The sequence below is a fragment of the Lipomyces japonicus genome, assembly GCF_038497905.1.
Source record: "Lipomyces japonicus strain CBS 7319 unplaced genomic scaffold V1514scaffold_17, whole genome shotgun sequence".
NCBI lineage: Eukaryota > Fungi > Ascomycota > Lipomycetes > Lipomycetales > Lipomycetaceae > Lipomyces > Lipomyces japonicus.
Window position 1 is genome coordinate 3,700 of NW_027117829.1, and position 123,869 is coordinate 127,568.

The 123,869-nt window shown below is 41.1% G+C and overlaps 49 protein-coding genes and 1 non-coding gene across 50 annotated transcripts in view; 28 read left to right on the top strand and 22 right to left on the bottom strand.

The window, feature by feature from the left end:
* The window catches only part of V1514DRAFT_356545 (kinase-like domain-containing protein), a gene marked incomplete at both ends in the record, with an annotated part of 802 nt that extends 791 nt beyond the window's left edge, over positions 1-11 (bottom strand). Inside the window, one exon of the mRNA XM_066929646.1 lies at positions 1-11. This exon is cut by the window's left edge and continues 88 nt beyond it. Within this exon, the coding sequence (XP_066783570.1) occupies positions 1-11 (11 nt within the window).
* A 2,094-nt stretch (positions 12-2,105) lies between these two features.
* Positions 2,106-2,495, bottom strand: V1514DRAFT_319723 (uncharacterized protein; the record flags this gene model as incomplete). The annotated part of the gene is made up of 1 exon (XM_066925960.1): positions 2,106-2,495. One exon carries the CDS (start codon positions 2,493-2,495, stop codon positions 2,106-2,108), a length of 390 nt encoding a protein of 129 aa, XP_066783571.1.
* A 5,061-nt stretch (positions 2,496-7,556) lies between these two features.
* V1514DRAFT_49682 (uncharacterized protein) lies at positions 7,557-8,336 on the top strand. Its single transcript, XM_066930038.1, has 2 exons — positions 7,557-7,583; positions 7,660-8,336. Exon 2 carries the CDS (start codon positions 7,738-7,740, stop codon positions 8,263-8,265), a length of 528 nt encoding a protein of 175 aa, XP_066783572.1. The 5' UTR covers positions 7,557-7,583; positions 7,660-7,737; the 3' UTR covers positions 8,266-8,336.
* A 311-nt stretch (positions 8,337-8,647) lies between these two features.
* On the top strand, positions 8,648-11,538 carry V1514DRAFT_330150 (uncharacterized protein). Its single transcript, XM_066927445.1, has 3 exons — positions 8,648-8,903; positions 9,413-9,656; positions 9,713-11,538. Exons 1-3 carry the CDS (start codon positions 8,806-8,808, stop codon positions 11,387-11,389), a joined length of 2,019 nt encoding a protein of 672 aa, XP_066783573.1. The 5' UTR covers positions 8,648-8,805; the 3' UTR covers positions 11,390-11,538.
* A 1,800-nt stretch (positions 11,539-13,338) lies between these two features.
* On the bottom strand, positions 13,339-16,559 carry V1514DRAFT_367466 (uncharacterized protein). Its single transcript, XM_066929866.1, has 2 exons — positions 15,406-16,559; positions 13,339-15,335 (listed from the first exon to the last, which is right to left on the bottom strand). The coding sequence occupies exons 1-2, from the start codon at positions 16,364-16,366 to the stop codon at positions 13,681-13,683; spliced, it is 2,616 nt and encodes an 871-aa protein (XP_066783574.1). The 5' UTR covers positions 16,367-16,559; the 3' UTR covers positions 13,339-13,680.
* Positions 16,560-16,683: 124 nt separating this feature from the next.
* Positions 16,684-18,865, top strand: V1514DRAFT_280134 (uncharacterized protein; the record flags this gene model as incomplete). Its single annotated transcript, XM_066925029.1, has 3 exons — positions 16,684-16,867; positions 16,923-17,386; positions 17,438-18,865. 3 exons carry the CDS (start codon positions 16,684-16,686, stop codon positions 18,863-18,865), a joined length of 2,076 nt encoding a protein of 691 aa, XP_066783575.1.
* Positions 18,866-18,949: 84 nt separating this feature from the next.
* On the bottom strand, positions 18,950-20,191 carry V1514DRAFT_49574 (uncharacterized protein). The gene is made up of 2 exons (XM_066930037.1): positions 19,071-20,191; positions 18,950-19,002 (listed from the first exon to the last, which is right to left on the bottom strand). Exon 1 carries the CDS (start codon positions 19,940-19,942, stop codon positions 19,103-19,105), a length of 840 nt encoding a protein of 279 aa, XP_066783576.1. The 5' UTR covers positions 19,943-20,191; the 3' UTR covers positions 18,950-19,002; positions 19,071-19,102.
* Positions 20,192-20,764: 573 nt separating this feature from the next.
* Positions 20,765-21,984, top strand: V1514DRAFT_330163 (PQ loop repeat-domain-containing protein). Its single transcript, XM_066927446.1, has 2 exons — positions 20,765-21,068; positions 21,131-21,984. The coding sequence occupies exons 1-2, from the start codon at positions 20,851-20,853 to the stop codon at positions 21,933-21,935; spliced, it is 1,023 nt and encodes a 340-aa protein (XP_066783577.1). The 5' UTR covers positions 20,765-20,850; the 3' UTR covers positions 21,936-21,984.
* V1514DRAFT_330164 (ribosomal protein P1) lies at positions 21,922-22,837 on the bottom strand. Its single transcript, XM_066927447.1, has 3 exons — positions 22,731-22,837; positions 22,405-22,493; positions 21,922-22,327 (listed from the first exon to the last, which is right to left on the bottom strand). Exons 1-3 carry the CDS (start codon positions 22,753-22,755, stop codon positions 22,118-22,120), a joined length of 324 nt encoding a protein of 107 aa, XP_066783578.1. The 5' UTR covers positions 22,756-22,837; the 3' UTR covers positions 21,922-22,117.
* Positions 22,749-24,627, top strand: V1514DRAFT_49470 (chromatin remodelling complex Rsc7/Swp82 subunit-domain-containing protein). Its single transcript, XM_066930036.1, has one exon. The coding sequence runs from the start codon at positions 23,129-23,131 to the stop codon at positions 24,560-24,562; it is 1,434 nt and encodes a 477-aa protein (XP_066783579.1). The 5' UTR covers positions 22,749-23,128; the 3' UTR covers positions 24,563-24,627.
* On the bottom strand, positions 24,610-25,991 carry V1514DRAFT_330169 (uncharacterized protein). Its single transcript, XM_066927448.1, has 2 exons — positions 25,682-25,991; positions 24,610-25,612 (listed from the first exon to the last, which is right to left on the bottom strand). The coding sequence occupies exons 1-2, from the start codon at positions 25,841-25,843 to the stop codon at positions 24,692-24,694; spliced, it is 1,083 nt and encodes a 360-aa protein (XP_066783580.1). The 5' UTR covers positions 25,844-25,991; the 3' UTR covers positions 24,610-24,691.
* Positions 25,992-26,032: 41 nt separating this feature from the next.
* Positions 26,033-28,197, top strand: V1514DRAFT_330171 (uncharacterized protein). Its single transcript, XM_066927449.1, has 5 exons — positions 26,033-26,271; positions 26,329-27,191; positions 27,295-27,514; positions 27,596-27,987; positions 28,054-28,197. The coding sequence occupies exons 1-5, from the start codon at positions 26,145-26,147 to the stop codon at positions 28,114-28,116; spliced, it is 1,665 nt and encodes a 554-aa protein (XP_066783581.1). The 5' UTR covers positions 26,033-26,144; the 3' UTR covers positions 28,117-28,197.
* A 168-nt stretch (positions 28,198-28,365) lies between these two features.
* On the bottom strand, positions 28,366-32,126 carry V1514DRAFT_342494 (sulfate transporter family-domain-containing protein; the record flags this gene model as incomplete). Its single annotated transcript, XM_066929105.1, has 3 exons — positions 28,366-30,069; positions 30,133-31,781; positions 31,856-32,126. The coding sequence occupies 3 exons, from the start codon at positions 32,124-32,126 to the stop codon at positions 28,366-28,368; spliced, it is 3,624 nt and encodes a 1,207-aa protein (XP_066783582.1).
* Positions 32,114-35,664, bottom strand: V1514DRAFT_330176 (uncharacterized protein; the record flags this gene model as incomplete). Its single annotated transcript, XM_066927450.1, has 6 exons — positions 35,183-35,664; positions 35,016-35,113; positions 34,821-34,941; positions 34,671-34,769; positions 32,299-34,599; positions 32,114-32,237 (listed from the first exon to the last, which is right to left on the bottom strand). Coding segments are annotated over exons 1-5 (2,515 nt in total), but the record flags the coding sequence as incomplete, so codon positions are not given.
* Positions 35,665-35,762: 98 nt separating this feature from the next.
* On the top strand, positions 35,763-37,374 carry V1514DRAFT_293194 (putative cell differentiation protein). The gene has a single exon (XM_066925363.1). It carries the CDS (start codon positions 35,941-35,943, stop codon positions 36,898-36,900), a length of 960 nt encoding a protein of 319 aa, XP_066783584.1. The 5' UTR covers positions 35,763-35,940; the 3' UTR covers positions 36,901-37,374.
* A 46-nt stretch (positions 37,375-37,420) lies between these two features.
* V1514DRAFT_t43 lies at positions 37,421-37,492 on the bottom strand. The gene has a single exon. It is a non-coding gene; the product is annotated as a tRNA-His (tRNA).
* A 594-nt stretch (positions 37,493-38,086) lies between these two features.
* On the top strand, positions 38,087-39,408 carry V1514DRAFT_330180 (uncharacterized protein). The gene is made up of 5 exons (XM_066927451.1): positions 38,087-38,448; positions 38,563-38,719; positions 38,778-38,918; positions 38,976-39,071; positions 39,136-39,408. Exons 1-5 carry the CDS (start codon positions 38,434-38,436, stop codon positions 39,162-39,164), a joined length of 438 nt encoding a protein of 145 aa, XP_066783585.1. The 5' UTR covers positions 38,087-38,433; the 3' UTR covers positions 39,165-39,408.
* V1514DRAFT_306259 (uncharacterized protein) lies at positions 39,304-40,090 on the bottom strand. The gene is made up of 3 exons (XM_066925670.1): positions 39,784-40,090; positions 39,575-39,702; positions 39,304-39,504 (listed from the first exon to the last, which is right to left on the bottom strand). Exons 1-3 carry the CDS (start codon positions 39,829-39,831, stop codon positions 39,453-39,455), a joined length of 228 nt encoding a protein of 75 aa, XP_066783586.1. The 5' UTR covers positions 39,832-40,090; the 3' UTR covers positions 39,304-39,452.
* A 261-nt stretch (positions 40,091-40,351) lies between these two features.
* V1514DRAFT_319739 (uncharacterized protein) lies at positions 40,352-41,098 on the bottom strand (the record flags this gene model as incomplete). The annotated part of the gene is made up of 1 exon (XM_066925961.1): positions 40,352-41,098. The coding sequence occupies one exon, from the start codon at positions 41,096-41,098 to the stop codon at positions 40,352-40,354; it is 747 nt and encodes a 248-aa protein (XP_066783587.1).
* A 393-nt stretch (positions 41,099-41,491) lies between these two features.
* On the top strand, positions 41,492-42,232 carry V1514DRAFT_330187 (Cdc25 family phosphatase-like protein Ibp1). Its single transcript, XM_066927452.1, has one exon. The coding sequence runs from the start codon at positions 41,728-41,730 to the stop codon at positions 42,223-42,225; it is 498 nt and encodes a 165-aa protein (XP_066783588.1). The 5' UTR covers positions 41,492-41,727; the 3' UTR covers positions 42,226-42,232.
* Positions 42,233-42,387: 155 nt separating this feature from the next.
* Positions 42,388-45,160, top strand: V1514DRAFT_50048 (uncharacterized protein). Its single transcript, XM_066930039.1, has 3 exons — positions 42,388-42,568; positions 42,711-44,847; positions 45,009-45,160. Exon 2 carries the CDS (start codon positions 42,742-42,744, stop codon positions 44,824-44,826), a length of 2,085 nt encoding a protein of 694 aa, XP_066783589.1. The 5' UTR covers positions 42,388-42,568; positions 42,711-42,741; the 3' UTR covers positions 44,827-44,847; positions 45,009-45,160.
* Positions 45,161-46,352: 1,192 nt separating this feature from the next.
* Positions 46,353-48,188, top strand: V1514DRAFT_330192 (galactosyl transferase GMA12/MNN10 family-domain-containing protein). The gene is made up of 3 exons (XM_066927453.1): positions 46,353-47,345; positions 47,436-47,729; positions 47,792-48,188. Exons 1-3 carry the CDS (start codon positions 46,815-46,817, stop codon positions 48,008-48,010), a joined length of 1,044 nt encoding a protein of 347 aa, XP_066783590.1. The 5' UTR covers positions 46,353-46,814; the 3' UTR covers positions 48,011-48,188.
* An 854-nt stretch (positions 48,189-49,042) lies between these two features.
* V1514DRAFT_319743 (uncharacterized protein) lies at positions 49,043-50,009 on the bottom strand (the record flags this gene model as incomplete). The annotated part of the gene is made up of 3 exons (XM_066925962.1): positions 49,043-49,516; positions 49,770-49,810; positions 49,862-50,009. 3 exons carry the CDS (start codon positions 50,007-50,009, stop codon positions 49,043-49,045), a joined length of 663 nt encoding a protein of 220 aa, XP_066783591.1.
* A 124-nt stretch (positions 50,010-50,133) lies between these two features.
* V1514DRAFT_342503 (uncharacterized protein) lies at positions 50,134-51,072 on the top strand (the record flags this gene model as incomplete). The annotated part of the gene is made up of 3 exons (XM_066929106.1): positions 50,134-50,159; positions 50,320-50,839; positions 50,953-51,072. 3 exons carry the CDS (start codon positions 50,134-50,136, stop codon positions 51,070-51,072), a joined length of 666 nt encoding a protein of 221 aa, XP_066783592.1.
* A 352-nt stretch (positions 51,073-51,424) lies between these two features.
* V1514DRAFT_330201 (uncharacterized protein) lies at positions 51,425-53,258 on the top strand. The gene is made up of 3 exons (XM_066927454.1): positions 51,425-52,289; positions 52,351-52,902; positions 52,964-53,258. Exons 1-3 carry the CDS (start codon positions 51,632-51,634, stop codon positions 53,215-53,217), a joined length of 1,464 nt encoding a protein of 487 aa, XP_066783593.1. The 5' UTR covers positions 51,425-51,631; the 3' UTR covers positions 53,218-53,258.
* Positions 53,259-53,319: 61 nt separating this feature from the next.
* Positions 53,320-55,767, top strand: V1514DRAFT_330204 (kinase-like domain-containing protein). Its single transcript, XM_066927455.1, has 8 exons — positions 53,320-53,935; positions 53,993-54,127; positions 54,181-54,210; positions 54,260-54,324; positions 54,373-54,672; positions 54,739-54,865; positions 54,928-55,243; positions 55,317-55,767. Exons 1-8 carry the CDS (start codon positions 53,732-53,734, stop codon positions 55,559-55,561), a joined length of 1,422 nt encoding a protein of 473 aa, XP_066783594.1. The 5' UTR covers positions 53,320-53,731; the 3' UTR covers positions 55,562-55,767.
* A 1,100-nt stretch (positions 55,768-56,867) lies between these two features.
* Positions 56,868-57,702, top strand: V1514DRAFT_50360 (uncharacterized protein). The gene is made up of 4 exons (XM_066930040.1): positions 56,868-57,233; positions 57,298-57,468; positions 57,556-57,625; positions 57,674-57,702. Exons 1-3 carry the CDS (start codon positions 56,962-56,964, stop codon positions 57,563-57,565), a joined length of 453 nt encoding a protein of 150 aa, XP_066783595.1. The 5' UTR covers positions 56,868-56,961; the 3' UTR covers positions 57,566-57,625; positions 57,674-57,702.
* Positions 57,703-57,875: 173 nt separating this feature from the next.
* On the top strand, positions 57,876-58,766 carry V1514DRAFT_50379 (uncharacterized protein). The gene is made up of 2 exons (XM_066930041.1): positions 57,876-57,894; positions 57,949-58,766. Exon 2 carries the CDS (start codon positions 58,092-58,094, stop codon positions 58,557-58,559), a length of 468 nt encoding a protein of 155 aa, XP_066783596.1. The 5' UTR covers positions 57,876-57,894; positions 57,949-58,091; the 3' UTR covers positions 58,560-58,766.
* A 75-nt stretch (positions 58,767-58,841) lies between these two features.
* V1514DRAFT_330211 (Per1-like protein) lies at positions 58,842-59,926 on the top strand. The gene has a single exon (XM_066927456.1). It carries the CDS (start codon positions 58,883-58,885, stop codon positions 59,861-59,863), a length of 981 nt encoding a protein of 326 aa, XP_066783597.1. The 5' UTR covers positions 58,842-58,882; the 3' UTR covers positions 59,864-59,926.
* V1514DRAFT_330212 (uncharacterized protein) lies at positions 59,813-62,033 on the bottom strand. The gene is made up of 4 exons (XM_066927457.1): positions 61,615-62,033; positions 61,538-61,552; positions 61,331-61,470; positions 59,813-61,266 (listed from the first exon to the last, which is right to left on the bottom strand). The coding sequence occupies exons 1-4, from the start codon at positions 61,870-61,872 to the stop codon at positions 60,060-60,062; spliced, it is 1,620 nt and encodes a 539-aa protein (XP_066783598.1). The 5' UTR covers positions 61,873-62,033; the 3' UTR covers positions 59,813-60,059.
* A 71-nt stretch (positions 62,034-62,104) lies between these two features.
* V1514DRAFT_330216 (GDP dissociation inhibitor) lies at positions 62,105-64,235 on the top strand. The gene is made up of 7 exons (XM_066927458.1): positions 62,105-62,270; positions 62,346-62,351; positions 62,410-62,494; positions 62,550-62,577; positions 62,633-62,755; positions 62,822-63,264; positions 63,324-64,235. The coding sequence occupies exons 1-7, from the start codon at positions 62,240-62,242 to the stop codon at positions 63,943-63,945; spliced, it is 1,338 nt and encodes a 445-aa protein (XP_066783599.1). The 5' UTR covers positions 62,105-62,239; the 3' UTR covers positions 63,946-64,235.
* On the bottom strand, positions 64,055-68,698 carry V1514DRAFT_293225 (uncharacterized protein). The gene is made up of 6 exons (XM_066925364.1): positions 68,455-68,698; positions 68,312-68,370; positions 67,570-68,224; positions 67,135-67,519; positions 64,661-67,084; positions 64,055-64,600 (listed from the first exon to the last, which is right to left on the bottom strand). The coding sequence occupies exons 1-6, from the start codon at positions 68,562-68,564 to the stop codon at positions 64,220-64,222; spliced, it is 4,014 nt and encodes a 1,337-aa protein (XP_066783600.1). The 5' UTR covers positions 68,565-68,698; the 3' UTR covers positions 64,055-64,219.
* Positions 68,699-68,895: 197 nt separating this feature from the next.
* On the top strand, positions 68,896-71,536 carry V1514DRAFT_306289 (kinase-like domain-containing protein; the record flags this gene model as incomplete). The annotated part of the gene is made up of 4 exons (XM_066925671.1): positions 68,896-69,256; positions 69,315-69,856; positions 69,919-70,411; positions 70,589-71,536. The coding sequence occupies exons 1-4, from the start codon at positions 69,026-69,028 to the stop codon at positions 71,534-71,536; spliced, it is 2,214 nt and encodes a 737-aa protein (XP_066783601.1). The 5' UTR covers positions 68,896-69,025.
* An 825-nt stretch (positions 71,537-72,361) lies between these two features.
* Positions 72,362-74,841, top strand: V1514DRAFT_306292 (Hsp90 protein-domain-containing protein). The gene is made up of 3 exons (XM_066925672.1): positions 72,362-72,472; positions 72,545-72,606; positions 72,672-74,841. Exons 1-3 carry the CDS (start codon positions 72,451-72,453, stop codon positions 74,694-74,696), a joined length of 2,109 nt encoding a protein of 702 aa, XP_066783602.1. The 5' UTR covers positions 72,362-72,450; the 3' UTR covers positions 74,697-74,841.
* A 123-nt stretch (positions 74,842-74,964) lies between these two features.
* On the top strand, positions 74,965-76,302 carry V1514DRAFT_330226 (P-loop containing nucleoside triphosphate hydrolase protein). Its single transcript, XM_066927459.1, has 5 exons — positions 74,965-75,210; positions 75,275-75,305; positions 75,387-75,428; positions 75,494-75,931; positions 76,007-76,302. The coding sequence occupies exons 1-5, from the start codon at positions 75,158-75,160 to the stop codon at positions 76,142-76,144; spliced, it is 702 nt and encodes a 233-aa protein (XP_066783603.1). The 5' UTR covers positions 74,965-75,157; the 3' UTR covers positions 76,145-76,302.
* Positions 76,303-76,473: 171 nt separating this feature from the next.
* Positions 76,474-77,140, bottom strand: V1514DRAFT_347335 (uncharacterized protein; the record flags this gene model as incomplete). The annotated part of the gene is made up of 4 exons (XM_066929293.1): positions 76,474-76,509; positions 76,585-76,726; positions 76,791-77,000; positions 77,049-77,140. The coding sequence occupies 4 exons, from the start codon at positions 77,138-77,140 to the stop codon at positions 76,474-76,476; spliced, it is 480 nt and encodes a 159-aa protein (XP_066783604.1).
* Positions 77,141-77,689: 549 nt separating this feature from the next.
* V1514DRAFT_293241 (armadillo-type protein) lies at positions 77,690-81,266 on the top strand. Its single transcript, XM_066925365.1, has 8 exons — positions 77,690-77,796; positions 77,863-77,996; positions 78,061-78,146; positions 78,209-78,265; positions 78,320-78,438; positions 78,499-79,139; positions 79,196-80,759; positions 80,822-81,266. Exons 2-8 carry the CDS (start codon positions 77,925-77,927, stop codon positions 80,953-80,955), a joined length of 2,673 nt encoding a protein of 890 aa, XP_066783605.1. The 5' UTR covers positions 77,690-77,796; positions 77,863-77,924; the 3' UTR covers positions 80,956-81,266.
* Positions 81,267-81,282: 16 nt separating this feature from the next.
* On the top strand, positions 81,283-84,466 carry V1514DRAFT_330235 (uncharacterized protein). The gene is made up of 5 exons (XM_066927460.1): positions 81,283-81,535; positions 81,837-81,934; positions 82,012-82,623; positions 82,688-84,190; positions 84,258-84,466. Exons 1-5 carry the CDS (start codon positions 81,490-81,492, stop codon positions 84,390-84,392), a joined length of 2,394 nt encoding a protein of 797 aa, XP_066783606.1. The 5' UTR covers positions 81,283-81,489; the 3' UTR covers positions 84,393-84,466.
* Positions 84,404-85,889, bottom strand: V1514DRAFT_367496 (uncharacterized protein). The gene has a single exon (XM_066929867.1). It carries the CDS (start codon positions 85,850-85,852, stop codon positions 84,599-84,601), a length of 1,254 nt encoding a protein of 417 aa, XP_066783607.1. The 5' UTR covers positions 85,853-85,889; the 3' UTR covers positions 84,404-84,598.
* An 82-nt stretch (positions 85,890-85,971) lies between these two features.
* V1514DRAFT_330238 (uncharacterized protein) lies at positions 85,972-88,048 on the bottom strand (the record flags this gene model as incomplete). Its single annotated transcript, XM_066927461.1, has 1 exon — positions 85,972-88,048. A coding segment is annotated over one exon (2,005 nt), but the record flags the coding sequence as incomplete, so codon positions are not given.
* A 2,201-nt stretch (positions 88,049-90,249) lies between these two features.
* Positions 90,250-91,409, bottom strand: V1514DRAFT_50747 (Krr1p). Its single transcript, XM_066930042.1, has one exon. The coding sequence runs from the start codon at positions 91,341-91,343 to the stop codon at positions 90,369-90,371; it is 975 nt and encodes a 324-aa protein (XP_066783609.1). The 5' UTR covers positions 91,344-91,409; the 3' UTR covers positions 90,250-90,368.
* A 1,552-nt stretch (positions 91,410-92,961) lies between these two features.
* V1514DRAFT_342520 (uncharacterized protein) lies at positions 92,962-93,318 on the top strand (the record flags this gene model as incomplete). The annotated part of the gene is made up of 1 exon (XM_066929107.1): positions 92,962-93,318. One exon carries the CDS (start codon positions 92,962-92,964, stop codon positions 93,316-93,318), a length of 357 nt encoding a protein of 118 aa, XP_066783610.1.
* Positions 93,319-93,750: 432 nt separating this feature from the next.
* On the top strand, positions 93,751-94,986 carry V1514DRAFT_347340 (FAD-binding domain-containing protein; the record flags this gene model as incomplete). Its single annotated transcript, XM_066929294.1, has 3 exons — positions 93,751-93,885; positions 94,037-94,725; positions 94,797-94,986. The coding sequence occupies 3 exons, from the start codon at positions 93,751-93,753 to the stop codon at positions 94,984-94,986; spliced, it is 1,014 nt and encodes a 337-aa protein (XP_066783611.1).
* A 30-nt stretch (positions 94,987-95,016) lies between these two features.
* Positions 95,017-96,856, bottom strand: V1514DRAFT_306317 (WD40-repeat-containing domain protein). Its single transcript, XM_066925673.1, has 2 exons — positions 96,715-96,856; positions 95,017-96,654 (listed from the first exon to the last, which is right to left on the bottom strand). The coding sequence occupies exons 1-2, from the start codon at positions 96,805-96,807 to the stop codon at positions 95,236-95,238; spliced, it is 1,512 nt and encodes a 503-aa protein (XP_066783612.1). The 5' UTR covers positions 96,808-96,856; the 3' UTR covers positions 95,017-95,235.
* A 124-nt stretch (positions 96,857-96,980) lies between these two features.
* V1514DRAFT_330248 (uncharacterized protein) lies at positions 96,981-97,721 on the top strand. The gene is made up of 2 exons (XM_066927462.1): positions 96,981-97,070; positions 97,129-97,721. Exons 1-2 carry the CDS (start codon positions 97,030-97,032, stop codon positions 97,361-97,363), a joined length of 276 nt encoding a protein of 91 aa, XP_066783613.1. The 5' UTR covers positions 96,981-97,029; the 3' UTR covers positions 97,364-97,721.
* Positions 97,722-98,296: 575 nt separating this feature from the next.
* Positions 98,297-99,827, top strand: V1514DRAFT_330253 (S-adenosyl-L-methionine-dependent methyltransferase). The gene is made up of 3 exons (XM_066927463.1): positions 98,297-98,644; positions 98,703-98,997; positions 99,044-99,827. Exons 1-3 carry the CDS (start codon positions 98,390-98,392, stop codon positions 99,520-99,522), a joined length of 1,029 nt encoding a protein of 342 aa, XP_066783614.1. The 5' UTR covers positions 98,297-98,389; the 3' UTR covers positions 99,523-99,827.
* Positions 99,828-99,871: 44 nt separating this feature from the next.
* V1514DRAFT_319766 (condensation domain-containing protein) lies at positions 99,872-101,910 on the bottom strand (the record flags this gene model as incomplete). Its single annotated transcript, XM_066925963.1, has 2 exons — positions 99,872-100,012; positions 100,069-101,910. 2 exons carry the CDS (start codon positions 101,908-101,910, stop codon positions 99,872-99,874), a joined length of 1,983 nt encoding a protein of 660 aa, XP_066783615.1.
* A 195-nt stretch (positions 101,911-102,105) lies between these two features.
* V1514DRAFT_356642 (uncharacterized protein) lies at positions 102,106-118,801 on the bottom strand (the record flags this gene model as incomplete). Its single annotated transcript, XM_066929647.1, has 19 exons — positions 102,106-102,258; positions 102,313-103,422; positions 103,477-104,097; positions 104,146-104,514; positions 104,569-105,165; positions 105,220-105,836; positions 105,885-106,463; positions 106,515-107,170; positions 107,219-107,470; positions 107,527-107,707; positions 107,766-108,992; positions 109,042-109,972; positions 110,023-110,906; positions 110,961-112,018; positions 112,063-112,133; positions 112,179-112,875; positions 112,922-115,359; positions 115,406-117,785; positions 117,834-118,801. The coding sequence occupies 19 exons, from the start codon at positions 118,799-118,801 to the stop codon at positions 102,106-102,108; spliced, it is 15,789 nt and encodes a 5,262-aa protein (XP_066783616.1).
* A 540-nt stretch (positions 118,802-119,341) lies between these two features.
* On the top strand, positions 119,342-121,522 carry V1514DRAFT_352038 (Alpha/Beta hydrolase protein). Its single transcript, XM_066929475.1, has 2 exons — positions 119,342-119,838; positions 119,899-121,522. Exons 1-2 carry the CDS (start codon positions 119,379-119,381, stop codon positions 121,059-121,061), a joined length of 1,623 nt encoding a protein of 540 aa, XP_066783617.1. The 5' UTR covers positions 119,342-119,378; the 3' UTR covers positions 121,062-121,522.
* The window catches only part of V1514DRAFT_330261 (transcriptional repressor TCF25-domain-containing protein), a 2,996-nt gene continuing 485 nt past the window's right edge, over positions 121,359-123,869 (bottom strand). Inside the window, exons 1-2 of the mRNA XM_066927464.1 lie at positions 123,387-123,869; positions 121,359-123,325 (exon numbers count right to left, since the gene is read on the bottom strand). The exon at positions 123,387-123,869 is cut by the window's right edge and continues 485 nt beyond it. Of these exons, the coding sequence (XP_066783618.1) occupies positions 121,632-123,325; positions 123,387-123,869 (2,177 nt within the window). The 3' untranslated portion in view covers positions 121,359-121,631. The remainder of the gene's footprint in view (positions 123,326-123,386) is intronic.

The window sequence follows — 123,869 nt, forward strand, 5'->3', positions numbered from 1 at the left end:
TCGTAATACATAGTCGGGTCACCTTTCGACACTACCGATCGAAGCTTGGCTCCAATTGGGTCCACCGCAGGAGACGTGCGCCCTGAAAAGACTCAGTGAGCCAGCCGTTGAGGCGCATTGGGCGCATCCCCGAGTGCTAGAGACCAGGAAGCAAGGCACGGAGTTGATGGCATAGTGGTTCCAGCGCGAGGGTAAAGAGGACTGGCGCCAGAGGTCGCCTTGACGAAGGTTAAATATGAAAAGGCTCAGTGAGCCAGCCGTTGTATTTAAACTCGGCCTGCGAGGTGTGCAGTCGTAGCTTTGATAAAGCTCATGGCTTTTGGTCCCAACCCAAACCGCGAAAGAACTCGGAGTAGGTAGTCATGCGACATTGAGTCATACGTTTTGAAAAAATCAACCATCGCCAAGTGGTAAAATGCCCTCCCCCCTGTCGAGATGTAGACATAATGGCCTGTTCCACGTTGGCAATAGTGTCGCCAATCCACCGTCCGGGAACAAACCCGGTCTGATCAGGGTGTATGAGATCCGGCAGCACATTTTTGATACGCTGAACCCAAACCTGCGAAAAAAGCTTATAGTCACTGCAAAAAAGTGAAATCGGTCGCCAGTTGGACAGCCGGGCTGAGTCGCCGGATTTAGGGATAAGGTGTATGTGACAGTACCGCTGGCTGTCGGTCGGATGTTCCTGGTTGGTGATCAATTCGAGTACTTCAAGGAGCACTGGGCCGAGTATATCCCAAAAGCAAATGTATATTTCTATAAGAAGACCGTCAGGACCTGGTGCTTTCCCCTTCTGCATCTTGTGGGCAGCATTGCGCAGTTCGGTCAAACTGTACGGCGTCGAAAGTACGTCTTCTTGGGATTGACTGGTGCGACGGAGCTCGTCCGCTGAAGGAGAAATAAACTCATCGAACCGAGACCAGTTGCTGGATTTCTGAGCATATAGATCAGTATAAAAAGACTGAATGATAGGACCCATCGCTTCTGGGCTCGAGACCTCAGCGCCGACCTCTGTGATGAGTCGGCGGATGATACCTTGGCGTTTGACGGTTCGGGTGCGTAAGGAAAGCGAAGCCGCATTTAGCGGAATATCAGCCATAGCCGCAGTACGTGATTGGATTCGACAGGAGCTGTACTTCCAGGTGGACCGGAAAACGGGATCTAAAGCCGGTCGGACTTTGTCCACAGTAATCGAGTGTTGTTGAGACAAATCACCTATGGCCCATTTAACCTTGTCCCAGGCAGTCAGCGATGGGATGGCGCCCAAACGTCGCGGATGAGACAAATGAGATGGCTGCGCATACGCCGGACAAACCCGGTATCCTGGAGCCAGTCGGGGGCAAGTTTATAATAACCGGGACCGGTTTGTAGTTGAGCCACATCAAAGGATGTTACAACACTTTCGTGCGTAGACATGGGGCGACTCGTGCGTGTCTCGGTTGATGCTAGGAATCGTACATTACGGACAACTGCGGCAAAGTCGGAAGATGTATACGTGCGATCCAACCGTCGACAGGCCTGGGCATAGGTATTGGTAAAATGTTGGGCCCCGGGGCTCACCAAGCGATAGCTGTCAGACAAACTAAGCTGGCTAATCAAGTGCAGTAGCTCATCTTGGCCTCCATTGGAACCCATGGGATTACTTGAGTCTAAATACGGGTCTGCAACGCAGTTCCAATCACCAGTAATAATGTGCGGCAAATGTGAGTTCCAGTTTTGGAGAAATAAAAGTAGTTGGCTGAGGAAGGCCGGTTTTGAGGGATCATCGGCAGGAGTGTAGATAGACACCACCCGGGTAAGGACCGTATCGACTAGGAAAAGACCCGCAACAATACGCCCGTCTGTAGACTTTGTAGAAGTCCCGGTATATTCTAGAGCAGAATGGCTTTTCCACAAAATCGCAGTTTGCTCCGCGACAATTGTGCCGCCATCGGGGTAAAATGCTTGCCAGGTAACTTGTAAATGCGTACGTAAATCAGAAGAAAACAAAAAACATTCAGAAAGACAAAATAAATGTGAAGAAACTCTTTGAAAAAACAAAATCCAACTATCCACCCTACCAGCAGTCCTAAGACCCTGGACGTTTGAGCCTTGTATCACAAAACTCATAAGGATGTTGGAAGAGTAGAGAGCGGCACGGTCTCCGTAAGGTTGGAGAGCGGTCCCGTGTCATCTGCTGCCTCGGTCATTTCTGTGTCAACCACGGCTACGTCAGGAGAGGTTACTGCCTGAGGAGCTGATCTCGCCATAGAGCGCGTGATCCGGGATGACTTGTTTGGGCTAACCGACTTGATGCGTCGAATGAGCGACTGAGGTGCCAGAGCTGTAAAAGAAGGTAGGGGGCCGGTGGCAGGTCGCTTTGATGGGCTCCTACCTCTGGTTTGTCGAGGCGCTGGCGTAGGAGTGGCTCCGACTGCTGCCACAGGTGGTTCGTGGGTTGGTAAGCGATCGGCGCCTGGAGAAGGTGGCAATGCCAATTTTGGAGATGGGGGCATAGAAGGAGTAGAATGAGTAGAAGGAGCCGGGGCTGCGTGTCTCGCAAGTCGTGGGCGGAAAGGGCAACGACGCCAGAAATGACCCCGGGACTGGCAGTATCGACATGGTGGTGCCTGATTACAATTCCTGCGGGAGTGGAGAGGGGAGTGACAGAAGTAACATCCGCCGTGATTGGCATGTCCATCCAATCTGACGGGGACTGTAAACGTTTTTCCTTCATACTGGATACTAAGGAAGTAAGGGACGGGCTTGGAGAGGTCCGTGAGTTTACAGATGAGCTGATAGTTCCCGTTGTGGGCAAGAGGATGGGGAGTATTCGTGTCACGAATAAGATCAATGATTTCCCCATAAGGAGCGATAACCGGCTCGAAAGCCTCGAAAGCAGAGGTGGAATCTGCGTAATATGGAACTCTACTGAGTTGGAGGACTTGCTGACTTCTGAGTTCAGCTTCAGTTGGGAGACGGCGAGTCGTGAGAGAGTTAGATGCTGCAGCAACTGGAGCGGGTTTGCAAAAATATTGCTAACATTAGCAGCGGAGCGAACCTCGAAAGCCATGTGGCGGCCGCCCGAAGTGAGGGGGTAAAAATTACACCCGAAAGAGAAAGTCTCGAAAAAAGATTGAATAAGGGCTTCATCGGACACTTCAAGAGGGAGGTTTTCATATATTATTGTGTCCGTCATGCGGGCACGTAAAGGGGGCCTCGTGATGCGGGGTTTATCGCCCCCTGAGGCTGGTGAGGACGAAGCTGCCTGAGCGTATGACATAGGCCCAGGCAAAGAGCCTCCATTTGCATCCATTGGAGACATGCGCCCTGAAGGGCGCACCGCTGCCCCGGAGGGAGGATCCATATGGAAAGAAATTTTTGAAGAATGTAAGAATAAATAAAAACCTTTTTATGAAGTGTCAAAGATGCAAAAGATCCAGAATAAAGCACTCAGGCAAACCTTGGGAAGGGGTTGGTGCTATCCTGGCTCTCGCCAACCTTAGAACCAGGCTCAGAAGGTACTGGGTTCGAACCCCCAATTTGTCGGTTATTTGGAAAATTAATTATTATTCCTTATTTTATTTTGGCTCCTCTTCTATTGCATCTACGGTTATGGTTCCTACCCCAATTGGCTTTTGGCAGCCATTATATGTCAACCCATTTTGATTAGATCCCATGGATAAGGTATATTGTTTAAAGTTTATTGTATGGAAATTATTTTGATTGTACTTTCAGTGGTAGCAGGCTTTCCCCTTAAAATTAAGGCGGGTTTTCCCTATTATGTCATCTAAATAGACACTGACCAAGAGATATATTAGATTATTTGTACTACAGCAGGCCATAAATGGAATAGCTGCATGTTTGCTTAAAATAAAGGATACTACTACTACTTGTCATAACCTCAACTTCGGTTATTCTGTCGGGATGTCCGATTGTCGGCAAGCCGTCGTCGGCGGGCGGTGATAGGAGATAGCACTTGCGACTACCGTGAGCGGTGATAGGAGATAGCGCTTGTGATTATCAGGAACGGAAATAGGACTTGAGAACTATAAAGAGAGGAGAATAGCCAGAGATATGAACCACTACCCATCATCACGGCTACGAGAAAGGATTAAGGATCTTAATTGAATATTCTCAAGGTATAGTGGTTTTTATGTTGATATTGATTGTTATTAATATATTCTCAAGATTATTACTTAAAGGACCTAATAATCGGTTGTTCTAACACTACTACTACTACTACTATAATAATAATAATAATAATAATAATAATAAACCTTGGGTGCTTTCCGGACTACGCCAATATCAGCAATGCACTGTGAAGCCGCTATAACTCCAGTTGCAGTTAGGCTTCAACAGAAACTTCGGAAGTATGCAATCAAGATTTTGGCCACGCACATTAATCATCCAGTAAGGATGAGATGCATTCATCTTCCACCTGGTGATGAGACTATAAGAGAACCTTCTTCTCGCCATTGCCTATGGTACATGGATTGTCAACCTGGTTTCAAATATGAGACACAGATTGATAATATTTTGTCAAGTATCCGACATTTTATCAAACCCCAAGAGGTATGTGAATATTATGATTCTCAACTTAACTCTCCATGGAATCAACATGTAATTCCTACAGACATTCTGACAGGAGATAAGGAAATGAAAGTGGAAAACATGTGAATATGTTTGATTTAAATTTGAGATCTCGAGAGCGATTAGTTTTTTCTGATGGCTCCCAGTTTCCTGAAACTGGCCTCACTGTATGTAGCTTTGTGGCAGATAGTAAAGGAAATCAAACTAACGTAGATAATAAGCGAGCGGGCAGACCAACCGAGCGGGCAGGTTTCATGCCAATCCACACCTCCCTTACTTAAAACAACATTTCTTTGTCAAAAAAAAGGAATCACCCTCAATTGAAAGTCGTATATTATTGGCTTTTCAAGCTATCAGAAAAAACAAAAACCAAGCATTTCAAAAGCTGCAAAGGACTATGGGGTTCCAAGAACAACTCTAGGTTACCGGCTTAAGGGCAGACGCTCTCGACAAGATTTCCGTCCCAATTCCATGAATCTGACGGAGCTAGAAGAGAATTCTCTTTTTAAGTATGTTTTGGACCTGGATGCGCGAGGAGTTTCACCCTGGCTTATTGATGTGGAAGATATGGCCAATGTCCTCTTAGCAGAGCGCGACGCGGGACGCGTCGGGAAGCTCTGGGCTTCTAATTTTGTCAAGCGACAACCAAAGCTCAGGACGCGGATTAATCGTGCTTACGGACTACCAGAGAGTCTACTGCGAAGATGCGAATAAGCTAAACGCGTGGTTTTCGCTTGTAGCAAGCATGAAGGCCAAGTACGGGATTCAAGACGCCGATTTGTATAACTTTGATGAGACTGGCTTTCAAATTGGTGCGATCACCCCGTCAATGGTCGTTTCACGCGTCGATCGATGTGGCAGGGCGAAAACTGTACAACCTGGTAATCGGGAATGGCTTACGGTGATCCAGGGAGTAAGTGCAGTTGGTTGGTGTGTTCCGCCGTTTATTGTAAAAGGGAGTTTTCTACCTTGTGCATTGGTACATGGAATCCAACCTCCCACGCGCACCCCGACCCCCGACCCCGACCCCGAACCTACCCAAAATGGTTGGATTGATAATGAGACAGGCTTATATTGGATTCCATTTTGATAAAGATACTGCCAGCCGTGCTACAGGTGTATATCGGATGTTAGTGATTGATGGCCACGAGAGTCATCGCTCGGTCGAGTTTGACAGGTTCTGCAAAGAAAAGCGTATTATAACGGTTTATATGTTACCTCGTTCGTCGGATTTCGGATGCTTTAGTCCATTGAAAGGGCGTACCGACGAGAGATTGAAATGTTGTGAAGTCGCGTATCACCCATGTGACCAAGCAGGAGTTTCTAATCGCTTTGAAGTCGGGCTTCTATACTGCTTTCACGGAGAAAAATGTCAAGGCTGGATTCAGAGGAGCTAGCTTAGTGCCTTTTGAACCAGACACGGTTTTGTCGAAGCTGGATGTGAGGCTACGGACTCCAACGCCCCCCAGCTCTCCAATAGTGACTACCAACAGCTGAACCTCTCAGACGCCGTTCAACCCAATGAATGCTGGTTCACAGTCTGATTTTATCAATAATAGGATTGCTGTTCATCAAGACAGCTTTCCGACGCCTATTTTCAGTGCTGTAGACCAGTTTACGAAGGGGACAAAGGCAACAATGCACGAAGTGGCCCTTTTGAGGTCAGAGAACAAGACGCTTCGAGAGGCCAATCATGTCTTAAGCAAGCGCCAGAGCGCTAAGCAAACTTTCCTGCAAAGAGGAGGGAATTTGACTATAGAAGAGGGTCAAGATCTTATAGGACAAAGGGATGTTAATGAAAAGCCAAGGCAAGGTTTACGCGAAATGGGTGGTCATCGACAACAGGGACAGCCGAGTGTTCGGCGATGTGTGCGGTAGTACCGAACACATACTACGCCCAAATGCCCGAATAATTTGTGTTAGTTGTAAAACCTATTTTTTAAAAAAAAATTAATTTTATTATAATGTTGTGGTGCTCATCCACGTTAAATTAGTTAATTAGTGCATATTAATAATTGGTGACTTCATACTCGCGCTTTAGTCATCAAATATGTTTATTAAGCCAAAAATAAGCATCACGTGGCCAAGCTTTTGTTTATTATTTCTAACCTGAAACCAACCACGACAAAATCGGTTGTGTGAATACTACCATAAAAGGCCGGTGCATCAACATCGTGTTGCGATAACCGCCGTTACCCAACTAAATCAACAACTTTATGTGCCGCGGCGGGAAACAAGGCCGAGAGAAATATTGAATTAAGTCCGGCCCCCTGCGCCTGCGCGCAGGCGCAGTTGCGCATTACATTGCGGCAAGGAGCATCAATACAATACATATTATAAATGAATTATAAAGAAAGAAAAAAAAGAAAAAAGACAAAAGAAAAAACTTTTAGACGTGCGCACAAAGAATGAGATTCAGTTCCTCATTGAAACTTGAAAAACATAAATTCTGATAGGTGGATGTATCATACAACCAACGTGACTTGAACTTGTACAGCTAATTACGCGGGCCGCCATGCACAAAGTTCAACGAAAAGCTGGGCATTGGTGATTTCCAAGACTTTTTTTTGTTAACAAATCAATGGCCGTGTTGCAAGTCCAGGCAACAAAAATTTGCCTTTGTAAATGAGAAGAGGATGTCCCTTTAACTTTTATTTTTATTTTTATTTTTTTTCCATTACAAGCTTGATATTTTGATTGATTTATTATTTTTAATATACGCGACAATAGGAACTATACCCATGTCGCTGCAGAGGTTGTAGAGATTGAGAATAAGTTCTTTCGAGAGGACATGAGCATTATATGACAACCGTTGGGAAATCATTGACGACGACGATGACGATGACAACATCGATTCCATCTTCTTCATTGGCGTCATCGTTATCCTTGTTGCCGTTTTCGAATTCGTCCCATCACCAGCAGCAGTCTGCCAGAGTCACGAATTCATTCACTACAGATGTTAAGCGCCGAGGTCAGAGTTCTAAATTGGAGAATGGATTTTCTACCTGCAAGTTACTAGTGAGTTTGATTGAAAAATTGTTAAAGGTTCAGGATGCTGATGTAAAATGCGTTTCTACATGCAACTAGTTGTACACCTGCGTGTTTAACCCTTTGATTTGCACATACTATTTGATTGTGACGCTGAAGCTGCTTCTTAGTCAGGCTATGACTAATGACAACAATGCCCATGTCGACGTCAGGGATGTCGAAAAGCATGCACAACATGATGAATCTGAGTCAGTGCTGACACGTGAGCTGCGGAGAATGACTTTGCAGCACCTTCGAAACATTAGTGTAGAAGTACGACCACCGGCCATCGTGACAGCTGCTGCCTCCGTGGTGGCGGTTCCGGAGCCAGCACGCGTGCGCTACAACCGCAATGACAGCAACGTAACAACAATCACGCGGCAGTTACAGCGACAACAGGACCGGGAAAAGGTTGAATGTATGATCCGACCGCGACTGTTCACGCACATACTTGGCCCGTTGGCGGCGTTGGCAGTTATGTTTGTGGGGTGGGGCGCGGCTATAGTTTGCTTGTACTTGTTGTGCTTGGGCGAGACTGTCACGGCAGCCGACACGGCGTACTTGTGGCGGGGATGGTCGCGGTGGGTATGTGGCTTTGCTAGTGACTACGCAGTTGAGGCGGTTGAAGCAGCTGACGGTGACGGTGACGGTGATGACGTTCACTGAGATGTAAACTTCGTGTCTAACAACTATACTACAAATACTCATGCTTTATTCATTTTACTATGCATAATATTGATGTAGGACGTACCTCTGAGAGGCCCGGCGGTTGTTCCCGGATCCGAAACCATCACCCCGCATTCCAAATCTATTTGTGTTCATGCGGACAGGCGGCCTTCTTGCCTGTCCGTGGCCAACCCCGGCCGGTCGTCCGCCCGTCCCGGCCGTCCCGGCCGCCCGGCTTGTGCAAGTCGGTTAGTTACCCTTCCCGCTGCCAGCAAACAACCCCAGGTTTCGGCCTAACACCCATTGCTCGCGCCAATCCCAACCCAAACTATATAAAATAAAGTGTTAGTGCAGCAAATGGCATCTTCCCAGCGCTGCGTTTGTATGTGCAAACTAAACTCACCATTAAATATCCATCATTTCCTCCTCTCCTGACCGTTTCCATTTCCATTTCCATTTCCGTTGCCTTTTTTTCCTTTTTTTTGGTCTTCTTCTCTTTCTTCTTTTCTTTTTGACTATTTTTTTCTTCCCTTATTCCACATGACTGAATCAAACGGTACCAACGGCGTCAACGGCACCGCAGTCGTGGCTGAGGCTCACAACGTCGAGGCCGCTCCCGTGCCTTCCAAATACTTTGAGTAAGTTGCAAATCAATTCAATTGCTACTATTACTTGTTTTCGGTGGCGTCTTGTCTTGTCTCAAATGAAGTTGGATTGGAATTGCTTTTCGTCATTTGCTTGCTGTCAATCTCGCGGCCTTCCTTTATAAGAGACCACCACTTCTCCCATCCGTACTCTCTATGCTTGATTCATTTTACAAATCTCGGCTACAATTCTTCAATCGTCAATTGATGTCTACATTTCATACTTTATACATTTTTTTTATTGTTGTCATTGGTCTTGACATGACGGCTTGCTTGTGTGGGATGGGTGCCGTTGGGCGACCCGTGCTGGTACCTACGCCGGCTTTTGAAGCCAATGACGCGCCGCGCCCAACATTGGATTGCTTGCAATAACAAACATGACTTTTTGGGCGCGGATGTGCTTCGGCCCCCGCTTTTTTTGCTTATTCATCTTCTCTTCATTTGCTGACTGGCCGGACAACTGACTTACGTTTAAACTTTATTTATTAACACTTACTTCATAGAAAGCATCCTTTCAAACCTCATATTTCTTCTCTCGACGAGTACAAGAAACTCTACAAGGAATCTCTCGAGTCCCCCGATTCTTTTTGGTCAAATCAGGCAAATGATCTTCTTTCCTTCTCTAAGCCTTTCTCCAAGGTTCAATTCGGTGGCTTCGAACACGGTGACACTGCCTGGTTCCTGGACGGTGAACTAAACGCCTCCTACAATTGTGTCGATAGACATGCCTTTGCTGATCCAGATAAAGTATGTTTGTGATTGTCATAATTATTATTAGACTTGCTCTTATGTTTTTTTTTTAGGTCGCCATCATCTACGAAGCTGATGAGGAAAAGGACTCCAGAAAAATCACCTACGGCGAGCTCCTTCGTGAGGTCTCTAGAGTGGCATTCGTTCTTCAAAGTTTTGGTGTCAAGAAAGGTGATACCGTTGCGATCTATCTTCCCATGATTCCCGAAGCCATCATTGCTCTCCTTGCCGTCACCCGTCTCGGTGCGATTCATTCCGTCGTCTTTGCTGGGTTTTCTTCCGGATCTCTTGAAGACCGCGTGGTGGATGCAAACTCAAAGGTTGTCATCACCACTGACGAGGGCCGTCGTGGAGGAAAGTCCGTGTCAACCAAGAGAATTGTCGACGAAGCTCTTAAGAACATCTCTGATGTTAAGCACGTTTTGGTTTACAAGAGAACCGGTGCTGAAATCCCCTGGACTGCTGGTCGCGATTTCTGGTGGCATGAGGAAGTGGCAAAGTATCGCCCTTACTTTGCCCCCATTGCCGTCGCCTCTGAGCATCCTCTATTTTTACTTTACACGTCCGGTTCCACCGGTAAGCCAAAGGGTGTGCTGCACACCACCGCTGGTTATCTGTTAGGTGCTGCTCTTACCGGAAAATACGTGTTTGATATTCATCCTGGCGATATCTACTTCACGGCTGGTGACGTCGGCTGGATTACCGGGCACACTTACGTTCTCTACGCGCCATTGCTACTAGGTGTTACCACTGTCGTGTTTGAAGGCACCCCAGCTTATCCATCATTTTCTCGCTACTGGGATATCATTGAAAAATACAAGGCTACTCAATTCTACGTTGCTCCCACCGCTCTTAGATTGCTCAAGAGAGCTGGTGATGAATTTATTCATCACGATCTGTCATCTATCCGCACTCTTGGCTCTGTCGGTGAGCCAATCGCTCCCGAAATCTGGAAGTGGTATCATGAAAAGATTGGCAATGAGGAAGCTCATATTGTCGATACCTATTGGCAGACCGAGACTGGCTCCAACATCATTACCCCATTGTCCGGTGTCACCCCGACCAAACCCGGCTCCGCTTCACTGCCATTTTTTGGCATTGAGCCTGCCATCATCGATCCAGTCACTGGTGAAGAGCTTTTTGGAAACGATGTCGAAGGCGTGTTGGCCCTGAAGCGACCATGGCCGTCCATGGCAAGATCGGTCTGGAATTCACACTCTCGGTACTTGGAAACTTATCTGCATCCTTACAGGGGCTATTACTTCACAGGTGATGGTGCTGGTCGTGATCACGAAGGTTACTACTGGATTCGAGGCCGAGTTGATGACGTCGTCAACGTGTCCGGCCACCGTCTTTCCACTGCCGAGATAGAATCTGCTCTTATTCAGAATCACAGCGTGGCTGAGGCTGCCGTTGTTGGTACTCATGATGATCTCACCGGACAAGCTGTGAACGCGTTCGTTGTTCTCAAGTCTACCATTGATGAATCCGTGCCGGACATGAAGAAAGAACTTGTCCTTCAAGTTCGAAAATCAATAGGACCTTTCGCTGCTCCTAAGAACATTATTATCGTGGGTGACCTGCCCAAGACTCGATCTGGTAAGATTATGCGTCGTATCTTGCGCAAGATTCTAGCTGGCGAAGAAGATGGTCTTGGCGATATCTCGACCTTGTCCAACCCATCAATCGTTGCCGAAATCATTGATGTCGTCAAGGCTGGCAGAAAATAAAATGATAGCTCAAAATAACTCAATATCTTTTATTATAACTCAATTTCTTTTATTTTATTTTGTTTTTTTGCGTTGTCTTCTTTTTGTTCATCATGGTTAGGTTTTGAAATTTGTTTGTGTATATCAAATCTATTTATTGAATTCACTTTAAATTTACATGTTCTTGTGTATCGCGTTAAACTATTTTGTGAAACATCAAACATTGAGCTCTGTAACTGAAGATTACAGGAAAGAAACATTTTTTTCTTTTTCTGAATTTCAACTACAAACAATGAGATTTTGGAATTTGAGAACAATATGCCTTCATCGTGAGTGTAAACCTTTTTTTTTTCAATTTTTAATTCTCAGTTTTGCGTTTCCAGATTCCAGTTTCCAGTTTTCTATTTTAAATATATAACGAGCATGTGCAGATTCAAGTAAGGTTCTTTTCAAAAAGTAAAAAAAAAAAAACAATAAAACACATAGTTAACGATAAGATATTTTCAGTTTAGCCGCCTTATTGGCACTGTCTGTATCGTCAACTGCTTATTTATTGCGTGTGCATTATTCTTTATTCGTTATGTAAAATTAACTATAGTACGATGCGCGAATATTCGTTATTCGTATACGAATACGAATACGAATACGAATACTATACGAATCATGGAAAAGTTGACTGTACCGTATTCGTGTCCACCTCTCAACTTAACTATACGAAAGCTGAGGTTGGCTATTCGCAATTATTCCGTGCTGTTTAGTTTGACAAAGTACGAACCTGCGCAAATTCGTTAGAAAACTTGGGAAGTTGACGGCGCCATAATCGATTACATAATGAATTAATTATTACTTCTTTTTAATATCTCAGCCAACTTAATCATTAAATATGACCCATATTGTGATGCTTTTTGTAATGATACTAGTGTATTTTTGTTAGTTGCTTAGTGATTTGCTTGTATTGAAGATCAAATTGGTTTATTCCGTTTGTAGCTAATGTGAAAGACTTTTTTTATTGAGTATTATTTCTGATAGATTATCACTGCCTTGTGTTATAGTACGCGTCAAGGATAGGACATTTTCAGTATCTTGCATGAATAGGTTTTTAGGTCATTCACCTCTGAAGAAATGTTGGCCTTATAAATTTAGTGGGTTTGCACATCTTGATATGATATTAATGCTGTTGTGGATTTTAAGTGTCAAGCACACCACTACGTTACGCTTAATAGATCAATGCTAATAGTGACTTGAGCACAATTGACAGCATGCAGACGAAAAAAATCAACAGAAATACATGACTTTTCAAGAAGATATAAGATGTATTATCTTTATAAACTTCTTAAATATCATTGTAAACCATTGTTTGTGGTTTAATGGAAATAGGTCGCAGGCGTCGTAGTGCGAAGGATCTTGAGACTTTTCTCACATCGTTCGAAACCCTGGCGAAAGGTTGCCCTGAAGAGAGCGACCTTGGGCAGGTTTTAATTTTTTGACGAAGCAACCGCCACTACTGAAGCGACGGCGCTCGCTGTCCGAAATACTTTGGTACGTTTAAACACCGTGCGGATTTCCAGTTTCTCCGGAGACTGGCAAAAATATGACGATTGGTCATCCAAGGTCACCAAGGTCTTTTCCCCGTCGTACTGGACATAAGAACTCATTCAAGACCACTTTATTGTGGCGCTGACGCATTCAGCAGCCAATTGGTGGCTAACAATTGGCAGCCTCGACGACTCTATCGCGTCCCTGTCCAGCTTCTTGTCCGGGCAAGACCTCCAAGTGTGACAGAGTGCGTAGGGTTCGCGGCCTGTAAGTCCGAATATCAGTAACTAAGTGGATTACCGAATGAACTACAGGAGAATTGCCATCCTTATAGTACAACTAGTTTCTTGCCCTAACCATCATCCATCTAACCCATACCCTCCCTCCTCCAAATATATCGACCCTTTTAATTTTGTATTGATTTACAATAAAAGCCGGTTTTGTATCCTTTAACTTTATTATTTTGTTCAAAACATAAAAAAAAAATTATAATACATTAATTTCTGTTTACCATATTTCAAGTAAATAAAAAAAGCGGAAGATTAAATGCGCAAATGGAAAAATGAAAATCAAAACGGTAATGCAAGTACAAAAAAAAGAAAGAAAAAAAAAATCCCAACCACGACCAATCCAATCCAATCGAAACAATACAAAACAAAACAAAACAAAACCGAAAACCGAAAACCGAAAACCCATGCACATAACCTCTAAACGTTTCAACCTCCGTAGACGATATGTACCTGCCGCGAGCAAAAAGGCACATATTCATCAAATCTTCATGCTCCTCTGCTCGATCGACGGTTATAGGTGCCTTCTGATATCGACGTTGACCTGCCCAAATTAGCTGCCCGGCTAAACAATCGTTCAAACCTTATAAACGACTGCTGGCCACCTGATGGAGGTGATTTTCTAGCGGTGGTCGACGGAACCACTTCAACCGTATCGTCAAATGTCACCACAGGATAAACTTCCGCAGTGGGCGGCAGGCTTGTCAAAGGTGGGGATACGACTTGTTGTTGTTGTTGTGATTGGTGATGATCTGATCCGTATTGATGATGCAAGTCTAACGGCGGTTGAGATCTTTCTTCATCTGATGATGCAAATTCGATGTGTGGCGTGACTGTTGCGCCGCCGTCTGTTGCGCCTCCGGTTCCTGCTGAGATCGTGACAGACCGTTGCCCGCGGCGGGTTGACAACCGTCTAAACAATCCACCTAATGACAATCCGTCCTTTTTGGTTGCCGATAAACTGCTTAGCGTGTTATCATCAGAGTCAGTGCCAGTATTATATTCAACAGTGGGAAATCGACCGCGATCTCCAGACGGTATTGGCAGCAGCTCGGTAACATGAGGCCTGTTGCCGTTGGCTTGAGAATTGTGATGCTGATGATTATGAGAATGAACCGGTTGTGAAATAGTTGTATGACTATTAGCCGCGTTGTTCCGCTCAGATGATACCGAACCTGACCGATCAGCAGGAACATAACCACTATGGCCATGATTCACACTCCTTGACCTTCCGGGGAAGACTAGTCGTGATGTTTGATTATGAGTATGCGCTGCTTCTGGAATTGGAATCACTGGAATTTCAAGTTGACCAGGCGGTGACCGTCGTCCCACGTCTTGTTGTCGTTGTCGTTGTTGCTTCTGCTGTTGCTGCTGTTGCTGCTGTTGCTGCTGTTGCTGCTGTTGCTGCTGCTGTTGCTGTTTCTGTGCTGAAGGTGGTGATGGTGGTGATGGTATCGCAGAATCAATGATATTCGACTGCGGTAATATGGTAGCGCCATTAGCTGACCACTCCGGCATATCTTCTTCAAACGCCGGTGGGCGTCGCCTTGCTCGTTCTTGCCTTTCCCTTACAAGATAATATATCGAAATTAATGGATGGTAACCATTTGTCGGATCAGGAAATTTCTTGCCGTTTTCATCAACCAGCATTTCTTGTGACCACGTATTTGATTGCCGCCTCTTGTAAAACTCAAGACCAAATCCTGATTTTTTCTTGCCCATGAAGTTCGCCGTCAGATTGTTGTTGTTATTGTTATTGCTATTGCTATTCCATCCATCAAAAATAGAAGAAAATGATGGCGAAGCAGGAGAATGATTAGAGAATATGCCGTTTCCGTGACTGATATGTGAATTTATTTGACTCTCCATTTTATACCAAGCCTGACACGCTGTCTGGTATTCTGCAGAATCGATAACCGCGATCAGGTCCGTCTCGATCCTGACATTGTCTCCGAATTCGAAGCCGTGCATGCCCTTGATAACTTCCTTGTCTAAGGGCAGAAAAAGCGGCCGCCTGTAGGGAATGTACGAATCTTCTGGACCGTCATAACCCTTGAGCATCCAAGGATTGTTAATAATTTCTGGTAACGTAGCGCGAGTAGTGGGATCAACAACCAGCATTCTGGAAAGTAATTTTTTGCAATCTTTGATATTACACCATTAGAATAAAGAACCACAAAAAAAAAAAAAAAAAAAAAAGTTTCAAAAACATACCTGTGGATAACCATTTGGGATAAACAACATGGCCTCGCTTAATTTTGGCATGAAGAGTTGGCATGCTTTGATCATCAAACGGGACCTTACCGCATGCCAGAACATAAAGCACAATGCCAAAACTCCAAATATCAACTTCGGGACCGACATATTGTTTCGCGTTTAATAATTCCGGTGCGGCAAAATATAAGGATCCGCAAAAAGTTTTCAATAACGATTGAGGTGAATACAGGTTTGACAGGCCGAAATCGATAATCTTGATGTTGCCCGATTTCGTGATCAAAATGTTTTCAATTTTTAAATCTCGATGCACGACCGAGTTGTGATGACAATAATCCAACGCGGACGCGATCTGGCGGGCAAACTTGCGAACTTGCTTTTCCTTTAACCTGCCGTACGATATGATGTAATCCAGCATCTGGCCGCCGTTGACGTATTCAAACACCATGTAATAATGATGAGACCTGACCAATACTTCATGCAAATGGCAAATAAAAGGGTGATCGAGTAATGTGCCGATGGCACCTTCCCGGATCGTGCGGATCTCCTTTGATTCGTCGGATGAACTCTTGTCGGCATTGTTCTGCCGATTGCGAGGCGGATCACCCAAATGATCCGGCGACGTGTATTGGCGCAAGTGATGATGAATCGCTTGCCCATCGGAAACATATCTGGGCACGATCTTGACGGCAGCAAGTTCGCCAGTCAGGCGATGCCGGGCAAGCTTGACCTTGCCCATGGATCCGGCGCCGATGGTCTTTAGCAGGTCCCAATCACCCAACGAAACACGCTTGGCTGATGATGATGACGATGATGGCACGGAATGACTGCGATGAAGCGGTGGTGGCACCTGAGTATGCGACGGTATCGGGATCGGCCCAACCACCGGCGGTTGCTGCGACGCGGCGGCTGCGATGCCTGCTGCTGAGGGCATGATTGCTGCGGTGGGCGGCGGCGTCATGATCTCTCACACACCCGCAACAAGGAATAAGTCCCTAAATGAACAAAAAGAGAAGAGATGAAGATATTTAAAAAAAAAATAAAATAAAAAAAAATGTAAAAAATCCAGCCAAATATGCCAACGACGAAGCAGGAAAATGGAAAAATGGGAAAGAAAGCAAGGGATTGGGATATTTTTGGACCGCGTTGACGCGCGAAACCAAATTCAATCAATTTCAATCATCACGGCCACGAGGGCTTCAGGGCTTGAGGGTTGTAGGGCTTATACAGATAGTGCTTGGTGATTCTTCTTTCGACCGCATTGAATGGAACAATAAAATGTCAAGCAGCCGATCACTGCTGTTAGGCACGCCGTTGCCTGAAAACAATAACCATACCAATTCTGGGTTTCAACCTGTTTGGCGGCAGCAAGCAGTAGATGAAAAGGGCCGGCGCCGGTTTCATGGTGCATTCACGGGAGGCTTTAGTGCCGGATATTTCAACACCGTTGGCTCGAAAGAAGGTATGTTCATATATGTTATTGTGATGGGTCATGAATTAATAATCGAGCAATACAGGATGGACGCCGTCAGAGTTTCATTCTTCCCGGTCAGCTCGCACGGCCAGGAAAGATTTCAAGCCGAAAGATTTTATGGACGAAGAAGATTTAAAAGCCGTTCGCGAATCAGAAACCTTGATTGCAAACACGTCCAAACCCACAGGCACGGTGGCAAGTTCGATTGACATGTTTGCAACAAGTTCGGCTCCCGCGCATGAGTCAACAGGCAAGTTATTACTCGAGACTATGGGTTGGAAAGAAGGATTCGGCATCGGCCCGTTTCGCGAACGCGAGGTGCAAGGTAAAATTGTCATGATGCCGCCTAGGGAAACTGACAAGTCATTGTCAATCAATTTCACCAGCATATCAGGCTCACGCGGGTTAGGATATCACGATCCCACCCAGTCGTCCTTGGTCGGTACTTCTACTGCTGCTGCTGCTGCTGACGATGGTGGTAGTGGTAGCGAATTGAGTTTACGTGGTGTGTCCACACTATCGAGAAAAATGAAGCCGGGTGGCTTGATGAAAAGGAAGCAGGGTATTGGTGTGGGAGTTTTAAACGATCACGATGAGGATGAGGAAGAAGATCCGTACGAGATCAAGCCGGTTGCTTATGACCGATCGATTGGCAAGTCACAATCAGGAATTATTAAAAAACGTAAAGTGGCAACGTCAAGGCACGTATTCGTGTCGTCGTCTGCCAACAACAACAGCAACAACAGCACCAGCAATAACAATAGCAATGGCAAATCAAAACGATGTCATGACGGCAGGTTGCCATTAACCGGATTTATTATTTCTCAATCTTGGCTTCAATTATCGTCATCAAATGAAATCCATGCACCAACTAAAGTTCCAGATTCGTTTGTTCGTGGAATTTTTGTATTGCGAGATCCAACCATGACATTATCAGCAACCGAAATTGAAAATTATCGGCAGCAATCATTGCAAAAGCAACAAGTTGAACGTCACGATCATGATCCATCACGGTCCGTAACAAAACAATTAACAAATATTGAGCGAGGATCCATGATTGATGAACCCCAGTTGCCCGGCAAATCCGTGTTTGATTACCTCACGCCGTCACAACGGGACAAGGTGGCCCAGATTACCGGAAATCAAAACCTGCCGCCGGCCAAATCCGAGGCCATGACTCACCATAACACTAATACTTTGGGCCATCAAATGTCTCGCTTGCAACCGCAAATAGCCAAGGCCGCGCTTGCTAATACCGGATTCGTTCCCTATGCGGATAATCCGGCGAAGCGGCAAAGATACCGGGCATATTTGCAATTACAAGCTGATGGTGGCAATGAATTAAGCATGATGCGAGACGTGCAAGGTGCGGGTCACATGAGCGCACAGGAATTGGTCAAGGAATTGCAAGAATTTCATAAATCAGCTTCATTATTTCGGCCATTGCAAGGCATGATGGCTAACCGGTTTACGAACGCTTCATCATCATCATCATCATCATCATCGTCGTCGTCGTCGTCGTCGTTTTCGTCATCGGCGACGGCTGCAGGTGGTGATGATGCAGTAATAGTGCAAGGTGACAGTGGTGGTGGTGGTCATGATCGTGCAGAAGTGCAAGCTTCGAAAATGGGCATGTACGGACCGCTGACCCGGACCGTGCAAGTATTCACGCCGGCCGTGCTTGCCTGCAAGCGATTCAACATCTCGCCGCCATCATCAGCACGCGCGCTTGTGCAGGCCGAGTTGCAAAAAAAGGCCAAAGCCAGGTTGGACTTGGAATTATTAAATCGGGACAAGCTGGTCACGTTGGCACGGGATGCGAACTTGGGTGAAGAAGTAACCAAGAATTTGCAACGACCAGCAAGTCAAAGTCATAATGACGATGGACTTTCTCAAAACGTGAATTTGGAACGTAATCCGACACTTGAACAGTCAAGAGCAGCACAGGAATTATTTACCGCAGTATTTGGAGATTCTGATGAATAAAGTATTGTTAAAAGGCGTTGGTTGAATAAAATGACTTTTTTTTTTTCTATTTCTAAAATTATATAATATACCATCCACACATTAAAAAAAATCACTTTTGAGTAAAAAAATTAAAAAAAAAACCATATTTTTGAGTCCTTTTGAAAACAAAATCATTAAAAAACACACACACACACAAGATAACAAAACTTTTTAAATCACCCACAAAATTTCTACCCAATTTGCCAAAAAAAAAAATCATAACAAGCCACGAGCTTTTGCAAGCTCGGCTTCCAATTGCTCAATCCGATCAAACGCTTGTTGCTTTTCCTTAATTAATTCTTCAACTTGTTGTTCCAAATCTGTTAACCGTAACATTTTGCGTTCCCGTGATCGCCTGGCAGCTAAAGTATTACGCGCACGCTTGAGCGCGACCTCATCCTTGGCATTGTTCACCACGATCGGTGGTAACGGGTCAGCACGAGGTCGTCGAGTATACGATTGAGACGTAACCCGCTTGCGCTTGCGTTCGGAAATGCCTACCACGGAACCGTCGGTTGACACAATGACGCCGTCTTCAGGCGAAGCTGACAACCGGTTGTGCGCATCGTCGTCGGCATCACCATCGCTAGGAGATAATGACGGCGGCGAAACAACCGCGGCCAAGGCCACGACTACTTCCGGAGGAGCAACCGGCGGTATGGGCGGAAAAAGCGAAGGCCAATCTTTGGAATGGCCCAGGTTTGAGGTATCAAACAACGGCGATGCTTCATAAAGATCAGTAGGAGAGTCAAACGGAGAAGTAAGAAGAGAGGATGACAGATTCTGAGCAAAAATCTCATCCGGAGAAATAGTGGTGAACTTTGGAGTCGACAACAAGCTTGACCGGCGGGAAGAGTCGTCATCGGCAGACACGTGCTCAACAGGGATGGACACAATATTGGGAAACAAGTCGTAGTCGTCGTCGAACGACGAGTTCTTTGCCGACTCGGCCTCCGCGCCGGCGGGAGCAGGTTGAGGTTGCAAGAATACCAAGCTTGAAGAAGCAGGTGACTGTGGATGATTATTTGGCAGGTCGAAATTGTGGGCGAGCGTCATGATGTTATCTAAGAATTGGGGTTCTGGTTGAGGGTTAGGTGAAGGATCGGGTTCGGTCGAGTAGGCGTAAACCTGGACTTGACTATTGAGAGGCAGTTGAGGAGGCGCGACACCGCTGTTGAACAGGTGACTGAGATATAGCAGGACGTGTTGGCTTTGTTGTTCTTCCTGGAGTAATGATCGCAAACCTTGCGGGGGCAAATACTGAGGTGGACGCCATGGCTGGCAATAATAATGATTAGGAAAAAAAGGAGTTGGGTTGTATGACAATGCGTGAACGCGAGAGTGTCAGAAAATGAGCCGAAGCGAAAAGCTTAGCAGAAGACGACTTTTGTTTTGCGGAGGCGGAAAAAAAAGACGACTGAAGAGACGACGGGGAAGTCTAACGATAGTAACTTCCTAGACTTGGTGAGCAACAAAAAAAAACCGACGGACAACGAAATAATTTAGAAAGCAGCCATTTTCAATATAGTAAATGGGATTTCTAAATTATGGTTGATGGAGAGCGCTATGGTTGAATGGAAAAAAAAGAAAAATTTTTGCGGGATGGGCGCGGACGTCACGTTATATAGCGCGTGCACGTGCACGGCGGCAACTGTGACTAATTCAAGCCCGGCCAATCAGCGCCCGGCATGCACCGTGCCAAGCGGCACTTGCCAGAATGCTGACACCGGCGGGGTGTCCGCTGACGTAACTAATAACGTAACGTGTGCGTTATTCCGGGGCTTGTCTCACGGACTTGCATGCGCTTGCGCTCGCCTGTGCCTGTTGTGCGCGCATCACCAGGTCTATGTATGTATGCCACATGTCTGCTGCAGTGCGCCACTCGATAAATTTTCTCTTTTATCGTTATCGGCCATCAACCAACGACGGTCTGCCATCGCATATTGTTCACTTCGCCTCGAGCAATGGCACAATTACTCCGATCCGCCAATCTCGTGCTGGCTTCGCTTGCTGGCTATGACAATCAACCATTGCTTCGTAATGCGACTTCGTTTTTGATTGCCGACTCGTCGCCGTCGCCTTTGTTCAGACTGGCCCTGTCTGGCATCTTTGGTTGCATCTCGATTGCGTGCTGGGTCGTGCTCCTGGTGCCTCAGCTGATCGACCAATGGCGGTTAAAATCGTACGTACGCACGCTTTCTCTCTCACTTGCGCGTTGGCTTAACGAAGTAAACAACCCCCCAGATCCGAAGGCGTGTCGCTGCTGTTTCTCACTGCCTGGTTCCTTGGTGACTTGGCAAACTTGTTTGGCGCATTGTGGGCCCATCTTCTTCGCAACGTTGTCTTATTAGCTGTTTGGTTTTGCGTGGCTGATGCGCTCGAACTCTCGTCCGCATTATATTACCGGACAAGCCCGCAAACGCAAGATTCTCATCTTCGTGCCGATAGCGACCACGACCACGACCACGACCACGACCACGACCACGTTCGTGATCACGTACCTTTGCTAAGCAACAACCTCTCATATGATCTCGACCATGTCTCTCCATCTCCCACCTTGTCCTCTACCGACTCATTGATCCAACCGCCAACTCGCTCAAAACCTTTCCGTGCGTTGGCAATCGAATACGGCTTGCCCATGCTTGGCGTGTGCTTGGCTGGCATCATTGGTTATTTCTTTTCCGATACTTCATCTTCATCATCAATCGATCACAATGATAATGATGACAACCAATCATCAACCAATCACCTCGCACTCGGCCCACAAGTCTTAGGCTACCTGTCCGCCTTGCTTTACCTGTCCGCACGCATCCCGCAAATCATTCAAAATCATAGGAAAAAATCAGTTCATGGACTGTCCTTATTGTTTTTTATTTTTTCCACCATGGGCAACGTTACTTACGCGTTCCAAATCTTGTTGTACTCAACCGACAGGCAATACGTCTTGCTAAACCTGTCCTGGTTGTTTGGTTCGCTCGGCACGGTCTTGCAAGATGCAATCATTTTCATCCAATTTTACGTCTACTCCAAAAAATCATCTTCTCAATAAATCAAGTAATTATAAAATCATACTTAATACATATCATACTATACTTACATCCCTACTACGTAGTGTAATGGTCATTATGACGTGTATTTGTACAAGAAAAAAAATTTTTTTTAAAAAAAAAACACATACACTATGCGTTCCTTCTCGTCAACAATTCTCCAAACCGAGGGCTTTTAACTAGTTTAGTCGAAAAGTCCGAATCCCATATCGTCATCAGATTCCTCCTTCTCCTCAACCTTCTCCTCAACAGCAGCCTCTTCAGCAGCGGCAGCACCACCAGCAGCGGCAGCGCCAGCAGCGGCAGGAGCAGCAGCACCAGCAGAGCCAACAGCGGTAAGGAGTTCCTTAACGTCCTTGCCTTCAAGAGCCTTGGCGAAGAGCGAAGCCCAAATCTTTTAAAAATTGCAAAAGTCAGCAAGCCATAACCACCCATAACCGCATGCCAAAAAAAGGCATCATAATTACTTACAGGCTCAACCTCAACGTTGGCAGCCTTGGTCAGTGACAGAAGAGCATCTGAAGTGATCTCGACCTCAGCGTCGGCAAGAATAAGAGCAGCTATTTGATATATCCGTCAGTAAAATTGAACTAAATTGCACCACATGAAGACTACTTATGTATATATATATACATATAAACTGACGTATAACCAGTAGATCCGACACGTCGTCATGGCAAGAAGTAACTGCCCGTCTCAAGATCACTCATCGTCCATCATTAATATATATATATACATACACAGCACTGTTTCTTCACTACTTGATGCTTTGAACTGTTTAAATTCTCTCTACTGACCGTATGAAATGGCAGCCTCGGACATTGTGAATGATTTGTGTGGATCTTGTTGAGTGTTGTTGATGGAGGAGCAGAAAACTTGAAATCCGGGCGAACAATAATTGTAAAGCTTCGCCTGCCCGGGTTCGGCCAAACTCAACGTCAAAAACATTCGCAGTCACTAATTAGGGTTGTGCCCTAGCAACAGCCCAGCGCCGTGATTGCATTCCGTGGTTTTCCGGCAGGGTAACTTGGCCTGGCATAAAGACCTAAAGCCCTAAAGTCTGTGCCATGCTTACACAGGCAAGGGTGCCGTGTCGGCTCGGGGAATCAAGAATTAATCAACCGTCGTTGGTAACAACGACCAATATCCAACTGCAATTTTTGCAGCTAAAACAAAAGAATTTTGCAAAATAGTAATGTCATATTCTCCGCATACGCCTCGCCGTACGCGGGGCAGGCCTCGTGGCAGGCCGCCTGGTTCCAAAAACAGATTCCCCAGATCAGCACCACCCCAGCTTCGCGGCCGGGTTGCACGCCGTCGCCGTGGTGATGACGACGACGATGATGATAACGACGACGACATTATCAAGGCTCAAGATATCACGTTTGATGACGATGATGATATTGACCGTAACGACGACGATGAAGACGATGAACATGGCGAAGAGGACGACGACGACGGCGGCGGCGTCGACGGCGTCGGGCAAGATGAGGATGATGAGAATGGCTTCGAAGCTGCCAACCACAAACACAATCAATTGCGTCAACAGTCCAAACGGAAAAGGCGGAGGCGAGCGACTGAAGACGCTACTAATGACGACGATGAAAATGACGACGTTGATGTCGATGATGACGTTGATGAAGATGATGACGATGGAGCTGCTGCCAGCAAGGACGAAAATGAGGACGGCAGGGTCGCCGCCGCCCGCAAGGCACGAGCTGCCAGGATGCGAGCCGCCAAGGCTTCCCATAACGCTTACGCTGCCGTGCCATTGGATGCGGATGGCAACCCGCAAGTTGTCGAAAATGACGAGATCGTCGTGCCCATCGATCCTGAAGGCGAGTTAAAAGTCAACCAATCCGGTCATTTGGCCGATGGCCGTGATTACCGATGCCGCACGTTCACTGTCTTGGGCAAAGGCGACCGATTGTACATGTTATCTACCGAACCTGCCCGGTGTTGCGGGTTCAGGGATTCTTACCTTTTTTTTCAACGCCATCGCCGGTTGCTAAAAGTAATCATCGACGACAAGCAAAAATTTGACCTGATTGATCGCCACTTGATTCCGCATTCTTACAAAGGCCGTGCCATCGGCGTGGTAACGGCACGGTCCGTGTTTCGTGAATTCGGGGCCCGCATCGTGGTTGGCGGCCGCCGCGTGATTGATGACTACGCGGTCTCGCTGGCCCGGCAGGAGGGCGCCATCGAGGGCCAGCTTGCCGATCCGGATGACAAGTTGCCGCCGCCTGGCACGGAATATAATCGTAACCAGTACGTTGCCTGGCACGGTGCCAGTTCGGTTTACCATACCGCGCCTGTTAATCAGCCGGTCACGGATTCGGCATTGTTTTTGCGTGATCACCATATGCTTAATCTTCATCATCCGTTAAAAAAGAAAACCGTTGTGATTACGGATGAGAATTGGATGTTGGAACATGCTCGTGCTGCCAGTAATTATAATTCGTTTATTGCTGCTCAGCGGAAAAAAATTTGGCTTGACAAAGGTTCGTATGAACCTCATACTGGCATCGTCATGGTGCCTGCCAATTCTCAATCTACAGTCTGCGTTTGGGAGCGCGTCGACGATTCCAACGCGACTGCTGCTGTTGCTGCTCAAACCAAAGCTTGATTACATCCTTTTTTTTTTTTTTTTTTTCTTTTCCACTGTATTATTAGCATAGTTATATGTATTTTTATCATTTTTTCAGGTCTATATGGTTGTTCATGTTATTTTTGTTTTTGGATTTATTTTATTCTTTCAGCTTGTAACGTAATCAACAAACAGTAAAAAAAAAGCCAACCCCAAGCTCATGATGATTATAAATTTTGACGCGATCCGGTTGCGTTTCCTGGCCGATTGCAATTGCTTGTTTGCGCCGTGCACGTCGCCACTGGTTTCTAATGCTTCTTCGTATAATGCTCTCGTGACTTCCGATTGCTGGCTTAAATGAGTGGCCAGTTCGCCTTGCAATGAAGCTATTTCATAAAGTGATTTTTCTGCTTGCTGTGCTTGCCGCAACGTTTCTTCAAACTCGGCCAGCAATGCATGGTTTTCCTGTTCCAGTTCTTGAAGCAATGACGGATTTATGGTGGCAAATTCGTCTTGCTCGTCATGTCTTGCTAATTTTTCATCTAATTCGGCAAGCGTCGTAGGAGTGGGGATCGTGACAATATCATGATGATCGCCCGTCCGGTTTAACATGCTCCTGGCCTTTTCTGTCTCTCTGGACACACGAATTTGTTGCAACTCGGTTTGCATCTTGGACGCGTTCGCAAGCTTAAAATTTAATAGCTGCGTCACGCCTTGCCGGTGCAATCCTAACGTGGCCGAAGCTTTCGAGCGATCATCATTGTCGTAATTTCGGACATGAAACAAAAACCGTGCCAGTCCTGATCGTGAAAATTCCGCACCGCCATCGTTGTCGTCGTCGTCGTTGTCATGATTGAGTCTTTGTTTTTGCCGATTGGATTCAACCGCTTCTAATTGCCGTACCCGAGCTGAGCATTGTTGGATGATTAATCTTGATTCGTAATCGATCTCGTCTCGTTGAGCGTTTGTTAATCGCTTGCTTGTTGCCGTGGCCGGCCATGGTTGTTCGGTTGAATACCGGGTAGATGTTGACAAGTACGATTGCCGGATCGATTGCAAAAACGTAATCAGTGATTCTATATGATCGTTCTTTATTTTGAAATTCGTTAGCTGCGCTATGGTAAAACCAGGTCATGCTATCGGTCATGGCTTTCATACGATTTTCTTGGCTTCCACCGTATAGGCGTCCAACTTGATCGGCTCGTCACGACGTGACCGCTCGTGCGTCTTTTTGTTGTCATCATTGGTTGAAGCCAGGTTGCCCTGTTTCTCTGCAGCTGCTCGGCATAAGCTCAAAAAGACAACCGTTCGATCCGTCATGTTGCAACGGTTTTAATTCATGTAAACCGGTATCGTTTAAATTAACTAGTGATCGTCCTTGCTTGTTTACCTGGATTGAGTTAAGTCCTCGAGTAGATAAAAGATAACGTTCGTTGTACGTCGGATAGGAAACGCATTTGTGATTTTAATCGCTCCCCCCAAATTATTAGATGTATTTTAAGATTTAAATAAACAACCATTTATTTCATCACGACACAATCCCAAAAAAAAAAACTCTCACAAGTCAAATCAACTCATAGGATTTATCTACACGCTCACATTTTAAATAAAAATCATTTTAATGGGCAAAAACACAAAATTTCAGAAAACCATGTCTGATCTCAAGCCGAATGATGATGAACCAAGCACGGTTATCCCAATTCCTGTGAACACGAGATCAACAAGAAGTTCAGACGCAGCCACGTCAGGTAAGTTAACAAAATAAAAAAAGAAAAAGAAAAAATAAACTAAATTTAAAAAAAAAGAAAATGAAAAATCAAGCGTGATGTCGTCAAAGAAGCGCAGGCGTGAACCATCATCGTCACCAGCTGATGAACCAAACCACGACGAAGATGATTACACGTTAAAGCGTCAACAAACTGAAGAATCCGTGCCAGCAGTGACTGAACATGCGGACACGAATGTTGGAATTGAAAGCCACGAGATTCAAGCAGGAAGCATATCGAACGATAAGCAAGATGATTCCCATGACGCGCAAGATAATCATAATGATAAAGATCAGACGATCGTGCCAGATCAACGTGAAGTACATAATCACGTTCAACAACAACAACAAGTACGATCTGTCACGGATCTTGATTTTACTGCGGAAAATAATGCCGAACCGGGAAACACAAACACGATTGAACCAGATCAAGTGTTACCATCAACTGATGATGTGATTAAGCATGGTGCAATTACCACTGACAGTGCTGAAAACAAACCATCGCCATCATCACCAGCATCGCTAACCAAGATCACCAAGGTTGAACAAAGTGCTTCTACACTGGAAACAACCTCACCCGAAAAGATTGACAACACGAGTGACGGCAAAAATAAGCCCAAGGATAATACCGCTCCTGAATCCTCACCATCAAGCAATGACAAGCAAGATTCATATTCGCTTTCAACCACTACAACTACAACTACAACTACTAAAACTTCAACAAGAACAACAACAAAAACAGCTACCGCTGCTGCTAATGAATCAATTACGAGTTCAAATAAAATTTCAAACCCATTCTCATCAGCTGCCACTCGCATTTTCGGATCCGGATTCGAGCCTGTCGTATTTGGCAGCAGCAGTGTATTTGGCAACACTGGTGATGGCATCAAGTTTTTAACCGAGGTAAGCAAATGAACTTGATTCTTTTTTCTTTTTTTTTTTTTTAAAAAAACAATTTGGGAAAGATTTTTTTTACTTAAACTTTTTATCGGCAACAAAATTTTAGAAAGACGAAAATAATTTCAAACCGTTCAGTTCATTTTCATCAAACCCATTTTTGAACACTTCTTTTACTTCGAGCGAGAATAATAAAAATAAGGAAAACGATGATGACCGTTCCAAGAAAAACAATGATGATGAAGATGAAGATGGTGATAATCAACCCGAAAACGATCAATTCGATCAACCTTACGTGCAATTAGAAAAACCATTAGAAGCAAAGAAAAGTAAGTATTTTTTTTTTTTTATTTTATACATTAATTTATGCTTGGTGCTAAATTTTTTTTTTTTTTTTGTGTGAACCACAGTCGAAACCGGCGAAGAGCAAGAGACTTCAATATTTACTTGCAGGGCAAAGTTATACTCATTATCACCAGCACAAGCGGATTTGGGTTGGAAAGAACGTGGCACGGGCGTGCTGCGATTAAACACGAGAAGCGATAATGAAGACGACAGCAACAACAACGACAAGAACAACAAAACCGACAATGACGATACAGACTCGACCGCAAAACCCAACAACAACAAAAACCGGTCTCGAATCATCATGAGATCCGATGGCGCGTTACGAGTAATCTTAAACTTGCCATTAATCAAACCGGTCGAAGTCATGGCTGGCATGAAGAGTTCACTTTCAAGCGAAAAATTTGCTCGCGTTTCAGCTTGGGAAAACGGTCAACCGATTCAGTATGCGTTCAGAGTAAGTTTAAAGCTCTTGTATTACTTTGAAACGGCTTATAAACTAATCAATAATTTTTTTTTATAGATGGCTAATCAATCATTGGCAACCGAATTTATTGAAGCAGTTCGAAATTCGATTCAGGGTTAAAAGAAAAATTTGGCAACCAAATTATTAATTAAATGTGTAAATTAAACGATTTTAATATTATTATAGTTAATTTTATTATAACTTTTAAAAATATTCTTCCGCCCAAATACAAAACAAGCATAACAAATTACTTTTATTTTTACCCCTTTCCTAAACCACCAGTACCAACAACAAAAAAAAATTCTATGAACAACATTAAATCAAAAGCAAAACACACACAAAAAAAAAAAAAGAGAGTCGCATAAAAATTTAACTTGATGTTAAAACGTATGCCGTGATTGCAGAGAATCGTTCCACGGTTAACTTTAACGCTACCCGATACATTTCAAGTGCGACTTTTAACCGTTCGTTTAATACTTCTTCTGTCACTTGATCATCATGAAGGAAAAATTCCCATGCTGATCGATCTAATTTCCAAACAACCGCATCCCTTTCCACAATCACGTTCGCGGTCCGGCTCGTGTCTGAAAAAAATGGCAACTCTCCCGCGGTCGTGCCTGCCACGATGGCTTCCGTAAATTGTCCCTGTTCAAGCTTGTATTCAGCCTTTAAGATGCCGGATTCAACAATATAAAACCCTTGCGCTGAATCACCAAATTCATATAAAGATTGACCGGCCGCATGCTGCTCTCGTTTAAACAAGGGAGTTAAAACTTGCCAAAATTCTGCCGGATAAGGTGAAAGTTCATGGAAAATTTGCAACAGCAACGTGATTGGCTGTGGTGAAGTAGTGACCTGATGATGATGATGATGATGATGATGATGATGATGGTCACCTTCGTCTTCATGCGCAATAATGGCTTTCGGAGATACAAGGCCAGCGTTGGATGATTCCTCATTTGAATCTTCAGGAATTATGGATAACTTAAACGTCGGATCGGTTAACAATGCGGCCGAAGATGCTTGTTGAAGAAATGATTTCCGAGGTGTTGCCATGTCAGAGAATTGAGCTGCAATGTGTGCTGATATCAAACTGGCCGCATCACGTACTCCCGGGACTGCAACCAAACTAGACTCTGGCTGTTGCTGTTGCTGTTGCTGCTGTAGATTATTATTATTAACATCATCATTTGCATCGGCACTAACACGATCTGCGTGATTTTGTCGCTGACGATGAAGTTGCAACAAATGCTGGTTTTGTCGATCTCTAACTTGATAATATACGGCCAGCAACTCATTTTCACACCATTCCAATGCCGAATTTAAATCTTCAAAAACATGAGTCGAATGATCATCCGTATGTTCCCACAATCCCACGTTTTGAAGCCCGTTGGCGACATCATCTGGCACGCCACACATGGCCAGCACAATGTCCCTGGAATTAAGCAGGCGTTTCATCCTCGTGAATCCTTCCGCCGCAGAAAAATCAACCCCAGTCACGGCATTAAAATCAATCACAAGGTACTTGATGCGTGAATAAGCTTCCGTTCGGGTCGAAGTAAGCAACTCTCGAATCTTGTTTTCAACCGACACGATCGTTCCGAAAAACAAATATCCAAACAACTTCACAACAAATATTTCATCACCAACTTCTTTCAAAAATCGTTGCTGGAACGGATGACGGCGTACGGTTGACCTTGCAATCTGTCCAGAATAAATCGCCTTAATTGCCGATTTCCTGGAAGATTCAACCGCAAACGAACCACATGCGAGAATGATGCCGACGATAATGCCAAACACGAAATCATAAACACCCATAGACACAACGATCGACACAATCACGAAATACTCAAACTTGTTTACTCTTCCCCACGTGTCATACAGGGCTTCTCTCATTAGTTCAATCCCAAGAAGAAAAATCAGCGCGCCGACAACCATGACCGGGATAATGCCAATCACTCCCGGACCCGCAAACATGATACACGAAGTAGCAATGGCGAGCATGACACCGGCAACGCGGCTATCGGCACCAGATCGAATAAACAACAGACTATTAGTGTATACAAGGTAGTTCTAAAAAAAAAAAAAATTAGACCCAATTATTATTATTTTTCTTCTGTTGATCATGTTGCATACCTGAATCGAACCAGCAAAGCCAGAAAGTGCATTAGATATGCCATGCGCAATCAATTCACGATCAACGTCAACATTATCTTCACCGACAGACACGGCCAGCGCGGGCACGTTTATGGGAACGTGTAATATACCAAAAAAAGTAAGGGCAAACATTGCCGGAATGGTAGATGCCAAAGCTTTCCAATCAACAGCAGAGAATTTGTACAAGCTATAAAAATTATACCAAGGCGCTTGCGCGACTGGCGAATCAAAGACCCAACCAAGTTCTTGAAGCATGCTCAGATTAATTCCGCCAATAACAAAGACAAGAATGTGAAACGCGGCAAAAACAATGATAAAATATCCTGGCACAAGCAAAGGATGCTTAACATAATGTTCCAACCCAATTAGTATGATGGCAAGTAAAAGTGGGATGATCCATTGGCAAAACACTAAAGGTTCAAACAAAAACGATAGTGTTTCCAAGTTATATGCCAAGCTGCCGTCCATGCGAGACGAGACTTCAAGTCCGGTAGCGACCAGAAACCAACCCACGCCACCAATGCAGCCAACAAGAATGTGCCTGGGAAAAAACCCAATCAGTGAGCCAATCCGCGCTGCACCCAAAGCGAAAAATACGCAACCGGTAACAATTGATGATATGGCATAGGCCAGTATGGTAGTAGCAATTACTGCATCCGGCTTGTCGTCACCTATCCGTGCAAGAAGCGTATAAGCCATTGAATGAAAAAATGGAACCACTTCAATCATTTCTGAACCGACGCCGCCTTTGAAAGCTGAACCTCCCAAAGAATAAACTAATTGAGAAATAATGCAAGACACATAAAACATGGAAAGACCATCTGGTCCCAAGTTGGCAAAAATTGGCTCACTAAGTGGGAAGAGAATCATGCCATAGGAAAGACCATCCAACACGTTGAGCAAGACTCCAAGAACAACTGACGGCAAGTAATGAATCGGTACGGTAGCATTCGATCTCCAGTCTTTGATGAGTACTTTCAATTGAGGAATGACTGGTTTTAAATTGCTAAATGTTTGATTACGAAAATATTGTGTTTCTTCTTCATCCGAAATGGCAAGAGAATCAACAGATGCGGGCCGCCGCCGTTTAAAAGGCAATAACCAATCAGATGATTGCCTATTGAACAAGCTTGGCCTGCGAGCTTCTTCTTCAATGGCAAACTCACTACCATATTGAATCCGTCTATTAGTGTCATGACCTGATGGCGAAGGCAACAATGGATGCGAATCAAGCGCGTCAAATTCATCGTCATCCTCATGAAGATACTGATTAACAGTTCGATGTACGCCTGCAGTTAAGGAGGTATGGCTTGGCATGACAATGCCGGACGAACCGGAGTCTGAAGTTTCAGAACCAGCAATGCTGGACCGAGCACCTTCGGAGGATTTGACAGGTTCCAGGGGATTGGAAATTAATGATTGCGTGCGAATAAGATTGGTCAGCGTGGACTCTGAAGCTCGAGAATTAAGAGGCGGAATGTCGACTGGTGGTGGCAGTGGGATCAAGACAGCATGATCATCATTTGAACCGGCATCATTGAGAGCCATGGAAGCGATTTCTGCCGTGTAGTCTCGCACATAGGAAGACGGCAGTGTAGGAGGAGTCGATAGTGATTGAGAAGGAACATCTATAACATTTAAACCATAAATTATGATTTCAAAAAAAAAAAAAAAAAAAAACAGCAGCAGCAGTAGATCATACCAGCAGTACCATTAGAACCGTAAAAAAACTGACGAGCAGCAGATCTAAAACTTCCTGATCCGGCCGAGATTTCAGGTGAATGAGGTGCAAACGAAGGAGAGGCACTAGAAAAGGATGCCAGGCGAAGGTGAGTTTGCGCATGCTGGCCATGACGGCGATTCCCGTTTATGGCAGCCTGTGGTGGTGTTGGATTGTGTTGCTGGTGTCTGCTGGATTCCAAATCGACACTAAACGATGGTCGTCGACCGGAATCGTTCTCATATGAAGCCATGAGATGCGAATTGGCGGGAAAATGGCAGAGCAACAAAAAACAAAAAAATACCCCTCCCAAAGAAAAAAAGGAAGAGGAAGAAAAAAAAATCTCAATTGACGTACGATATGGCTATTTGATCCGAATATATTAGTTATATTATCTTGCGCGCGATAAGTCACTGTAAATTTACACCACTGTTATCTATAGAAGCGTTTGTGCCAGTTTTGCTCCTCTTGACTCTGACTGTTGGGTTTGTGGTTGATTATTGCACCTACAAATGTCTTTTCATTCTCCGCAATTATCCTGTTTATTTTTTTTTCTTTTCATTTTTTTTTTCGTTTTTTTTCGTTTTTTCTGCTTCGGTTTGCGCCATGAAAACGCCACAAAAGTTAGATTTCGGTTTAGTCAATGCCTCAAACGGGCCTGTGCACTCGACTTTTGTAACTTAAACTACATTCACATAACATGTCAATTCAATAAATACTTCAGCTCATGATCAGTTTACAATCGCCATGGCATCTGCCAATATATCCAACCCTGTTTGCTTGTCATCATTCTTTTCTAGATCTATATCATCATCTGTGCTTGGCGCTGCTTGCCCTGTTCTCTGTTCAGGTCGATTTTCAACCTGCTTGCTCACAACAGGCACACGAATTGCTTCATCTATAGGTTGCTGTATCCTCTCATCGGAAACATTGTTTTCTTGCTCCGCTGGTCTTGCACTTGCATGCAACTCCGGACCATTCGTAGCCAAGCCAGCTGGAAAAAGCTGATTCGCATGCGGCGCGTGCACCTGTGCTGCATGATTGCCAGCATCAAGCGTTAAAATCGTGTCTTTTATGGGTGCTTGTATTGTTGAATGAAGGCTTACATCGCTCGCGGTCGTGCTTCCTTGATTTGTAGACAACTTGATCGTGTTCAACGGTTCAACCTGTGTTCTGAGCTCGGACTCTCGTTGAGCTGCTGCCCGGGCAACAGCAAGATCTTCTTCCTTCTTTTTTTTCCTTTCTGCCTCTCGTTTCCGTTCACGTTCTCGTCGTTTTACCCGTTCGATTTCTTTTTTGCGCTGCAGTTCTGCCTCGGCGATCTGCTCGCGCTCGATTCTAATACACCTGTTACAAACGAATTCAACATCCTCACTCGGCTTCTTCTCATCTATTTCCTTGCCCTCGGCTATGCTTTCTTTTTCTTTGCTGACGCGATTTATTTCACTCTCTTTCTTGACCTCACTGCCATTCACCGCGTGATCAGAACCTGCCATTACTTTTTGCAACCCATTTTCTAGCTTCGGTTCTTGCGACTGTTCAGCTTCAATCCCTTCAAGTTTCTCTTCCATTCCATCCTTGGCCCTGCCGGCTTCCTGACTGGCTTCAAATCTCACCAGCTCTTCGCCGGTTAGGCATGCCACATGAAGCCAAATATCGCATTTGCTGCAACACACGGACAATTCTCCATCGTCATAATTCTCGCCAAATCGTCCACAAACACAGTCAAAATACCAATTTTGCGGGAAATTACTCGGTTCAGTTAAAGAAGGTGTCACCGGATTTCCCGACTGTCGCCGACTTGATTGCCGTAACGATATTCTTCTGGACTCTGTTTCGACGGAAGAATATCTCTCAGTAGTTCTAGCTGGAGATTTCGTATCAGGTGATGGAGAAACAGCACTATGTACAACTTGAGCGTCAGTAGTCGCTTGCAACGCTAGCTTGGCTTCCAACGCCTCTTTTTTCTTTGCCAATTTAATCTCACGAGTTTCAAGTCTGGCCTCTCGTTGTTTTACAAGTTCTGCCTTCATCTTGCGCTCAGCCTTTTTTCTAGCCTTTTCTTCAACCGCAGCTTCGCGAGCCAATTGCAATTCTTCTTCATGTTTTCGATGCTCTGCCATCGACACAATCCGACTTGAACGTTTCCTGTTTTCATGTTGACGCATTTTCTCAATCTCTTTTAGTTTTGCTTCCTCGTGTTCAATCCTTTCTTGCTCAATAGACTCAATCACTGGAAGCACGTGGGAAACTAAAACTGAGTGCAATTGTCTTTCTAACTTCTTTGTCCGATCTCGTACGATTTTGCCGAGCTTGACTTCAAATTCCTTCCACTGATGATACGTGGCACAGACGCAAAACCATCGTGACTCTCCGTCACGAGAATGTTCGAGTAAGCCTTCAATGTCAACTAAGCCCGCGTTGCTAACGTCCCGCGTGTGATCCTCAGACGGAAGATCTTCGTCCTCTTCTACTTCTTCGTCGTCATTTCCGTTTTCCTCAACTTCTGGAGAAAGTTCTTGTGTTCGCCGTCGCTTTGACCGTCGCGGTTCTGGCCTCCATGTAGAATAAGCTTTACGTTTCCGTCTTTTCTTTGCCGGTTGCCGAGCTTTTGGTTTGGTTTCCTCTTCTTTGGATGGCAAGGGGTCCGTTCTGGCATACAATCTATTATCATCAAGCAAATAATAAATTTTCCCTTCTGAATCGCTTCCTAATGGATCAACCCGCTGTTCAGTTAGTTTTATTTTCTTTTTTTTTTTTTAAAAAAAAACTACTTGAACAAACTTTTAAACCATACCCATTGAATTTCTTCCGCCTCTTTGGTTGTTTCCGTACGTGCTCTGAATCTTTCAACATTGAACGTTTGAAATTCACAGAGCTGATGAATGACTATGATCTTTAAACCGTTAGCAAACATTTTTAAATAATTGAAAAATTCTTCCTTTACCTGATTATAGATTGAAAAGTTGTCGAATAAGAACGGTATTTCTTCCTCTCCAAACGGATGTTTAAAATACGGCAATTTTTGGCGATATTGTCGTCGAGCATAGTCGTCGAACATTTCCAAACTAAACGCTTTGATTAGATATTATATATATATATATATAAATAGATAGATTAGCACAAAAGATCAAGTACTCACGTCAAGTTCCGTTGACTTGATAAATGCTGCAACAGATGCAGCCTAATCTTGGAAATTAAATTAACTTTCGTCAGTCCCAAAAACTCCTTTTCAAGAGCCTAATTGTCATTGATTAGTACAAATTTCATGTAACCATAAGCTTCAAACCCCTCCCCACTTGTTCGCACCTCTATAGAAATATCCTCGTGTTCCAACTTGATTGTAGATTTAAACATGAACAGCCATTGCACGATTGCGCTAAATTGCCACATATTTCTTATTCGGATAAGAGTCTTTCTTAATTCTTCATCAACTGTCGCATCTGCTGACATGAGCGCAGCCAAAGCTGTATCAGCAGACTCTTGGGCTAGATCTGTTTGTGTTATCCCGGCCATCGTCGGTTAACAACAAAAATGGGTTCGCGTTGCCAAATTGATTTTCAGGCGCGTATATAAATGGTGACGGGAGAGTAGCAGTACCAAACAAAATGAATCAAGACTATATATATAACACCCTTGATAAAAAACTAAATAATGAATTGCAATGGACGAGAATGACGAGCAATCTCTTTCCCGGCCAACGTGTTCGATGTTCCGCCTGTGGCTGGCAATTTGAATAGGCAAAAGAACGACACAAGCCCCTTCGAGCGTTGACTGCTCCTCCGCAAATTGTGCTCCAGATTAGCGAGCAAGCGCTGACTCATTGTGCTGTCATACTTTTGGGTTCGCAATGCCTGGCAGGCCCTATTTTTTGCCTCAAGGACTACTTCTTATATTCCGTACGTTCAGTTCCTTCTTGCAACCTCCCCGCTTTAAATTTTGAATTCTGTTTTTTTTTCTTTCAATTTTTTCTTCTTTGCATAATAAACCTGGTTTATATTGGCACGCACTTGCGGTTTGGTTTTATTGTCTGGTGAAAAAAAAAAAAGAAAAAAAAAAGAAGATAGATGTCGCAGGTAATCACATCTGGTCTGCCACCGCAGCAACAGCATCAGCAGCAAGTCCAAGCGCAGCTTGCCCAGCAACAAATTCTTCAAGCTCAAATTGCACAACAGCAATCCCGGACCGTTAACACGACCGGCACAAACGACGATGAGGCAAAGATCTACTCATGGATTCTTGAACTCATGCAGGGCCCATCGCGCGAGCAGGCCCTACTGGAACTGTCCAAGAAAAGAGAACAATTTGATGATTTGGCATTGATTTTGTGGCATTCATACGGCGTCATGGCCACGCTTTTGCAAGAGATTGTCGCTGTTTATCCTGCCCTTTCGCCTCCAACACTCACATCGACGGCATCGAACCGGGTATGCAATGCCTTGGCACTCTTGCAATGCGTGGCTTCTCACAACGACACCAGAACTCTTTTCTTGAACGCTCACATTCCTTTGTTTCTTTATCCTTTTCTAAACACGACTTCAAAGACTCGCCCGTTTGAGTACCTTCGTTTGACCTCTCTTGGCGTTATTGGCGCCCTGGTCAAAAATGATTCCGCCGACGTGATTAATTTTTTACTTTCAACAGAAATCATTCCATTGTGTCTTAGAATCATGGAATCCGGGTCCGAACTTTCCAAAACTGTGGCGATATTCATTGTTCAAAAGATTTTGCTTGACGACATGGGACTGGCTTACATATGCCAGACTTATGAACGATTCTACGCTGTCGGAACGGTTCTCGGCAACATGGTCACCCAGTTGGTCGAGCAACAAACGGTTCGACTATTGAAGCATGTTGTTCGATGTTACTTGCGATTATCGGACAATCCACGTGCTCGTGAAGCACTTCGCCAATGCCTGCCCGAGCCATTGCGTGACGCCACGTTTTCAAACGCGCTGAGAGATGACGCGACCACAAAACGATGCCTGGCACAGCTGCTTGTCAACCTTTCAGATAATTTTGAATAAACACATCCGGCATGTTTCGTAAGCAGTGACTCTATATCCACAGAAGTCGCTACATTATAGCTTTGCATCTGCTTTTTTTTTTTTTTTTTTTTTTTAAGGGGGGATGCCATGGGTACCAAGATTTAGTGAGACAAATGTCTCATTCAAGAGAAAAAAAATAAAAATAAAAACCCCTTTTTATTTATCTTGTCGGATGTCGACATGATGGTTTATTTGCATGTTCTGCGGTTGATTATCTACGTTGTATTTATTTCTTATTTGAAACGATGGACGGGCATTTCACGCAACTTGTTATTTGTAAATTTTTTTTTTTTCTTTTCTTTTCTTTTTTCCGAAAAGAAGAACCTTGTTTGTATTTTTATTTTTGCTGTATGTAACGTTTTTTTGTATCGGAAAGTTGTATATATATAGTTAGTTATATAGATTTGGGCAGGTTAATCTGAAAGAATGCAAATAAAAAAAGAGATTTATTTAGCACATGTAAAAAATAGACAAACTAATTAAAAACAAAAAAAATTATTGCCGTTGCCCAGAATCGAACTGAGGTCTGCTCGGCCACAACGAGCTGTACTGACCACTATACTACAACGGCTTATAAACAAAATTGTGTTTTTAGTCATTACGCCCTTGTGACACAGGGTTAGGGCTTGGTCTTTTAAAAATGTGCTCAATCACACACATGCTCTTACAATGTTCCCAGACGACCCACCAACGCCACATACTCGGCGATCGGCTCGAGGAGTCCTACTTGCTAGGCACTCCTGCGGGCATGGAGATGGTGCAGGCCTTTCTTTTAGCCTTGTGATCATGAGCAGCAAGTAGCAGGTCATTGGACAGTTTCTAGTCAAGTCCACTTCTCCTCTCGGGGTGATGATACCTTGCACTATGTACAGGAAATCCGGAGGATGTTCGAGATGGATTTTGTTTTAATTGCTTCCTGGAATTTGTACTGAATAGATACCATCTGTTTGTTTGAAGAAGTTTTGCTTGTTGATGTTTCTACAGTTTATTATAAAGTATATAGACCTGACGTTGGCGTACGTACCTACATCGAGCCTTGGGCTCTGTCAATAAAAATTATTCAATCAATCAATTGTGCTCAATCCCTTGGCGGCTGCTGTACGTCCTCCCTGTGTGTAGGCCTTTTTCCATCGTCCTCCAGCATGGATTTGATTTGAATAGTTAATGCATGCTTATGTAAGATAAAAATTTTTATAAAAACAAAGGCATGCGTATAAAACTGGCCAATTCCATAATTTTTATTTTTCAGTTTAGTTGTATTTAGTTTTATTGAAAACTTGGGCTGTTGTTGTATGTGATTTCTATTGATGATCACGATCAAACCGGTTTAAAATTACGACGCGACTTTTATAACTAATCGTGCCTGAGGTTTTGTTTACATTGCAACACTAAAAGCCGTGTGCGCACTAAACAGCCCCAACGAGATCTATATATTTATATATATAAACAAAAACTAGATTGCACCAAAATTTTTGTTATTTTCAGTTGATCATTTTTTGAATTTGTTAAATCATGTCTTCAAAATCCGTAAGTTTTTTTTTTTTTTTTTTTTTTAGAATAAAGCTTGATTTAGAGCGCCGGTTTGACAAAAAAAGGAAGTATCAGAAATGGGTTCAAGAGTTGGGCTAATCAGATATACAGGCAAACACCAAGGCTTATCAAAACGCTTTTGCCTTGTTTGACAAAAGAGGAGTCGGAAAAGTTTCTTTGGAAGCACTAGGTGATCTTCTTCGTGCCTGTGGTCAAAATCCGACATTGGCCGAGATTCAAGAACTTGAAGACTCCGTCGGCGGCGAGTGTAAGTTGATTTGAGCAACCAGGAATAAAAAGACTTTAACATTGACGCATTGTATTAGTTGATTTTGATACGTTCGTATCAGTTTTGAATCGGCCGGATGGATTCAGGCCCCCCGGGGAGCCGGAAGATTACATCCGAGGATTTCAGGTGTTTGACAAGGAAAAAACTGGGTTTATTGGTGTCGGTGAATTAAGATATAGTAAGTTTGAAAATCGAATTATCTTAAAAAGAGTACATATTAAGTTTGTTCTGCTAGTCCTTACATCCCTTGGAGAGAAACTGTCTGGTGAAGAGGTCGATGAGCTTCTTAAGAACGTCAACGTTACCAAGGAGGGCAACGTTAACTACACTGGTACGTTATTGATTTTGCTTAGCTTTTTTTGTCTTTTTTCTTTTATCTTGCTAATTATTTATAGATTTTGTTCGCATGATCCTTGCTAATTAAGCCGTTGTGCAATGTGGCATTTAAATGTAATTTCTCTTGTATGTTTATTTTCTTTCTTTTTTTTTTTTTAATGAATTATATATCCCACAATTTTTTTTTTTGTTTTTTTGTTTTGCAAGTTTTTATCTACGTGGTCGTGTTATAAAATATAATGATTTCAAGCAGTCATTCGTACTCTCATGGTTGTATTTTATGAAACTGGCAAGAAACCATTTTCATGATTCAATTTAATATAAAATTGTACATAAAAATGTATACTGTATCCCAATTGACTAATAAAATTCTCCTCTAATGAGCAGCAGGCTTCTTGTCGTCTTGTTCAATCGACTTTAAAAATGTCCTGGGCAATTTATGAGCATCATGAAAACTGCGTCTCCCAAAAAAAAAAAAAACCAAAAAAATTGACATACTTGACAAAATCTTCCTCTTCTGGTGAAGCAGCGTTAATAGGAGGAGTCGTGACAGGTTCGGCAGGCTTGCCGCCAGCTTTCAGAAGGGCCACGATTCCAAAAGCAGTTGAAAGCGTAGCGATGGAAAGCTTTTTTTTTTTGGGTCTTTGTTAAAACATGTCCAAAAAAAAAAAAATATCACCATGAGAATCAAATTAAAAACAAATTACCTGATGTGCCTTAAAAGTTCGTCCGAATATATGATAAGCACCAGCCATTGTAAATGTATGAAAAAAAAAAAAAAAACAACGAAGACGTCTAAAATCAATGAGAGGGGGGTATATATATTAACGTCTGATATATTTCTTTTGCCAACAAAATCTACACCCAGTCTTTCAAAACTAATTGATACTTACTATGTTTTTATGTTTTTCTTTTTTTTTTGTGAATCGAATTGGGTTAGAATTGAATAATATCAGTTAATCAACCCAAAGCAACAGTTTCGCGGACTCCGGAACTTTTCGTCCAAAGCAAAATTGGCCGCCATTGGCCGGCATATAGCGCGCAAGCAACGTTATGTTTACGTGTGTATAAACATCAACGTTTTTACGTTTAATCAATGATATTAACGCCTGACTGCCAGCAATATGAAAAAAAAAAAAAATAAAGTAAAATACATTGAGATTTATATAAATGTTAGTATGATATAGCAAGTTTGGGTTTATTAAAATCGTAGCATTCGCACGACTTCACCATGCAACAAACTTCTCAGTAGTATTGCAACTTGCTTTCGATGCCTTAACCGCATGATTTAGACAACGCCGACTGAAGTTCTTGCGCAATCAATTCCCAAGACATCAAGTTAAACGACAGCTTGTAACCAAACATGGACAAGCTATACCACTTGGCTGGCAACTTCATGTGCAAGTCGTGTTGCTCGTCTGCTAATTGCCGAGTCCTGATCAACCCTGCCGCGGTTGCCACGACGACTTCAACCAATTCCCAAAACATGACAATGTTGTCGTGGTTATCTTCAACATGAAGTTTCCAACCTGTGGATTCACGCACGAGTGATGCAATCATTGTGTTTTGTGAAAAAATTAAATCAAAAGTCTCTGAGCACGAGTAACACGGTTTCTGTATTCGCATTTGCGTTCGCCCTCGCTGCTGCTGCTGCTGCAAACGCCGCCAGCGCCGCCGCCTTTGTTTCCAAACATAATCTTGCCCGGCATAGCTAAACCCGTGCTTGATTGATCTTGACAATGTCTTATACTTAAAATATCGCAGACAGGCGTAATTGGAAAACACAATCTGCCGGCAATTTTGACCAGGCAACCCCGCATTGGTTGAGTAACTTATTTTCTGCATTGCGGTATGCGACAATCGATAGACCGAACTCGACGTTGCGCTGCAGCAATTGGCAAAATTAGACAGGTAGGCATATCTGGGATTAGGACCGAGATCAATAAACGCGTACGCATTCCGGCTCGTGATGGCAACAGAAAAATCCTTAAATGCAGAATTTGAAGATACAGTTTGGATCATGATTGTTTCATTAGTTTTCCTTCATTTTTTTTTAAAAATCCCAACCGATACAGATCATGGTGATATTCGGTATATATATTGTCACTTTATTTTTCTTCTTGAGAACCAAACCGTGGGGTGGCACCGGAGTACGGGAGTACACGCTGGCGGGGACGAAGGCGCACAGGCGTTCGACAAGGCGTCAATCGTATGCACAACGAATACATACATGTTCAAATATGTTCGAGTCGGTCAGCTCATAATTGGATATCTATACAATCAATACCTGTAACCTGGCATGTCCAACGGGAAGCTTTCCTGATCATGCACGGACTAGGAGTTTGCATGCCCTAACCACACCCTTCATTCTGTGTACGCCACATCCACTTGTTAGTTATAACTATATAACAATACTATGGCACAAAGGTCCAGTTATGTAGCTGCTTTATTTTTCAAGTATCCAATGACGATGCATTGGCTTGTTAGTTTAGTTATACTAACTAGCTAACGTAACGCATAAGTTCCAACTTAGTAACCGGAGTGAATAAACCTTATTGCCACTGATACGCCTCGCTTCCTTCGCAGCACAAACAAACCCTCAACAGATCGAGTTTCTGGAGCTTGCACGTCGGCGTCAACCGTAAGAACTAATGAGTCGTGCAAAAGTAATTGAACGCGAGGTCTTGCGCTCGTGGCTTCTTGATCTGCCCCAGCCCGACGCCTCAGCACCGGCTGAAGCCACCACGATCCCGGTCCTGCCGACGCCGGCCAAGGTTGCCGTGGTTGACGTTCGTGATGATGACCACGTTGGCGGTCATGTAAAGTCCTCCCTGCATGTGCCGTCGTCGTCGTTTGCCGACAATTTACCGGAACTGCATGAAAAACTGAAGCACCACAACGCGGTCGTGTTTCATTGCGCGCTGTCCCAGCAACGAGGACCTAATGCAGCGTCCATGTATTTGAGATATAAAGAATTGGTTGAGCCGTCTGACACGGGTGACAATCTTAAAGCAGAAACACTTGATGTGCAACAGCAGCAGCAGCAAGTCTACGTATTGGGAGGCGGATTTACAGGATGGCAGCAAGACTATGGCAAGGACGACCGGCTTACTGAAGCTTACGATGAGCAACTTTGGAAGTTTTACTAGATATGCGTGAACGAACGAACGAACGAACGAACGCATTGTCCTGGGCATGTTCTGAACCGTGCTAGATGTATTTGCTTATTATTACTGGAGAATTGATTCATAAACACTATTATATCGTAAATTCCTGATTCTACATATGTAGCAATGCGCCGGAAGTTGTCGAGAACGCGTTCTACTGAACTGGCCTCAAAAAAAAAAAAAAAAATCTAGTCGTATAGATTCTTTTCGCGTTTGTTTTACACCCAGTTTGTTCACTGTACCAGGTGCTTTATTGCATCGTTAAACATAAAATAAAAAGCCATTCTATAAGGTTATATGGTCTTTAATCTGTCTGGACGTTATTGTAAGTATTTTGCTACCTATTATCGACTGCCTTGTTCGATTGCGCAACAAGACCTGCTCACGCCATTTTTTCTTTGCGGGCCCATGGATGTTTATAATTTTTTTTTTTTTTTTTTTTTTTTGCTAAATAATTTTATATATAGGTATAAACTGAAACTGTGGACTTTATACATAATGGCTCAAAACCTTGACGTTTTCGATCTGCTGTTGTTGTCAGCCGTGCTGGTCGGAACCGTGGCGTTCTTTACAAAGGGCAAGCTATGGGCCAAAAAACTGCCAAACGGTGGGTTTGCTGCTGCTTCGACCGCAACATTGCAATCAGGTACTCGCAGCATCGTGCAAAAATTGGCAGACAGTGACCGGGACGCGGTGATTTTTTACGGCTCGCAAACCGGCACGGCAGAAGATTATGCTTCAAGGTTGGCCAAGGAAGGTCATGCCCGGTTCGGACTCAAGACCATGGTCGCGGATCTTGAAGATTATGATTATGAAGATCTTGATGAATTCCCACAGGAAAAAATTGCCATTTTCGTTATGGCCACGTACGGTGAAGGCGAACCAACCGACAACGCTGCCCAGTTTTTTGAATTCATTACCGACCCGGAACCTTCGTTTTCGGGCAACGGTGAAGATTCGGAAAATCCGCTATCAAACTTAAACTTTGTTGCATTTGGTTTGGGAAACAACACGTATGAGTATTACAACGCCATTATTACGAATCTTAATGACGCGCTGGTCAAACTTGGCGCGACCCGGTTGGGTGACGTCGGCATGGGCGATGACGGAACCGGAACCATGGAGGAAGATTTTTTGACTTGGAAAGAAGACATGTGGGCGCGTGTGGCTGAAGCGTTCGACCTTCAAGAGCGCGAGGCAGTGTACGAACCCGCTGTCAAGGTCGAGGAACTGTTGGAGATTGAATCAAGCAATGCCACGGTTTACCTCGGCGAGCCCAACAAGGCACACCTTGCCGGCACGGAATCGGCACCGTTCTTACCCACCAATCCATATGTTGCGCAGGTTATTAAAACCAAAGAGTTATTCCATTCCGATTCCAGAAATTGTCTTCATGTTGAGATTGATCTTGCTGACAGCGGTCTCAAGTTTACCACTGGTGATCACATTGCCGTGTGGCCGCAGAATTCGAACCGCGAAGTCGATCGATTTTTGAAAATATTTGGCCTGGCAGGCAAGCGAGATACCGTGATTTCGGTATCTGCTACTGATCCGACCGTGAAAGTTCCGTTCCCGAGTCCGACCACGTATGACGCAGCCGTGCGTTATCATTTAGAGATCAACGGCATCGTATCGCGACAGTTTTTGGCCACGTTGGTTGCGTTTGCACCGAACGATAAGGCCAAGGAAGAAATCAGCCGGCTCGGCAGCGATCGGGCTTATTTTTCCGATACCGTGTCATCAAACTATTTGAACGTGTCCCAGGTTTTGCAACGCATTTCGGGTGATGATGAATGGTCCGCGGTGCCGTTTGCGTTACTGACTGAGTCCATCCCGCACGTGCAACCTCGGTATTACTCGATTTCATCGTCGTCGTACGTGAACAAGACAAAGCCGCATATCACGGTCGTGGTGGAATCTATCGCCACCACGAACGAGACTGATGATTTAAAGGGCGTGGCTTCAAATTATTTGTTGGATTTGAAGAATCACCAGCATGGTGAAGTGAGTGGCAACAGTGTTTCGTATGCCGTAGACGGACCTCGAGGTAAATATGCCGGCATCAAGGTTCCGGTTCACATTCGGCACTCGAATTTTAAGCTGCCATCTAATCCCAAGACGCCAATCATCATGATTGGTCCCGGCACGGGCGTGGCGCCGTTTAGAGGATTCGTGAGCGAGCGAGTTGCGCAGGCAGCCAATGACGTTCCAGTGGGCAAGTCATTACTCTTTTTCGGTTCGCGCAACCGGAATGAAGATTTCTTGTACGAAAATGAATGGCAAGATGCGGCAGAAAAATTGGCCGACAAGTTTGAGTTGGTGACTGCGTTTAGCAGGCAAGACGAAAACAAGAAGGTGTACGTGCAACACAGGTTGCTGGAATATGCTGCCGAGGTCAACAAGTTGTTGCAAGCCGGTGCTTATTTTTATGTATGCGGTGATGCTTCACGAATGGCAAAAGAGGTATCGGCCACGTTGGGCAAGATCATTGCCAAGGAACGAGCGATTTCAGATGAACAAGCTGATGAGGTTGTCAAGAGCTTGCGGGCACAAAATCTATATCAGGAGGACGTGTGGTCATGAAGCTTTTACGTTTGCAAATATGTGTGTATATTTTTTTTTTTTTTTTTTTTGAATCTAGCATTTAATTGAGCATGTGTGTATACTATGCTACTGATACAATATTTTTATTTTTTATTTTTTTTGCAAACTGCAGTTTTAATACAAATTATTGCTTACCCATAATCATTGTCGTGCGCCTGTAGGGTTTCAATTTTTGTTTTCCAGACTTTACAAACAACATTTCCTGTTTTTTTCTCTTGTATCGATATTACCGTGACTAAAGTTTTGCTCAAGTGTACTTTTAACATACTCAATCGTCCTGACACTGACAGACGGTGATCTAGCAGATGCTGACATTCTCAGCCGTTAAACGATATGCAAACGACCCCGAAGCCCCCATTTCCTCCACATTGTCTTCTTGTGCGAATTCCTCACTTCTTCGATAAACTGGTTTTATTCGATCGTAAACTATTTCTTGCATGTCGATTAACGTCTGTTGAATGATTTCACGGTCGCTTTTAAGAATGTCACCATCTGTCAGAACCTTGGGTAGGCATAGTTGATTCATTCATTACTTTGCGGAATGGAAAATCGGCATTTATGAAAGTTTGTCTTGCAGTCACCTTGAGAATTAAAAATACGTCGATCACAGGTACGATTTCTTTTGTAAACAAAATCCAAAATTTAGCGGGTCTGTACGTATTAAATCTATTCTAATAGGGAGTTTTTTTTTGTGTTTAAATGATTCCTTTATTAGGGAACAAGCCATGTCAGGGGGTTGGTAATTTGGAACCATCAACTACGTGGTCAAGTGTAGACTGTAATAGGTTCAACTCAAGGTGTTGAGGATTATCAATAGAATGTAATTAAATAGATTCGTTCCATGACTGTGTTCCATTAACTCCATGACATTTGACGAAGGCATGGAAAATATCAATAACATCTACCTGACGTGGCAATACGCTATGTGCAAAACATTTTAAAAACAAACACATTGTTTCTTTTCAGTTTAAAATCTAATAAGGCAAGCAAAAAAAAGTTGAAAGGCGTTGGTTTATTGGCCATCGCAAGTGACTTCCTCATGAGGGTACAATTTTTTTTATTTTATTTTATTTTTAATCTTAGAAATAACACTAGTTCCCTCAAATGTATTAGAAACTAACTAAATAATAAAAAAAATGACAAAAAAAGAGGGAAACAAGTGACTGGAAAAGATTGCAGATAAAATGTAAGTCGACCCAGCCAACAAGAATCGAGCAACGAGGAAAAACGAGGCACAAGTTGTACCTAAATTTAGTATCGCGCCTTAACAAGACGGGTAAATTTTTTTTTTTTTTTTTTTTGACAGGTTATTAACCAAAAAAAAAGGACAAAAATGTAAATATAAATATAAAAATGAATATGAATAAAAAAAATTAATATTTGCCTCTCTCTCAATCATGCTCAATTTCTCGTACACTTCATGTAGTTACCCGGCCGTGAAACCGAACGCACGGCGTGTAGAATATAATATATATCACGAAATGGGGGAATACATAAACAAATCTGTGATTAATATTGAAAACATCATACCTGCATACTTGTGACAGTATTGACTGTTGAACATCATCAGCGGATATAACATAGTATATATATATATATATATTTATAAATATCTAACGGTATTCAAAGCACTGGCCCAACGCTGTATATATATATTTTTTGGTTTCGAGATCCTCGAACGAAATATTATACAGCAAACGAAGGTTACGCCAACCTCGCCAACTAGTTTTTCTCTTTTACAAAGTTAATGATCCTTTCCGGTACATTTAGTGGATTGAATTTTGATCAAATTTGATTTATTCATTGTACATATCAGTTGGTGAACAGATCCAATATCGGTGAAGAGGTGAAATTTGGAAGGATTAAGTAAAGGAAGTATTTATATTTCACCAGGCAGTGGTGGTTTAAGGATACAGCAAAAAAAAAAAAAGCGCCACACTAATTCTTAATTATTGACAAAAAAGGAAATGCATTTTTCAATACCGTCGCGTTCGGCCGACAACTTGCCTGGCAGTCCATCATTTAGAGCCAAATCACGATCGCACGGGTCCTCACGAGGCTTACTCGGCAGTCTATTTTCACCATTAGTTTCATCTAGCATGAGCAGTACAGAGTTTGAGAAAAGACGATACGTGTCTCAGCGGGCCAGGCGGTCAATATTGACAATCGCAGTCGCCGTGGTTGTTGGGATCGTGCTATTGATCGTGTACGTTGTCTCGGGCAGGCTTGCTGGCGGCAGTGGCAAGCGTGCTAACGGGCCCAGTGTCGTGCTCGTGCTCGGACTGGATAATACAAAGTACAAGGACGATTATTTAGGCAAGGTTGTGGAAAACAGGAAAGAGTATGCCGACGCACATGGGTATGGCCTGTATGTGAGATACAATTCAGATTTTAAAGCCTTGCTCGGATCATCAGGCCCGGAATGGGCCAAGATGCCGTTGATGAGAGCTGCGTTGGAAGAGAACCCTGGCGCAACGTATTTTTGGTATCTTGATCAGGTACGTGTTGATAACATTTTATTTTGCATGGCTAAAAAAAAAAAAAACCGGGGTCTGAGCGCTAATTTTTTTTCCTTTTTTTAAAAATAGAATGCAATCATCATGAATCCAAACTTGCGACTTGAAGACCATGTGACGGACGTCAAAAGGCTAAACTCGTTGATCCTGCGCGACGTGCCCGTGGTGCCGCCGGACGGCGTGATTCGCACGTACCGGCACGTGCCAGTCGAGCGAATGAAGTTTATCGTCTCACAGGATCACGAGGGATTCCAAACCGGCAGTTTTGTGTTGCAAAATGGCGAGTATGCAAAGTACGTGCTGGATTCTTGGTTTGATCAGCTGTACCGGGAATATAACTTCCCCAAGGCCGACCGGGGCGCGTTGGTGAGTATTAATGCATGCCCAGGTGAGTTGATGATGAAATAGTAGTGCTGACTTTGTGCAAGGAACACATGGCGCAATGGCATCCTACGATTTTAAGTAAGATTGCACTCGTGCCGCAACGGATCTTGAACTCGTACCCGAACGGGGTTGGCGAATCCAAATACGAGGACGGCGACTTTGTGGCATCGCTTTACGGATGCGACTCGCCGGAGAGGTCGTGCGTGCGCGAGTTCGAGCGGTTGTGGGATGACCGGGGGCGGGCCGTGATGCGGCGGACGTGACGTGACGTGACGAATTGAGGTGTTCAGATATGTGAAGGAGGAAGATGTGGCGGCATGCAATTCTATTCTACAGTATTATATAATACATTAGTTATATAATAGTTTAATTAACTAGCTATCAGATGCTGTAAACTACTTAGTTGGTATATGCATGTATATATAAGTTTTTAAGCTTAGGGTTATGCTTCCTTCATTTATGTATAAAGTTCAAAATCCGCGGAAAAGTGGTTGGACGTGTAGTGCCGGAGCACCAGGTTAGGGCTGGTAACCTAACCCCAGTGGCTATATAAAACCGGAACAGCTGCAACTTCCTATTACCGCTCTCCTCTCCTTAACGTCAACTATCTGCTTCGTTTCAGTCTTCTTGGAGCTCGCTGGTTATAGATTATATTCTTATAACCCTTGTGTAGGGTTAGCCACGCTAATAATTGTGAAGCGCGAAGACCGAACCTATACCCTTGTGTAATCCAACTCGCTTCCCGATTCGTCCGTGCAAAGCGTTCCCGCAGTTTACCTTGCTAGTGTGAAGTATATTAGCAACGCTGGCGGAGCATCAAATCTATACGAAAATGTCACCAACATATCAAAATTTAAAAAAATATAAAGAGTGCAATAGCAAAAATAAGCAGATTTAAATATTTTAATTATTTATTACGACAGGATTAACATCCAGATAATTCTAGTTTTATCTTATTGAACAGTGATGTATTTCTGCTCGGATTTTTTTGCAAACGGGTTGGTTTTTCATATGCATGCTGTTAAAAGCAAGTTCAGAGGTCGGGGTCGGGAAATTTGATCTTGAACAACCAAGAGAACTTATATTTTCCAATCAATAAAAGTTAATAAAAGTATTAGAGTATGAGTCGTATTTAATGTGTACCATAAATTTGGGTGAGTCATACTAATATATATGAATTTACTTTTTGTGGTTTACTTCCGGGAAAATTTGTTCAGAAAATGATAAGGACAAAACATGTATTAAATCTCATAAACAACGATTATTCCCATTAATTTAAACGTGCTTTCCAGAAGTTAGCTTCGTTGGCGATGACTTTTTCTTAAGGCTGATGAATTTGCTAATCTCGTCGAACGTGTCGACGATCGCGTTGATGACCGTGTTGATGGTCGTACGGATGGCGGGGCATTATTTGATCCCATAGACCGAGAAGACCTGATAGCTTGATGTACAATGTTCTCATTGGTCACATCTACTAAGTTCATAACACTGCTAGTTAATTGAAAATCCCTACTCTGTTGTGTCGGGGACTGGGTTGCTGTAGGAGCGTATGCAGAAACTCCTTCTTCATCATCCTCAGATTGCTCAGATAGTCTATTTTCTGTCATGTCAACTTGCGGCACGACATCCAGAATGTCATCTTCGATCAGTTCTTCTGCGAACATCTCCTGTATCTGATACACACTAGAATCTTCGTTGGCAAGTATGGCCACATCAAGCATATTTCGATCACCGAAATCAGGCTCAACGTCTGTAATGGCTAATTCCTCCTCAGAAGTTAAGATATTAATAGTAAATATTTGTTATGGATAAACGTCATTGTTCTCTTCCATCGGAACAACAACCATAATTTTTAGAGAAATTAAGTTCAAACCCCGTTATGAGGATTTGACAAGTCGTTGCTTGAAGAGCTTTTTGACTGCTGTCGGTCTCAATAGCTGCCGTCGTTCAAAATCTACAGAGCCTCTGTTAACCGACAAGCCAGTTATCAATCGATAATTTTTTTCTTTTCAAAGCAATTACCCATTTCGATGGAAGTCGAGTGTTTGACATTCCAGATATTCCTAAACAAGTCAAGTTAGTTTGATCGAAGCTATAGGACGTGTGGTACACACCAAAGAGCTCTCTCAATGCTATCGAAAGCTGAGAAACAACGAGAAGTGATGAACTATATTGTTGTCCACCGTGTGATTGTCCGGTGATGGACTCTATACGAGAGAGTCCCAAATTATCGCTGTGAAACCTACCGAAATAGGTTTTCATGCGCTCGGAGCCTGCCAAACGGTAGATAGTTCTCCCCTCGGGCTGCTGGGCCTTAGAAAAAACTACTGATGCTTAATCTGCAAATCTGAAAAAAAAAAGTTTTTCAATGATCTCCTTAACAAATATGGGCAGAAATAGTCGGATTGGGATGTACGTGGTGGCAGCTATCTCGAATACAAACGGTGCTAGGTATTTTTAACTCTTCTTGGTCTCAGTGAGCAAATTAATCAAGTTTTGGTGGATCGTCGACTTCAGCAAGAGGCATTACAGAGTTACTCAGGTAACAACGAAGCACAGTTGCGTATTATAGGAGTCAAAAGTATTCTGGCCGCGTTTATGCCCTCGTCGAGAAATACAATGCTGAACTTGGGAAGCAAGAAGTGCAGAATTCACTCAATGAGTTTGATGTGCAAAATGAAGCGAGTCTCACAAAGATTGATGCAAATGAGATCATCAAAGTGCTCAATGACGGTGCCACATGCATAGATGACCGCAAGTTTGCCATCCTATGCGAGCTTGCGACTAGCAAGCGCTACGTTGAAGAGAACTGGATGTCCGACGTTGACCTGCGGAACGCGACGGATGTCCGCCTTGACCATTTTGCTATCTGCCGAGAACTCGAGATTTTAGGAGCAGAGACCAAGCGTTTTGTTGGTTGGGCTATGGACGTGGTAGAAGCACACATAGAAGGCTTGGCAACCAGTTCCCTATATCGAGAGATTGTCGCTCGTTATTTATTTGTCGATTGCCAGATGCTCTATGGTATGAAAGATTCTGCTTGTACGAAAGTCCTTGCGCAATTCTACGACAAAGAGATGAAACAACAGCTTGTAGGTGACTCCACTGCGCCTGCTTTTGTTGGCTTTCCATTTTAACTATTCTGGACACGACCAATGATGCTGAGGTTGCCATTAGTAACTTTAACATTTCATCTTTAATCCAGCCTAGTCATGATGCGCCTGCTAGTCTTGCTGCTTACGTTGTTTCACCATTGCCTCGGCCACCTCAAGAATCCGAAAACCTCTATGCTTCGATGAACCAAAATGTTGACAGACTACGATGATGATCATGTCGCCCCGCTATCCGATTTGATTTTGGGTTCTCACTCTGACATTGACATTGACATTGACAGTGATTCGGAATCGGACTTGGAATCACCGCTTGATTCTTTGCCTTCATTCTAATTTTTTTTTTTTACTTTTTCTTCGATCTTTATTGTACATATTGTAATTCATACAATCATTTAATCATTCACTCATTTATTTATATTGCTTCTTATCTTCTTTTTCTGCTATTGTTAAGTTCTTCGATTATTTTTTTGCCCAAGGTCACGCACCTTTCCAACCACTTTTGTAAGCGCGGCTCATGATATATTTCACCGCTAATAAAGTTAATCGTGAAACAACTACCAGACAACTAATTGTTATAACTACATTGTCTGCTAATGGAAGCCTTGCTCTGTGCAAATATAATAATGAGTTTTTCAGTATTCACATATGCAGAATAACTTTCAATAATCATTGTCAACTGTTATTTTTTTCGAATAAAGTCCGCCGCGGTTGGATCACAAATGATGCTAACACTCTTGATAAGCATTGTTGGATAATTAAGACTGAATTGAAATGGTGCTAAACAACAATACGGATCAGTCTTGTCGATTGTCGGGATTTCAAAAACTACCCATAGAAATACATACGAGAATATTTAAATATGTTACTGCAGGCTTCTTTGGATCTTCTCCCTATCAGCGCAGAACCTCTCTTTCTTTATTATGCAAGGAATGGAGATATTTTATTTTACAGAATGACTATCGAGAGTTAAGTGTATCCATTAGGAGTGGTAGACTAAATGCAAAGCATTGCTACGACATCATCAAAGCAGATCCCGACTTTTCACATTATATCGATAGAATATATCTAAAGTTTGGCAACGAACCAGAGTTATGGCAAAGCCAGCTCATTTATTTTTTTTTAATGATAAAGATAATAGTACAAACAAAAAAAAAATCTTTGTTTATAAGATTGATTAAACCCCAAGATGATGGATTTGAATTTGGCACTTATGATTCAGAAAAACTCGAGATTATTGGATTTAATGAGATCCTACACGAAGTGGGACAAATTCCAGGTCAAAAAACGATTACCTGGGATGGATGCTTTTTTAATTCATCGGTTGTGTCACCAATGTCTCTTATCGGACTTACGAGATTATTTCCGGACTTGGAACATTTAGATTGGCATTTAACTTTCAATAAATTATTAGGATGGCAGCTTTATTCAAGTAAGATTTGAATTTTTCTCTCAATTTTGGGTTTTTATGTTTAACGTGGACATGTTTGCAGGGATCGTTAAATCAATTCAGATACTTCCTCGGACACTGACTCGACTATCGATAAACATTGGTTATACAAATGGATTGATTTGGCGCAAAGTCCATGAAGTAGATTATTTTCAAGGTGGCATTGGCGATAGGCTATGCCGTGCGTTGCGTATTCTTTCATACAACCTGGTCGCATTCCGTTATAGTGGGCCCATATCAGTCGAACTATTCACTAGTACCTACGCCGATGCCATAAAATATTTCGACAATGTTGTGGGCAACAAGGAATACGACGTACCTTTTGCGGAGTTTTTGAAACCCGAGACAGAGCCCATTTATTGGCCAAACATGGTAGATTATGAGGTTGAGTTTGCTTATCGGGATTCCTTTGGACAAGAAGTTGTGAGAAATGTTTCCGACTTTAGCTATAACAATGGCCGCACTGGAAATCATGTACCTTTGACTGAGTGGAATAAGTTGTATATTGCCGCATCTGAGGCTATGCTTCAAATGCCAAAGATTGAACGATTTGAACTGCGAATGCCAGAGCCTTCATCAATGTCTATATGGCTTAGTAAGAAGACCATGAATAATATTTTTTTTTTTTTTCAACATCTGACCTTTTTTTTTTTTAGAAAAATTTCATTATTTTCTTCGATTTCGTCGCCAAACAGTCTCAGAGAGAGCACGAGACCCGAAGCATCGGGAATATTGTTTGCGATTTGTGTTTCATATTCAACCCTGTTCAGCCATCTTAAAATTATGGAAACAAAGATGGGGCTCAAATCTCCTGGTCAGTCATAAAAAGCTTTCAATTGGATTTTTTAATCCTGTTCATGAGTCCAGAGTTTGGGATAATAATGGGGAAAGAAAATTTGAGATTGTTTAATGTATAATTTAATTGTTCACAACAAATAGTTTATAACTATATTAACATGGGCAGCTTACAAAATCACGCACGGCGTGCGGCTGCAAACCTTATGGATTTAAAGTTTTCCAATTCATCCCAAGGTTTATAGAATGCATAAACAAGACATCTCGTATTGAATCCAACATCAAAACTTGTACTAAACTGCTGTGAGTGTCGTGGGGACCAGGATAGATGCAAATTTGCATAGTTTAAATCAAGTTTGCGACGCTTCATGGCCGATCACAGCAAATAGGCTAGGACCAGGAATTGAAATCTTAAGATCCCACCAAGTTTTGATTCAGGCTGGGGGTCAACACGGGCTTCCCCAAATTTTTGTTTCGACCGCATATAATTTGTTTTGGGAGAGGAGGGAGACAACAAGCATTATTTTTTTTTTTTGCAGTTTATTTTAATTTGGGTTTAGTTTAATTTTATGTTCATTGGATCATTGAATCACTCAAGTCGATAGTTTTGGCTAGGGCTATAAGTCAACATGGGAGGAAAACCATGGTCATATTTCTCACCCCGCAACAGCATATCGCATAAACGGGGAAGTTCACCTGATAAGAAAAGTTTAGGCCAAGTAGCATCATTGTCATTATCATTTTCAGAGGACCTGGAACGGCCTGGATACGCAACACCACGGCAATCTACAAGATCACCAGACTCGGCTACTGGACTGAGAATACAAAATTACGTGCGTACACAAGAGTTATTGTTTTTTTTGTTTTTAATTTTATCTAATTAAATTTAGACATTGGGTGAATGTTTAGGCAAGGGTGCTTTTGGAGCTGTATATAAGGCATTAAATTGGAGGACGGGAGAAACGGTTGCGGCAAAACAAATCAGTTTGTCAAATTTGTCGCAGCAGGAGGTGGAAAAGATCATGGTGAGGAATAACAAAATCAATTTGCTGGTTTAAAATTTACTAACCATATTTAGCTTGAAATAGAGCTTTTGAAAACTTTGGATGTAAGTTCGTTTAACTATTTAAAAAAAAAGTAACCTACTAATGATTTAGCATTCCAACATTGTTCGCTATCACGGATTTGTAAAGACTGGTAGCTTATTGTACATAATTTTAGAGTACGTCACATCACACATGGTTTTATGAAATGTTCTAAATAACCATAGGTATTGCGAAAACGGGTCATTAACGGCTATTTGCAAGAGTTTTGGTCGGTTCCCCGAACATTTGGTGTCACTATATATTGCACAGGTTTTGCAAGGCCTTGTATATTTACATGACGAGGGCGTTATTCATAGGGATATAAAAGGGGCAAATATTTTGACCACAAAGGAAGGTATTGTTAAGCTGGCTGATTTTGGTGTCGCCACAAGAGCATCCGATGATTCACAAGTTGTTGGAACACCTAATTGGATGGCTCCAGAAATTATCTTGTTGAACGGAGCAACAATTGCATCTGATATATGGTTAGCATATTACTACTTTCATGCCACTGTTTTTTTTTGCATTTAACTAATAACTAAAAAAATTAGGAGTGTTGGATGTACAATTATCGAATTGATACTAGGAAAGCCTCCGTACTACGAGTTAGAGCAAATGCAGGCCTTATATCGCATTGTGCATGATGCCCACCCGCCGCTTCCCACCGGCCTTTCTCCCGTATGTACAATTAAAATTTTAACAATGATGATTAATTTAGTTTTTGACTATATGGTATATAGCTACTTGAAGATTTCCTTTTAAAATGTTTTGAAAAAGACAGCGATTCTCGAATGTCTGCGCGAGAGCTTCTTAGGCATCCGTGGATTCAAAGCTCGAAAGTAGAGGAAGACTATGATGAAGCCGTGCAGACAGTAAGGATGTATAACATGAAGCGAACACAAGGGAATTTTACAGGCATGATGGAAAGTAAAAGCCAATTGTCGTCTTCGCCTCAAAGAACAAATTTAAAAATTTATGAAGAAGATGTTTTCAAGAAAAGAGCAGCAGTAGCGAGCCGACTTAGTCTGTATGCCGAAAAGTCGAAAACGTCAGAGGGTATGTAAAAAAGGTTTTATTTTTTTAAAGGGAAAGGTAACGGGGTCACAAGCTGACTTGAAAAACGTACCAGATAATTTTTGGGATGGCGACTTTGACAATATTCCGCATGAAATATTACCAACAAGGGCAGCCTATAACAACAGGATGATGAAGATGATGAACAAGAAAGGTAAAAAAGACCATAGGCCTAGGCTACCCGTATTCAGCCACAACAAGGCAGTAGCGCACATTGAGGCCGACGGTGCCGACGGTGCTGACGGCAGCAATTGGGACATGGATTTTGAAGGCGAGTTGAACTTAAACGTTCTACGATGATAATTGTAATATTAAATATATCAAATATAGTTATATAGCAACCATGTAATTGTACGGAGTAGATGTCGTGATCTTTTTTTTGTGCCACATGGACTCGGAATAGTAACATCCTATTGGTGTTTACAAATACAATTAGCGATAAATCTCGTATCCACTTCAATGTAACATTATTTAATGTTGTATGATGTATCATGTTTGACTCTAATCGTTTAAATATATAACTAAGCGAATGTAATTTATTATAAGAATTTGGTATCATTTGTGCGGTAAGGTTCGTTACTCGTCAAAAAAAACCGTAGCAGTCGCTCGCATATGTTTGAGGCAAACCGCGATTCATATCATTACTCGAATTACTATCACGTCCTTAGTTTTGCTATTACGTTGGTTATTTTTGATCCATTTTCCGCTCTGTTAAAATATATTATGACAAACACCTCATTAAATGCTATAATCCCAACAACAAAATACACTGGACATCCAGTATATATACCAAGTTCATGTTAAACTCAATGCTTCATTCATGTACTGCATTCCTCTGCGCGGCTCTTAGTTGCATCCCCCGCCTTCCTACTTAAACGGGTCCAATTTAAATCGGGGTATCAAAAAGCAAGCTGATATACAACAGTGCCAATATCAGTGAAAACACACTTTGCAGAGACTGCAGAGATCGCACTACTGTTGAGCATTGTCTTTGTCTTGAAGTCTGACTTCAACAGACCTAGAATAATCTGACCCTGAATGTTATAGTTCGTAACACCATTAACAGTATATTTTTGTATTGAATCTTTAGCGGCAACAAATTCATCAAGCATCCGAGAAGAGCTAACTAAATTATGTACTTTTTGGTGTAACGGTTTATCACGTTTCGTTCAGTGAGCCCGTGTCGGCAGAGCCATAAATAAACATCCAAGAGAAGTTGTTACCTATTCTTACCGCTCAATGCATCCTCGCGTGTCAAAAAATCTTGCGCTGCTCTGCATTAAGCAACTCGAAAGTAAACGCTTCTCAGCCATGAACCCCAAATCAGATTCTGCCTTCCATATAACAAACTATTCAATGTATCCTCGGGCAATTCGACCAAGTTTTCCATTATCAAACATCAACACCAGGCCCTTGCCCATTTTTAGCAGTCATTCTATTCGTACAACTATACTATTTAATAACTTTATCAAAAGTGAGTCAATACAAAAAAATAAAAACCAAAAGCATTAAATTTAGAAAGCAATTAGGAGGGACCTTGGAAAATCGAGCCCTTGGACTTGGCTCACGTGATATTACATAACTCTGGCTAACTAATTGCCTTGTTATTAGGTAATACATAGTACTACTTTACAAGTGCCCCCAGATTCAATGACCAAATCCACTCATTGGAACCCAGTTTTTGACAGTCCTCATTCGCAATGCATCTTATCTTGACCACGGAGTCCTCTGAAGAGATATATACTCTCGAGGTTGCCCTCTCGATGACATTGGCCGATCTCCGGGCTTACGTGGAGGCGGAAACCGGGGCTCCCACGAACTCTCAAATTCTGTTCTACAAAACTGCGATTCTCGAAAACGATGCCAAAGCTTTGTCGGAGTTTCAAATGGAGGATTATGACATGGTCTTGTTGCGAGTAGTGAATCCAGAAGCAATTCAATCTACTACTAGTCCGTCGCAAGGAACCGCAGCGTACGTCGTTCGGGCATAAGCTTGGCTTTATCCAGAGTAACCCATGACTAACATTAGCAACCAGATCGTCATCGGAACAAACCGCGATAACAAATGATGTTGAGAAAGTTCGGTTACAAATGTTAGGTGACCAAGCGCTATGCGATATGGTGCGGCAAACTTATCCAGAACTTGCTGCCAGCGTGAATGACCCACAGAAGTTCAAAGAACTTCTTACAAAGATTGAGTTGTCAAGGTTAGAGGCAGAAGAAATTAAACGTCAAGAATTGGTAGGTATAATTTTTTTTTTTTACTTTGGCTTATTTTGTGCTAACTATCAAAGAAACGGCTGAACGATGATCCTTATAACGAAGAATCACAACGGAAAATATTAGAAATTATTCAACAAGAAGGTATAGCATAATGCAGTCATAAATATTGTGGCGTACTAACTGTTTCAGCAATTATGGAAAATCTTAATGCTGCTCTAGAGCATAATCCGGAATGTAAGCTGTGATAGTTCGTACTGCACTTTTTATCAATTTTTTTTAACGAGTATAGCATTCGGTCGCGTCAACATGCTCTACGTTCCAGTGGAAGTGAATGGACACAAGATAAAAGCTTTTGTCGATTCCGGAGCGCAGGCAACAATAATGAGTCCATTTTGCGCAGAGCAATGCAAGTACGTGCTTACTTTTTTTCATGTTGACCTTTATCCACTACTGACAGGACTTAGTGTTATGTTTTTGCTAGACCGCAACTTTCAAGGCGTGGCGAGAGGTGTTGGAACAGCACGTATTTTGGGACGCATTCATAGCGCACCTTTAAAGATTGGTAACGCATTTCTGCCTTGCAGTTTTACGGTCATGGAAGGCAAACATGTTGATTTGTTGCTTGGTCTTGATAGTAAGTCGAGATCGATTGTCTATATCAAATAATTCTATTACTAACACCACATTTTTAGTGCTTAAACGACACCAGGCTAGTATAGATTTGAAGCGAAACGTTTTGGTAATGGGAGAGGAGGAAGTGCCATTTTTAGGGGACGCTGATCTCCCCGCTCAGGCCATCGAAAATGAGCTTGCTGATCCGTCTAATCGAAGTACTGATGCGGCAAATCAGGCAGGCCATCAACCAATTCCCCAGGCATCAATAAAAAGCCAGCCGAGTAGTCAACCCATTGCTCGGCCAGTATCTACTCCGACGACTGAGTCATCCGCGATCGAGTTTTCAGAAGCAAACATTTCACAGCTTGAAAGCCTGGGAGTAACCAGGGAAGAAGCCATCAGTGCTCTCCGTCAGGCAAATGGTAATGTAGAGATTGCGGCCAGCTTATTATTTCAATAGATGATGATATATACGTTCTTGAAATTAAATGCATATATCGTGACATTGAACTGCAAACGTCACTTTTTTTTAAATGGTTTTGGTTTAGGTTGGTATTTTTTTAACATTGTATCATAGCTTTTGTGTATAATTTTTATTGTCTTTTCTGTTACCTATTATCACATGTAACTTATCTATAATATATATATTGTTTGAGGTAGCAATGTAGGTTTTGTAAAAGTCATGGTTCGTATATTTCGAAAAGCAAAAGCCGCGCTAGAATTGCGCACTAATTGTTAATGTAAAAGCAACTGAATCAGACAAGGCATGCCTTGAACCGCACAATGCAACTAAAACCATGGAATTTTTTGTTATTTGCACTGACTTTGCAATTAGTGTCTGCATCGGCTGGAGACAGGCTACCAGAGTTTAAAGAATGCGTATCCGCTTGCATGAGTACGGTGTGCGACAATAATCCGCCACGCCTACCGTTTTACCTTACTGCTTTGTTTTGGGATTGCCCGCAAGACTGTGATTACGAATGCCAAAGGAAAATCACGACCGAAAGGAATTTGGAGGATAAAGAAATATTACAATTTCATGGCAAATGGCCGTTTAAACGATTTCTGGGCATTCAAGAACCGGCATCTGTCGTGTTTTCGATATTAAATTTCATTCCTCATTACCACGCCATTTTCGAACTACGAAAAAAAATTCCAGAAAATGATGCGAGATCGAATTATTATTTAAAAAATTTTTATTTGGTCGTGCCAGTTTTGGGCATGAACGCATGGATCTGGTCATCAGTTTTTCATTGCAGGGATTTTAGACTCACGGAACGGTTAGATTATTTTTCTGCCGGGTTGTATGTCATGACTGGGTTTTACTTTGGCATTGTCAGGATTTTTAGGCTTGATCGAATTGAGCATGCAAGACTGTTGCACGTGTTCACTGTGGCTTGCATTGTCGCTGTTGCCAGCCACATCTCGTATCTTTCGTTGATCAAGTTTTCATACAGTTACAACATGATTGCAAACGTATCCGTTGGCGTTTTGCAAAATTTAATATGGTGTTATTATTCAATTTCTCAATATTTTTTCGTTCAAGCATCATCAAGGCAGGCTTGGAAATTATGGCCAATCGCAAACGTGATATTGTTGACGTTCGCAATGTCACTCGAACTTTTTGATTTCCCGCCTTTGTTAGATGCAATCGATGCTCATTCGCTGTGGCACGCGGCTACGATCATTCCTTCATATTGGTGGTATGAATGGATGAAGAAAGATGCTGAAGAGGTGGCGTCGATAAAAAGCAGAAGAACATAGAATAAATCTACATGTATATACTGTAACTATTCGCATTTTTTTTTTTAAAAAAATCATTCACATAATTGAAGAAATGCCAATGTGCATACCCAACATAAAAACAAACTCATGCAATACCCTTTTATTTTTTTGTCTTTGTCTTTCTTTGGTTTTTTTTTTTTTTTTTTTCGGAACGCCAAGGAGAGTGATTACTTTCTCACAAGCCCTTAAGCAATTCAGAAACTTTCAATGCTAACTCATCTGCCTCTAATCGCGTGGCAGCTTCGGCATAGACTCTCACTGCGTCCTCGGTTCCACTCGCACGGACAAAACTGCGCCCATTTTTGTACTTCTTGACCAAGTCATCAATTATTGGTTGCACTCCAACAGGTTCAACTAATTTACGCTCAGCGTTTTCTGTTTTGAACGCATGACGGTCTTTAACTACGACTCTCACAAGCCGGTTGGGAAGATCGGTATATGCAAGATCCCACTCCTGCGGGCCCCATGCCTTATGAACCAAAATAGCCACCACTAATAATAGGTCAGACAGCGCATCACCAACTGTTTGGTTAATTAGATCTTGCAGAGCAAGCAGCGTGCTGACAGCACTTTGTTGACCAGGACTGTGAGCTTCAAATGACTCCAGGGTCTTGACAGCATTGCTTGAAAAAAGCACTGTTCCATGTCCGTTTGCTTCAAAATAGACACCAATGTCATATAATTGTGCAGCATGATGTAAATGCTTCACACCAGTCGGAGTCACTGTTACTGGCACTTTTAGAATGTCAGTCAAGTATGTGGACGAGCTGCCGTTAGCGTACGCAGTTTGTACAACGCCAACATCAAGTTCAACACCAGAGACGGCCAACAAATCTCTAATGAATGAAGCTGCGAGAGATGCAATCTTATCACCATCTAGCAAATGAAATTTCTCAGTTTCATCAATGTAGTAAAAAACAATTCGATCAGCGTCACCATCCAAAGACGCATAAAGCTCATAAGGCTTTGGATGCAGTCCAGTAGGAAGCTTTTGCTGAGTCTTGACAAAATCAGCTCCGGCTTGGTTATTTAGTTTCTCAGCAGCCGTGACGTCATTTTTGACAATCACGACGTCCAGGTTTTCAGAACCAATATACTTCACCAGTTCTTTCAGTTTTGGCCCACCAACACCATTCGCAGCGTCGACTGTGATGGAAGCCAACTTTGGCTTGCTCTTGGTGACCACTTTAAACGCATTCGCCAACTTTTCATAGTAACCCTCTTCCGATGGCTTGCCGTATGGAACAGGCGAGTTTTGAGTGTTAATGCTTTTCACAATATAGTGCAGCTGAGGCGTTGTAAGAATACGGTAATCCGTAAACTTGGTGTCAGTTGATCGTAAGCCATCTTTTAATGCAGAAACAAGCGCCGGCCCGGATGCCCTGAAATAGCAACATGTCAGCAACGAGGGCCATGCAATGCATAAATTTACCTAGTGCAACGTACCTAGTATCACGACCAAAAACAACTCTGGCCGGACCGGACAGGTTTATTCTCAACGATTCAACAACATTAAAGTATTCCTTGACGAGATCATCCTCTGAAGCAGCATTTGCAAATTTCGTAGCATAAGTTTCCCATGACGCCTAATTTGGTTAGAAAAAATTCGACCAAACAATTGACCAAACATTTTATTAATAAAAAATTCCATACCTCCAACATTTCGCCCTGCAATTTATTTAATATTAACTTCAATTTGGTAAAACATTTTACTGGTTGATGCCACGTACCTGCGGATCAATGAGCTTGACACCGTTATCATCCGGAGGGTTATGTGATGCTGTAATCATTACGCCAATGGTCTGGCCATCGAGCTTTCTCGATCTCAACGACGCAAGAAGACCGACTCTGAAAACAACAGAATCTAAAAGAGACCCTAGGAGGCGGAAGCCAGCAGTTCCATAAGTGAATTTCTGGTCTGCCGGTCGGGGATGAATCGAGGAGTATTTCCTGATCTCACTAGCTTGAAGCTGCGCAATCTCTGCCATAATAAACCTTTTGTTACCGCGTAAAAGTGCTGAACCGGAGCAACAAGACCAGTTATGTGCGAAATTAAGAACGGAGATGAGCTAATTCGAGGATGCGTGCTCGTCAAGGCCAGGAGTTGGGCCAAGTCGAGTCATCCCAGCCACAGATAAGGCGGTGCAAGCCACACACGCACGGGGATGCAAGGGTGACACGATTAGGCCATGCCATGCCATGCGAAGTCGAAGGTCGTGGCCAACTTCAGCTTCGGACACGTTCAAATAGCACATTCTGTCTTGCTCAGTTGCCAATATCTATCTATCTATATATATAGAATATATATCTATTACAAAGAACCCTTGCTTTTTTTTTTGGGAAAACTAAGTAGTCATGGATGAAGAATATGATGTTATTGTTTTAGGTGAATTGAATATAATGATTTTGATTGTCTGTCACTTCTATGGACTTATCACTGACTGATCGACGACACTTGCAGGAACCGGTATGCTCGACTTATACCATTTCCTAGGTTACTTTTGCAGGGATTGACTTTAAGCTAGGACTTACCGAGTGTATCTTGTCCGGAATTTTTAGTGTCGAGGGTAAGAAAGTACTCCACATTGACCGTCAAGACCATTACGGAGGGTGAGATAATTTCGTTGCACCACAATTTTTACGCTATCACTAATTATTTAATCAGAGAGAGTGCGAGTTTGACTCTTAGTCAAGTATGTGTCCAACGCATTGGTGTCTTAAAAATTCGTTGTTTTTAACCATTCATAGATTTTTGAGAAATTCAGAGCGGGCGAGAAGCCTCGAGAAAGCTTGGGCCGCGACCGCGACTGGAATGTCGATCTAATTCCGAAGTTTTTAATGGCCAATGGTGAATTGACTAATATTCTTGTCGTAAGTAGAGTTGCACTTGGTAAGCGGTCTTGAATTATTTTTTTTGATTGACGATGTGATCAAAAGCACACCGATGTCACTAGATACCTTGAATTCAAGCAAATATCTGGAAGTTACGTGTTTCGCGATGGCCGTATCGCCAAGGTTCCTTCCAACGAATTTGAAGCTATTAGGTCACCTCTCATGGGTCTTTTCGAAAAACGACGGATGAAGCGATTTTTTGAATTTATTGGCAATTACAAAGAAAATGACCCTTCCACTTACCAAGGACTTAACCTGGATAAAAACACAATGAAGGAAGTTTATGCCAAGTTTGGTCTTGAAGCTGGAACCCGAGACTTTATCGGACATGCCATGGCTCTTTATTTAGATGATTCTTATATTAACAAGCCTGCACGTGAAGCTATCGAGCGCATTCTTCTCTATGTTCAATCTATGGCTCGATTCGGAAAGTCACCTTATCTGTATCCTTTGTACGGACTCGGAGAACTTCCGCAAGGTTTTGCTCGGTAAGTAATTATTGCCATTTTTTTTTTTTTTTAAAAAAAAAAAAACTAACAACAATAAGTCTTTCTGCAATCTACGGAGGCACGTATATGCTCGAAAAACCCATCGATGAGATTGTTTACGAGAACGGCGTGGCCATTGGCGTGAGATCCGGAGAGGAAGTCGCCAAGGCAAAGATTGTTATCGGAGATCCAACCTATTTCCCAGACAAGGTTGTTAAAACTGGGTCTGTTGTCCGAGCAATTTGCGTGCTTGGCCACCCCATACCAAACACTGACAACGCGGACTCAGTTCAGATCATTATCCCACAAAATCAAGTGGGCAGAAAGCATGATATATACATCAGCATGGTTTCCAGTGCTCATAACGTTTCTTTAAAGGGTCATTATCTTGCGACCGTGTCCACCATTGTGGAAACAAACAATCCACTTCAAGAGATTGCTCCTGGCTTGCATTTACTAGGCACGGTTCTTGAAAAGTTCATTGGCGTTACCGACCTTTACCAACCTTTAGATGATGGCACTGAAGACCATGTTTACATTTCTAAAAGTTATGATGCCACTTCTCATTTTGAGACAACTACTGATGATGTCAAAAACATTTACTACCGCATCGAAGGAAAAGAATTGGTTCTTAAAAAACGTCCTACCGTGGATGAGGAGAATTTCACTGCTTACGAGTAGTATTTTTTTGTCAAAACAAGTCTTAATGTGCTTCATATTTTTTTTTTTTTGTTTTTGGGTGGCTGTTAATATTTTGGTGGGTAGATGTTTTGAATCATTGTTACGAGAAGAAAGCTTTAAAAAGATGCACTTTTTAAGTGAATCGTATTATATTACAATAAATAAATACACATGAATCTGTTTCGCCGCCAATAATAAACATATACTGAACATCAAAAGAAAAAAAAAAATTTAAAACAAAAAGACCAAACACTAAATAATAAACAACCTTGGTTTACAGCAAATTATCAATCTTGCCCGGCAACTTCTTGTGCGACTTCAAGCCAACCCTAACGAAAAAATCTTCGGTGCCCTGTTCAAAAAACATCTTATACGTATTCATACATATCCGCACCCGAAGAGCTGTCTTTGATAACGTATTGTTTTCTTTCTCCCTTGGTTCGTCTTCTTCATCTTCTGCCTCCTCCTCATCAGCAGGAAGATTACGACGCAGAAACGGCATTCGAACTTCATCAACAGGAACTCCTTCGGTTGGAGCCGACATGACAAATGAGGTAAGATAATACTTCCATTTTTCTTCTAAAGAAGCAGCATCGTTAAGAGTAAGATCTTCATGCCCTATTAATTGAATTGCAAGACCATTTGTAGCCTCGTCCTATCATAATTAGCTCGATGAACCTGGGCAAAAAAAAAAAAAAAAAAAAAAAAGACTTACAAATTCAAATCTAAAAATGTTTTCGTCTTGTCCTAGTAACGTCTCTATTTGAAGACGATAAATAATCTGATCCCTGGATGTCGTCTGAGGCGTCCGCCGATCCCTGTCATACAGAAGAATAATTTCTGAACATTTCGTATCAGAAATAATAGTATGCACTTGCTTGGCAATGGCTTGCACAACCTTATCGACAGTGTAAAGCTTAAACGCACGGTTTCGATAAGCCTGACGAAGACACTCTTCGAACCATTGATGTTCAATTTCACCTTCGATCAATTTTTCACACATCTCAAGAAGCTGATTATAACAATTATCGGCAGTAAACTCCAAGCCCATGTCTTTCATTTTTGAAGAAACAATGCCAAAATCTTTGGCAAAATCAACCACTTTCCTTGTTGATAGATCAGCGAAAACTTCTGGTTCAATATTCTTCATGTCTTCTAAGCGTTGGTATAAAATCTCAAACAAGCGGAAAAAAAGGTAAATTGTAGTGTTTGCAAATAGATTATATTTCGTACGACGGTTGTTTCCATTCGGTGTGGCAGATCCATCAGTTGGCACGTCATCAACACTTTTGGTTACGTGTTGAATCCAAACCTCTCCTGCTTTTTCCACTGATTCTGGTAATGGAATGTCGTCATGATCTTCGTCCTTCCGCGCAGGAGTCTCATCAGTTGAGGTCACTTCCGGAGTCGCTTCTCTGCTAGTATCATCATCTTTATCTCGCTTCGGACGACCTTGTCGCGTCTTTTTCAATACATCACGAAGAAGATCACCATCTTTTGATCGTGATTTCCGTCCCGAAATCGATCCGGTTTCACTCTCATCCTCAGCTGGACTAGACCAACCATTTACTGATTCTTCAGGGAAAGAACTGGAACCGAAAAAAAGCGGAATAAATGATTTGACAAATCCATCCATTTTCTCTCGATCATGACTCGAAAATGTACTGGAACGTTCAAGGTGACAGTTTAACAACCTGATGACATCCATAATGACCTCCGGATTTTCAAAATTAAAATTGAGTTGCGATTTCGGTCCGGGAGTCAAAGGACTTAGTCGCTTATTAACCTGCTCCTTCTTAATAGTATCTATCTCAGTAACTAAAAGCTTTGTAGTGAGAGTCTTTTTGTCCGCTTGCTTGAAAGTGAGACCTCGGTGATCTAAAGATTTATAAAAAACACGAGCTTCAGTCTCCCGCCAAACCTTATTCCATTCACGCTGAGCTCGCTTCCATTCCTCATCCTTTTGCTTGAGGCGCTTTAAAACAATTGGAATAGCGACTGCAGGACTGTCATGAATCGCATCAATGACTTCTTGCCCACGATCTCTATCATAAATTTTTTTGATAATTTTTTGATATATGGATTTTGCAGAATTTCCAAGACCTAGAGCAAGCTTAAAGTTGGCTTTCTCCTCAGGGGCCATAGTAGCAATACGTTTCGCAATCGGTTCAAGTAACTGAATCGTTCGAAGATTTGCATCCACGTTGTGATCGTATTCAAGTCGTTCTTCTTCAATACGGTGAAGAACTTCTTCAAACTGATTTTTGCGATGCGCGACAAACCCAGAGTCTTCAGATGCCCATGTAGGATGACTAACCCATTCGTCGTTGAGGACTTCCCAGCACATGTCATCTCTGCCAGAGCAAGGTTGATGTGTTTCCGATTTGGGAAGCAGCCTATAACTCGGTCCATAAGATTTGCACAAAGAAAGTTCAAGTTGGTGTTTCTTATATGGAATATTCTCGATGGTCAAAGTGCCGCCAGTGTAGTCGACACAACGCTTGAACCAATCAATCAAATCACGATTTCCACCGATAAAAGCTTCCGCTTTTTCGACTAACAAGTTTCTATCAATGATATCTTGAGAAAATAAGTTTAACAACTTCAAAAACTCATTATACGTTTGTTTGTTGCCAATATATTTTTTGACTCTGTCAAAGAATGCTAATTCTTCTGCAGTAGGACCAGATTTTAATGGTGGAGGAAGAGGTTCTGGAATCATTGGAGTCAATGTGGGACTGAGCGTATGGCTGTCAGTCTTCTGGCCGACTTTAATTTTCTTGTTGCCAGCACCGCGAATACTAGAGACTTGAGCAGGAACATCAAGTACGTCGCCTCGTTGCTGATCAACCTGTGCACTTCTTTTTTTCTTCTCCTTCGGAAGCGATGGCGGAGCAAAGTTACCCACAGGTGGTAAGCGAGTACTCGAAGGGTAAACGCCCGCATCGGGAGACGACACACTCCTTTGGTGCGCAGCTTCAGGAAGAAATTGCTTAAAATCGTCCAATAAATCTGGGGCATCTTTAAATAAAATGGTGACTTGAGCATATACATCAGCAATTGGCTTCTGTTCCCTTTGGTAGGTTTGTAGGATCTCCAAGAAATTCTTGTAAATATCCGGTTGAGATGAAAATCGGTTCTTATAAAAATTGTTAATAACATGATCCATCAAATCAATTACAAACTAACCTTGATCTTATTCACATAACTAATTGCATGATTAAACTCTACCGGACCGCCCATTCGTTTTTGCTCACTTTGAGAATTTTGACGGGATCCATTAGCCACAGCATGAAGCTGGGACATGGAATTGGAATTTGCGGTATGACCATCTATTGGATAGGTATAGGCTTCTTGCTGCCACTGCCTTGTTTGGTCATAGACTGTCGCTTGGCCATCTGGTCGCGTCGTGGTCCCCATAGGAGTCGTTACCCGGATGGGGTTAGGGTCCAACGGATCCATCGAACACTCGATTCGATATCCTGGGGGCAAGAACGTGTTGAATCCTTGGATTAAATTCGGATGACCACTGAAAAGGTTGGAAACTCTGTCAATTACGCCTGGCGTATCGATACTGCGTAATGTTAGTTTATAATCTGCCATTTAAAATAAATAGAAGCCTACCTCTGGCTCTTGAAATCTTTCATAATGTCAAGAAACTTATTATAAACATCAGGGTGGTTTTGGAACTGAACCTTGACTTGATCCAAATAAGACAAAGCATCCTTGACATTTAATGGCCTATAGGCAGCAATTTGTTGTGCATGAGTTGCTCCTGTCGTAAGAGGTAAACCCAATTGTGGCGGAAACGCAGCAGCAGGTGGTTGTGTAGCAGCGATCGTGCTACCGTGTTGCTGTTGGGTAGGTTGTGACTGTTGACCAGGCGCTGTAAGTGAAGGAGGTTGTTGAGTTTGAGGTTGAGTTTGCTGCTGCTGCTGCTGTATCTGTGGTTGTTGTTGTTGTTGTTGTTGTTGTTGTTGTTGTGGTTGTTGTTGTTGTTGTTGTTGTTGTTGTTGTTGTTGTTGTTGTTGTGGTTGCTGCTGCTGAGTGGCAGATCCAGCCGCCACAGGCGGAGGAGATGCATGTATCGGTTGTTGTATTGATACAGCAGACGAAATAGAAGGCAGTGTGGTTTGAGGTAAAGACGGAGATTGCGTAGGGCGGCTAATCTGTGGCGATGCGGTTGACGACATCGACGGAAGATTATACGAAGCGTGTTGAGGAGTCGAGCCTCCCAGGCCTGAAATTGATGGCAAAGAAGGATAATAGCTTTGTCCTCCTAAAATAGCAGCAAAAAAAATAAGCACAATTGATTCAAACGACTGTGTAAGAAAGCTAGTGCTTTGAAACAAGAAAAACGACTCACTGTTTGCCGAGCTTAGAGCGGACGGAGGAGGAAGGACGGGAAGCCCCGATTGTTGATTACTTTAGCAAAAATATTAGTTACTTCTAACAAAACCAAAAAAAAAAAAATCCACAAGTTTTCCATTTAAAACAATAGCCACTTACTGAAAAGGTCGTGGGGCATGGGAAGGAGGATGCGGAGGCGGAGGCACCTGAGGGCCCTGAGCACCAGCGTTCTCTTGCCCGGTGGGATGCCACTGCTCTTGACCGCTCATTGCAGGTACGCAAAAAGATTACAGTATCTTAACAGTGTCGTAAAAAAGCTTTCGAGACGGAAAGGAGGAAAGCTCCGTACGAAGCCAAATGAAGCGGAGACTAAAGATCAAGGAAAAACTATCCAGAAAGCAACTCGCCGATACGGAGAACTCGAACTGGTGTGCTCTAAGGGCAGAGGGTTTGTTTTTTTCTTTCCAGTGTGCGAACACAAAACGGTTGCGCACTTAAGCATCGCTCGGCGCCGTTGTCCGGACTACGGTGCGGCTCATTGGACGGTGAGGTAAACAAACTTTGCTCCTGTTTCCCGGCTGAGAAATTCAAGCGGAACAACAACAGCACACCCACAAGAATCAGGCATTTACAGCATATGCGACACATATTCTAGCGACAAAGAAATAGAGTGGGCAAGTAAGGCAGCTGCATTGTCTCACTTTTTTTAAAAAACTTTCAAAATAGCACAATGGGCCCCACTCAAATTCAAGGCCCAAATCGACCCAGCGTGCCAGTACCTCACATTCAGCATGAGCTTTTAAACGATTTTAACCCTGAATTAAAACCCAAACAAAATGATATTAATGTGAAGTTTTCCAAGCCCAAAGAAAAGGCTTCATCACTCTGTAAAACTCCTCCAACATTAATCAGAGGCAAAAATAACGGAGCACGATTTCGCCGCGGAAATTTTCTTGGCGAGGTAAGGAGCAATACTCTTAGTTGCGTGATCATTTTTTTAGTAACTGTTCATTAATTAGGGAGGATTTGCTCGTTGTTTTGAGGTTCAAAATGAAAGTGGAATACTGTACGCTGCCAAAACAATTGCAAAGGCATCCCTGCTTTCGACAAAAACCAGAAACAAACTTTTGGGAGAAATAAAGATCCATCAAGACATGGATCATCCAAATATTGTTAAATTTGTTGAGTGTTTTGAAGACGATGTTAACGTGTACATAATCTTAGAAGTATGCTCAAATAATACGTTAATGGACATGCATCGCAGAAGAAAACGATTTACAGAGCCAGAAACAAGATATTTTCTTTTGCAGATATTGGGAGCTGTGAAATACATGCATGGCCGGCGAGTTATTCATCGCGATTTAAAACTCGGCAATATTTTTCTTGATAAAAACATGAACGTGAAAATCGGTGACTTTGGCCTGGCTGCGTTACTGCTCTCTGATAGTGACCGCAAAAAAACTATTTGCGGAACTCCCAATTACATTGCTCCAGAAGTTTTATTTGGCAAAGACGACGGTCATAGTTTTGAAGTTGATTTATGGTCTGTTGGCATAATTTTGTGAGTTATTCAGAAAGTGTTTTTTTTTTGCAAAATGATTTGGTTCTAACATTGCCTACAAGATATGCCATGCTAATAGGGAAGCCTCCGTTTCAATCTAAAGACGTCGACCTTATTTATAAAAAGATTAAAGCTATAGAATACGTGTTTCCTGAAGGCATTGAAATATCAGATGATGCAAAAGATTTAATTCAGTCTTTATTAACCAAGGATCCACGTGCTCGGCCAAGTCTTGATCAAATTGCTGATCATCCTTTTTTCCACGGAGAAATGCCATCCAGGCTGCCATCAACATGCATTCAAGGTGTGCCACATTGGAAAAATTTAACTCCGGCTCTTTCACATCGAAACTACATTTTTGTTTCGGGAAATGCCGGTATTGGACCAAACTCTGGAAATGGAGAACTCGTAACGAAAAATGCGAAAAATCCAGTGTCAGTACTTGAGGTTAACAAATCGTCCATACCAACGACCGAAGAAATTCAAAAAGGATCTGGCAAAATACTTCCGGATGCGTTGTCTCCTAAAGTGTCAGATGAAAATATTCGTCAAATTGTAGCATCCGTTGGCAAGGTTCGTCTTGATTCTGAAAACGTTGCTTTAGGTGGAAGCAAAATGACTCAAAGGTTACGATCAGTAAAACCTCTTTCTGATTTACCTATCAATTCAAGATTAAGATCTACAAGTACTGCAGCAGACCATCGCAATTTTCTTGGAAAGGCAAGAAGACAGGTAAATAAAGAAGAACCTGCGCATTTGGCTACTGAAATTGGGCAGAAAAAAGTCGAAACAATAGCAGCAATCAGGGAAGAGCCTGTAGCCAAAAACACAAGCACGAGGGCTTTTTCAACAAAACCAAACGCCCTTTTGCAAGATATAACTCATGCTGTTCCAGAAAACATACAAAGTAGTGGTAACGTTCGATCGTATTTAGCTATTTCGAATGATAAGACTGCTAAACTGAAAGAAATGATTGACATTTTGGCTAACGCATTATCTGGCATGACCGTATCTGATAAATATAACAATCAAAATTATTATCCAGTTTATGTCAGCCAATGGGTGGATTATTCGAACAAATATGGACTTGGCTATCAATTATCAGACGGAAGTTCTGGAGTATATTTTAACGATACAACATCCTTAATAGTCACACAGACCGAAGAGACGTTTGACTATATTTCTAGAGAAAATGATAAAGCTCGAAGACGGCAATTTTTGCTAGAAAGTTTTCCTATTGAACTGAAGAAAAAAATGTATTTGGTCAAACACTTCAGAGCATACATGAACGAACATCTTTTAGTGGATACAACTAAGGTCTTGACAGCACCACAAAACATGGCTTGCTCGGATGGTGGGAACGTATACATGACAGATTATCTTCGTACCAAGCAAGCAATAATGTTTCGTCTAGGAAATGGAAACATTCAGTTTAATTTCTTGGATCATTACAAACTTATACTTTGGAACAGTGGAAGGCGGGTAACATTGGTAGATGCGGAAAGAAATTTTATCGATATGAACATTACAGAATTTTTAGGAAATTGTTATCAAAGCACGACAGTACAAACCAGCCTAACCACAGGTCGCGAAAACGGCGAACAAAGGGTTCAAAGAATTGAGTTTGCCAAGCTTACGTTAGAACGATGGTATCAAAGTTTCGTTGTGAAAGGGAAGTAAGCGCATTTCAAATTGACTTATTTTATTGTTATACTGTATGGTTATACATGACCATTGGTATTGATGTACTTATTACTTGCATTAAGGCATATGTATGGCGCAATGGTTCATTTTTTATATCTAATTACTTGCAAATAACACATTAAAAAGTATAATACTACATTTACGTACAATATCTGTATAGATTTTGAAGGCAGACTCAGGCTTGTTCAAATAGTTTGTGTATATAGTAATAACTACTCGCCGCAAACCATGAGGCTGAACATTTGGCAAAAGGCCAACTTAGCAGCCTGTACATGGATATGTTCCGCACACAGTAGGCATAACGATATTTTCATAAACTTAAAGTTGACGCTGCTGTCAGGAATACCTAAATTAAAAAAAAAAATCAAACAATATACATAAAGCATGAAATGCGACAAGTGTTCGTATATGTGCATCGTATGTCATGGAATTTCAGGGGCTGCACCGATCTAAGCCCACGAGAGTTGTGCAGTCATGCCATATCTCTCACTGTTTGTTAATATTTACGCAAGGTGAAGATTTCCAGCACATTCTGGGTCAGTCGTGGCAATACGACATGGTTGAACCCGACACCAGCTGACCCGCATATTTTGAGTAAAATAACAGTTTTGAGACGTAATTTAAAAAAAAAAAAAAGAATAAAAAAACACTAGTTACATGTAAGAATGTATAACAAGTATTTGTAATCCAAGTGTTGGATATCCATGGCTTCTGACCCGTGACTCGCCTCAGGTCAGACCGAGGTTAAATGGAAGCGCAAAGAACGTCGAGCAGCGCAAGATATAATTCCTCCGCGGTGCCCCTGTTTTTGATCAGAATTTTTTTTTTCTTTTCCCAACTCTGCATTTTATTTCATTTGCTAGTTGCCATTTCCACACTATAAAGTCACAATGTCGGATTCTGAATCATTTGGTATGTGAATCATTTTGAATCATCATTAAGATCGGTTTTTTTTTTTTTTTGCTTGTCCTAACGAGTTCGCAGAATTCCAAGCTGAGATCTCTCAGTTGATGAGTTTGATCATCAACACCGTTTACTCCAACAAGGTACGTGTGATCTACCAATTTGGTTTACGGCATGCCAAGTTACTAACCTGGTTTCTTTCCAACAGGAAATTTTCTTGAGAGAATTGATCTCCAACTGTTCTGATGCTCTCGACAAGATTAGATACGAGGCGTTGTCTGATCCGTCCAAGCTCGAAACTGAGCCTGAACTTTACATCCGGATCACTCCTCGCAAGGATGAAAATGTTCTTGAGATCAGAGATACCGGTATTGGTATGACCAAGGCTGATCTCGTGAACAACCTTGGTACTATTGCCAAGTCTGGCACGAAGGCCTTCATGGAGGCTCTCTCAGCTGGTGCTGATGTGTCCATGATTGGTCAATTCGGTGTTGGTTTCTACTCCCTTTTCCTTGTTGCTGACCGTGTCCAGGTCATCTCCAAGCACAACGATGATGAGCAATACATCTGGGAGTCTTCTGCTGGTGGTCGCTTCACCATTAGCTTGGACACTGCTAACGAAAAGATTTCTCGTGGTACTGTCATCAGACTGTTCTTGAAGGAAGATCAGAAGGAGTACCTTGAGGAAAAGAGAATCAAGGACATTGTCAAGCGTCATTCCGAGTTTGTTGCCTATCCCATCCAGCTCGTTGTCACTAAGGAAGTCGAGCGGGACGTTCCTGAATCTGAAGACGATAACGAGGAGTCTGTTGATGATGACAAGAAGCCCAAGATCGAAGAGGTCGATGAGGATGAAGAGGCCAAGAAGGAGGAGGCTAAGACCAAGAAGGTTAAGGAGACTGTTGTCGAAAACGAGGAACTTAACAAGACCAAGCCTCTTTGGACTAGAAATCCTTCTGACATCACTGAAGAAGAGTATGCTGCCTTCTACAAATCCATCTCTAATGATTGGGAGGACCATCTTGCTGTGAAGCACTTCTCGGTTGAAGGTCAGCTCGAATTCCGTGCCATTCTTTTTGTCCCCAAGCGTGCGCCATTTGATCTTTTCGAGTCAAAGAAGAAGAAAAGCAACATTAAGCTCTATGTTCGTCGCGTTTTCATTACCGATGATTGCGAAGAGCTCATTCCTGAGTGGCTCGGATTTGTCAAGGGTGTTGTCGACTCTGAGGATCTTCCCCTGAATCTTTCCCGTGAGGTTCTTCAGCAGAACAAGATTCTTAAGGTTATTCGCAAGAACATTGTCAAGAAGACTCTTGAGATGTTTAATGAAATTGCCGAGGATCGCGAGCAGTTCGACAAGTTCTACACCGCCTTTTCCAAGAACATTAAGCTTGGTGTTCACGAGGATGCTCAGAACAGATCAACTCTTGCTAAGCTTCTCCGCTACAACTCTACCAAGTCTGGTGAGGAACAGACCTCGTTTGCGGACTACATTACTCGCATGCCTGAGCATCAGAAGAACATTTACTACATCACTGGTGAGAGCTTGAAGGCTGTGGAGAAGTCTCCCTTCCTTGATGCTCTTAAGGCTAAGGACTTTGAAGTTCTTTTCCTTGTTGATCCTATTGATGAGTATGCCATGACTCAGCTTAAGGAATACGAGGGCAAGACTCTTGTTGACATTACTAAGGACTTTGAACTTGAGGAGACCGATGAGGAGAAGACTCAGCGTGAGGCTGAGGTCAAGGAGTACGAATCTCTTGCCACTGGTCTTAAGGAGATCCTTGGCGACAAGGTCGAGAAGGTTGTTGTTTCTCACAAGCTTGTGGACGCACCTGCTGCCATTCGTACTGGCCAGTTCGGTTGGTCCGCTAATATGGAGCGTATCATGAAGGCTCAGGCTCTTCGTGACACTAGCATGTCTTCCTATATGTCTTCTAAGAAGACCTTTGAGATTTCACCAAAGTCTCCTATCATCAAGGAGTTGAAGAAGAAGGTTGAAGCTGACGGTGTCAACGACCGCACCGTTCGTGACCTCACCACGCTTCTTTATGAGACTGCCCTTCTCACTTCTGGTTTCACTCTTGAAGAGCCCAATTCGTTTGCTTCAAGAATCAACCGGTTAATCTCTCTTGGTTTGAACATTGATGAGGCTGAGATTGAGGAAGTTGCTCCAGTCGATGCTGCCACCGAGGAAGCCCCAGTTGAGTCTGCCATGGAAGAGGTTGACTAAATGTGTATAATGGATATTTAATAAAGGTTATTGGGGGGGTATTTACTGAAAGTTTTTTAGCTTCTTTTGTTAGATATATTATGTTTCGTTTTACTTAATAAGAACATGTAACGTGGAATGAAAAATAAAGACAATGAAACATGGATTATTACGAAGCACAGGTAAATTTGTGCTTGTTTTGATTAGTAAGTGCTGCTGTAATTATCTACGGTGTGGGTTCGGTTAACTGAGGACTCATTATCGAACTGGATTTCTATGCACGACTGACTGGCAATCGAGCGTGAAATTGAAAATACGGTCCATTTAAATAATAGGTTTTGACTGTGAGCATATTTATTAATTTACCAATTGGTTTAATACCCGAGGCAGGCAATTTGGGTGAAAGACCTGCCAGGAAATTTGGGAAGGTCTGGGGTATCGGAAGCCCGAACTAAACTTGGCAGCCAAAGGAACCTGATCAGATGGAAAAAACATTGGACGAATTAGGACAACACGCGTTACAGCTGTTGAAAAAGTATGCATTAATTTGGTTATGGTTTAATTTGGTTTACAATTGCTAATTGGATTTCATGTACAAGTGCACCAACAAATCAGCGGGTTCTGATAGCGGTATGGAATCAAATGATCACGCGACAATTGGCATTGTGTTGATTATGATGAATAAAATGCTAATTAAACTAATAAACATAGGTCAGTGGCATACCTGGAAGTGGAAAAACTACATTAGGAACAGTATGTAAAAGATTGAGAAATATATTCGGCAATTATGTTTGCTTGACTTTACTAATCGAATTTAGGCTGTGTATGACAAGATAAACGAGATATGGTCACAAAATTCAAGCACCCAAATTTCAGCTTTCTTACCAATGGACGGGTTTCATTTAACACGGGAAACTTTGGCATCATTGCCTAACGCGGAGGAAGCCATCGCCAAACGAGGCGCGCCGTTCACGTTTGATGCCGACGGCTTGACCAAGCTAATTCAAAGGCTTAGAGAACCCGTGACCAAGCACACGGTGCCAATATACGCACCTTCGTTTGATCATGCGATTAAAGATCCGATCGAAAACGACGTTGTGATTTTACCAACCGACCGGATCTTGATCATTGAAGGAAATTATTTGCATTTGCAAGACGAGCCATGGAACAAGATTGCGTCTTTAATGGATGAACTTTGGTTCGTGCAAGTTGAACGAGACGTGGCAAGAAATAGATTGATTCGTCGTCATCTTGAGGTAAAAAAAAAAAAAAAAAAAAAAAAAAAATTGTTTAATTCGTTATGCAATTTTCTAATGATTTTTTATTTTTAGGCTGGAATCGCGGGAAATGAAATAGAGGCTGCCGAGAGAGCAGAGAAAAACGATTTGGTGAATGGCGATTATATTTTAAGTCATTCGTTACCTTCTCATATAAATATTGTTAATATTCACGATGATAGAATGGCATGAAAGTGGTTGTGTGTAGTGTGTGTCAATGGAAGGTGATGATAGAGAATGACAAAAAAATAAAAAAAAAAAGATACGATTGTACGAGTCACGTAAATACGAACGAGATGAATGTTTGATGACACGACTAAATCTATTTAATTTGTTTGATCATTTACAAACCTATTCTGCCCAAAATCTACATTATTAATACACCTGCGCCGGCAGTGGCAATATAATTTAACATATTGATCCACAAAACCATCTTCCCACATGCACTGAACAAACTATATGAGTTCAGACAACATCAGCAATACATATAATACAATAATAACGTGGTACTTTTTGCACTCTTAAGCTATGGCTTGATAGTACAGAACATATTCTTTCTATTTTAGAAGTTAGTTATACCATTCTCAACAAAAAATTAAAAAAAAATAAAAAACAAATAAAAAAGGCCTTACCTTTATTCGCTTCCAGATGCTCGGATCAAAGAAAGTATAAACACCTCGTTCATAATGTGCTGACTGCTGAATTGGTTCCGTGCCAGGGTCTTTGGTTAGCCAAACTTTTAGTTCCTTATGGTACCTCCAATTTCGGTTTGTCCTAATCAAAGTCAATCAATAGGTCACAAGAAAAAAAAAAAAAACATTAAAATAAACAATCATACAGTTCTGCTGCTGCTGCTTCTTGCATTATATCTCTCGGCATTGAGTAAAATATGTAGAATAACGTTTCATCTGAAAAGCTAGCAATTTTGGTTTGTTGTGGTGCAGCTGATTGAACCTTGTAACATGAAGGAAGATGAAAATCTGGTTCAACTTTTGTCACAGATTTTTCTGCCCAAGGGGAAGCAAACGTGGCGCTTAACGGTTCCGAACTAAAGAATTCATTAGTATTCTATTCTGGATCTTTTCTTTTTGCTTACTCAGGTTGATTTAGGTTAAGTCCTAGCGTTGTTAAGTCGTTTCCCAGAGCTAGCATGCCGATATCACTATTCTCCATTCTCATGACATTCATTAAACTTGCGAGACCAAACGGCAGTTCTTCCGCATTCTTTCTGCTGATTGACTCCTCGATCTTGATGGCCGCCGATTTGTTGCCAGATTCTGGCGCTGCCTTGCTATCTTGATTAAACTGTGTTTCATCATTCGTGCTCGCATTTAATTGCTGCTGATTCTGCGCCTGCTGTACTGTTGGCCAGGCGGGGCTATCATTAAATGATCCATTCCTGGCAAGTTGTCCTGGAGGTGTAGGTATTTGCCCAGGTCGTTGGGGATAGCGAGGTGCTACCGGAAATCGATATGACATTCTGATCTTTTCACAGCCAAAAACTATAAATGAGTAGATTTCATCGAACACAAAAAAAACAACTTTTTTTTTTGTATATACAGAGAAAAGCAGTTCGTCGTATCTATATAAATTGACCTAAATGGTTTACGTAGAAGATGCAAGTTTTCAATCGGTTTGGATGGCCTTGACGAAGAGCCCTTTGTGTGGGTAAGGGTAGTTTTCGCGTCATGATTAGAGCTCTCGTGGTTTCGTCGATGGTTTTAGTCAAAAATTGCTCCACGAGTTGCATGTTTAGGTACAGGCCAATTTGTTGATCTCGGCATTTTACAATTGTTCAACTTGTATTATTTACGAGCATTACGGAAGCTGAATATATCAAGAAGGTTAGTGTGTCGTTATGTGTTATAATTATCTGTCGTGTGTTTGGTCTAATGTTAATAATACATAAGGCCGCGTGGGCAATTCCAATACTCAGAGTATAACCTAGCAACCGCCTGTTCCTGTTAAGGCCATGGAAGATCAGGTAGAGCAGGCGGTGGAGATTGCCTTGAATGGCTCGGCTGATTCCAGTTTGAAACAGCAGGTAGTTAATTTTTTTTTTAAAAAAAAAAATTACATGAAATAACCAAATTTTTAACGACAAAAAGGCTATTGCATTTTGCACACAGATCAAGGAGTCAGATGACGGCTGGCAAGTTTGTCTTTCATTATTTGCAGATAATGGACGCAAGAGGTTTGTGATTGTGTTGGTAAAGGAAACGGGAAGGTGTTGTTTGATTATTGACCATTAATTAGGTCACCAGCTGTAAGATTTTTTGCGTTGCAAGTTGTTGATGATGCTCTTTTGAAAAGGTATGCGTGTATTTTATCAAGAAATTTTCGGGACATGTCTAATGTTGGTGCCAGGTTGAACCAAAATGGGAAATTCATCGAGGACTCGGCGCTTGCATACATAAAGGACGTACTGTTATCATATGTTCGACGCGAATTTTCTACTGATGCTAGTGAAGATGTTGAGATATCATGTAAGATCTTAAATATTACAACTTTGATTTTTTTTTTTAACACAATTGTTGAAATTTTAGACATACGAAACAAACTTGCACAAACAATTACATATTTTTTTTTAATTTCGTACCCCAACATGTGGCCTAGCTTTTTTGACGATTTCATTTCAATCGCAAACACAAGTAGTGCTTCGTTAGGGAACATTCGTGGTGTGGATATTCTTTTACGGATTGTTCTTGCCATTCATGAGGAGATTGCTGATACACTTATTATTCGCCCTACGGAGGTGGCGAAACGAAATTCTATCATTAAGGACAACATCAGAGTGCGGGACATGGTAAAGTTGGCTAACGTGTGGCAACAAATATTGGTTCAATATTCGTCATCGGAAGTAGGATACACCGTCATTGAAAACTGTCTGATAGTAATTGGTTCTTGGGTATCGTGGATCGACATTTCGCTGATTGTCACGCCGCAATACATGTCACTTATTTTTGCAATACTGGGCAACGAACGATTACGTTGTTCAGCTTGTGATACCTTATCAGAAATTATTAGCAAGAAGATGAAGGCTGCGGATAAATTGGAACTCATTTCGTTGCTTAATTTGCCACAAACAATCGGGCAACTTCAAATGGGAGACGATTTGGAATTTGCTGAAAGGGTTGCAAAACTATCAAATGTTGTTAGTGTTGAATTGATAAAGATTATGGATGAGGTATGTTTTTGAAAAAAAAAAAATTTTTGGCACTTTGTACTAATAAGTCATAAAAGGAAACGTCTGCATTGACAGAAAATGCCGAGAATATTTTGCAACAGTTGATGCCTTTTATTATTCAATTTCTTGCTAATGAATATGATGATACTTCTGCTGAAGTGTTTCCCACGATAGCTGATTATCTTTCTTTTCTTCGCAAATTAAAAAAGCGAAATCAAAATTTGACGCCTGCCAGGCGTCAAATTTTATCATCAATTTTAAACACGGTTATATTAAAAATTAAGTATGATGAATCAATGGAATGGCATAACGACGGAAATGATGATTCAGAGAACGAGTTCCTTGAGATTAGAGGTCGGTTAAGGTTATTTCAAGACGCAGTGGCTGCCATAGACGAAGATTTGTTTATGGACACGATCTCGTCTGTGGTGATTGAGAGCTTAAGCGGATCCAAAACCAATTGGAGAGAGATTGAAGTTGGGCTTTTTGAGCTTGGAGCATATAGTGATGGCTTACGTAATGCATCTGCGATGCCGACAAAGGGAGGACAAGGCAACGCAAGAATAATCGAGATTTTAAACAGCATGCTTGCCAAGCTGACAAGTTCAAATATTTTGGGATTTAATCATCCTTCTATTCACTTGCAATATATGGAACTTATTGTCAAAAACTCAAAATTCTTCGAGACCCATACTCAGCTAATACCAGGCATGCTCGAAGTGTTTGTTTCGAATGTTGGCGTGCACAGTTCAGTTCCGCAGGTTCAGGTAAGAGCGTGGCATTTGTTTTACAGGTTTATCAAGCTTTTAAAAGGTTTTCTTGGAGATATTGCCGAAAATGCGTTGAACGCAATTGGAGACTTGCTCGTGATCAAGGCAGAAATTGCTCAGGCAAATGATAATGATTCGGATAACATGTCTGCTGATGGCAATGATGCGTCGTCAATATTTGACAGCAGGTTAAACTTGTTTGAAGCATTAGGGATATTAGTATCTGTGGATGCAGTGTCGGATGAAAAACAGATCCACCTCGTGAAAGGCATTCTTCGGCCCATATTTGAGAACATGGAAGCCAGCTTGCCACGTGCGCCGGACGACTTGCAACAGGCATTGCAAGTGCATCACGACATTATGGCGATCGGAACGTTTGCTAGAGGCGTGACTGATGGTGGCAAGCCAATCACGGCTATCGTGCGTGAAGAGTTTTTGATTGCGTCACGTGCGATTTTGGTTACGTTACAGACGTTATCTAAATTGGAAGTGATTCGAGAGGCCAGCCGGTTTGCGTTTGCAAGAATGGTACCAATTTTGGGACAACAAATCTTACCCGAAATTCCGATTTTGTTGGGCAGCTTGTTGCAAGAAAGTACGACGCCAGAACTTGGTGATTTTATGGCGTTTGTTGGCCAGCTTTTGCATATTTTTAAGGGCCAGGCAGGCATTGCAGAAATGTTGGACCAATTACTTTCGCCCCTTCTTAATCGGGTTTTTTATTCTCTCAGTATATCTGCGGAAGGTTCTACTGATGATGAGATTCAGCAATATGACATGATGAAGTCGTACATGAATTTTATGATGGGAGTGTTGAATAACGGCATGGGTCTGGTCTTGACTAGTGATTGTGAGTTTTGCAAGAAAAATTTTTTTTTTCTCTTTCCAACTAACAAAAAAAAAAAAAAATAGTGAACCGACAAATGTTTGACTCCGTTATTCAAAGCGTGGCTCATTATAGTTCGAGAAGTCAGGATGCTTCGTTTAAAAAAATGGGAGGATCTATTTATACCCGATTAGAAGAAATTCGATCAAATTCAGTGTAAGTGTGTGAAGCACATGATTTGGAGTACTGCATTTAATTTGTTGTTTTTTTTTTTTTTTTTTTTTTCAGTCTTTACCAAAAAAGAAAAAAAGCTCTTCGCTGAATTGCATCTATGAAGCAGTCCTGTTTATTATAATGACCGTATTTTTAATTTGTATTTTGTATATAATTTTTATAGTTTTTGAAGAACAAAAATTTTGTTACTTAAGAAGGGTTTTGATGGGCAAGAACTGCATAAGTGCAGAGCCAGTGTGACGGTTGGCTCAGGGCCCAACAATGCAAATCTAAATAAATAAAAAATAAATATAGCAGCACTTTTGTTGAAGACCTTGGATCTAATCACTTTCTTTCTCTCTATTTTTTTAGCCTCAACGCTTGATCTGTTCAGGCCTTGGAAACCATCAACAAGTATCAAGATTGAAATTTTCTCATCTCCATCAGATATTTTTTTTTCCAATTTCCGTGGGGTTCAAAAACTCTTTTATCACCATTAAACCAAACAGGCTGGGCGATATTTAAGGCACCAAAAAAAAAAATGTCGGATTCCTCAGAAGAAGATATTCCGTTGGGACAACGTAATGGTCAGTCAATTTTCTTTTTTTCTTTTTTCTTTTTTTATTTATTTAATATTCAAGTACCCTTTGAATATGGCTTTTTTTTATTTTTTCTTTTTGGTGACGTGGTTGATCAACTTGACGCGCGTGGAAATTGATTGATGAGGAGGCATCGCGTAACTTCGTGTTGACAGACGCGTCGTATCAAATGTGATCCATTATTATTTACAATGAATATATATATATATTTATATATATATTTATATTTAGAAAAAAAATATCTTCAGAATATGAGACTAATCGTATAATTTTTTTTTTTTTTTGGCAGGGCTGAAAAAAAAATTAGACACGGATTTAGCAAAACGCAAGTCCAGATCTGACGTGAAGTACAATTACGATTCTGATTCGGATGATCAACTACCACTTGTACGTTTTTTTTTTTTTAAAAAAAAAAATCTACATTGTTAAAATTTTTGAATTTTATTTTAATTTTAGTTTTATAGAAAAAAAGAGTCAAACCGGTAAACGGCAAACCTGCTGCCAAGTCAAAGGCTGACGGCAGTTCAAAAAAAGTCGTCAAAGACGAAAAACCGGTGAAAAATGGTAGTGAAAGGTCCAAAACTGTGAAACCAAAGATTGAGAAGGACAATAATGTCAAAACCGTGAAGGATTTAAAATTAGATGTAAAGATTAAAGAAGATCAAGACGCTGATGAGAAGAAGCCGGTTGCCAAAAGGAAGTCAAAAGGTAAATCATCACAATCAAAGTCAAACTCAGTAAACGATAAAGAAAATAAGGACGGCGCCGATGACCAAGAAGAAGAAGAAGAAGAAGAAGAAGAATCGTATCGATGGTGGGAAGATAATCAAAACGATGGATCGGTCAAATGGAACACACTTGTGCATCAGGGAGTGCTTTTCCCGCCACCATATATCCCATTGCCCAATCATGTCAAGCTTAAATATGATGATGTGTCGGTTCATTTGCCACCAGAAGCTGAAGAAGTGGCCGGCTTTTTTGGTGCCATGTTGGATTCAGAGCATGCCCGGAATCCGACATTTGTGAAAAATTTTTTCGCAGATTTTCAATCGGTTCTTCAAGAGAGTGGATATACGGTATGCTTAAATATATATATATATATATATAATTGATTTTTTTTTTTATTAATGACAGACCTAGGGCCGTGCTATTGAGAAATTCGAGTCTTGCGATTTTAAAGATATTTATGAACATTATGATAGATTAAGACAAGAGAAGAAAGCATTATCAGCAGCTGAAAAGAAAGCAATAAAATTAGAAAAAGATTTGTTGGAAGAAAAGTTCAAGGTTTGTTATTTAAATGGCAGGAAAGAGTTGGTTGGCAATTTTAGGATCGAGCCGCCGGGATTGTTTCGCGGCCGGGGTGCGCATCCAAAGACGGGCAAGCTCAAGGCTCGCGTGTTGCCTGAACAGGTCACAATAAATATTGGACGTGACGCGCCAGTTCCGGAACCACCTGTTGGTCATAAATGGGCCGAGGTTAAGCATGACAACACGGTTGCCTGGCTGGCAACTTGGAAGGAAAACATCAACGGATCGACCAAGTACGTGTTGTTTGCGGCCACGAGCTCATTAAAAGGCATGTCAGATTTTAAAAAATTCGAAAAGGCTCGCGAACTTAAAAATCATATTGACCGGATCAGAAAGGATTATTACAAAGAACTTAAGGATGAAAAAATGATTAACCGGCAACGAGCCACGGCGATGTATTTGATTGACGTTTTGGCACTTCGAGCCGGTGGCGAAAAGGGTGAAGATGAAGCTGACACGGTTGGTTGTTGTTCACTGCGTTACGAGCACGTCACGTTTAAGCCACCTAACATTGTCGTGTTTGACTTTTTGGGTAAGGACTCGATTCGGTTTTATCAAGAGGTCAAGGTTGACCAACAAGTATTCAAAAACTTGAAATTATTCAAGAAATCACCAAAGAAAGTGGGTGATGATATTTTTGACCGATTGGATCCGCCCACGTTAAACCGGCATTTGCAAAATTACATGCCCGGATTAACTGCCAAAGTTTTCCGTACGTTCAACGCTTCCAAGACCATGCAAGATCAATTGGCCAAGATTGCAAACAAGGGAACCGTTAATGAAAAATATGTGGCTTATAACGCTGCCAATCGTGCGGTCGCCATATTGTGTAACCATCAAAGAACGGTTTCGAAATCTCATGAACAATCCGTGGGCAAGATTGAGGACAAAATTTTGGAAATCAAATTGCAAAGGTACAGGTTAAAACAATCAATCGCTCAATTAATTCCCAGCCGGGTTACGCAAGATGCAGATTTTTTCAAAGTTGATCGTGAATTGACTGATGAAACGATTGCCAGGTTGCATGACTTAATTATTGAACGTGAAATTGAAAAGATTAAGCGCAAGTTTCAACGAGAGAATGAGAAAAAAATATCAGAAGATGAAAAACCGTTACCGGAATCTGATTTAACTGAAAGATTAAACGTAATTTCTGATTTGCAAAAAAAATTAAATCAAGAACAATCTGGTGAGGTTGATGTCAAGCCTGGATTAACGGTTGAAAAATTGGAATCCCAAATTGAAAAGCTTAACGAACGAATCACGAATACGGAATTACAATTAAAGGATAAAGAGGATAATTCGACCGTGGCATTAACCACTAGTAAGATTGTAAGTTTTTTTTTAAAAAATTAAATTGCTGCTCAACATGGTTTTGTTTTACTAATTTGCGTGAAAGAACTACATTGACCCTCGACTTAGCGTCATGTTTGCCAAAAAATTCGAAGTGCCAATTGAAAAACTTTTCTCGAAGACATTGCGAGACAAGTTTAAATGGGCCATCGAGTCCGCTGATGCAAACTGGAGATTTTAGAATCAATTGCATTCATAAATATATAGTTATACGATTTATTTTAAAATCATAAAAAAAAAATTGACAAACAATCCTGACCCAATTATTTATTATAAAAAATCTTTAACGAAAATGACCTATTTTATATATTTATATGTATATATACTACGAAAACACCAAAAAAGATGCAAAGAACCAACCCAGTCGTGTTTATTTCTTATTTTTTTTCACTCATTGTCATCATCAGCAAGCCTGACTCGGCCGTATTCAAATTGCTTAAAAATGTATGGCGAAATAACTCCGTTAAATAATAAGGTTCCGTACACGACCAAAACGAATCCAAACAATTGCAACACCCTAAATTGTTCCCAACCAAGTGAGATTGAAATAACCCAGATTGCAATTGTTCGGCACGTATCAATGGTCGATCGACTTGTGGCCGATAATCGTTGCGTAACGCTTACACCAAAAAAATTAAACGATGAGATTGAAATCATGATTAGCAATGACGAAATCAAGATTAACCGGTTGGCAAAAATTTGGGAAAACCCGGTCGGGATATCAAAATATCCACTCCTGCCCGATTCTGATTTGCCAACAAAAACATATGAAGCAATCATGATCACGAACGTCAACAAAAATCCAAAGATGCCTTCCCATCCCACCACGCGGATCGAATCCAGGTGATAATCACGTAACAAGTGTTCCTCATACACAAACTGCGTGGCGGTAAAGATCTGTGCCAACGCAATCACAAACACGCCGATCGCGACTTGCAAAAAAGAATTCGGCCCGCGTGATGGTTCGGATTCGTTGCCGGCGTCCGTGTTGGGGGCATAGATCGTGCCGGACAAGCCAACGATAAAAATTCCCAACACGACGGCACCAAGTGCAGTCCATTGATGAATCGCAAGCCTGCGATTTAAAAAAAAAACTGAAAAGAGTCCGACAAAGAGTACGAGCGCGCCCCTGGTCATTTGATAGATCGAAACCGGCGTGAAAAAAAGTCCGACGTTCATCAACGTCGTGCCACAAATGTCACATAATGCCGGAATCGACAATCCAAAGATCTTGTTGCCATCCAAAGTGCGCTTTGAAATATTTAAATTACCAACCGTCGTGCCCGTGCCTGCCGGGTTGGATGCCAAAAGTGACATGTTTGGGTCGGATGACACCAACAGGTCGGCCTCGTCTACTGATTCTTCGTCTTCCTCGGACGGAGCAACGATCGGTTGCGAAGGTGATCGATACTGGGTGTAAACTAATTCACCAAATACGATTGTCCAACATAATGCTTCACCGATAAACATTTGAAACGTTTGAATCACCGGTTGCTCGAAATATCGTCGCTGGTCTGCCGGTCCGTCACAGTTGGCCACGCATTGGTTGTCCTGGTATTTGGATAACAACGAATTGGCAGCACCAGTTATTAACATGCCAGTCACGAATATGGCGGTCGTGTATGAAATTGAGACTGCCATGCCGGAATAATGTGCAGGATGAAGTGGATATATGAATAATATCCATGTATATTATTACTTGAAACCCCACTGCGTCACATCACGTGCCATAGTTCTTTAAATTGCGATTTACCTATAACTCTACCTACTCATACTATATTAAAAATTATATATACAAAAACAAAAACCACAATAACATTTTTTTTTTAAAGTTACACGTCCTGAGGAATTATAAAGTCGCTATTTTTGGAAGGCTCACACACGTACAAGCAATCCATCAGGTCGCGAGCCTTGACATGCAACACGCCAGAGTCGCCATCCATTATGCCAAAATTGATCATGACCGTGTCATCAAGCCATCCTTGATAGTAATCAGATATTATCGGATTATCGTATTGCAGCGGCATGCCCGTGACTTGCTTGACATCCTTCATGGTGACGTAATCGGACTCGGGCGGTAATTGAAACAACGGCTTATTGGCAGGCTTGGGTTTTTTGGCCGCCGGCTGCTGCTTCGGTTTTTGTTGTTGTGATTCTTCACTAGCAGCAGCAGTAGAGGATGTTGTTGTTGATGTTGTTGTTGTTGATGATGGTGATGATGATAATGATGATGATGATGTTGATGATGATGATAATGGTTCTGGTGCTGTTCCGGCATCGTCAACATCGGCCACGTCGCGCTTGTACAGTTGCGGTAACTTTTCAGCATGCCGGACCGACGAGGCTTCGTGCTCGCGCCAAGACTTGTGGGTCCGCATTTGCGTGTCCCATGCTATACTGACCGTGTAAATCATGTGGTACTCGTCCGTGCCGGCGTAGATCAAATTTTTGGACCTGCCAATCACGTTGAACGGTGCGGTGGCGTTCATGACCACCAGGTAGCGCCGGTAGACAATGTCGACCCGGTTCACGTGCTTGGCATGCACGACCGTGATCAAGACCGAATTTTGAGCTGTCGGCAGGCAAGGATAGTCACATAACGTGACGCGCAGCGCGTTGGATGATTGATGAATGCCAATTTCTTTTTTGCCCCTGGCTAGCTCAGCCACGCAGTTCGTGCCAGAACCGTCCGCGATGTTGACCGATGGATCGTTAACGGACGCGACAATTTGAGGATAAATGGAATGATGAAGGTATTCGTTATTTTCAAGATCGTAAACGGTAAACCAATTCTTTGAGATTTCTTCTTGCGGCGGCGGGCCTTCCAATTCGACGTATGTATTGTACCGTATCGGCACATGACTGATATCCAAAATCTCGTTGATTTCCGGAACAAGCGCGCGCAGGTCGATCAGGTACATGCCGAGACATGCGGAATGAGAATTAGAACCCACAATCATGAGCGGCTCGCCAAACGGCGAGTAATAAACCCTGGGATCGAGTAGTCCCTGATCAATTTCCAAAAAAGGTACTGATGGGCATTTGCCCCTTCGAGCCCTGAAATGGGGCAGTGGCAATTTTGCCGGCCTGGTGGCGCACTCGAGCATTTTGCGCTCGGTGATCTTTGTAAACCGCCACTTGAGCAGGCACCAATGAACTTCATGAACCTCGTTCTTGCCAACCCTGACCAAACCAAGGTATTGCTTGTCTGAACCAGCAGGCAAGGGCAACACGTTGGGATTGAACCGGTTCGGTCCGTTAAACCTGATCCTGGACGATTGCAACTCATCTGAAAATGTCGAGGTCACGATCCTGACCTTGCCAGTAGACACGGTACGAATTGAGCAGATGCCGATGCCTCTGTAGTCATTTGTGGCCGCGACCGGTGCCACGTCCGGGTTCGTGAGGCGGATCGTGGGGTCGTCGGGGAACGGCAGCGACGAGCCATCGGTTAATGAGTAGGCAGCTCTGGAGGACGACGATGGTAACGACGGTGATGGCGGTGACGGCGACCCGTTTAAAACAAGGACAATGATAATCAGGGCCAAAAATATGGTCACGAACGACGACGCATTTCTGCGGACCCGGAAGGGAATCAGGTCGGCCATGGCGGGGCAAAAACTCTCAGCGCAGGTGTGGCGCAGCAAAAAAAGAAACGGAGGCAAGTCAAGTGACACTGGCTGCAAGCTGCAACGAGTAGCGCCTTGCTTGCTGAGATGAAAGGGAAAGGAGCGGGATTGAGGGAGCAGTTCGTTGGTTGGGTTGGTATCGACGACGGCATGGCAGCCGTTGAGTGAAGCAGACATGCAACCCCGGCGGCACGTAAGCACGTACATAAGCGGGGCTTCCTCATGCCGCCGCGCAAATCAAGCTTTTTTTTGTGCAACCAGGCGGCTAGCCCTAACCTGACCAAGTCCGCGCGGTGCTGCCAGCGAACTTGAGTCCGACGCAGCCATGGCAAATGTCAATACTATTAGCGTGGCTAACCTTTCCCCATGACAAGTTGATATTTAGTTGGGATATAAAATGATATTATTGTTCATTTGTTCATTTGTTCATATTGTTGTAAACCGTAATTGGTTGGAGAGTTTGTGCTGAGAAGAATGCGGGTTTGGTAATGAGTAAGGTTTAAAAGGGTTTAGCGTGTGGATAAAGTTTATGAAAGAAAAAGTATAAGTTATAAAAAAGAAAAAGAGGTACGAAAGTAAAGTTGAACGTTCTATGTTTTTTATTTTATAATTTAGTTGTTAACTAATTAGTTAGAGGATAATAATATATTATGTCATTGGAGTTCTTAAAAGATAAAGCAGAGCTACCTTACAACACGATTGCACGATTTCGATTATATTTTCTCTAAAATGCTCATTTAGTTTTCAAATTTCCACCGCAAACAACTCGTTCTACATTCTATTCACAACTAAGATCAAGCAAATTAAATTTTTTACTTAAACGACAAATTTATGATGCCTAAGAAGCGGTACCAACATCATCGCAGCTTCTATGTTTGAAATTGAATAATTCCTGGCACTAACGGTGTCTCCGTGAACTCGAGTGGACACGTGCATGCGAGACACCTGCCTATCAAAGACGGCAAAGAAGATTATTCGATGTATCATACGAATACCAACAAGAAGCCGTTTTTATTTAAGAAACGGAAAGCTGTCGACGATATCCCAAACCAAGGGGCTGCCGCTAAAGACCAACAAAGCCTTCTTGAAGGATATGAAAACAATAGTGACGGGTTCTCATTGTGCCAGTTAGCAAGTAGTTGCTCAGACAAGAAAGAATGCTGACAATCGAGCCGCTGAAGCTAAATTATGGAATGAAAATTGAAAGATGATCTTTCAGGGTTTACTCCAGTGGAAATCGATAAACCGGAGATACAGAAAGTTTCAAAGTCAGTCCAGCATATACACTGTCGAGCAATTGGAAGAAATGAATTTGCTCAGCGCCCTTGGGTTCAAGAAACTTGGTGGGTATATTATGCTGATTAATTTCACTGGCAAGTTTAGTGTTTACTTAGGAATATATGCGCTAACAGAGATAGATGTAAGTTTTCTTCGCGTGGGCGAGAGTCCCCTTAAAGAGCTTCTGCAGCTTGGGTACTTCCACTCTATATACGATAGGCCAACTTTCGGCTTAGGTATCGAAATCTTGGAGTTTTTTGATTCGGCGCAGAATGCTGGAGCGACATGTCCTTAGTCGGCACTTTGCAACACTTCAGCGGGCGATCGAAAAGGCTTGTCTTACTGAGCTTCCGGTCGTTCTACTAAGGAAATTGTTATTGCCATCATTGCAGGATTTTCGAGGCCTTGACATTCAAGTAGCCCATCATTACGAGAGTGCGTTAAGGGATTTATTCAAAGGTGAGATTCTTGCTAACCAAAATTGATTTACCCCAATACTGAAAATTATATTATAGTATACGAAGGTTGTAGGTATGTTTCTGCAAGCTTTAGCAAGGTTGCGATGGTAGCGACTTGACAGAGGAACACTTTGAGACGAAGACTTGACGCTCTCTGAGACCTTTGTTGTCGTCAGGGACGGACTTTACGCTTGACGAAAGCCTTTTTTTCGTTTATTGTGGGCGTCCCTAGCTGGACACTCCCAATAACGATGGTCCATTTGGCGGCAATAAGTGCAGCCACCTTGACAAATGATACGCTCCTTTTCCTCTTTGGTGATAGTAGAATATTTGGGGCCTTGGGCGATAGCGCTTAGGTCCATTGGTTTGGGACCAAGTGAATCACTCGAGGTAGTTGGCGCATTCGAGATATTGCGTGGATGGTGCGTATAGAAATTGTTGCGTTGGTAGTGAGAATATTGCTCGTATGACGAACGATGGGGGGTATATACCGGTCTGTTGCGAGATGATGGTTTTGTGAAACCTTCTTCAACGCGTAAGGCTATACGCATCATCTCTTTGAGGTCACGGACTGTAACCAGTTCGACAGCGCCGGTGTCTTTGTTAATGGAAGAAGTAAGTTTGGGATTGGTCGAAAGTTCGACTTGCGTCCGCACAGTACACAAAGAACATGCAATGTTTCGGTACGTTGCATAGATATAATAACTAACAATAATTTAATACAATTGATGCAAGTTTAACAATTTCTATTACAATTACAATTCATAGCTTTCAGATGTACAAAATTCATATTCAATCAGAATCCTCCGATGCCTTTTTACTCTTTTTATGCTTTTTGTGCTTCTTTTCCTCAGGGGCAACAAAATCATTCTCCCTTTGTCTTTTCTTTTCTTCACTCTTTTCTTCTCGTTCTTGCTGTTTCCGTGAATCCTCAGCTTGAGTTTTATCTTTCTTGGACAAAAAATATTCACCACTCTCAAGTTGAAGATCGATCTGCCGTGGTTGTTGCGCAGGTGGGAACGGCGTGTAAGCTTTCTTCTCCGTAATTTTCTTTGGCTTCCTTCTCTGGACGTTACGTTTCTTGAAATGAGGCAGAAATCTATCCCATGACTCATTGGCTAATTCTGGATTCTTTGCAAGTTCACGTTTGATCATTAATTCCTTGATATGGTAAATGGGGTGAATGTTTTTCATGCAGTCTTCAACAACCCGGCGCACTTCTTTCAAACCTTTATATGGACCCATAGCTGCAACCGTACTTCCCTGAACTAAAATATAACATTGAGTAAGTAACTCGAGTGCCTTGAGAGTATTTCCATTCGGGCCTAAAATTCTTTGCCGCCGCTTAACAAATCGTTCCTTGTTTCCGACAAGGTTTCCAATCTTAATTACATCACATGCCAACAGATCGTCATCTAAAATCTTGAGAGCCTGAGGAAAAGGTACACTTCGAGCCAAGAGTTTAATTAAATCTCTAGCTTTTAAAATCGCAGCAGGATCAAAGGTTTTCAGTGTAGTTTTCACCGTCATTGAACCTTCAACCACGTCTAATGTTCCGTCGATGCCTTTCTTTTGTAGTGCTCGAACAACATCTCCCCAAATCTGGCGAAGATAAATTTCTCTGTATTTAGGGAATAACGTGGCAAAGGACGATTCCTCGGTAAACGATTGACCTGACACATTGTCCTCTGGTTTGAACTCTGACACTTCCCATTTGTTAATGTCAGGAACGTCCCACGGCTTATCCTTATTATGAGTCGACGGCATTTAATCTAATGTATTCCGTAATGCAAATGGTTTTCTCAGATAACAATATACAATGCAATAGTAAAATGAATTTTTTCAGTATCACGGCAAGGGTTTTCTTCCAACTTTATATTGTGCTGAAGTAATATTTTAGTAACACTTCGCATTTCCATTCTAGGTAGTAGTAGTAATAAGGTTTTTTATAGTGTGCAGCAATACTTCTTGGAGCAGTAACAACACAGAATACGGATAGCAAAGCAAAGCAATTCGAGTTCTCAGTTTTCTTAGGCAAAAATTGATTGTTTTCTTCGTGGAGATTCCGTATGACTGACGCTTTTGTTCTGGGCCTTTTTTTTTTTTTGGCTACAGTCTAGATTATATGGCAGGGTGCAGTAACTGGTACCCGTGCCTAACGTCTACCCAAATTGCTACGAATTCAGTGCCGTGCCCATGCTTTGGTTATACAGGTTTAATTTTATCAGATTGATCAGAGAAAAGTTTATCTTATGCATCCTGCGAGATGTACGACACAGCTTATTTTAACAATACCGCAGCGGTCTGCCAAGCGAGCAGAGACCAATTGAATAGTATGCACTATAACACTTTAAATCGTATATGATTATTGGCAGTGGTAACGCGTGTTTATAACACACCATTCAAGAATTTCTTACGTGTACAAGCACCTCTCGTTAGCTTGGCAAAAATATCGAAACTACGTGTGGGTCCGTAGACAATGCCATACCAATGACCACAATTTGTTAAATAAATACCATGTCCATGAATGACTTTATGCCTCGTCGTCTCAGTTGTATTGTTACTCATAATTTTATGTTGTTAACAGAATTCGAAAGAACGTGTAGTTATAGATCAGTTTTATAAGGTTTGATAAAATTATAAGGTTAATAATATTCTGCATCAGATAAGATTGAAATAAATATCGTGAGTATGGTATAAACAAGCCACATGCAGCCAGTTCAAATAATCAGTGAATCAAATTATACAGCCAAACTTTATCTGATATGTTGCTTGTGTTCAAATCTTTTCCATGTATGCAAGTGTGGAACCATGATTTCTTTTCATACTTTTCAAAAAAATTTTACTTCATCATGACCGTTATACGCAACGCGAGCTTAACTCTAAAACCTGATTAAACATGCGTCCAAAGGTCCAGACTCAAGCTGGTCTTTACACAAAGACCACCCCGTCGGACATTTTCTGTGACTCTATCTTTAAATTTTGACAGAATCAAACGATTGAAACATGCGTTGTGCTTTTTTTCAATTGCATTGCCAAACTAATTTTTAAAACTTATTCTTTGACCGAAAATAAGACTCTTCAAGCAATACGCTTTGCGACCCAGGTTTTCGTCGACGTATAGAGTTACCAATTAGTCTTAGTTACTGGTACTTCAAGACGTCGAGCCAATCAGTTCATGGTATTGTATTTCTCAGGTGTACTCACCCAAACAATCAATATGTCTTAATAAATACCCGTGCATCTCCTCATGCATGTTTGCGACTGATACGCGTGTGGTTTTCTGCCCTGGTAATTATGGTCGTCAAGTACACCGTAATCACCTTGATTGCGCTCTGCGCTACAGCTGTTAGTGCGGTTAATCGAAATTTTCCTTACTGTGGTTATGCTTGCTTTTCTGCTGTTTCTGAAGGCAACGTTGGATGTCCTTATATTACTGATGACCAATACTATTATTGTTTATGTTACAACGATGTCGTCTATGATTCTGTCGCTCTTTGCCTCAGAGACTTTCGCTCCAGTGCCAGCGAAGCTGCTAAAGGCTATAGATAGGTGCGGCGAATCTCTTTGTGGTAGTCGAATTATTCCAAGCTACAAAGCCGCTTTGAAGGCAGTAGAAAACATTGCAGTTCCTGAAGATACACTTAATGCTACGGCAATAATCACTCAGTCGTACTATATTTCTGCAGCGACATACGATGCATGGTATCCCACGCTTTATGCTTACTATAATAACATCTAGGGGAGGTTTACGGGTATGGCCGACTGATATATATATATTTTTTGGAATATACGAATGCTAACTGAAAAATCATTAGCGGAGCGACCATGATTTGCTGGTTTGGCATACTATTTCTCGCTTTTGTTAGACGAATTGTACTTGCCATTTTCCCCAAAACAGCAACAACGTCTACATCTATTGTTACCAAAATCAGAAAACATTTTATTCTGCCTGCAGTTTTCAATGGTGAACACACGGTACCGTGGAGATTGAAATTTTTCCCAATTGCCTTGCTACCAACGCGAGGAGAATCATTTTTACTTTTGGAATTTTTTTTTTATAAATTTTATTGTTCTTTTTACAGGTTACAATTCGTTCAATAGTAACGTATACTGGCCTGATCAGGAATACATAATAGCACTTGTTAGATATGTTGCCGATAGAACTGGTATTATGTCGTTTGTTCAACTTCCCCCTCTTATTCTCTTTGCTGGAAGAAATGATTTTTTGCGGTGGGCCACTGGTTGGTCTTTTCAGTCATTCATGGTATATCATCGATGGATTGCCAGGGTCATGTACTTTAATGCCGTGATTCATTCAATCATGTACACTGCCTATTTTTTTTTACTGATTTGACGATTATAAAACGGCGTTCTATGGTTATTGGGATTGGGGAGTTGCTGCAACTGTCATTGGAGGCGCGATTATGTTTCAAGCGTTTCTTGTCTTTCGGCATAAGTGGTACGAGGTCTTCCTTGTTCTCCATTTAGTATTTGTGTCAGTTTTCATTGTTTCGCTTTGGTATCACTGTATTGATCTTGGCTGGATGGAATATCTTTACACATCAATGGCAGTATGGGCGTTTGACAGGGTTGTTAGGATTTTACGACTTTTGACGTTTGGACCTAATGCCAAGGCTGATATTAAAATTATTGGCGATATTATTCATATCGAAGTGGCAGCTCCGTTTTTTCAGTTTGCAGCCAAACCAGGAAGTTATGCTTACATTCATATTCTGCGGTTCAATTTTTGGGAAAATCATCCATTTTCATTGTTGCAAGTCCGGGATGGGAAGTGCATATTTGTGGCAAAAGCTAAAAATGGGTTGACGTTAAAATTATGGAATTACTTGGACAGGCAGCCCAACAAGACCGCAACTCTTCGTGTCTGGATCGATGGATTGTATGGAGAAAAGTATCAAGTTGAGCCATTTGACACGGTACTATTGATTGCTGGTGAAATCGGCATTTCAGCTATTGCATCTTATGCGGATCATCTGAAAAATAAAATCAGAAACGGTCAACATGTCATTGTTTATTGGATTGTTCACTCTGAAGATTCCTTGCCGGCTTTGCGCAACACAATCTCGGATCTTCAACAAGGAGACGTGATTGATTTTCACATTTATGTGACATCCAAGACCAACGGGTTTGAATCTCAAAAGTTTTAAACTTGCCAGACGACAACTCTTCAGATAATGAGAAACTGAGGTCTGGCAGTATTTCATCAGATGATGCGTTTAATAATATTCAACATGGCCGTCCGGATATTTATCAAGTAATCAGTGAAACAATTAGGCAAGCAAACTCGTCCGTCGCGATTGCGGTTTGCGGACCAGATTCATTAAACGACGCTTGCAGACATGCGGCTGCTTCAAATGTTGACAGAGGCAAGGCTCGAATATTTTGAAGAATCCTTTTCTTGGACTTAGATAAATGAGTACTATTAAAATGTATTGCGTTTGGATCTAAATTGTACAATGAAACTACATACTCGTAAAACTGTAACAATTCTTTGGTAGGCATATTCTAATATTTGAATGTACCATAATTTACCAATCTAATAATGAAGTCTATGTAATTATAATCAAAAATAGTAATTTTCTTTCCCGTTATCTATAGTACAATGAATAAAAAAATCTGACATGAAATGGTAGAACTAGTGACTCTGGATCAGCATTTCCAACATTCCTTCCAGCCTTGTTGCGTTCTGCGCCAACGTGATTTGCCTGCCCAATTTTCTTCTCAACTGCGCAACCAAATCATTAAGAACCGGTGACCCAGCAATCACGCCGGCATACATGTCAGCAACCACGGCGATCCAATCTGCCACGACTTCAACGTTTCGAAAATCATCAATGTTGCGAACCGCCCATTTTACCAGCGGTTCGAGTTGGCCCTCGTCTCGACTCGCAAGGCTGACCCTAACCTTGCCTCGTCTTTTCAGTTCTTCCAAGACCGTGAGAGTAAGTTCGGAGGACATGCCAGGAACAAAAGCAGCGTCGAGCGCATCACCCCATCTGAACCCGTTTAAATGTCGTTCAAACAGGCGAAGTTTCTTTCGCCGTGTTCGAGGTTCATCATCAATCAAAATTTGATGCTCATTATCACCTTTATATTCGGCACCGCGAATCATTTTGGCAAACGCTTTAGTTTTCTCTTTCTTCACGCCCTGCTTAACTCGAGGCTCTGTCTTTCGAGTTCTGATGGACACCACTCCAGAAACTAAACCAGTAACAAAATGTTTTTGATCTGGTGAAATCCCGGTCGCCAACACGGCATCGCCAAATTTCCATCCAAACTTTACTTCCCAGCTGGTCGTGTCAAATACTTTGACATGGCCATCCAATCCACCAGCCAAGACCGTGTTTGCTCCGCTCGAATTTAAACTGCTTCCACCATGATGCAAGCTCGTAACTGTCTTTTGAAAATTTCCCAAATCTTTGACTGCTTTACCGGCAACCAAATCCCATACTTTAACATGCGGGCCTCCTGCGGTAACTATGGTAGTGCCAGTAAGTGATAAAACTGATTCCACAGGTAGTCCATGTGTAAAAGTTACTGTTGGATTATCTGGTGTTCTTGGATCGAATACACGAACAATACCGTCATAGCAACCAGTAACCACATTATCAGAAGTAGCAGACAAGAACGCAGCTGATCGAATATAGTCGGTATGAGATTTAAATACCGCAGTGGGTTTTGATGAAGAAATGTCCCATAATCTTAAAGTCTGATCGTCTGAACCTGTCAAGATAGTGGTTAACGTCTTTGGGTGAAACTTTGTAACATGAGTAGCTTGGTTTGTCGGGTTAAGTGTCAGCAAAATTGCCCTGGACTTGGTGTCAAAAACCTGAACTAAGCCACCAGCGTCACCAGCAATGAGCAATTTTCCGTCTGGTCGAAATTCTCCTGAATATGCGGTATCTTTAAAACGGGCGATCGTCTTTGTGACTTGTCTGGTTCGCCCGGAAAATATTTGCACGCGGGCACCTGAAGTAACGGCAAAGTCATGGTTTCCCACTGGACAAAAATTTATATGCGAAATAGCACCGTGCTCCTTTACCAATAGTGGGGTCTAGCAATAAATATTGTTAAAAAACCATTAATTCATGTTTACTCGACAGCTACCACATACCTTGTATGATCTCCAAAACCGTTGTTCCGGAGTAGTCTGAGCGGGCAAAATCGAATTTTTAACAACGTCTATCCTTTGTAATGAAGCAGACATGATGTATGGTCTTGCAAGCGTATTCTATTTTTTTTTTTTTTTTTCAAATGCCACTTTTGCAAAGCGTTTTTGTATACGCTCTGAATAATTTTGCTTTGGGAGTTACCCTGAACGTTCCAAGAGTACGGAAAGTGTTACAGCCAATATGCCCAATATATAAACTCATGCGCTTCTTTCTCTACGTGCTTTCAGGACTTGTGTTTTGTCAATTTGTTTTGTAAGATGTCATTGCCAGTCCTTAAATATCCTTATCTTTTGTCAAAGTGAGTGAATGAAATTAGATGCTGACATATGTCGAATCATTGCTGATATTTGGCGAAGATACCTTGATCCAATATTTGGGGTAGCTGTCGGAGTTTCTGCGTTTTATCTTTACGAACAACGGCACGGCAGAGAAGAAGGCCATACGCTGGTTGAGTTATTTCAACGAAGATATCAACGGGAGTTGTCCAATTTTCGAAACAAGAACGCTGAATCAGCAGCAGTGATTCCGCAATCAGGTGCGCAACAGAAACGACTTGCCGAAGCAGCAGCATTTGAAAATACGTCAAAATAAATACTCAAAAAGAAAAAAAAAACATTGTGAAGGTCATTGTTTGTTGTTTTTATTTGTGTTCATGGATTTATCTACTTTAATTTGAATTGGCTGGCGTTTTATTGGTTTTATTCAGAGTAATATATGAATAATTAAATCTATATGATATAGAGAGACGAAAGCTTGAAAGATGTAGTTAGAGAATATGCTGTTATGGCGACAACTTGGTTATTTTAAGCAGATTGAGTAAAGCCTTGAGCAATCCATGCAACCAAACAAGAGGAAAAGAAGTCTGCTAATAATGACTCCTTAGTCGTGTTCTAGTCATTAAACAATTTGACCTACTTAGTACACAAGGCTTTTAAATTTACGTACGCTGTAATAACTTGAAGGAGAGAAAACATAAACAATGTGCCAGATGGTTCAAACTGGCTAAGGAAGATCCTAACAATTGTTTTGTCAAGATTTATTAATATAATTTTTAATGGCCAATCTGAGTGTTGGAGTATCGAATTTAGTGTTCTACCAACTGATACGCACATCGGCGGTAAAACAGACTTGAGTTCTATCAATCCTAGCTGAGGACTGGATATATCTTTACACTCTTTAATTAATACTCGCAACTAAAAAGAGATTCGTTCAGTTTAAAAATCAGTGTACGTCTGGTGCCATGATAAACTATAAGGCAATGCCATACATAACCTGAAGACATACAGGCAAATCCAACACATATTCTCACACAACTAAAGGAAATGGGAGGGTTCTAAAATATCCAACAGAGTCCCTTTGTATGTAACGAAAAACAGACGACGAGTATTGGTTCATGTTCGTATCTTCTTTTCTAAACAATTTTTATGTTTTCAGGTTTCTGTCCGGCGACTTGCTGTTTGAACTGCACAAATGATAGTTTGCGCCCTAAACCTACTTCATTACCCCTGACGCTCTTAAAGCCGGGTAACTAAGCGTAAATATTTTTTTTTACTAATTTGATTTGATCTTTATCTATTTTCAGCAGGGTTTGCTTTCTTCTCCGCTTCACTTTGCAAAATGAGTACTTCACAATCTGATTCAAAAGATGGGGCTTCCATTCTTCCATATACTGAGCAGCACTACTTCTCCTCTTATGACCATTTTGGTATACATGAGGAGATGTTGAAAGATGATGTTCGTACGCTGTCTTACAGAAATGCGATCTATCAAAACAGCCATATATTTCGAGGGAAAGTTGTATTAGATGTGGGCTGCGGAACAGGAATTTTGTCAATGTTTGCAGCTAGAGCAGGTGCTAAGCATGTTATTGGTGTGCGTAATCGGTTTTTTTCACTACCATGATGAATCACAAACTAACCGAACCTCTTAGGTCGACATGTCCAATATTATTGACATGGCTAGAAAACTCGTGGACATTAATGGATTGTCTGATAAAATTACTCTTTTAAAGGGAAAGTTGGAAGAAGTCGAGCTTCCATTTCCTAAAGTTGATATTATAATTTCGGAATGGATGGGTTACTTCTTGCTTTACGAATCCATGTTGGATACTGTTTTGGTTGCCAGAGATAAATATCTGGCCCCTGGAGGTTTAATTTTCCCCGATAGAGCTACCATCCATGTTGCCGCGATCGAGGATGGCGATTACAAAGAGGAGAAGATTGGATGTGAGTTAACTCTACGTGCACTGATTTACGTAATCTAACTGTATAGTTTGGGATGATGTTTATGGTTTTGACTTCTCGCCTCTAAAAGAACTCTCTCTTACCGAGCCTCTTGTTGATACAGTGAATTTTAAGGCTGTCACGACTGACTCTGCTATCGTACTTGACATTGACTTGTACACCGTTAAGAAGGAAGATCTCGCATTTTCTTCCGAGTTCACTATTCGAGCTCGCCGTGACGACTTTGTTCATGCTTTGATTGCCTGGTTTGATATTGATTTTTCAAAGTGCCACAAGCTTATCCAATTTTCTACCGGGCCACATGCCAAATATACGCATTGGAAACAGACTGTTTTCTATCTCCGCGAAGTTTTGAGTGTCAAGCATGGTGAAAAAATTACTGGAAAGATAACGAGCATTCCCAACCAGAAGAACCCAAGAGATTTGGATATCACGTTCGAATATGATTTCAGTCCGGAAGATGTGAATAGAAAAGCGTCAGGAACGACAAGTTATACTATGTGTTAAATTTTTAATTGTCGACTATGAAACATCGTTTATTGTGTTCTTTGACAGAATTTATGTACATTATATGAATTAAGGCAACATATGTAAATTTTTTTATGTTTAACTACTGGTTTGTACTGTGTATTTAGAAAGTTTGCATACGTGATCATATTGGTTTATTACTACTATTATTTTTATATGGCAATGTTTGGAAATGCTGCTTGTGTTTTTTTTTTTGTTTTGGCTTGTTAGTATCTTGAAATTTTTCGCGGTGATTAAGCGTTTGGAAGTACATATAATATAATACTCGCTAATTTTTACTCAATATTAATCTCCATGTTTTTATTCACTTTGATGTATATCAAAGCTATTATCCCACTATATCATCTATCAATTGTGCAATCTCAGCAATAAATTCATCTCCTTTTGCTTCTGTCATTACGTGCTCAGAAAAAAATACCCCGATATCGAGCCGACCATCCACAATTGCCAATTCGACATCTAAATTTATCTAAATAAAAAAAGATCAGTATGCAATATCTTTTTTTTTTTTTTTTTAATACTCACGTTGCTTTTTTGGCTTGACAAGCTTTGTCCAATTGAGTTTGAAAGCCAGGGATTAAAAAATTTATTGACCTTAATTTGTGGGTCATTATGATATTCAAATATTCCTGTATTGTTCTTCCTTTCTGAAATGCCTTCAAGAAAGTTGACCGCACAATCCACCTGAACACCGGTCCAACGCTCTATCAACCATAAGCTCGTTTGAGATCGCTGATCAATTGACAATTCACTCATAAACTGACGGATATCATTTGCCATCTCCACTATACACGGCTTTATTTCGACAACAAGCGGGTGAATATTAATTGTGGGATAAGGAAGTTCCGCAAGTCCTTCCAACTCACCTGTTCTTCCGGAAGAATAAATGCCAAATACCAGCCTGTTTTCAGATGGCATAACATGTCTCGAGCAAACGGAAGCAAATACAGAAAACAAAAATGACCCAATCGTCAGTCCATGAACCTTGCAAAACTCAGAAATACGTGAACTTTTGTGACACGCATTTCGTTGAAATGACGAATACCGCGATCCTTTCTGCACGATTGCCTTTAACTTGCCCACATTTTCGAGCTCTTTGGTCCAGAATTTGCGCTGTTCAGTCAATTTACTATAAATTTGACAAACAAGAGGTTCAACCACGCTCGCATCATATTTTCGAACATTTGCCCCATTATAAATATCTGACAGTGTTGATAATATCATCGGCAAACTCCAACCATCATACAGCGCATGATGAATGGTCAGATGTATCTTTGACCCTGCTTCAACGTGCAAATGAATGGGTACTTTATCAAGAATATTGTACTTATTATTGTCCAAAGAATCCGATGATGAAAAAACATTTTGATTTGAAATATCCTTCAAGATAACTTGTAGTAAAGGAATATCTGGGTTTGACGAAGGAACAAAAGTAGTTCTCAAAATAGGCCACGACTTTACAAGTATTTCCCAACTGGATCTCAAACGGTTGATGTCTAACAAGCAATTTAGTTTGTAAGAAAATGTTGGCAAAAAAAGTTCAAAATTTGAAGATATCCAGCCATTTATCATAAAAACTTGAGATGGCAGTGCAGGCAAAACGTTTTCGACCAGTTCAAAATTTATGCCATAAGCACTCCAATCAATATCAGAAACCAATGATTCATAATCAAACTTGAGACTAGGTCTTACCAAGTCGTTATTTTTAAGTAACAAATCCGACATTCGATCTATGGATTCGTTTGAAATGATATCTCCCACGCTTAAAAAAATACCTTTGCTTCTTAGAGAACTGGATGCTTCAATACAACTAATAGAATCCAATCCCATTTGAAAAATCGTTTGGGTTTTTGTTATAGTCTCTTCTGCAATCCCGGAAATTTTACTAAATACTGTGCGAATTTGTGACTCAATATTGGACCATTGTTCATTTTCTGATAATTTGTTGAATGATAGTGCCGTAATTATACTTTCAGGAAGTGAATTAAAAATTTCTTCAAGCTTTTTTCTGTCAACGTTATTGGTTACTGCCAATGGAACTCTCTGAATGGGAATAACATAGGATGGAACCATAGCTCGCGGTAAAGACTTCTTACAATGTATGAAAGCTCGCATCAAAATGGTCCTGACATTTTCAGTGATCTCCACAAGCCAATCTCCTAACGGTACATGCTCGTTCAAAGATATAAAGCTAACCAGGTGATCTTTGTTCAACTTGATATGGTTTATTTTAAGCGTCTGAACCTGTAATATAGCTGAAGATAAACTACCAACAACATTCGATATCTCACCCAATTTAATTCGAGTTCCATCTATATTTACCAAGTCATCGTAGCGCCCGACATATTCAATTTGGCCATTGCTCATTATGCGCGCATAATCACCGGTAATATATACTCGCTCGCCATTTAAAGCAATAAATTTAGTCTTTGTTGTTTCATTTGGTCATGATATTTTAATGCCTGATTTATGTCAGTAAATGATGGTTTCAAAAATAACAGAATAAGTACCACTTGAGTTCCTCCAACACATAGCTCTCCAACACTACCTCTGGGAAGTATATTACAATCCTTTCCTATGATATAGACCTAAATAGTTTAACAATCCATCCAAATGTCTCCATTTAATATGACTTACAGAGCAACTTGGCCATGGATCGCCCATATTTGAAAGTTTAGATTCTGATTTGATATTCAGTAAGGCAGTACAGCCAATCTAAAAAAAAAATCTGTTAGCTTCATAACACCCTATCATGGATTAATTGCTCACAGTTACTTCGGCAGGCCCATAAAAATAATGCAAAGTTTGTTCATCGGCCCATTCATCTAATACTTGTTGATTTAAAGATTCACCAGTTAATATTAAAGCTTTTATGTCTTTGCATTTGACCTTTTGGACATTTGCCGCAACAGAGGATGCTAAGTATGTATGTGTAATCTTAGCTTTATGAATGAATTCCTCTAAATCTGAAAGTAATAATTCCTTATTTGCACCAACAACTGTCATCCCATTTGCCCAGCTAAAGTGCGTTTCAAATTGTAACGCATCAACAGAACAGCTGGCAAATTGTAAAAACCTATCATTAACTGATCCCTTTACAAGAACTTGTAACGATTTAATTGCATCCACTATGTTTCGATGTGTGATGCAAATACCTTTGGTTCTTACAGTTGTGTCAGAAGTATAGGAAACGTAAGCTAATTGACTAGAAGTTAATTTCGGTAAATAACTGAGTGCATCGGCCTGATCATTAGAAGTTATACATGCAGCATTAACTATGAAAGTTTTAATTTCATCTGCAATTAAATGGTCTGTAGTTTCTGTAACCAATACAGATTTTGCTTGGCAGTTAGAAAGTATAAAGTTTATCTGTGGAATTGAAGCTTCGTCATCGATTAATACATAGCCGTATCCTGCCTTCAAAACGGCGAGCATGCTAATATATTGTTCTACTGAACGTCCAAGTAGCAAAGGTATAATGCCATTTGAGACCCTTACCTGTTTTAAAATCTGCTTTGCCAAACTGGTAGAAAGATTATTCAGCTCTCTGTAAGTATATTCGTGCTTCTTATTATAACTCTCAAAAAACTCCAGTGCAATCATGTTTGGAAATTTTGCAACGGAATCTTCGAAAAAATCTTGTAGCATTGTTTGATTGTCTGCTAATAGCTCTGGACGCACACTGATTGCACTTAACAAATCATCAATTTTCGAGCCAAAGAAATTTGTCATGTTGGGTTGTAGAATCATGTTACTAAGAATTCTATCAAGCTGGTTGACCAATAATACGGTGGCCTCCATACTAATAAGAGTATTATTTGTTGCCATATTCCATTTCAAAGAAACTCCATCATACTCAAACTCAACAGCAACATTATACTATAATTATTAATTTGATTAGTATTCGAAAAGCATGTGTGCTAGATTCATTACCTCGACCGACGATAATCCAGAAACTGATCGCCATATACTTGTGTCGGACTTTCGCAATTTTTGATATATAAAAAGTGTATCGAATAACTTTTTCCCTTCAGACACTTCCCGAAAAATTGACGTAAGTTTTGTATACTGATGCGGCCTAACTTTTTGCATGTAGTCTTGCATGTTGCCTAAAACAGTCAAGAATGAACCACTAACGGCTACCAGTGTTGGTATTGTAACCATTGACGGAAACATCACCTCTTCATCTTTTTCAGACTCTCGTCCAGATAAAACAGTGCCAAATATTACTTCATCCACGCCCAAATAGTAAGCTAAAAGAATTGCCCAGCAAGTTTGACCAATAGATTGAAGCGTGATTCCATTTTTTCTAGCAAAAGTATTCAAATTTTCAACTAAATTCTTACTAACTTTTGACAAGTGATTTACTTTATTTTGTTGATTTGTTTGAGATTGAAGGGTACAATCTGGGAATCTTGTAAAATGCTTGCCAAAAAACAGTTCTCTCCAAAACGAGGCATAATTTGAATTCTCTGATTGCGTAGCTATTCTTAACAGCAACTCTTTAAAATTTGGTCTTTGCAACACAGGCATCCCTTGATATCGTAATAAAATCTGTAAATGTGGTTAAAACTAAGTTCATACACCAAAGACATTACATACATCATCAAGAAACAATCCAATTGAGTGGCCATCATATAAAGCGTGAGATATACTTAAAATTAATGCTTTTCGTTCCGTAGAATATACATGTGTAACATATATGGGCGGAGCTTTAAAAACATCAATTTTTGATGACAATAACTGAAAAAAATGCTGCATTGATTCATTCCAAGTAGATTCTTCAACAAACCTATTTTCCCACGGTAAAGCAAAATTTTCGTCAATATGAAAGCAAAATCTTGAAAAAAGGTTGGATTCAGAAGTAACTGGACTAAACAAAGCCCGAAATATTGGATTTGCCGCAACGGTGTCAACAAATGCTAACCTAAGGTTGTCAATATTAACATCGGGGTCAAGTTCCAAAACGTCCTATATATTTAGTAACAACTCAAATTATAACTAATTGTCTACTTGACTACTCACATGATTTATATATGACTCATTTTTTGAAGATATCGTTTCAGTAAGTATACCATCTTGGATTGGAGTGCAGCTATAAAAGGTTATATTTCCTTTGACTTCAATGCACAAATCATTTTGAATACTGAGTCTTTCTGTGGGTTTCCTTAAAATATAAGCAACAAGTTTTAAAACAGAAGGATTTTCCATTATACTGCCAACAGAAATGTCAATATCGATGTTCCTAAGCATTGATGATAATTTAATAGCATCAATGCTGTCTAAACCGTAGTGGAAAAACGATTTTGTATACTGGACTTCAGCTGCATAAATATTTGCTACTTTAGCAATGCAGCTCTTGACTTTCTGAATTAAATCCGAATTGTCTTCGAGAAACTTTTCGTTTATTTCCTCAACCGATACTTCATTAGGCACTTCTGAGTGCTTTTGCTTCATAACCTTGGGATTATGCATGTCCGGAAATTTAATTAAATTGGTAATGTTTTCCTCTAGTTGTTTCAAAAATAATTTAGCATCACTTTTGTCTAGATATGAATCTAAATATCCCAATGACAAGCAAACTTTAGCGCCATCAATAAAAACATCGAGAGATATAGGATACTATTTCTTAGTCAATGACTTGTAATGACTCAAATTCTATGCATAAACACTTACATCTGCCATATATTCACCGGGTCGAACATCGCTCCACAGATGAGACTCATAATTTGAAGACGATTTTTGTTGATACACAAATAAGGCATTAAACATATCGCAATTTAGCGGGGAATCTGTCCATTTCTGAATCAGTCGAAGAGGCGTGTGTTGATATGGCAATAAACTAGCTGAAAAATTTTGTAGATGGTTCACCAAATCTCTTAACGTATTAAAGTTATTTAAATTCACAATATTAGGGACTGTGTTAAAAATTGGACCAATTACTTGTTCCATTTCTTCGTCGGTGTTTCTGCCTGAAAAAACTATTCCATATTTCACGGCAGAACCATAAAATGCACCCAGAGTTATTACAAAGGCAGATTGAATGAGAACTTGTGGTGTACAGGCTAAAGAAATTGAAGCCTGCCGAATATTGGAAAACGTGGCATCTGAAACTACCTGTATCAGTTCAGAATTCTGTGACCCTCCGTCAAATGATCTAGATTCCTCGATACTTGAAAACTGGGATAACCAGAACTTTCGGGCTTCATTTTCTGGAACAGATCTGATCCGGTAGACAGCACTTATAAAAGATGGTCTTTCAGGTACTTCAGCATCAAAATAATAATTGGTAACTAAATGTTGAGTTAGTTTGCCGTCGCATGTTATAAAAGAGTCCTTACCGTCATTCTGCATCATTTCAAAAGACTGAGCGTCATACAACCCATGAAATATTCCCAAAAAAAGCATTCTTGTATTGCCGCTTTTAATTAAAACAAAAACCAAGGGAGGTCTTGACAGTTGCACGTTTTCCCAATGATGAATTAAAAATTCTGACAAAAACTTTTCAATATCTTGAGGGACGGCTATCGAAACTTCTATCCAATATGGAGACCAACCTGCTAAGATTACTTGAAGAATACCACTTTCAGTTTCAAGAAAACACGCTCTCAATGATTCATTAGCTGCTATTAACTTGAACCAGCTCTTTTTGAGACGATTAGAATCCACTTCTTCGTATAATGAAAAATAAAATTTTTGAAAGTACGTAAATTTATCCCCAGACCGTAACGCCCTGGATACCATTCCTTCCTGTAGAGGCGTACAGGGAAATATACATTGAATATCAGACAAACTAATGTCCAATTCTCTATATGCTTGATCATAATAATTAAGGAACTGCGGAATATTTTCCGAAATTACAGATTTTTGACTAGGATTGTCAAAGTCGAGAGCTTTTGCTAAAGCAGATATTGAAGGATCTAGAAAATATTAATTTCTGCGTGCTTTTTATCAACATAAAATGCACCTACTCTGTAAAACAATCGAAAGACTTGCGTATGGGTAAAATTTTTTCAACTTTTTAACCAGTGGCACAGCTGAAATTGAATCAAATCCTAACTCAAAGACAGTAGTATTTCGAGAAAGACTTTCAATACGGGGATTTAATATTAATAGTGATGATATTAAATCTCGAATTCTCAGTTCAGCACCACTCCAACTAATATTCGTTTCCTGTACTTCAGAATAAGATGCAAGACTTTGCAATGGCTCGCTTTGGTAAAGGTCCACCAATGTTTTAATGTCAACTTTATTGTTAACATTAAGAGGGGTTCTGTAGATGGGTAAAATGTAGGTGGGTACCATATATAAAGGCAATTTAGTCTTGCAAAATTCAGTTATAGATAATATTAGCTGCCGTATGTGCTCCGTTGGCTTCATAAACCCTTCTGTACTGTCATCAGTATTTATCACAAACATGCTTACAAGCTGATCTTTCTGATGACTAGAATGTTGAATCACTAGCGTAGTTACGTCACGAACACTTTCGTCTGCTAGCTTTATTGTCTCATTTATTTCGCCAATCTCCAGTCTTTGACCACGCAATTTAATCTGCGTATCCTTTCTGCCACAAAATTCAAATGAGTCATCAGCAAGAAGCCTAACCAGATCTCCAGTACGATAGATTCTGTTCAGTGTTAGCGTACCAAGCATAGTATGTTATATCTTAACAAACCTTTCTTTTAAAACATCATTGAACGAAAAAGAGATTGCGTTTAGATCTTCTCTATTAATGTAGCCTCTTCCTACAAGAGAACCTGAAACACAAAGTTCGCCAATTGCGCCTCGAGCAACTGGTATATCGGTTCCCGGATAGAGTACTGCTGATCCCACATTAGAAAATTGCTGACCAATATTAGATGGCTTAATATTTTTTGGAGCGCGACGTCTCATGGTACAACCGATAGTTACCTCAGTTGGTCCATAGCTATACAGCTTATTAGAATTAAAGAAAAATAATAAAGAAAACCATGTTAACTTTACGCATTAAAAACCACGCCTTTGTCGCCCCATGCATCAAGTACTTCACGTTTAAGAAGATCTCCACCTGTAATAAACAATCCTCTGCAGAGAGATGGCACTTCCTCTGGCACCATCAAAGCCGCAAGAGATGGAGTTAGATCTATATGTGTAATTTCAAGTTTTCTAATCAAAGCTGGCAAATCTATTACAACGTTATTAAAAATTCGTTACTTTAATCAATCGGAAAAAAATAGCCACACCTGTGAGAATAAGATCCCTAGGAGCTGATACCACAGAAATTCCCACGGACCAACTCCAGAACTGCTCAAGTATGCTGACATCAAAGTGAAAAGAAGCAAATTGAAGAAACTTAGACGTTAGATTCCAAGTATCCTTAAACTGATCTTGAAATGCAAGCATTGCTTGTACGGCATTCTGATGCGTGATCATACATCCTTTTGGATTTCCTGTAGATCCAGAGGTATAAAGACAGTAACACAAATTTGAAGGATTTAAAGTAAAACCAAGAATCGGAAAACACACTGAAGAATTCAATATTTCGGACGACAAAACATCAATAACATGAATTTCTTCAAAGCCAGTGCCAAACATTGAAATTATTGGACCATGCGTAAGAACGCATTTAACATTAGCGTCATGGCAAATATACTTTTTTCTGTCAATCGGAGCTGACGAATCAATAGCAACAAACGAAGCTCCTGATTTTAAAATACCGATTAATGAAAATGTAGCCTCCGGTGATTTTTCAAAACAAGTAGCAACTTTATCATCCGCTTTAATATCAATTAATTTTAAAAAGTTTGCAATTCTGTTAGACTCCTCATCCAATTGATTATAAGTCCATACTTTAGATTCATAATAGTTGTTTTCTAATTTTGTGACATATTCCAATGCTATATCTTGAGGGTGAGTTTGAGCTTTCCGTTGTACAAACTCATGAAGAAAGTTAATTTCCGTAGGTATCAAATCAATAGCCGAAGGTATAACGGACGCCAACGGTATAGGTAAGCTCTCATGAATAACCGTATCTGCTGAAAATTCAAGTGAGTTTGATAACCAATAATCAAATTGGCTAACTAATATCTTTGCCTGATTTTCGGGCATAGTTGATCTTCGGTAATTTAAACTAATTTTGAGGCGGTTATTGTCCACTGGCTCCAATTCTAAAGCGCAGGAAAATTCCGTTGCTCCATAATCATATATTTTATTCCAGTGCATAAAACGATTTGTGTCACCTCCTATATTCTGGAACAAAAATGCCGTATCAAAAAGAACATTTTCAATTCCGCTCTCTTTTAGTGATTTGCGAGCTGAATACTGATGTTCTAAAGCTAAAGTGCTTGTAACGCTAATATTTCGTAATAACTCTTCATTTGTTCCTTTCACTGCAACTTTTATGGGTAATGTCGTCAAACAGGGAAATAGCGTGGAATCAGATTTTTCAATACCAATCTTGCCCGATAAAACTAACTAATTAGATACTATACGCATGTCAATAAATAGAACAAAACTTACCAAGTCCAAATGTGACCTCGGCTTCCGCGGAATAGGCAGACAAAACCTTTGACCATGCTGCAATCCCAGCGGTTTGAATCGTAATACCGAGATCTGAAGCTAAACTCTGTAGTTCACTGTGTGATGTCGTGGATATAGTCGAAATATGCCCAGTGCCCTCATCTTGAGTCAAAAATGGGTTAAGGTTAGGCATTTTGGTAACAACTGAATCCTGAAGCATTTCTTTCCAAAACCGTTTGGAGATAGATGACGGCTGGGAGCGACAAAGAATATCATTTAGAATTTCTCCATATTCAGAGTCAAGCACCAATATTTGTTCATGATTTAATATTCTTGCAAAGTTATCAAAAATTAATCTTAGTGTGCTTGCATCAAATACAGCGTGAAGGCCTGTGAAAAGAAGGTGCTTTTGGCCATCAGAATTTCTGATAATTAGGTCAATAGAAATAGAGACGGAATAAAGCTTTGACAAAAGATTATTTGATAGTAATTTAAGCCTTGCTTGCAAATATTCTTCTATAGAGTCACTTTTAGACACGCGCCAGTATGGTTCCCCTATTTTATGCACGACCTGCGCATATGAATAACCAGCCTTACCATCAAGTTCAACAAAGCCTGTGCGCAAAATATCATACTTTTCAAAAATAGTTTTCCACGACTGATAAAGTTCCTCTTCATTAAACTGGTTTGGGACCTCGAACATGATGTGATTAAAATACCGCTTGCCATGGCTACTCTGAAATGCAGAAAGTATCGCTTCTTGAGTAGATGTGCAAGGGAACACGTGGGACACTTGGGATTCTTTTAGACCACATTCTTGTATAATTCTAGAGAAATTAGAAATTTCAAATTCTTTCACTAAATTTTTTTGAATATATTTTTTGCTTCCGGGGGATGTTAATAATGCGGATAATTTTTCGATGGTCAGGCACTATAACATCAGTATATATGCAAAATAACGTAAAAAAAGGTATTTCTCACTTTAACAATTTCCAGTGAAGAACAATTTAAATTCTTTTTTCTTAAATCTGAAGAAATTTGTGTGGCAGATACACTGTCTATTCCTAAATGATATATGGAAGATCTTAATCGAATTTGATCCGCTGGCACCCCAGAAACTAGCGAAAATGTATCTCTGATTACTAATTGAACAGAACTCCAGTTTTCGTTTACACTGTCCTGTTCTAAAGTTCTGTGATTTTTCAAGTGATATTCTTCATAAATATGCTTTAATACAGATTGCGACAACTTGCCCGATGTAGAAAGAGGCACTGATGAGATCAAAATAAACTCTGCTGGTATCATATATGAAGGAAGAACTGACTCGCATGCACTACGGCATTGAATTAAAAGCTCATTATAATTGTCATTGTTGATAAGATATGACTCAGTTGAGTTACTTTCTGACAAGCAAGCAACGAATGAAGACAGAACCGGTATATCAGAACCAACGATAGCTGTACACACACCTTTAAAAAATGAAGATCCAGAAAGGGCATCACTAATGATATTGTTGATTTCTTGAAGCTCAATTCTTAAACCATGCAACTTCACCTGATCATCTATACGTCCAATAAAATCAACGGTCCCATCATTCAAAATCCTTGCGCGATCGCCCGTTCTATAAACAACTGTATCATACTTCTCCAAGTTTACAAACTTTTCGGCTGTTAAATCTGCGTTGTTAAAATATCCTCTAGAAACTTGATAGCCGCCGATACATAATTCTCCGACACACAATTTTGGTAACACCTCATTTGATCCTTCTCTCAAAATAAAGAAAGATGTTGTCGCAAATGGAACCCCGATATTTGAGCTTTTTCTAATTTTGATGGTCTTTGTGATAGTGCAACACATTGCAGTTTCTATCTTTGAGTTAGATCATTCATTACTAATTTCACCTGAAAAATAAAACTTACCAGTTGGTCCATAAGAGTTAATGCAAAATCCATCCCATTCATCTGAAAGCGTTTGAGGCAAAGGCTCCCCAATGCAATAAAGCGTTTCAATTAAAGGAATATCAGCTTTGTTAAGAGTCATAGCTACGCTCGGAGTCAAATCAAGCATGGTGATTCCAAACTCATTTATAACTTCAACTAAACTAGATATCATATGATGCTGGTCTGCAGAACACAAGGTAATACCACATGACCATGCAATAAAACAGTCGTATATAGACATATCAAAAGTAGGAGCAGCGTATTGCAAAAGCTTACTATTTTTGTGAAATGAAAGTAAATCTTTTGATGCAAGAATCGTTTGAACGGCTTGTCTAACTTCAACAGCCACTGCCTTAGGCTGACCTGTTGAACCAGATGTATAGATTCTATATGCTGTCGAAACTTCATCATGAACATATAAAACCTCACAAATATCTTCATCTATATAATCTGATAGGTCATTGTATATTTTGGATATATTCAAAACTGCAATATTCAAGTCATAATCTTGAATAAGTGACACCATTAACGATTCGGAGTCATCATTCACAAGAATCATATTTGCTTCAAGATCTTGTATCATAAACAATAACCTAGTTGTAGGTATATGCGGATCAATAGGGCAAAAGGCACAACCAGATTTTAATGTGGCCAGCATTCCAAAGTAGTATTCGGGTGACTTATCCATGCATAGCAGCACAGAACTTTCTATAGTGGCGTTATAAATTTGCTTAAGCTGACTTGCCAGTTGCTTGGAAATCCAATAAAGTTGTTGATAAGTCCATTTTTGTATTTGTCCATCTTTTTTCATAAATTCAAGTGCAATTTTGTTTGGACTTTTAATTGCATTAGCATCCAATCCATCATGTAAATACTTCATGCCTTTTAACTTTTGAGAATTTCCGGATATTGACAATGCATCGATATTAATCGAAGAAAAATCATGAAGCGCCGTTGATGGTTTGTGAACAATATCCAAAAACAGTGAATCATACAGTTTGAGCAGCTCTTGTGCTTGATTTTCATCAAGTAAACTCCTATCACAATTAAAATATGGCCCAAATATAGTATAAGAACTCACTTATCAAATGAATAGCAATAAGTTAGAGCGTTTTCTGACTGGCGGCCTCTAACTTCCAAAACAATAGGAATCTAAAAATTATAAGATTCAGTTTATAATTATTTCTTTGAACTTACATCAATATCGTCTCGCTCATTACAAAGCTTCCAAAGATCATTATCGTAACCGTTTTCGTTGCCTGTACCGTATTGAACAATAATCATAGTATCAAATAGTTTTCTCCCATGATTAGTCGTTTTAGTTGACCACTCATGAATGATTTTTTTTAGTGGCGTCCACGGAAAGCAAGATAGTTTTTGATTTATTTTGTCAATTTTTTCAAGAAGTTCACTATATGTTGATAGTTTTTCTAAATTGACCCTAACTGGGTGAGTATAAAATAACGGAGCAGCTACGTTTTCACCTCCGCTGAACACATCACGCCCGCTGGAAACTGACCCAAAGCAAACATCATCAACACCTAGAATAAGTGAAAGAAGACGTGCCCAAGCAATCTGGCTCGCTATCAACAAAGTATTACCATGATCAGCGAGAGATTTATTAATGCTAGCCAAGGTTGCCTTTGAAATACGTGCAACATGACAAGGAATTTCGAGATGCGTAGAGTCACTGGAAGGCACGATTGACATCTTCGGGAAAGGGTTTGCAGAAAATGAGTCAAATATCTCATTAAATGCAAAAACTCCTTCAGCGTTGTCAATTGATTCAATATATTCGAATGCAGCAACGTAGGACAACCGATGAACAACCAGTTCTTCATTGTATAGTCGATAAGCATCACAAAGCAAAAGCTCGAGAGCAACGTCATCAAAACTATCAAAATGTTAGACTTGAAAGACACGATTAACTACATACATACAGAGCATGATGTATAGAAACCAATAAATATTTCCCTAGATTTCCCGACAGAAGTGTCAATTGGTATGGAGGTCTGTGAATATCAATTGCAGGATTAAATCTTTCTAATAATTTATCTGTGGAATCAAAATCTTGATATTCCTCTTCATTCCAGTGAATTTCTTCGTTGCGCAATACAACCTGCCCAAATGACCGTTTCAGATTATTAACTCCGACTTCAATAAAGCACGTCCGAAGTACTTCTCTAGATTCAGACAAACGCTTCCAGCTTTTTTTTAGTCTCAGGCTGTCTATTTTATGAAGTTTCAGCAAAAATCTGTTTACATAAGACTTTTTAGATGCTAATAAGGATTCCTGCATGACTGAGCAAGGAATAATTGACTCAATGTCGAGTTCTGAAAGTCCTGACTGGCGTACATCAACCTCAATATCCTGACAAAACTGTTCAATTAGAGCTCTACCGCGCACCGGAACATCATATAGTTTTGGACTTTTGAGACAAGAAGCAATGTTTCTAATTGTGCGAGCTCGCATGATATCTGAAATTCCTATAGAAATTTCAAATTTATGAAGCTGACTTATAAATTTAATCACTGAAACCGAGTCCAACCCATATCTCATCAATGATGAATCCAATTTCAACAAATCCAGATTAACACGCGGGTTTGCTGCAACAAAAGCCTTTGCTATAAACAATTCTTCTGCACTTCCATTTTTAATCACCAGATCTTTAGCTGTGACAGCATTCACCATATTACCTACTGTTAACTTTAGAGATTCAACATCAACTTTACCATTTAAAGTTAAAGGAAACTCCGTCAACGATAAAATTTGGCTTGGAACCATATATGATGGAAGGTTCAATTCCATTGCTAAATATGCATTTGACACAGCTTCATTATGCTTCGCAATTTCGCGAACCAGTAAAATGGTCACCAAATTGTCATTTTGTACAATAGTAACCGCATCCTCTACTACTTCTGATGACATGGCGGTATGATTTATCTCTCCTAACTCTACTCGTTGCCCGCGAATTTTAATTTGATTATCCATTCGGCCCAAATATAATATGCTTCCATCAGAAAGCATACGAGCCCAATCCCCAGTTCTATAGACAATACCAAATGTATCCAGTCTCCTGAACTTATTTTCTGTGGCACGTGCGTCATTATGGTATCCTTTACTGACCTGATAACCACCAAAGGCAAGTTCGCCAATAGCCCCAATTGGTAAAATATGGTCAACTTGATGATCCAAAATAAAGCAAGAAGTATTACTCAATGCGTATCCAATATTATTTATTTCCAAGTCTGATGACATACCGACATACTTAGTGCAGATATTTGTCATTTCTGAAGGACCATAAGCGGCGACAAAAACTGCAGGTTTTCTTTCCCAAAACTTTATTGCTGGAAGTGTAAGTGGTTCACCAGCTAAAACAATAAATTCGACATTATTCATATGTTGTGATTCAAGCAAAGAAGAAACTGTCGGCGTCAAACTCAAATGCGTAATTTTATTTTCTAAAATAATCTTCGACAGTTTAGGTAGCAATATTGATTTTGATGAAGAAAATATTGTCATCTGATTAAACAAAGCATATATTATTTCAAACAAAGAAACGTCAAACCCGATCGAACAAAACTGTAGTATTTTTGCTTTTAAAGAAGGTTTTGGATAAGTTGCTGAAAGTTCAAGAATATTGTTAGCAACATTGTTATGCGATACAATGACCCCCTTTGGAATTCCAGTTGACCCTGAAGTAAAAATAATATATGCCGTATCTTCTGACTTAGCATGAGTATAAGCAAAGTTATTGCACTCGGTATCTGCTTTATATACGTCATTAATAAAGACTATCGACACATTTCCACTTATATCTTTGTCAGATATGCAATATTTTGCTTTGCATCCCTCCAATATGCTCACAATGCGAGAATCGGGAGCTTCAACGTCAATTGGTGCATAAACAGCACCGATAAGCCATATCGCAATAATAGCGACATAGAGGTTAATTGATTTTGTAAGGACAACTCCAACAATTTCCTGATAAGCGACTCCTTTGCTTTGCAAATATTGTGCAAGTTTGATAGCTTTTTCATATAGTTGATTGTACGATATGGTTTCAATTGCCCCTGATTCATTTAATATCTCAACCGCGGTTTTAGAAGAGTTGAATTTAATTAAATTAAGAATGTTAAACTTGGATATGTTAAGATCCTTCGGCACAATGTTAATTTGCGACAACATTTTCTCATTAAAAACATTATTAGAAATAACGCCTTTAAAAATGTCGTTCATGTTGTGCATGATTGACCATGACAGACTATCAAGCTGCTCCAAAATAATATTAGCATGAGCGGTGGATATTTTATCTGTGTTATATGTCAGTCTCGCCATAAATTGATTGCCAGTCACTATTTCTAGTAGTATATCGAACTAAATTTTGTTAACAGAGATCATATTCTAAAGCACAATAAAATACCTCCAGATTGTCTATCCAATCTACAATTTTAATATCTGCAATTTCAGCAATACTTAACTGCTGCTGCCATACAAAAAGAGATCCAAGTGGCTTTGAAATTTCTGAATTAATAAATTTAGATACATCTCGCAGGTTGGCATCAGCATGTTTCAAAATTAAATTCATATCTTTGCTTATTTTCTCAAGTAGCAAATATGTCCTATTCAAGTTAGTATTTTTTAAGAATGATACCTTTAGAGGGAGCGTAGAGATCATAGGTCCCAATGCCTTCTCTGCACCTATCCCAGCCAAATGAGTTCGACGTGAAATTACCGTGCCAAACAAGACATCAGTATTCTCGGTAGTATGATCTATTTTCTGCAACGTTCTGAGAATTTCAGCCCATCCTAATTGAAATATTGTTTGTGGTGAAATATGCGCTTTTCTGGAAGCCTGTAATAGCTCATCTGAAGATAATGAAAGAATTCTATCTGCTTTTGCTATGCCGTCATTTTGTAATAAAGCCCTTGGCTCTTTTAAAACAGGTATATCTTGAATTTCTGTTCCTTCTAAGTAATTATGCCAAAATTTTAAACTTTTTTCGCTTATATTGTCTGGCATTACGGACATTGCTTCCGAAAATTGCGATCTTGTTTGTAACTGACCACCTTTTAAAATAGTTGCCAAATCTTCTATCATCATATCAAAAGACCAACCATCATACAGTGCATGATGTATTTTGAGCGATATTAACCAATCCTCAACTAGATTTTGTTTTGTAATTGAAACAGCAATAGGTGGATAACTCAGGTCATTCATATTTATCGTATCAATATTTTCAACATTCGCGAGATATTTTGAGTCTTTATAAACCAATTGAACAATCGGGAACCTTTCATCTTCCGTAAACGCAAAGCCAGTACGTAAAATATCATTAAGATCCACTAACTTTTTAACAGCATTGAAAATTTCAAGTTGAGTGTAACTTCCAGTGACGGATATCATGACCTTATTAACATATAGTTTTGGATTTCTCCTGGTTTCTATTAACATTGATTTTTGTAACGAAGTGGCGGGATATATTGCTATGATCTCATTAAGTTCATCATCATAAAGAACATCATCAATTAAATTTGGAACCTCGGAAATGGTAGGTTGTGCAGAATCGACTGAACTTATCAGATCGGCAATTCCGCTTACTGAATCTGCATGTAAAATATCAGCAACCATAACATTGTGACCGGTTATCTTCTTGATTATGGCCGCAGCTCTCATTGCCAAAATTGAATCTAAGCCAATACTGCGAAGCGATGTCGTTGAGCCAGGAGATAAATTCAAAATTTTTTCAATCCCTTCAGCAATTTGTTTTTCGGCATCAGAACTATAAACTTGAACCTTGTTGAGTTCTTTGCCATGCAGCATTTTTGCTTCAATAAATTCTCGAATTTTTTTTCGATTAGTTTTGCCCGATGCAAGAAGTGGAATTTTTTCAATCTCAAATATCTCATGCGGAAACATAAATTTTGGCAAAGTGGACTCGCAATTTTTGAGCGCCACCTCACGGACTCCTTCTACTACAACAATGATATTTGAATTATGAACCAGTGCTACCGCAGACATTTCTGTTGCATGTTCTATCTCGCCTAGTTCAATCCTGCGACCTCTAACCTTCACTTGATCATCGGTTATTCGGCCGCAAAAAATAATTCTTCCATTTGGCAAAACCTTGGCCAAATCGCCAGTTCGATATATTGACCCATATATTGGATCATGTAAAAATACTGTAGAAGACAAATTTGTCCTATTCAAATACCCTTGAGCAACTTGAGCACCTCCAATAATTAGCTCACCAATAAATCCAGTTGGAACAGGATTGACTTTGGACTGTACATTGGGATCTGCGATTATTATCGTCGTTGTCGGCAATGGTACACCGATATCGCCTTCTAAAAATCCACATCTAGTGCCGTTAACTGCTGCAGTGCATTGAATAGCGGCTTCCGTTGGCCCATATGTATTATAGAGTATGTTTGCTTCACCAAACTCTTTAATAACACTTTTATTCAGTTTTTCACCAATAGTCATCATCAGTTTCAAGTTAGGAACTTCTTCTAATGCCAGAGTACTTGCAACTGTGGGGGTCAACTCTACAGCGTCAACGTTAAGTTTGCGCATGGTGCCTGCCAAATCTGAAAGAAGTAGCTGGCGATCCGCAGACACAAGCTTGACTCGTCTATACCAAGGTAAAAATATTTCTAAAACAGAAACATCAAAAGTAATAGAAGCAAAGTTAAGAAATCGTTCAAAGGTTGGCAAGAATGAATGCGCCAGTATAGCCTGGGTGGCATTCCTGTGCCGAACTAATACACCTTTTGGTTGACCAGTAGAACCGGACGTAAAACTTCTAATGTTAGCAAATCCATAAGCAAACTCTTGGAATCAATCTTACATGCAATATGCAATGTCATTGCCTGATACTTTAACATTGTCATAAGACTCATTGGCTTCCAAATTCGTATCAACAATGATTGCATTTATTGGTATACCATCTATAAGATGACATGTTTTTTTTGTTACCAGTACCGTGTCCGCATTAATATCTTCACAAATTAAGCGAATTCGACTTTTGGGTGTATCAAATGGAGCTATGGGGCAAAATGCACGCCCTGATCGCAATATTCCAATGACACTAAAGTACAGCTCTGGCGACTGAGGAATTAAAATAGGAATTATTGTTCCTTGGCAATTTTTCAAGCTGTAAGAAATATTTCCACTGATTCGGCCTAGATCTTCATATGTATATTTCCCAATGACACCGTTCTGGTTTAAAAACTCAAGTGCAATATTGGGACTATCTAACGGTACAAGATTATGCAAACATTTAGGGCCTTCAATATTTTTGCTTGGAAAATTAATAACGCTGTCGTTGTATAATCCTAGTTCTATTTTGTTGCCATTTATAATGTAGATAACGTATTGCAGTAAATAATCCGCATAACCGGCGGGCAGTATATTCTCACAAAAATGCAATTGTGTTAAAGTCAAATCGGTGTCAAAATTTAATATGGCTTGCGCTTTGCTTTCCCATTTTTCAATAATGTCACCAAACCATAAAATGGTTCCAGTGAAAGCTGCTGGTTCATCTGAATAAGGTTCACTAGTGACAGAATCCTCAGTGCAATTATAGCTAACAGAGAAAAATAAATAATTTTCGTAAACGTGAAATAAAACCTCCTCCTGATGTAAATATTTTGAAAGAACAAAGCCCCATGATCGAACTACTTTGTCAAAAGTGGCCTGAGCATTCAGGGCATATGTTGGAGTGGATCGCAAAACATTCGAGCTGCTTGGCAAGCTGCCAGGATACGTATGATACGCAGAAGATATTTCTGAGGAGGCACTGTAAGGTAAAATCATTTCAGAATTTTCGACGTGAACTGACAAAGAATGTGAGTGTTGCAGCTTCCAGGTGGTTTGTAAGATCGTGACAAAGTCTGGCTGATCCCGTGACAATATTGAACGATTAAATGGAGAACGACTTGCAAAGTCACAAACAGACTACATAGAAACCTTGTATCCAAATTTGTACCATGAAAGATATACCTGTTTTGTTGTTTTGTTGTTTTGTTGTTGTTGTTTGAACATGTGTTTCGAGCTCGTACCTGAATCTCAAAATACGTAATGTCATCACTAGCATGATTACGTCACACGAAAGCGCGTGACATCTTGGGTCATTGCATTGTGCAGATAACAATCCGATACCAAGGTTGCGTATGCCGCGAGTTAGTTACAGTTCAGGGAGGTGGTACCGTACGTATATATCACGTAATAATTTGCCCAATGCGGTTAGCGTTTCACACCTTATGTTCTCCTCGGCATACCGTAAAATCCACTTGCGCTCTAGGTCGCCACTCCTTCCCGTCAGCCTTTTTTCCCTTTCTCCTCTTCGCCTTCATCATTATTTTCATCACATCTTCTCGACTTTGCGGTTATCATGAAGTCGACTGTTATCCTTTCATCAATTGTATCCGCATTAGCCACCACTGTTCTTGCGGATCAGACCGTTTTCAACAACGCTAACAATGCGAACGCCAACGCTAACGCTGCCGGCGTCAAGTCAGCACCTAGCTACTCCAGCTTAAAGCAATCATCGGCTTTATTAGAGGCCGTTAGAGCTCTTGGTGATTCCTTGCATGGAATTACGGAGGAAACTGCTCAAGTTTGGGCTGATATGGAAAGGGATTTTCCGGATGCCGTTGACCAGCTCACTTTCCTGTCTGAGCCCAAGCCTGCAACCAAGCGGCCTGCCTCTGAGTTCGACTTCCACGTCTCATCTACATCGCTCCCTGGGCACGCGCTTCGTGTCAAGAAGCCCATTGATCTTGGTGTTGATACTGTCAAGCAATATTCCGGATATCTTGATGTTGAAGAGGAGGATAAGCATTTCTTCTACTGTATGTATTCCACAAATAGCCTACATCAAATTTCGAGATTGTTTATCTAACAACGTGCAGGGTTCTTCGAATCTAGAAACGATCCAAAGAACGACCCCGTCATTCTCTGGCTTAACGGTGGGCCCGGATGCTCGTCTATGACTGGACTCTTTTTTGAACTTGGACCTTCATCCATTACTCAGAACGGCGAGCTTGCATTCAATCCGCATGCGTGGAATAATAATGCATCTGTCCTTTTCCTTGATCAGCCTGTTAATGTTGGCTACTCTTATTCTTCTAACTCTGTTTCGTCTACTGTTGCCGCTGGTAAGGACGTGTATGCTCTTTTGTCGCTTTTCTTCAAGCAGTTCCCAGAATATGCAGATCTGCCATTCCACATTGCAGGTGAATCATACGCTGGTCACTACATTCCTGTTTTTGCTGCTGAGATTCTTTCTCACAAAGAGCGCAATTTCAACTTGACTTCCGTCCTTATTGGAAATGGTCTTACCGATGGTCTCACTCAGTACAAGTACTACGAGCCCATGGCCTGCGGCAAAGGTGGCGCTGATTCTGTTCTGTCTGAGGAAGAATGTGCTAACATGGAGTCTGCATACCCGCGCTGCGCTTCCATGATTGAAAACTGCTACAATTCTGAATCCGTTTGGTCTTGCGTTCCAGCTTCCATTTATTGCAACAACGCCATGATGGGACCTTATCAGCGAACCGGCAAGAACGTTTACGACATTAGAACTACTTGCGAAGATTCTGAGAACCTTTGCTATCCTCAAATGGGCTGGATCTCGAACTATCTTAACTCTGAAAAAGTGAAGGCCGCTGTTGGAGCCGAGGTCGACTTGTTTGAGTCTTGCAACTTCGACATCAACCGTAACTTCCTTTTCAATGGTGACTGGATGAAGCCCTACCACTATGCTGTTCCTCATATTCTTGAAGCCGGTGTGCCAGTTTTGATATACGCTGGTGACAAGGACTTTATTTGCAACTGGCTCGGAAACGAGGCTTGGACTAATGCTTTAGAATGGGAAGGTGCCAAGGGATTCCAATCTGCTCCCACCAAGGATTGGACTCTTGAAGGCAAGACCGTTGGCACTGTCCAAAACTCCGGCATTTTTACTTTCCTCAGAGTCTTCGAAGCCGGTCACATGACTCCTTTTGATCAACCTGCTGCTGCTTTGGATATGGTCAACAAGTGGATTTCGGGTAACTTTGGTTTTAAGAACTAAACATGCTGTCCAAATTTTTTTTTTTTTAGTCAGCAACAGTTTTTAAAATCTCGTGTTTAAAGCCATTTATTTAATTGACCTAAATGCATTATGGAAAGCTTTTTTGCATTAAATTGGCGTTATAAATTATATTTATAATTTTAACCATAAATCGTGTTAATTTCTTTTTTTTTTGTTTTGTTCGGGATTATAATGTTCTTTGGATATCGTTTAATTCTGATATTCAATTCGCCGATAAAGGTAACGGAACGGGAGTGTGGTGGGTTTGTGGTGGTTGCCTTTTTTTTTTTGTATTGATTTATATAATTATAAACTTGATTTTAAATCTTATTGTCATTGCATGATTAAATGTTTCATCTTTATTACAATCTTTTTCAAGTATTATGTGAAATGGTCTGTGCTGATATCGTCACGATAGCGCTCGCCCTGGTTGGTCATTAATATAAACATGAAAAAGGGTCAATCACTGTTGAGTCGCCATAATTTGCTGAAAAGAAAAAATTTTAATATCATTCTTTCTCTGTTGTTACTGATGGTGGAATATTGAATTCTTTCACAGTGCTCAATACTTTAATCGTCATCATCAGAGTCAGGCACATAGTAACCTTCAGCATAGTCATCACGATAACCATCGTCGTCGTCGCTATCAGGGCCATAGCCATAGTCGTAGTCGTCGCCATTTTGTTCGCCTTCGCCGTTGGCTTCAGAAATTACTCTGGCAAGCGATTGTTGTAGTGCATGATTTAAAGCGAGATCATCGCCAGCTATGACTTCGTATGGGCTGTGTTCAAAATTGGCCTCCCCTGCATCGTGACCAGGCGATGCAACTCTGTCATCGTCATGATCCCCATAATCTTCATCAATATAATCATCGACTCCAGAAATAACTCTGGCAAGAGATTCTCGGAGAGCATAATTTAAGGCAAGATCATCATCACTAACAATGCCTTCATATGGATTATATTCAAATTCGCTGACTGCGTCATCAAATTGTTCATCGTCATCGTCGTCACCATCCACAGTACCAACCGCAACGCCTTCAGCTATAGCCCTAGCCATTGCTGCACTATGGGCAACGGGTTCTTCTTCGCCAACAAGATCACCATATGCATGGTTTTCAACATCGCTACCCGCATCATGATCATGTTCAATATCCTGATTTCGGCCAGCTCGCCTCCAATTTCGGAAACTGTTCCACATTGCTTGCAAGATGCTTTGCTCATCCACCTGTTGCCCGTCTTCTGCATATTGAGTTGCCACTGTCGCTTGTCTTCTGGTATTGGTCTGGTAAGGTGACACGTTGTCCTGCGGTGGTAAAATATCATCTGTCCAAATCTCTTCGTCCACGGCATCACGAGGTAAAAGCGCAAGCGCGGGTTTAATGTCAGCCAATAGAACATGCCTGGCCAAGTCCCTTGTCACTTTTCTCTTGGAATCTAACACGTTTGCCGGAGGTGATGGCAAAATTTTCTCCAATTCAAAAGCAGCGTAAGTTAACAAACTTTTAGCCTCTGGGCTTGACCAATGTGTACTTGACCGATTCAAGTACAATTCGCTAAGCAGATGCTGATATGTGGAAGGCGGTTCATTAAAAGACATGATTGAAGACGGCACGTCCAGTGCAAGAGCAAAAAGTAATGCGTTAAATACCCATGGAAACTTTGAAGCAGCATTCACTAATGCTGTTTTAGCTAATTCATGTTGCTTTGTTTTTGCATAAGCAAGTGCTAATGAGAACGCTATGTTCGGTGATATATCAATCCTTGACTTAAACATCACTGATTTGGACAATTCTATTAAAAATTTCTCATTGCCTGAATGCAATGCATACGTATCAATCATCAACAAAATCTGATACGGATCTTCCTCAGCGGAAACTTCGAGAAGCAATTTTAAAAATTCAAACGCGGTAAGCCAAGTACCCTTGCGTTCCAAATTGCGAACATGTCGGTATACTGAAAGATAAAACCCTCGGTTCTCATAATATTTAAATGGCAGACGTACTCGACCAGACGCAATATTGAATAAAGAGTGAAATGCCTTGTTAAATGTAAATAGAGCACATTCGACGCTTCTGGCTGCTTTGGTGTGTTCGCCCTGATGTGTAAAAATTTCAGATACTTGCAAAAGTAACGATACATGGTACAAATTATGTTGCAATAATTCAATCAATAAATCAGGATCTCCAGCGCGCAAGAAAACCAAAAATTGTTTCTGAACATCCATATATTCTCTGGAATGAGTAAATTTGAAATACGTGATTTCTAATTATTATTGTTAGTACTTATCGAATAACGCAACTTTAATAACATTGTTTAAACATACCGCCTTTGGAATCGACAGTTTCCATTTGCATGGATGACGCGCCAATCAAAGGAGGCCAGTCTTCAGCTGGCTGAACAAGAACATATCTTCTACTTGCAACCGGTCGTGCTGGACCACCTCTGGGACCTCGTCGAACTTGTTCTCGCTCTTCTTGGAAAACCCGGCGGCCAAACAACTTGCGCATTTCTCGTTCCGGATCCAAATTTCGAGTGTCAACAGAAAGTAACCTGGCATCTGTTTGTGCTTGAGCGATCGCTCGTTCAGTCGCATGACGTTTTGACTCATTCACGTTATTACGACCAGTTTCTGGATGTTTCAAATTAATTTCCGCAAGCGCCCGGTCAATCTCATCTAGGTCATCATTATCTTGACCAGCTTCCTTTGAAACTGTAGCTGCTGCTGCTGCTGCTGCTGCTTTTGCTTTTGCTTTCTTTAATTTCTCTTTGTGTTTCTTGCGCTTCGTTGACTTTTGATTTAGTGTCT

Excerpts from the sequence above, each read along its gene's own strand:
- V1514DRAFT_50360 (XM_066930040.1), top strand. The coding sequence starts at position 56,962 with ATGCATCTTATCTTGACCACGGAGTCCTCTGAAGAGATATATACTCTC. Across the intron at positions 57,234-57,297 it reads CCGTCGCAAGGAACCGCAGC|ATCGTCATCGGAACAAACCG; the intron begins GTACGTCGTTCG and ends ATTAGCAACCAG.
- V1514DRAFT_50747 (XM_066930042.1), bottom strand. The coding sequence starts at position 91,343 with ATGCCGTCGACTCATAATAAGGATAAGCCGTGGGACGTTCCTGACATT.
- V1514DRAFT_50379 (XM_066930041.1), top strand. The coding sequence starts at position 58,092 with ATGTTGATTTGTTGCTTGGTCTTGATAGTAAGTCGAGATCGATTGTCT.
- V1514DRAFT_330235 (XM_066927460.1), top strand. The coding sequence starts at position 81,490 with ATGTCGGATTCCTCAGAAGAAGATATTCCGTTGGGACAACGTAATG. Across the intron at positions 81,536-81,836 it reads TCCGTTGGGACAACGTAATG|GGCTGAAAAAAAAATTAGAC; the intron begins GTCAGTCAATTT and ends TTTTTTTGGCAG. Across the intron at positions 81,935-82,011 it reads CGGATGATCAACTACCACTT|AAAAAAAGAGTCAAACCGGT; the intron begins GTACGTTTTTTT and ends TTAGTTTTATAG.
- V1514DRAFT_330211 (XM_066927456.1), top strand. The coding sequence starts at position 58,883 with ATGCAACTAAAACCATGGAATTTTTTGTTATTTGCACTGACTTTGCAA.
- V1514DRAFT_49574 (XM_066930037.1), bottom strand. The coding sequence starts at position 19,942 with ATGACGCTCGCCCACAATTTCGACCTGCCAAATAATCATCCACAGTCA.
- V1514DRAFT_330150 (XM_066927445.1), top strand. The coding sequence starts at position 8,806 with ATGACTGAATCAAACGGTACCAACGGCGTCAACGGCACCGCAGTCGTG. Across the intron at positions 8,904-9,412 it reads GTGCCTTCCAAATACTTTGA|AAAGCATCCTTTCAAACCTC; the intron begins GTAAGTTGCAAA and ends CTTACTTCATAG. Across the intron at positions 9,657-9,712 it reads CCTTTGCTGATCCAGATAAA|GTCGCCATCATCTACGAAGC; the intron begins GTATGTTTGTGA and ends TTTTTTTTTTAG.
- V1514DRAFT_306317 (XM_066925673.1), bottom strand. The coding sequence starts at position 96,807 with ATGTCTGCTTCATTACAAAGGATAGACGTTGTTAAAAATTCGATTTTG. Across the intron at positions 96,655-96,714 it reads GGTTTTGGAGATCATACAAG|ACCCCACTATTGGTAAAGGA; the intron begins GTATGTGGTAGC and ends ATTTATTGCTAG.
- V1514DRAFT_330187 (XM_066927452.1), top strand. The coding sequence starts at position 41,728 with ATGAGTCGTGCAAAAGTAATTGAACGCGAGGTCTTGCGCTCGTGGCTT.
- V1514DRAFT_330204 (XM_066927455.1), top strand. The coding sequence starts at position 53,732 with ATGGGAGGAAAACCATGGTCATATTTCTCACCCCGCAACAGCATATCG. Across the intron at positions 54,673-54,738 it reads ACAATTGCATCTGATATATG|GAGTGTTGGATGTACAATTA; the intron begins GTTAGCATATTA and ends TAAAAAAATTAG. Across the intron at positions 55,244-55,316 it reads AAAGTCGAAAACGTCAGAGG|ATAATTTTTGGGATGGCGAC; the intron begins GTATGTAAAAAA and ends AAAACGTACCAG.
- V1514DRAFT_367496 (XM_066929867.1), bottom strand. The coding sequence starts at position 85,852 with ATGGCAGTCTCAATTTCATACACGACCGCCATATTCGTGACTGGCATG.
- V1514DRAFT_293241 (XM_066925365.1), top strand. The coding sequence starts at position 77,925 with ATGGAAGATCAGGTAGAGCAGGCGGTGGAGATTGCCTTGAATGGCTCG. Across the intron at positions 78,266-78,319 it reads GATGATGCTCTTTTGAAAAG|GTTGAACCAAAATGGGAAAT; the intron begins GTATGCGTGTAT and ends TGTTGGTGCCAG. Across the intron at positions 79,140-79,195 it reads TGATAAAGATTATGGATGAG|GAAACGTCTGCATTGACAGA; the intron begins GTATGTTTTTGA and ends AAGTCATAAAAG.
- V1514DRAFT_49682 (XM_066930038.1), top strand. The coding sequence starts at position 7,738 with ATGACTAATGACAACAATGCCCATGTCGACGTCAGGGATGTCGAAAAG.
- V1514DRAFT_330180 (XM_066927451.1), top strand. Across the intron at positions 38,720-38,777 it reads AGACTCCGTCGGCGGCGAGT|TTGATTTTGATACGTTCGTA; the intron begins GTAAGTTGATTT and ends GCATTGTATTAG. Across the intron at positions 39,072-39,135 it reads GGGCAACGTTAACTACACTG|ATTTTGTTCGCATGATCCTT; the intron begins GTACGTTATTGA and ends AATTATTTATAG.
- V1514DRAFT_330212 (XM_066927457.1), bottom strand. The coding sequence starts at position 61,872 with ATGGCAGAGATTGCGCAGCTTCAAGCTAGTGAGATCAGGAAATACTCC. Across the intron at positions 61,267-61,330 it reads GTTTTTGGTCGTGATACTAG|GGCATCCGGGCCGGCGCTTG; the intron begins GTACGTTGCACT and ends TTGCTATTTCAG.
- V1514DRAFT_330164 (XM_066927447.1), bottom strand. The coding sequence starts at position 22,755 with ATGTCCGAGGCTGCCATTTCATACG. Across the intron at positions 22,494-22,730 it reads CGAGGCTGCCATTTCATACG|CTGCTCTTATTCTTGCCGAC; the intron begins GTCAGTAGAGAG and ends TATATCAAATAG. Across the intron at positions 22,328-22,404 it reads CCAACGTTGAGGTTGAGCCT|ATTTGGGCTTCGCTCTTCGC; the intron begins GTAAGTAATTAT and ends AATTTTTAAAAG.
- V1514DRAFT_293225 (XM_066925364.1), bottom strand. The coding sequence starts at position 68,564 with ATGAGCGGTCAAGAGCAGTGGCATCCCACCGGGCAAGAGAACGCTGGT. Across the intron at positions 68,371-68,454 it reads CATGCCCCACGACCTTTTCA|TAATCAACAATCGGGGCTTC; the intron begins GTAAGTGGCTAT and ends TTTTTGCTAAAG. Across the intron at positions 67,085-67,134 it reads GTTATGTGAATAAGATCAAG|AACCGATTTTCATCTCAACC; the intron begins GTTAGTTTGTAA and ends AATTTTTATAAG.
- V1514DRAFT_306292 (XM_066925672.1), top strand. The coding sequence starts at position 72,451 with ATGTCGGATTCTGAATCATTTG. Across the intron at positions 72,473-72,544 it reads GTCGGATTCTGAATCATTTG|AATTCCAAGCTGAGATCTCT; the intron begins GTATGTGAATCA and ends ACGAGTTCGCAG. Across the intron at positions 72,607-72,671 it reads ACACCGTTTACTCCAACAAG|GAAATTTTCTTGAGAGAATT; the intron begins GTACGTGTGATC and ends TCTTTCCAACAG.
- V1514DRAFT_330192 (XM_066927453.1), top strand. The coding sequence starts at position 46,815 with ATGCATTTTTCAATACCGTCGCGTTCGGCCGACAACTTGCCTGGCAGT. Across the intron at positions 47,346-47,435 it reads ATTTTTGGTATCTTGATCAG|AATGCAATCATCATGAATCC; the intron begins GTACGTGTTGAT and ends TTTTAAAAATAG. Across the intron at positions 47,730-47,791 it reads AGGCCGACCGGGGCGCGTTG|GAACACATGGCGCAATGGCA; the intron begins GTGAGTATTAAT and ends ACTTTGTGCAAG.
- V1514DRAFT_49470 (XM_066930036.1), top strand. The coding sequence starts at position 23,129 with ATGTCATATTCTCCGCATACGCCTCGCCGTACGCGGGGCAGGCCTCGT.
- V1514DRAFT_330201 (XM_066927454.1), top strand. The coding sequence starts at position 51,632 with ATGGTGCTAAACAACAATACGGATCAGTCTTGTCGATTGTCGGGATTT. Across the intron at positions 52,290-52,350 it reads AGGATGGCAGCTTTATTCAA|GGATCGTTAAATCAATTCAG; the intron begins GTAAGATTTGAA and ends ACATGTTTGCAG. Across the intron at positions 52,903-52,963 it reads ATCAATGTCTATATGGCTTA|AAAAATTTCATTATTTTCTT; the intron begins GTAAGAAGACCA and ends TTTTTTTTTTAG.
- V1514DRAFT_330253 (XM_066927463.1), top strand. The coding sequence starts at position 98,390 with ATGAGTACTTCACAATCTGATTCAAAAGATGGGGCTTCCATTCTTCCA. Across the intron at positions 98,645-98,702 it reads GTGCTAAGCATGTTATTGGT|GTCGACATGTCCAATATTAT; the intron begins GTGCGTAATCGG and ends CGAACCTCTTAG. Across the intron at positions 98,998-99,043 it reads CAAAGAGGAGAAGATTGGAT|TTTGGGATGATGTTTATGGT; the intron begins GTGAGTTAACTC and ends CTAACTGTATAG.
- V1514DRAFT_367466 (XM_066929866.1), bottom strand. The coding sequence starts at position 16,366 with ATGACGCCGCCGCCCACCGCAGCAATCATGCCCTCAGCAGCAGGCATC. Across the intron at positions 15,336-15,405 it reads TCCCAAATGGTTATCCACAG|ATTGCAAAAAATTACTTTCC; the intron begins GTATGTTTTTGA and ends GTAATATCAAAG.
- V1514DRAFT_330171 (XM_066927449.1), top strand. The coding sequence starts at position 26,145 with ATGGGCAAAAACACAAAATTTCAGAAAACCATGTCTGATCTCAAGCCG. Across the intron at positions 27,515-27,595 it reads ACCATTAGAAGCAAAGAAAA|TCGAAACCGGCGAAGAGCAA; the intron begins GTAAGTATTTTT and ends TGTGAACCACAG. Across the intron at positions 27,988-28,053 it reads CGATTCAGTATGCGTTCAGA|ATGGCTAATCAATCATTGGC; the intron begins GTAAGTTTAAAG and ends TTTTTTTTATAG.
- V1514DRAFT_330216 (XM_066927458.1), top strand. The coding sequence starts at position 62,240 with ATGGATGAAGAATATGATGTTATTGTTTTAG. Across the intron at positions 62,756-62,821 it reads AATTGACTAATATTCTTGTC|CACACCGATGTCACTAGATA; the intron begins GTAAGTAGAGTT and ends TGTGATCAAAAG. Across the intron at positions 63,265-63,323 it reads CTTCCGCAAGGTTTTGCTCG|TCTTTCTGCAATCTACGGAG; the intron begins GTAAGTAATTAT and ends AACAACAATAAG.
- V1514DRAFT_330163 (XM_066927446.1), top strand. The coding sequence starts at position 20,851 with ATGGCACAATTACTCCGATCCGCCAATCTCGTGCTGGCTTCGCTTGCT. Across the intron at positions 21,069-21,130 it reads GACCAATGGCGGTTAAAATC|ATCCGAAGGCGTGTCGCTGC; the intron begins GTACGTACGCAC and ends ACAACCCCCCAG.
- V1514DRAFT_330169 (XM_066927448.1), bottom strand. The coding sequence starts at position 25,843 with ATGACGGATCGAACGGTTGTCTTTTTGAGCTTATGCCGAGCAGCTGCA. Across the intron at positions 25,613-25,681 it reads CGGTGGAAGCCAAGAAAATC|AACGATCATATAGAATCACT; the intron begins GTATGAAAGCCA and ends TTCAAAATAAAG.
- V1514DRAFT_330226 (XM_066927459.1), top strand. The coding sequence starts at position 75,158 with ATGGAAAAAACATTGGACGAATTAGGACAACACGCGTTACAGCTGTTG. Across the intron at positions 75,211-75,274 it reads GCGTTACAGCTGTTGAAAAA|TGCACCAACAAATCAGCGGG; the intron begins GTATGCATTAAT and ends TTCATGTACAAG. Across the intron at positions 75,306-75,386 it reads ATCAGCGGGTTCTGATAGCG|GTCAGTGGCATACCTGGAAG; the intron begins GTATGGAATCAA and ends TAATAAACATAG.
- V1514DRAFT_50048 (XM_066930039.1), top strand. The coding sequence starts at position 42,742 with ATGGCTCAAAACCTTGACGTTTTCGATCTGCTGTTGTTGTCAGCCGTG.
- V1514DRAFT_293194 (XM_066925363.1), top strand. The coding sequence starts at position 35,941 with ATGTCGCAGGTAATCACATCTGGTCTGCCACCGCAGCAACAGCATCAG.
- V1514DRAFT_352038 (XM_066929475.1), top strand. The coding sequence starts at position 119,379 with ATGAAGTCGACTGTTATCCTTTCATCAATTGTATCCGCATTAGCCACC. Across the intron at positions 119,839-119,898 it reads GGATAAGCATTTCTTCTACT|GGTTCTTCGAATCTAGAAAC; the intron begins GTATGTATTCCA and ends AACAACGTGCAG.
- V1514DRAFT_306259 (XM_066925670.1), bottom strand. The coding sequence starts at position 39,831 with ATGGCTGGTGCTTATCATATATTCGGACGAACTTTTAAGGCACATCAG. Across the intron at positions 39,703-39,783 it reads GAACTTTTAAGGCACATCAG|CTTTCCATCGCTACGCTTTC; the intron begins GTAATTTGTTTT and ends AAAAAAAAAAAG. Across the intron at positions 39,505-39,574 it reads GAAGAGGAAGATTTTGTCAA|GACATTTTTAAAGTCGATTG; the intron begins GTATGTCAATTT and ends TAAATTGCCCAG.
- V1514DRAFT_330248 (XM_066927462.1), top strand. The coding sequence starts at position 97,030 with ATGTCATTGCCAGTCCTTAAATATCCTTATCTTTTGTCAAA. Across the intron at positions 97,071-97,128 it reads TATCCTTATCTTTTGTCAAA|ATACCTTGATCCAATATTTG; the intron begins GTGAGTGAATGA and ends TATTTGGCGAAG.